Source organism: Somniosus microcephalus, chromosome 10, assembly GCF_052327205.1.
Source record: "Somniosus microcephalus isolate GS21.2 chromosome 10, FLI_Smic_1.0, whole genome shotgun sequence".
Taxonomy (NCBI): domain Eukaryota; kingdom Metazoa; phylum Chordata; class Chondrichthyes; order Squaliformes; family Somniosidae; genus Somniosus; species Somniosus microcephalus.
The window spans coordinates 117,355,064-117,499,242 of NC_140996.1; positions in this window are offsets into that span (position 1 = coordinate 117,355,064).

Here is a 144,179-nt window from a genome sequence, read left to right on the forward strand (position 1 = left end):
AGGCATGCAAAATGGAGGAAATGTTAGAGAGGGGAGAAAACAAACTTAAGGATTACTTCCCAGTAATTAATCATTCAATGTGGACTTCTCGCATTAATCACATTGCTGTCCATGCAACATCTGGCAAAAGACAGATCCAAAATGAAACAAAAGCATGATCACCAATATCACAACATATAATATAAAACACGATTAAGTGTGTGTGATTCATAGGTTGTAATTACATCTTACAATTAGCTGATGGTCGTAAACCACTCAAACATGTTTATGATGTTAATCTGATATCCTATTTATATGATATTGCTGCCAAGAATGCCGTGCAAGGAGGTAAGGAACATTAGCCTTGAAATTGGATATGGCCGGGCAGTGTCATGGTCCAGCGCTATTTAGCTGTGACGGGTCAAACTAGTCTAGATAGCAGACAAAATTTGTGCTCAGTGCTCATTTACATGATTATAGTGCTGATCTCAGTGCTAAAACTGCTGCTCATTGGCTTACCGCTCAACAGGTGGGCCAATATCGGGTGCAGTCTAATTCCCAGTCATGTTTTGCCAAGGCTTTATCCAATACTTAAAGGGGAGGTGCATTGATGCAACAGTACCTCATTGTCATTCCACTTGGAAGCATAAGCAATTATGAAGAGATGGCTGAGCGGCAGCACAGAGAGAGAGCGCAAGCGCTTCTCAGACGTGGCTCTGGAGTCACTGCTGGTGGATGTGGAGAGGAGGCGGGCTGTCCTCTTCACGCAAGCCAGCAGGAAGCCATTGGCTCATACGTGCAGAAGGCTGTGGCATGAGATATCTGATTATGCAATGTCCAACAGCGCAGTCCTCAGGTCCTCCATCCAATGCCGCAAGAAATTTAACAACCTTACACAGCAGGTCAAGGTGAGTGAATGCTTCAGCAAATGCCATATCCCACCATCTGCACCACAAGCCTCACACACTGCTCAATGCACCACACCCCCATCACTCACCTACCAACAATCTCCACCTATCACCACTCAGACCACACAATCATAGCTTCACTTCACTCTCACAACCTTACCACTACTGCAACACTCACACCCACATCTCACACCTTGCACACACTGACAGCTATTCAACTATGGCAGGCACATCACCCAAACACTCACTGATACACTTCCCTTTCTCTTGCAAGCCAAGATCGCACACAATCAGTGGGAGCAGCGGCAGACATGTGGGGGGGGGGGGGGCAAGCTGTGACTCAGGCCTTGAGCCAACTGGAGGAGAGAGTGCTCAACATCATTGGAGGGGAAGTCACTGAGGCCGTGGCAACAGGCGAGGTTGAAGCCCTTGGGGACAACAGTAGTATGATCATTCCTAATCCTTCTTCTCACATCCCACTTCCCCCTCATCACACAATCTCTTCTCATTTTCAAGCTGCTTATGCTGTATGCATGGATATCTTGCTTCCTCCCCCCACCCCACCATAACCCGACTCCTTTGCCTTTCTGCTTTCGGATAACCAAGAACAAGCAGCAGCACAGCCTGTTCCCAAGGCGATGGAGCAGAGCGAGGTGGGGAGGGAGAAGAAGACGACACTGAGCTGGATTTTCAAAGTCCCGAGGAGGCGGGACAGCCAGTAAATTCGGAGAAAGTGGGGGCGGATGGCAAAGCCGCCCCCATCCCGCCTCCGTGCCCTTTTGCCAGAAGGCGGGAAGATGTGCAGCTTCGGGTCCCGTCTCCTGGAGGCGGGAAAGGCATTTAATCCTTTTAACTGCCTGTTAACAGATAGTTAACAGGCAGAAAAAAGGATTGGTGCCATTTTACCTTCACAGGTGAAGGCTTCCCGACCTCGGAGAACCCCGCTGGGTTGGAGGAGACGTGGAGGAGGTCTGCGGCGGTCGGAGGCACCTGGAAGTAAAGTGTAGAGGTAAGTGATGGGTGCAAGTGTGGAGTGGTAAGTATGCAAGGTGAGTGATAAGTTTTAAAAAGTGTTCACTTACCTTGTTTTCTTTCTACAGCCTTCAGCCGCGGTGGATCAGGAGAGCCGACATCTTCCTTGTCAATTTCACAGGCTGGCTGATGGAACCTCCATACCAACAGCCATGTGAAATTTACAAATTTGAAAGGTTTGATGAGTCCTCAACACAAGGTCTCATCAAACTAAAGAGAATGTCAGTGTTTGACAGCTTCACAGAGATGTCAAACGCTGACATTTCTTCTTTCAAGAAGCCTTGACAGATAGCACGTCTGACATTGACGTGATCTGTCCGTGACTTCCTCCCTAATTGGCCTGCTGAGCCCGCAGGGCGGGCTTAACAATCTCAATCAGAGGAAAATCACACTGGTTGGTCAGGCGAGGATGGAGGCAGGACATTTGACATGACAAGCAGCTGTCTCGCCTCCATTCACAAAATCCAGCCCATTGCATCACTGCATCTGTCACTCACAGACACCAGCTCAGAAACTGGCACTACGTGGAATTTAGAGGGTTGTGTAGATGCAGAATCTACACAGGGTGAGGTACCGGGCACGAGTGGGCAGCAAGGCCAGGGGGAAAGGGTAGCTTAGAGTCATGGGGAGAAATTGGGTTGAGCCGCAAACGGGACGCCAAGCTCGCCTGGGCACCAGATTTTGCGCTGCGATCGGAGCAGCAGCGATTGCCGGAAATTCAGCTTGAGCGCCCCAAGAGGGACACGGGGCGAGACTCGAGGCGCTCCGTGTCCCTCTTAGGGCGCTGAAACTGAATATCGCGGCGCTGAAACTGAATATCGCAGCGCAACGTGCCACAGCGCCACACGCTGCGGCACGGCGCGCTGCGGTACTGCAGGCCTTCCTCCCATTCTTAAGGGGGAGGGGCCTGCACCAGCGCGATGAGCGATTGCAAGTGCCAGCAAAAGAGCCCGGCACCGAGGAGGAGTGCCGGGCTCTCGGAAAACAGCCGGCAATGCCGCGGGGGGAGAACAGGAGGCCGGGAATGGAGGTGCTGGCAGGCGGCCGCCGAAAAAAACGGCCGCCCCGCTCCTCCACGTTAATTTGCGCCACTGCCGCCACAGGTAGGCCCCGTGAACCGGGCGCGATTAGCGAGCGGCACTACAGAGGCGGTCGCTGCCAAATATCGCGATCGGGGAGGTAGCGGGGCGCTGCGCACACCGATGACGTCATCGGTGGTGGCGCAGCGCAACAGGCTAACGCCGCCATTAGCGCCCCAGCTAAATATCGCGGGAGGCGTGGCCAGTGGCGCTAAAGCCACTGAGTGCCCTCTTTAGGCGCTAACTGGTGGCGCAGCCCACCGAATTTCTCCCCCATAGAGTTATACAGCACAGAAAGAGACCCTTCGGCCCATCGTGTCTTCACCAGCCATCAAGCCCTATCTATTCTAATCCTATTTTCCAGCACTTGGTCCGTAGCCTTGTATGCTATGGCATTTCAAGTGCTCATCTAAATGCTTCTTGAATGTTGTGAGGGTTCCTGCCTCTACCACCCTTTCAGGCAGTGAGTTCCAGATTCCAACCACTCTCGGGGTGAAAATGTTTTTCCTCAAATCCCCTCTAAACCTCCTGCTCCTTACCTTGAAACTATGCCCCCTGGTTATTGCCCCCTCTACTAAGGGGAAAAGTTCCTTTCTATCTACCCTATCTATGCCCCTCATAATTTTGTACACCTCAATCATAGAAACATAGAAGATAGGAGCAGGAGTAGGCCATTCGGCCCTTCGAGCCTGCTCCGCCATTCAATGAGATCATGGCTGATCATCCAAATTCAGTACCCTGTCCCTGCCTTCTCCCCATATCCCTTGATCCCTTTAGCCTTAAGAAATATATCCAACTCTTTCTTGAATATATTTAATGAGCTGGCCTCCACCACCCTCTGTGGCAGAGAATTCCACAGGTTCACCACTCTCTGGGTGAAGAAATTCCTCATTTCAGTCCTAAATGGCTTACCCCTTATCCTTAGACTATGACCCCTGGTTCTGGACTCCCCAGCCATCAGAAACATCCTTCCTGCATATAGTCTTTCCAGGCCTGACAGAATTTTATAGGTTTCGATGAGATCCCCTCTCAATCTTCTAAACTCCAGTGAGTATAAGCCCAATCGACACAATCTCTCCTCATACGTCATTCCTGCCATCCCAGGCATCAGCCTGGTGAATCTTTGCTGCACTCCTTCCATGGCAAGTACGTCCTTCCTCAGATAAGGCGACCAAAACGGCACACAATACTCAAGGTGCGGTCTCACCAAAGCCCTGTACAACTGTAGCAAGACATCCTTGTTCCTGTACTCGAACCCTCTTGCTACGAAGGCCAACATACCATTTGTCTTCTTAACCGCCTGCTGCACCTGCATGCTTACCTTCAGCGACTGGTGCACAAGAACACCCAGGTCTCTTTGCATTTCCCCTTCTCCCAATCTATTGCCATTCAAATAATAATCTGCCTTCCTGGTTTTGCCACCAAAGTGGATAACCTCACATTTATCCACATTATAGTGCATTTGCCATGTTTCTGCCCAATCACCCAACCTGTCCAAATCGTACTGGAGTTTCACGACATCCTCCTCACAGCATACCCTCCCACCCAGCTTTGTGTCATCTGCAAATTTGGAGATATTACATCCAATTCCCTCGCCCAGATCATTATTATATATTGTGAACAGCTGGGGTCCTAGGACCGATCTTTGCGGTACCCCACTAGTCACTGCCTGCCACTCGGAAACCGACCCGTTTATTCCAACTCTTTGCTTTCTGTCCGCCAACCAGTTCTCTATCCAAGTCAATACCTTGCCCCCAATCCCATGTGCCTTAATTTTGCACGCTAATCTCTTATGTGGGACCTTATCGAAAGCCTTCTGAAAGTCCAAATACACTACATCCACTGGTTCTCCCTTATCTATTTTACCAGTTACATCCTCAAAAAATTCCAGTAGATTAGTCAAGCATGATTTACCTTTTGTAAGTCCATGTTGACTTTGTCCGATCCTGTCACTGCTTTCCAAGTGCTCTGCTATTACATCTTTTATAATGGACTCTAGCATTTTCCCCACTACCGATGTCAGGCTTACCAGTCTATAATTCCCCACTTTTTCTCTACCACCTTTTTTGAATAGTGGGGTAACATTAGCTACTCTCCAATTCATGGGTATTGTTCCAGAGTCTATCGAGTTCTGGAAGATGACCAGCAATGCATCTACTATTTTTAGGGCCACTTCCTTAAGTACCCTGGGATGTAGATTATCAGGCCCTGGGGATTTATCGGCCTTCAGTCCCATCAATTTTCCTAACACCATTTCCCTACAAATACTGATTTCTTTCAGTTCCACCTTTTCATCAGACCCTATGTTCCCCGGCATCTCTGGGAGGTTATTTGTGTCCTCCTTTGTGAAGACAGAATCAAAATATGTATTTAGTTGGTCTGCCATTTCTTTGTTCCCCATTATAAATTCCCCTGATTCTGACTGCAAGGGACCTACGCTTGACTTCACCAATCTTTTTCTCTTCACATATCTATAAAAGCTTTTACAGTCAGTTTTTATGTTCCCTGCAAGCTTACTCTCATATTCTATTTTCCCTTTCTTAATTAATCCCTTTGTCCTCTTTTGTTGAATCCTAAACTGCTCCCAATCCTCAGGGTTATTGCTTTTTCTGGCCAATTTATATGTCCTCTCCTTAGATCTTATGCTATCCCTAATTTCCCTTGTTAGCCATGGTTGAGTCACCTTTTTTGTTTTATTTTTATGCCAAACTGGGATGAACAAATTCTGTAGCTCATCCATTCGGTCTTTGAATGTTTGCCATTGCCTCTCCACCGTCAACCCTTTGAGTGCCATTCCCCAATCAATCCTACCCAACTCGCTCCTCAGACCATCGTCGTTTCCTTTATTTAAATTGAGGACCCTAGTCTCTGAGTCAATTACTTCATTGTCCATCTTAATGAAGAATTCAATCATATTATGATCGCTCTGACCCAAGGGGCCTCGTACAACAAGATTGCTAATTAATCCTCTCTCGTTACATAATACCCAGTCTAAGATGGCCTGATCTCTGGTTGGTTCCTCGACATATTGGTCCAGGAAACTGTAGTGTATGTAACTGTTCTACCTTTAAGAGAACTATTGTATGTAACCGTCCACCTTTAAGAGAACTATTTTAGGTGTGGCACTACTTTATCCTGGCTGCTGTATACTGTAATACCGACGGTGACCACACTGGTATATAAGTGCTGTGGCAGAATTTATTGGGCAGATTCGCCCTGACCTTCGAATAGTAAAGTCCTGTTTAAGTTACTCTTGTAGTCTGTGTATTACTTCGCTATACAACCCACAGACTTTACAGTGGCGACGAGTTCGATCTTACCCTGCGGCAACAATACTTCTGAAGAAGTAAACGAGCGTCGAGAAGAGGCACCCGCCCTCGTCATTTTGCTGAGAGAAAACTCGAGTCTGCAGACCAAGGAGGAAGATTTCAAACACGAAGTCTTCCATCAGCAACAGGCACGGATTGTCCCTTCTGCCACGGTGGTGAGTGAGCCGATCAACACGAGAAGCAAGTCGGCCACGGTGACTGGAGGTGAAGATGCCTAAGCGTGGTAACATCAACGATTTCGATTCCGAGGTAGAAGATTGGGCCACGTATGTAGAACGCATTGAGATATATTGTGAGGCCAATAAAATAGAGGATGATGATAAAGCTATAACCTTGCTAAACTTGATGGGGGCGAAGACATACGGGCTATTGAAGCATCTTCTAGCACCAGTTAAACCGGCGGATCAAACCTTCGATAATATTGTTGCTGTTCTGAAGGATCACTTGAACCCCACACCGCTGATGTTGGCGGAACGATTCAAATTTTATGCGAGAACGCAACGGAAAGAGGAAAGCAACGCGGAATACTTGGTCGAACTGCGTAGGCTAGCGAAATACTGCCAGTTTGGAGGAAATCTGACAGAGGCATTGCGAGACAAGTTCGTGTGCGGGTTGTCGAAGGAAGGAACGCAAAAGCGACTGCTCGAAGAGAACGACCTTACACTGGATAGGGCTGTCCTTATTGCAGCATCACACGAAGCCGCAGTGAAAGGAACTGTGGAAATGCAGCTGAAGGCAGCGGTCCTCAGTGTGGATCAAATTACTTTGGGTGCAACGAAATGTTATTGTTGTGGGAAGACAACACACGACCAGAACCAATGCTGGTTTAAAAACCAGGACTGTAGGAAATGTGGCAAACTGGGTCACATAGCCAAAGTATGCCGGTCAGGGAAGAAGACCAACAACCAAAAAAAAAAGCCATCACAGGAAAAGTACAACAAAGTACACAAGGTGGTTGAGAAGAGTTCAGATGAACAGAATTCGGATTCAGACCCAAGCGGCCAGGAACTGGGTAGTCTGAGAATTCATAATGTGAGTAAGGAAGCTGACCTACAAACTATCTGGGTCATGCTAAAAATAGCCGGAGTCCAAGTGAGAATGGAATTGGACACTGGATCAGCCCTATCAGTCATAAATCGAAGGGATTACATCCGGCTATTCTCACATATACCCTTGAGAGATACCAAGTTCGTATTGCAGACATACACGGGGCATAAAGTATACCCCATGGGAAAGATAAGAGTCAAGGTGAGAGACAGGGGCAAAGAACACCCCGGAATGGACTTATACGTACTACCTGAGGGAGGACCACCACTTCTAGGACGGGAGTGGATCAAGAAAATAGACATGGAATGGCACTACCTCAAAGCAATAACGAGTGAGGACTCGGGGCAGACAATCAGCTCAGACTCTGAAACGGATGACGATAAGACCAGCCCAAGCATGAAAGACAAGTCTAAAATGAACTTGCTGACTAAGGTTGGTAGAACGAATGTGGGCATAAAGGCTTATGCTCCAGAGGAGAACAAAGCTTCAGAACAGAATTCCTCTGAACAACAACAACATAGCTTGACAGAGAATTCTGAGTCTGTTCAAGTTACAGACATATATATTACTGAGGAACATCGAGCTCGAACGCAAACTTATTTCAGATTACGACAGCAATTAGAACAATTGAATTGCCGTCTCGAGCAAGAGATGAAAGCAATGAAAAAGTTCTATGATACCGAATGGGAGAATCTGGAAAGACAACAGAAGCAGCTGGGGAAGAAAAGGGAGCAGGAGCACACACACCGTCTGCACGAGGAGGCCAAACGAATCAAAGCTGATTCGGCTTCTGAAGGGGCGTGCTCCAATCCGGTGGAACAAGATGTGCCGCAACTGAAGGCGCTGGTTAGCAGGTTGCAGGCAGAAAAAGCTGAGTTGGTCGACATGACTTCCAAGCTCCTACTGAAGTTGGGTGCAGCATCACCGGACGATTCATTTGTGGAAATTCGAATGATGGGGGCTGCGGATGATGGCGAAGTAGAAGCAGCAAAGGAGCCCCAGGACAAGGTTCTAAACAGCCCTGCAGCTAATGGAAAAGGGATGAGGACAGAAGAGTTAACAGTCAGCCAACTCCTCCAGGGCAAGGTTATAAACAGCCCTGTAGTTAATGGAAAAGGGATGATGGCAGAAGAGTTAACAGTCAGCCAACTCATTCATATGCTGAGGGATAAAACTCTAAAATGGGAAAAACTTAAATACGAGCCTCAATCTTCAAAGGGAAGGGAGCTCTCAAAAGTCATTGGAAGAGCTGAGGTGGCAACCCAGACTGAGAAGTCTGCAGCAGAACAGCCCTTGGATGCCAAAAGTACGCTGACGCACGGCAATGTAGAACAACAGAATACTGAAACAGCTACTTCAGTAGAGGGATTGAATAGTCCGATCAATCAATCTCCGAATGAAGTTGAAGTATTGAAATCACAAATGAGGTCATTAGTAAAAGACCTGCAGGAAGCCCAGAAAAAGCGGGATGAATCTGAACGCATGATGAAGTCTCTTCAGGACAGATGTCGGGATTTGGAACAAAAGTCGGCTAACGTCCAGCTGGGTAAGGAGGAAATAGAAGACCCTCTCGCTGGCCTAGCTCAGGACGACACCGAATATTACCATGATCTGTTGAGTGACACTGAATATTACGAGGACCTGGTCTGCCCAGCTTGTGCCGAGAACTCCCAAAGTGCCGAAATCAGGATGAATCACTTAAAGTCTAAGGAACATAGGGAGATGGTGGCGTTACAGCTGGCAGCTGACAATGGAGCCCCGAGAGTCTCCAAGAAGCAAAAAAGGAAAAGACGAAGCAGAAGATGATAACCATCTGAACCATTATTACCTCTACCCGATCACACACGTGGTCCCCCGAACGGAGCCAAATCAGTTGGAAAGTAGGAAAATTTCCCAAGGCAATCCAACTGTTTTTTTTGTTTGTTTTAAAAAAAAGTCAGCAATGCTGGTTCAGAAGTGATGGAAGTAAAGCTGTTAAGTCTAGGGAAGGACTATGGGATGAGTCCCTCTAGCAAGGTGACCCGACTACACCACGGAGGCGTGGTCCGGACCGAGTCAAGAAGATCAGAGACTGAATCTGTGAACTGTTTCCCGCAGAGACTGAATCTGTGAACTGTTTCCGCAGAGACTACCTCTGTGAACTGTTGTAACATGAAGTTGGATATGTTATGATGTTATGTTAATGGGGAATAAGTATGTTGTAAGCTAAAAAGGGAGGATTGTAGTGTATGTAACTGTTCTACCTTTAAGAGAACTATTGTATGTAACTGTCCACCTTTAAGAGAACTATTTTAGGTGTGGCACTACTTTATCCTGGCTGCTGTATACTGTAATACCGACAGTGACCACACCGGTATATAAGTGCTGTGGCAGAATTTATTGGGCAGATTCGCCCTGACCTTCGAATAGTAAAGTCCTGTTTAAGTTACTCTTGTAGTCTGTGTATTACTTCGCTATACAACCCACAGACTTTACAGAAACCATCCCGTAAGCACTCTAGGAATTCCTCCTCCACAGTATTGTTACTAATTTGGTTGGCCCAATCTATATGTAGATTAAAGTCACCCATGATGACTGCTGTGCCCTTATTGCACGCTTCTTTAATTTCCCTGTTAATGCCATCCCCAACCTCCGCCTTACTGTTTGGAGGTCTGTATACCACTCCCACTAACGTTTTTTTCCCCTTAGTATTTCTCAATTCTACCCATACAGATTCCACATCATCAGAGCTAATATCCTTCATTACAATTGTGTTAATCCCTTCTTTAACCAGTAATGCTACCCCACCTCCCTTTCCTTTTTGCCTATCTTTCCTGAATATCGAATACCCCTTGATGTTGAGTTCCCAGTCTTGGCCATCCTTGAGCCACGTTTCCGTAATCCCAACCAAATCATATTCGTTCACCTCTATTTGCGCAGCCAATTCATCCACCTTATTACAAATGCTCCTCGCATTAAGACACAAAGCCTTCAGGCTTGTTTTTTTAACGCTCTTAGACCTATTAGAATGATTATTTACTGTGGCCACATTTGATTTAAACCGTTGATTTCTCTGACTGCCACTTTTGTTTTTCTCCTTCCTATCTTTTGCTTTTATCCTTGTTTCCCTTTCCTCTGTCTCCCTGCTCAGGTTCCCAACCCCCTGCCATTTTAGTTTAAACCCTTCCCCACAGCACTAGCAAACACTCCCCCTAGGACATCGGTTCCAGCCCTGCCCAGGTGCAAACCGTCCGGTTTGAACTGGTCCCACCTCCCCCAGAACCGGTTCCAATGTCCCAGGAACTTGAATCCCTCCACCTGGCACCATTCCTCTAGTCACGTATTCATCTGAAGTATCCTTCTATTTCTACTCTGACTAGCACGTGGCACTGGTAGCAATCCTGAGATTACTACCTTTGAGGTCCTGTTTTTTAATTTATCTCCTAACTCCCTATATTCCGCTTTTAGGACCTCATCCCGCTTTTTACCTATTTCGTCAGTGCCTATATGCACCACGACAACTGGCTGTTCACCCTCCCCTTCCAAGATGTTCTGCAGCCGCTCGGAGACATCATTGACCCTTGCACCAGGGAGGCAACACACCATCCTGGAGTCTCGTTTGCGGCCGCAGAAACGCCTATCTATTCCCCTTACAATAGAATCCCCTATTACTATAGCTCTACCCCTCTTTTTCCTCCCATTCTGTGCAGCAGAGCCACCCCTGGTGCCAGGAAGTTGGCTGCTGCTGCCTTCCTCTGATAAGCCATCCCCCCCAACAGTACTCAAAGTGATGTATCTGTTGGAGAGGGGGATAGCCACAGGGGACCCCTGCACTACCTGCCTGCGCCTAGTACTCTGCCTGTTGGTCACCCGTTCCCTTTCTTCCTGTCCAACCTCTACCTGCGGTGTGTCTGTAGTGTATGTACCTTTAAGGGGAGAACTACTTTTTACAGCTCCTGTATACTGTAGTACTGGCAGTGACCACACCTGTATATAAACCCTGAGTAGGGATCTGTACGTTTAGTTTTTACAGTAACCCTCATCCAGTAAACACTTGTTGATTGTTCCCTGCAGTCTCGTGTCTAGTTATTGAAGGACACACAACATCAAGATACACGGAACTAACATTGGCGACGAGAAGATTCAAACCTACCTGCAACTCTGCATCACATCCCAGGGATTCGCTCCTGGAGAATAGTGAAAGAAGAAGGCCGAGTCTAGAAGCACGGGCGTCGACCATCCAGCGGAGACTTGAGCATCGCAGGGGAGGCTGTTGAGAGCTGGGCTTGGTTCTCCAGTCACGGTGGTCCAGCGAAACGGGCTGGCAACAGTGGCGGCTAGAGCGGACCGACGGCACAGAAAAAGGCCGAGCAGTGTCGACGGGAGAAGAGGGTAGAGCGCACAGGGCGCAGCCGGTGTTCAGGACCGAGCGGCGTTGACGGGAGAAGAGAGAGGGTAGAGCGCACAGGGCGCAGCCGGTGTTCAGGATCGAGCGGCGTCAACGAAAACGCACAAAGCGCAGCCGGTGTTCAAAGGCCAAGCAGCGTCAGCGGGGAAGAAAGGAAAAGGCGCAGAGCGCAGCCGGTGTTCAAGGGCCGAGCAGCGTCAGCGGGGAAGAAAGGAAATCACGGGAGACACCATTTTGAGCCGCAGCAGAGAAGAAGGGAGAGCGCGGGAAAACGCCATTTTTGAGCCACAGCGGAGAAGAAGGGAGAGTGCGGGAAAACGCCATTTTGAGCCACAGCGGAGAAGAAGGGAGAGCACGGGAAAACACCATTTTGAGCCAGTTTAACCACACCCAGGGATGCCGAAGAGTGGCAGTGTCACAGCGTTCGACAATGAAGTCGAAGATTGGACGACATATGTCGAACGCATAGAAGTGTACTGCAAGGCGAATGAAGTGCCAGATGAGAGGAAAGCGCTGGTATTCTTGAATTCAATGGGTGCAAAAACGTATGGCTTACTGCGAAACCTAGTAACCCCAGAAAAGCCAGTGGAAAAGGATTTTGGAAACATAGTGTCAATCCTACAGGACCACTTAAACCCCACACCGCTGCTGATAGCAGAAAGATTTAAGTTTCACAAAAGGAACCAGCATAAAGATGAAAGTAATGCTGAGTATTTAACGGAACTGCGCAAGCTATCGAAATACTGCCAGTTTGGAACGGGACTAGCAGATACTTTAAGGGACAAGTTTGTGTGTGGGCTTCAAAGTGAAGGAACTCAGAAACAGCTTCTATCAGAAAAGGATCTTACACTGGTCAAGGCTTTCAGCATGGCAGTATCACACGAAGCAGCCGCACGGGGCGCTGCAGAGATACAACGGAGACCGCAAGAATATGGCACAAATGAAATGTCATACGGAACAGTGAAGTGCTATCGCTGCGGCAGAACAACACACGACCATAATGATTGCTGGTTCAAGGACAAAGTGTGCAGACAGTGTGGAAAAGTAGGACACATAGCAAGAGTCTGCAGGTCGGGAAAGAAAACCAGCAGCAAGAAATCTCCACAGGAGAAGTACAAGAAGGTACATAAGGTGACGGAGAGTAGTTCAGACGAACAGAAAAGTGATACAGACTCCGGAAGCAAAGAGCTGGGTTGTCTGAAACTACATAAGGTGATCAAAACGGCGGATCACCAAACTATCTGGGTCACGCTCAAGATAGCCGGAGTCCAAGTGAAAATGGAATTGGACACAGGATCAGCCCTAACAGTCATAAACCGAAGGGACTACAAGCGGCTATTCTCACATATACCCTTGAGAGATACAGAGATTGTCTTGAAGACGTACACGGGGCAAAAAGTCTACCCCAAAGGAAAAATAAGGGTGAACGTTATATATAACGGCAAGGAAACACCAAAAATGGACCTATATGTATTGCCAGATGGAGGACCACCACTACTAGGACGTGAATGGATCCGGAAGATACAGCTAGATTGGCATTCCATACAAGCACTGACTGTAGATGCCAAAAAGGATGACGACGTCACACCTGGACGACTGTCAAAAATGCTAACTGACGCACAAGAAGTGTTCCAGGAGGGACTCGGAACACTAAAAGGCATAACAGCGACGATCAAAATAGAGGAAAATGCAAGCCCAAAGTTTTTTAAGGCCAGACTGGTGCCTTATGCGATCCGCCCAGCCGTTGAAGCAGAGCTGGAAGGTTTGGAACGTTCAGGAGTACTGTCCAAAGTGGACTGGAACGAGTGGGCTACACCCATCATTCCTGTAATGAAGAAGTCGTTGAGTAAAACGCCTGGGGAACCAAAGAAGGTTCGCATCTGTGACTTTAAGGTGAGAGTGAACCCAGTCCTTCACACGGTACAATATCCGCTTCCGCGGATTGAAGATATTTTCGCCTCACTATCTGGAGGGAAACGCTTCACTAAGATTGATCTGGCCCAGGCGTACCTGCAAATGGAGGCAGAAGAAGCCTCGAAACAGTATCTCACGATCAACACTCATAAAGGTCTCTACCAATACAACCGGCTGGTGTTCGGGGTAGCATCAGCTCCGGCTATTTGGCAAAGGGCAATGGATCAAGTCCTGCAAGGGATTCCAGGGACCCAGTGTTATTTGGACGACATCCTGGTCACGGGCGAAAATGACAGTGATCACCTTGCCAACCTGGAGCAGGTGCTCACTAGATTGAAGGAATATGGGCTCCGAGCAAATCGCCACAAATGCGAGTTTTTCCAGAAGCAGATCTCGTATTGTGGCCGCGTTATTGATGAAGAGGGGTTACATAAGTCCCCTGAAAAGATTGAGGCAGTAGTCAAGGCTCCAGCACCGGAAAATGTGTCACAACTGAGGTCGTTCCTTGGGCTGGTGAACTACTACCATAAGTTCTTGCCGAATTTGTCTACCGTACTACACCCACTGAACACCCTACTGCAAACGGGGGTACCATGGAAGTGGAAGGACAAATGTAAACGAGCTTTCCAGAAGTGCAAAGAATTGATCACATCAAAAGAGGTGTTGGCTCATTTCAACCCAGCACTACCAATTCGGTTGGCCTGTGATGCATCACCCTATGGCATTGGAGCGGTGCTGTCGCACAAATTCCCGGACGGCTCGGAGAGGCCGGTAGACTTTGCGTCTCGGTCACTAACCTCAGCCGAGCGTAACTACGCCCAGATTGACAGGGAGGCCCTCAGCCTAGTGTGGGGAGTGAAAAAGTTCAACCACTATCTGCACGGGCAGAAGTTCACCTTGCTGACTGACCACCAACCACTTGTCTCCATCTTCAATCCAAAGAAGGGCGTTCCGGTGATGACTGCGCAACGGCTACAAAGATGGTCCCTTTTTCTAGGGGCGAACCAATATCAAATCGAGTATAAGGGCACGAAACAGCATGGAAACGCTGATGGGCTATCACGCCTGCCACTGCCTACTGCGGAGGAAGCACCAGCAGTGGACCCTGTCGAAATATTTTATTCGACTATAATTGAACGCTTGCCAGTAACTAATGCTGATATAGAGAAGGAGACCTGAAATGACCCGACACTGTCTCGGGTATATAACTTGACGGTGAAGGGATGGCCAACACATGGCGACTCACTGTTGCCAGCATTCTCATCCAGAAGAGAACAGCTGTCAGTATGCCAGGTGTTACGTCCATGAATAATTGAGACACGGACAGCAGGAGTGAACAAAATAAGTCTTTACTGGTGGAAGTCCATAGTGAAAACTAAAAACACAGAGGCTCACTAGCGCCTTTTATACAGGAGTGGTCACTGCCGGTACTGCAGCCTGAGACCAGTTATTCTCTTAAAGGTACATACACAACAATTCCTCCCCTTTTAGATAAACAGTACATAACATTCATTTAACAACTAAATCATAACTAATTACAATCACAATTACTGTTGCTAGATACATTGGTTAAGTTTAAGCAATTATAAGTTCAGTCTTTGAGGAGGCTTCCTGATTCTGTCTGCATAACGCCTCTTTGGGGTATCAGGTTCTTCTGGCAATGTTGAGTCGGGATCAAAGTCGTTGTTTGGTTCATCTGCTTCCAATATTACCGGTTCTGCGGTAGCAGCTATTGGAACGTCGATTTCATTACCAGGTGTATCAGATCGTGGTGTGGAGTTGACGTTTTCCAGTGACTGTAGAATCTGGTCAGCATGGTGTCTTACAATGCTCTCCCCAACGTCCACGGTATACATGAGAGGTCCTTGTCGTGTACAAATCGTTCCTGGCTGCCATTTCTCAGTGCGGTAGTCCCGGGCCAAAACTGGTTGACCTATCTTAAAACTCCTGGTCGGCCTTTCATTCATATTCTGAAACTGCCTGTTCTCCACATCTCTTCGGACGTTTGGCTTAACCAAATCCAAGCGGCATCGTAGTCTTCGATTGAAGAACATCATGGCTGGAGTTTGGTTGGTAACCGCATGTGTCGCATTCCGGTAGGCAAACAAGAAGTTGTCCACCTTGTGTTGTATGGGTAGATCTTCATTACACATTGCCTTGATAGCCTTCTTGAATGATTGGACAAACCTCTCAGGAGTCGGGGTCCTGACAGGGTTTCCACCTGACACGCCCCAGCCCGCCCACACTGACAAAATCCAGCCCATTGTTTCCCCTGACTAGAGAGTCCAGTACTAGGGGGCATATTCTCAGGATAAGGGGTCGGCCATTTAAGACTGAGATGAGGAGGAATTTCTTCACCCGGAGGGCTGTGACTCTTTGGAATTCTCTACCCCAAAGGGCTGTGGATGCTGAATTGTTGAGTATATTCAAGGCTGAGACAGATTTTTGGACTCTAGAAGAATCAAAGGATATGAGGATCGGACTGGAAAGTGGAGTTGAGGTCGAAGATCAGCCATGATCTTATTGAATGGCAGGGCTAGCTTAAGGGGTTGTATGGCCTACTCCTGCTCCTATTCCTTATGTTCTTATAATTCAATTCACTGACTCCCACACCCCACCTCAGACACCCAGCTTCAGGGAGGTGAAGCTCCGTCCTCAGGAAGAAGCACCAAAGCTGCCCAACTCCCAGAACAACACACATTATACAACAGCGCACATCACAGGCCAACACGAGCTCTCTCTCCCCCAGTTTGTGTTTCTCTCTCTCTCCCCAGGTTTGTGTTTCTCTCTCTCCCTCCCTCCCCAGTTTGTGTTTCTCTCTCTCTCCCCAGGTTTGTGTTTCTCTCTCTCCCTCCCTCCCCAGTTTCTGTTTCTCGCTCTCTCCCCCAGTTTGTGTTTCTCTCTCTCTCCCCCAGGTTTGTGTTTCTCTCTCTCCCTCCCTCCCCAGTTTCTGTTTCTCTCTCTCTCCCCCAGTTTGTGTTTCTCTCTCTCTCCCCCAGGTTTGTGTTTCTCTCTCTCCCTCCCTCCCCAGTTTCTGTTTCTCCCTCCCTCCCCAGGTTTGTGTTTCTCTCTCTCCCTCCCTCCCCAGGTTTGTGTTTCTCTCTCTCCCTCCCTCCCCAGGTTTGTGTTTCTCTCTCTCCCTCCCTCCCCAGGTTTGTGTTTCTCTCTCTCCCTCCCTCCCCAGGTTTGTGTTTCTCTCTCTCCCTCCCTCCCCAGGTTTGTGTTTCTCTCTCTCTCCCCCAGGTTTGTGTTTCTCTCTCTCCCTCCCTCCCCAGGTTTGTGTTTCTCTCTCTCCCTCCCTCCCCAGGTTTGTGTTTCTCTCTCCCTCCCTCCCCAGTTTGTGTTTCTCTCCCTCCCCAGTTTGTGTTTCTCTCCCTCCCCAGTTTGTGTTTCTCTCCTTTCCCAGGTTGTGTTTCTCTCCCTCCCCAGTTTGTGTTTCTCTCCTTTCCCAGTTTGTGTTTCTCTCCTTCCCCAGTTTGTGTTTCTCTCCTTTCCCAGTTTGTGTTTGTCTCCTTTCCCAGTTTGAGTTTCTCTCCCTCCAGTTTGTGTTTCTCTCCTTTCCCAGTTTGTGTTTCTCTCCCTCCCCAGTTTGTGTTTCTCTCCCTCCCCAGTTTGTGTTTCTCTCCCTCCCCAGTTTGTGTTTCTCTCCCTCCCCAGTTTGTGTTTCTCTCCCTCCCCAGTTCGTGTTTCTCTCCTTTCCCAGTTTGTGTTTCTCTCCTTCCCCAGTTTGTGTTTCTCTCCTTTCCCAGTTTGTGTTTGTCTCCTTTCCCAGTTTGAGTTTCTCTCCCTCCAGTTTGTGTTTCTCTCCTTTCCCAGTTTGTGTTTCTCTCCCTCCCCAGTTTGTGTTTCTCTCCCTCCCCAGTTTGTGTTTCTCTCCTTTCCCAGTTTGTGTTTCTCTCCTTCCCCAGTTTGTGTTTCTCTCCCTCCCCAGTTTGTTTCTCTCCTTTCCCAGTTTGTGTTTGTCTCCTTTCCCAGTTTGAGTTTCTCTCCCTCCACAGTTTGTGTTTCTCTCCTTTCCCTGTTTGTGTTTCTCTCCCTCCCCAGTTTGTGTTTCTCTCCCTCCCCAGTTTGTGTTTCTCTCCCTCCCCAGTTTGTGTTTCTCTCCCTCCCCAGTTCGTGTTTCTCTCCTTTCCCAGTTTGTGTTTCTCTCCCTCCCCAGTTTGTGTTTCTCTCCTTCCCCAGTTTGTGTTTCTCTCCCTCCCCAGTTTGTGTTTCTCTCCCTCCCCAGTTTGTGTTTCTCTCCCTCCCCAGTTTGTGTTTCTCTCCCTCCCCAGTTTGTGTTTCTCTCCGTCCCCAGTTTGTGTTTCTCTCCCTCACCAGTTTGTGTTTCTCTCCCTCCCCAGTTTGTGTTTCTCTCCCTCCCCAGTTTGTGTTTCTCTCCCTCCCCAGTTTGTGTTTCTCTCCTTCCCCAGTTTGTGTTTCTCTCCTTTCCCAGTTTGTGTTTCTCTCCCTCCCCAGTTTGTGTTTCTCTCCTTTCCCAGTTTGTGTTTCTCTCCCTCCCCAGGTTTGTGTTTCTCTCTCCCTCCCTCCCCAGTTTGTGTTTCTCTCTCTCTCCCCCAGGTTTGTGTTTCTCTCTCTCCCTCCCTCCCCAGGTTTGTGTTTCTCTCTCTCCCTCCCTCCCCAGGTTTGTGTTTCTCTCTCCCTCCCTCCCCAGTTTGTGTTTCTCTCCCTCCCCAGTTTGTGTTTCTCTCCCTCCCCAGTTTGTGTTTCTCTCCTTTCCCAGTTTGTGTTTCTCTCCTTCCCCAGTTTGTGTTTCTCTCCTTTCCCAGTTTGTTTCTCTCCTTTCCCAGTTTGTGTTTGTCTCCTTTCCCAGTTTGAGTTTCTCTCCCTCCACAGTTTGTGTTTCTCTCCCTCCCCAGTTTGTTTCTCTCCTTTCCCAGTTTGTGTTTCTCTCCCTCCCCAGTTTGTGTTTCTCTCCCTCCCCAGTTTGTGTTCCTCTCCCTCCCCAGTTTGTGTTTCTCTCCCTCCCCAGTTTGTGTTTCTCTCCCTCCCCAGTTCGTGTTTCTCTCCTTTCCCAGTTTGTGTTTCTCTCCCTCCCCAGTTTGTGTTTCTCTCCTTTCCCAGTTTGTGTTTCTCTCCCTCCCCGTTTGTGTTTCTCTCCCTCCCCAGTTTGTGTTTCTCTCCTTTCCCCAGTTTGTGTTTCTCTCCCTCCCCAGTCTGTGTTTCTCTCCCTCCCCAGTTTGTGTTTCTCTCCCTCCCCAGTTTGTGTTTCTCTCCTTTCCCCAGTTTGTGTTTCTCTCCCTCCCCAGTTTGTGTTTCTCTCCCTCCCCAGTTTGTGTTTCTCTCCCTCCCCAGTTTGTGTTTCTCTCCCTCCCCAGTTTGTGTTTCTCTCCTTCCCCAGTTTTGTGTTTCTCTCCCTCCCCAGTTTGTGTTTCTCTCCCTCCCCAGTTTGTGTTTCTCTCCCTCCCCAGTTTGTGTTTCTCTCTCTCCCTCCCTCCCCAGGTTTGTGTTTCTCTCTCCCTCCCTCCCCAGTTTGTGTTTCTCTCCCTCCCCAGTTTGTGTTTCTCTCCCTCCCCAGTTTGTGTTTCTCTCCTTTCCCAGTTTGTGTTTCTCTCCTTCCCGTTTGTGTTTCTCTCCTTTCCCAGTTTGTTTCTCTCCTTTCCCAGTTTGTGTTTCTCTCCCTCCCCAGTTTGTGTTTCTCTCCCTCCCCAGTTTGTGTTTCTCTCCCTCCCCAGTTTGTGTTTCTCTCCCTCCCCAGTTTGTGTTTCTCTCCCTCCCCAGTTCGTGTTTCTCTCCTTTCCCAGTTTGTGTTTCTCTCCCTCCCCAGTTTGTGTTTCTCTCCCTCCCCAGTTTGTGTTTCTCTCCCTCCCCAGTTTGTGTTTCTCTCCCTCCCCAGTTCGTGTTTCTCTCCTTCCCCAGTTTGTGTTTATCTCCCTACCCAGTTTGTGTTTCTCTCCCTCCCCAGTTTGTGTTTCTCTCCCTCCCCAGTTTGTGTTTCTCTCCTTTCCCAGTTTGTGTTTCTCTCCCTCCCCAGTTTGTGTTCCTCTCCCTCCCCAGTTTGTGTTTCTCTCCTTTCCCCAGTTTGTGTTTCTCTCCCTCCCCAGTTTGTGTTTCTCTCCCTCCCCAGTTTGTGTTTCTCTCCTTTCCCAGTTTGTGTTTCTCTCCCTCCCCAGTTTGTGTTTCTCTCCCTCCCCAGTTTGTGTTTCTCTCCCTCCCCAGTTTGTGTTTCTCTCCCTCCCCAGTTCGTGTTTCTCTCCTTCCCCAGTTTGTGTTTCTCTCCCTCCCCAGTTTGTGTTTCTCTCCCTCCCCAGTTTGTGTTTCTCTCACTCCCCAGTTTGTGTTTCTCTCCTTTCCCAGTTTGTGTTTCTCACCCTCCCCAGTTTGTGTTCCTCTCCCTCCCCAGTTTGTGTTTCTCTCCTTTCCCCAGTTTGTGTTTCTCTCCCTCCCCAGTTTGTGTTTGTCTCCCTCCCCAGTTTGTGTTTCTCTCCCTCCCCAGTTTGTGTTTCTCTCCTTTCCCCAGTTCGTGTTTCTCTCCCTCCCCAGTTTGTGTTTCTCTCCTTTCCCAGTTTGTGTTTCTCTCCCTCCCCAGTTTGTGTTTCTCTCCCTCCCCAGTTTGTGTTTCTCTCCTTTCCCAGTTTGTGTTTCTCTCCCTCCCCAGTTTGTGTTTCTCTCCCTCCCCAGTTTGTGTTTCTCTCCCTCCCCAGTTTGTGTTTCTCTCCCTCCCCAGTTTGTGTTTCTCTCCCTCCCCAGTTCGTGTTTCTCTCCTTTCCCAGTTTGTGTTTCTCTCCCTCCCCAGTTTGTGTTTCTCTCCCTCCCCAGTTTGTGTTTCTCTCCCTCCCCAGTTTGTGTTTCTCTCCCTCCCCAGTTTGTGTTTCTCTCCCTCCCCAGTTTGTGTTTCTCTCCCTCCCCAGTTTGTGTTTCTCTCCCTCCCCAGTTTGTGTTTCTCTCCCTCCCCAGTTTGTGTTTCTCTCCCTCCCCAGTTCATGTTTCTCTCCTTCCCCAGTTTGTGTTTCTCTCCCTCCCCAGTTTGTGTTTCTCTCCCTCCCCAGTTTGTGTTTCTCTCCTTTCCCCAGTTTGTGTTTCTCTCCCTCCCCAGTTTGTGTTTCTCTCCCTCCCCAGTTTGTGTTTCTCTCCCTCCCCAGTTTGTGTTTCTCTCCTTTCCCCAGTTCGTGTTTCTCTCCCTCCCCAGTTTGTGTTTCTCTCCCTCCCCAGTTTGTGTTTCTCTCCCTCCCCAGTTTGTGTTTCTCTCCCTCCCCAGTTTTGTGTTTCTCTCCTTCCCCAGTTTGTGTTTCTCTCCCTCCCCAGTTTGTGTTTCTCTCCTTCCCCAGTTTGTGTTTCTCTCCTTCCCCAGTTTGTGTTTCTCTCCCTCCCCAGTTTGTGTTTCTCTCCCTCCCCAGTTTGTGTTTCTCTCCTTCCCCAGTTTGTGTTTCTCTCCCTCCCCAGTTTGTGTTTCTCTCCCTCCCCAGTTTGTGTTTCTCTCCCTCCCCAGTTTGTGTTTCTCTCCCTCCCCAGTTCGTGTTTCTCTCCTTTCCCAGTTTGTGTTTCTCTCCCTCCCCAGTTTGTGTTTCTCTCCCTCCCCAGTTTGTGTTTCTCTCCCTCCCCAGTTTGTGTTTCTCTCCCTCCCCAGTTCGTGTTTCTCTCCTTCCCCAGTTTGTGTTTATCTCCCTACCCAGTTTGTGTTTCTCTCCCTCCCCAGTTTGTGTTTCTCTCCCTCCCCAGTTTGTGTTTCTCTCCTTTCCCAGTTTGTGTTTCTCTCCCTCCCCAGTTTGTGTTCCTCTCCCTCCCCAGTTTGTGTTTCTCTCCTTTCCCCAGTTTGTGTTTCTCTCCCTCCCCAGTTTGTGTTTCTCTCCCTCCCCAGTTTGTGTTTCTCTCCTTTCCCAGTTTGTGTTTCTCTCCCTCCCCAGTTTGTGTTTCTCTCCCTCCCCAGTTTGTGTTTCTCTCCCTCCCCAGTTTGTGTTTCTCTCCCTCCCCAGTTCGTGTTTCTCTCCTTCCCCAGTTTGTGTTTCTCTCCCTCCCCAGTTTGTGTTTCTCTCCCTCCCCAGTTTGTGTTTCTCTCACTCCCCAGTTTGTGTTTCTCTCCTTTCCCAGTTTGTGTTTCTCACCCTCCCCAGTTTGTGTTCCTCTCCCTCCCCAGTTTGTGTTTCTCTCCTTTCCCCAGTTTGTGTTTCTCTCCCTCCCCAGTTTGTGTTTGTCTCCCTCCCCAGTTTGTGTTTCTCTCCCTCCCCAGTTTGTGTTTCTCTCCTTTCCCCAGTTCGTGTTTCTCTCCCTCCCCAGTTTGTGTTTCTCTCCTTTCCCAGTTTGTGTTTCTCTCCCTCCCCAGTTTGTGTTTCTCTCCCTCCCCAGTTTGTGTTTCTCTCCTTTCCCAGTTTGTGTTTCTCTCCCTCCCCAGTTTGTGTTTCTCTCCCTCCCCAGTTTGTGTTTCTCTCCCTCCCCAGTTTGTGTTTCTCTCCCTCCCCAGTTTGTGTTTCTCTCCCTCCCCAGTTCGTGTTTCTCTCCTTTCCCAGTTTGTGTTTCTCTCCCTCCCCAGTTTGTGTTTCTCTCCCTCCCCAGTTTGTGTTTCTCTCCCTCCCCAGTTTGTGTTTCTCTCCCTCCCCAGTTTGTGTTTCTCTCCCTCCCCAGTTTGTGTTTCTCTCCCTCCCCAGTTTGTGTTTCTCTCCCTCCCCAGTTTGTGTTTCTCTCCCTCCCCAGTTTGTGTTTCTCTCCCTCCCCAGTTCATGTTTCTCTCCTTCCCCAGTTTGTGTTTCTCTCCCTCCCCAGTTTGTGTTTCTCTCCCTCCCCAGTTTGTGTTTCTCTCCTTTCCCCAGTTTGTGTTTCTCTCCCTCCCCAGTTTGTGTTTCTCTCCCTCCCCAGTTTGTGTTTCTCTCCCTCCCCAGTTTGTGTTTCTCTCCTTTCCCCAGTTCGTGTTTCTCTCCCTCCCCAGTTTGTGTTTCTCTCCCTCCCCAGTTTGTGTTTCTCTCCCTCCCCAGTTTGTGTTTCTCTCCCTCCCCAGTTTTGTGTTTCTCTCCTTCCCCAGTTTGTGTTTCTCTCCCTCCCCAGTTTGTGTTTCTCTCCTTCCCCAGTTTGTGTTTCTCTCCTTCCCCAGTTTGTGTTTCTCTCCCTCCCCAGTTTGTGTTTCTCTCCCTCCCCAGTTTGTGTTTCTCTCCTTCCCCAGTTTGTGTTTCTCTCCCTCCCCAGTTTGTGTTTCTCTCCCTCCCCAGTTTGTGTTTCTCTCCCTCCCCAGTTTGTGTTTCTCTCCCTCCCCAGTTTGTGTTTCTCTCTCTCCACAGTTTGTGTTTCTCTCCCTCCCCAGTTTGTGTTTTTCTCCCTCCCCCGTTTGTGTTTCTCTCTCTCCACAGTTTGTGTTTCTCTCCCTCCCCAGTTTGTGTTTTTCTCCCTCCCCAGTTTGTGTTTCTCTCCCTCCCCAGTTTGTGTTTCTCTCCCTTCCCAGTTTGTGTTTCTCTCTCAGGACTCGGAGTTTCCGGGCAATTTCCGTTGGCCCCAATGCTGTCATCCTCACAACCGGCAATGAAGTGGTGTTTCCGAATAGCAGGGGGACCAGCAAGTCACAGAAAACACAGTTTGGTTGCAAGCCACAACAGCCAGGATGCTGCGCAAATGCAAATCGCATATACACGGACCGTTTTCCTGAGCACGCGGGAGACCAGTTTCCCATCCCAGTAGTCCTGCCCAAAGAACCCGACAGTACCCACTTTAAAATTGTACCATTTAGTTTGTATTGCCTCTCCTCATTCTTCATCTCAAAATGCATTACTTCACACTCGTTTGCATTTAATGTCATCTGCCATGTGTCTGCCCATTTCACCAGTCTATGACCTCCTGAAGTCTGCTACTATCTCAACCACAGTTCTCACTTGTGATTGCTATCCTGCTGAAAGTGTCTGTCTCTGTGTGTCAAGTAAGAACAAGATAAGACCTATTTGTGATGCCCCTTTACAATCAAATATTGAACTTACTGTCAAGAATCAGGCATGAATAATGGCACTTGGTCAAGGTACCAGTTGGTGCCCAGTGCCTGTGAAACTGGGCCCGGCAGAGTGTCAATGCCTTCAGCGGGGAATTGATGAAGGAATTTGGCAAAAAGAAAGAAAAAAAGAGTACAGAGAAATGTTCAGGGAAAAGAAAGCAGCCCCTGTTACAAGGATGGTTCAAAAAAAAAATTTAAACAATTAAAAAAGAAAACTGAATGGTAATAAATATACTGTTCCCCTTACCCTGCTGAAATGCTTTGCCTTGCACAGTGCAACAAATAGTATGGCTTTCTTTTTTTTAATTTTCTTCCCTTCAATCATGAAGACATGGATTCATGCTGGGATATTGTTCCACAGATACGGCTACTCTCTTGTACTTCCTCCAAGTGCCAATTCTTCATTCCTAAGCCCACATGCCAGTCTTAGTTCTGTGTCAGAAGGTTGTGGGTTCAAGCCCTACTTCAGTGACTTTCAGTAGGCTGACACTTCAGTGCCCTACTGAGGGGGTGCTGCACTGTTAGAGGTGCCATCTTGCAGAGGAAGTAGTAAACCAAAGTCCTTTCTGCCCTCTCAGGTGGACATGGCACAATTTAAAGAAGAGCAGGGGGGTTTTCACGGTGTGTCTTGGCCAACATCACCAAAAACAGATTCACAGATCATTTATCACATTGCTGCATGCACTTGACTGCTACATTTACCTACATTACAATAGGGACAAAAAGTATTTCCATGTTTGTGAAGCACTTTAGGACTTCCTGAGGTCATAAAAGGTGTTACATAAATTCACTTTTTTTTTCCTTTTAGATAATGTCTGTTTGGATGGCTATTCTACTATGAAGTGCATCACCTCCACACCCAATTCTATTCTCACACAATGGCCACACTGGTACATTTCCCAGCATGAGTGACAGATGAAGAGTGGGTACTCTGGCTGATTTTTTTCACCTCCCTAGTTCAAGGGTCAATTGCAACTCCCTGTTCCTGCTCCAGGTAATTAGGTATAGACCAAAGATTGAACCTGGAATCTTCTTGTGTGAAGGAATAAGCCATATTCAGAAAAATACACCATTCTATGAAATATTCTGGCCTTTGTAACACGACAAACTGGGCTTGAAAATCTAAAAACCTAACAATGGAGAAGCTGTAAACAGCATACAAGCTATTGAGATAAGATAAGTTGTTGACACTGAATCAATAGCCTTATTGAAACAGGAGGTTGGAGGTTCCTGAAAGTCTGAAGCCTTGGACAGAACACAATGATATACCCTGTTAAGGTGTCTTAAACCAACACCTTGGAAAGAAACACATAAAAATTAAGAAACATATGCCTTCGTGGGAATGGCATCAAGTGGGGGAGGCACCAGCTGTCACATTGTTTTTGTGTTGAACTTGGAACACCTAGGAGGCACGAGTCTGTGTTGCAACCAGTTGAGGTAACTAAGAAGACAATGGTGCACCCAGTTGAGGTGTTTTCAATTTACACATCATAAAAAGACACAAATAGAAGACTTTGGTAAGAATGGCATCAAATAAATGCACCCGCTGTTACATTCAAACACCTAAAAGTAGAGACATGGGGCTAGATTTTCAGTATAGACAGTTTTGGGGCGCTAAGCTTAGCGCCCGCCCGAAGTTATCGCCCGCCCCAAAGTAGCGCCCCGTTGCCGGAAATTCAGTGGCTTCGCCCTAAGAGGTTGGTGGAGCGCTAAAAGAGGCGTTCCACTAGTACCTTTAGGCGCTAAGCCGGCGGTGGAGAGCGCAACACCCGAGCTCGGGCGCAGCGCACGGCAGACACTCTGGTGCCAGTGAGCTCTTAAAGGGGAAGGGTGCATGTGTTTTTTTCAAATGCAAAGTCTGGGATGATGATGATGAGAGGAGGAGGAGGAGGAGGAGGAGGAGGAGGAGGAGGAGGAGGAGGAGGAGGAGGAGGAGGAGGAGGAGGAGGAGGAGGAGGAGGAGGAGGAGGAGGAGGAGGAGGAGGAGGAGGAGGAGGAGGAGGAGGAGGAGGAGGAGGAGGAGGAGGAGGAGGAGGAGGAGGAGGAGGAGGAGGAGGAGGAGGAGGAGGAGGAGGAGGAGGAGGAGGAGGAGGAGGAGGAGGAGGAGGAGGAGGAGGAGGAGGAGGAGGAGGAGGAGGAGGAGGAGGAGGAGGAGGAGGAGGAGGAGGATGATGATGATGATGATGATTGGTGCCCGGAAACATAAATAGACCGTTCACAACAACACACTGCTTACTTCCACACAACACATGCAGAGTGCCTTTTGTACGAGTGCCCTTTAATTTGCACTCCCCAGGGTGTGTTGCGTTCCATTTTACAAACGCTCTGGACGCCAGCCGCACAATGGGGCGGTCCGACTGAAGTTTGGAATCGGGGCGGCCAAAGGGCGTTGCACGAGGATGTGACGTCATTTTCTGCGCGCGCATCCGGGCGGCCGCTAAACTTTGCGCCGGCGCTAACGGGCAACTTAATTTGGGGCGGGGCGCAAACTGCGCTGCGCCCAGGCGCTACACGCATAGCGCCCGAAAATCACTTCTCTTAAGGCGCTAACTGCTGGCGCAAGCAACTGAAAATCTAGCCCATGATTCTTAATGCTACAAGCTGATCTAATTGTAAAAATAGCAGTGGTCAGCAGAAAAATGACTAGAGATAATTAGCTTACATCAGCAGAAAACTTCAAAGGAAATACCACTGAAAAAGGGTATAAAATTTGAACTTTCAAATGGGAAGATAGATTTGCTTGAAGGGGCAAAGCGATTCTTAGCTTCAGAGGCAAGCTCTGTAAGTCTACAACTCTTTGAGTCTCGGAGATCAACGGTATTGTATTTGATTTTGGTGGATATCCTGGAATAAGACTAAGAAATGTAAAAATGTAACAAAATATTGGAGAATAAGGATCTCTGATAATAAGAATTGTAAGCTTTTTGTATTTGGAACTGTTAATGTTGCGATTGAAACACCAACTGTAAATTACATGTCGGTTCTTTAATAAATCTATACATTTTTAGAATTGTCTCACATAATACTTCTGTATCAAACTCACAAACTCAATCTCTGTACACTCCTTGGTGAAGAGTTGCAGAATTCTGGGGGAGTTTTCCGGACCCTCATAATATCCCGAACGTTACAGTCTAGCTAAACTTATTAAAAGTGCTATCTGGAGGATGGTAACATCTTCAGGTTGTTCCTTTTCTTTAGGGAGAGATAGTCTGGTCCTTTAGACCCAATTAATCGTCTTTAGGATTCGGCTACCTCTAACTTTAGTTGAAAGTGAACGTCTGGGGAAGAAGCCTGATCCGGGGTAGCCCTAAAGGGGCTAGGACTAGTAGTTATCCTTTCACCTGGTCGATATGGCTCTGTTCCACACTGGACAATGAATGTTCCAACTAAGCTATTGCGGGAGCTGTGACAAATATTTGTTCATTGATACCGCCTTGACTGTACAATTAGCTCTGACAGTACAAGTGCTACCAAAGACTGCTCTGTAAGTTGCTGCTGGAGGTACCTCAAGAAACTCTCTCCAAATGACAACAACAACTTGTATTTATATAGCACCTTTAACGTAGTAAAACATCCTAAAGCGCTTCACAGGAGTATTATAAGACAAAAATTTGACACCAAGCCACATAAGGAGAAATTAGGGCAGGTTGGTCAAAGAGGTAGGTTTTAAGGAGCGTCTTAAAGAAGGAAAGAGAGGTAGAGAGGCGGAGAGGTTTAGGCAGGAAATTTCAGAGCTTAGGACCGAGGCAACAGAAGGCACAGTCGCCAAAGGTTGAGCGATTATAATCAGGGATGTTCAAGAGGCCAGAATTAGAGGAGCGCAAATAACTTGGGGGTGGGGGTTGTGAGGCTGAAGCAGACTACAGAGATAGGGAGGGGCGAGGCCATGGAGGGATTTGAATACAAGGATGAGAATTTTGAAATCGAGGCGTTGCTTAACCGGAAGCCAATGTAGGTCAGTGAGCACAGGGGTGATGGGTGAACGGGACTTGGTGCGAGGTAGGACATGGGCAGCCGAGTTTTGGATGACCTCAAGTTTACATAGGGTAGAATGTGGGAGGCCAGCCAGGAGTGTGTTGGAATAGTGAAGTCTAGAGGTAACAAAGGCATGGATGAGGGTTTCAGCAGCGGATGAGCTGCGGCAAGGGCGGAAACGGGCGATGTTACGGAGGTGGAAATAGGCGGTCTTAGTTATGCTGTGGATATGTAGTCAGAAGCTCATTTCAGGGTCAAATATGACACCAAGGTTGCAAACAGTGTGGTTCAGCCTCAGACAGATGTTGGGGAGAGGGATGGAGTCAGTGGCTAGGGAACGGAGTTTGTGGCGGGGACCGAAAACAATGACTTCGGTCTTCCCAATATTTAATTGGAGAAAATTTCTGCTCATCCAGAACTGTATGTCGGACAAGCAGTTTGACAATTTAGAGACTGTGGAGGGGTCGAGAGAAGCGGTAGTGAGGTAGAGCTTGGTGTTGTCAGCGTACATGTGGAAACTGACATTGTGGTTTCATGGGTGCACTTATATTGGCTCTGTAGCCAAATACCCTCTCTGCTCACTCATACAGACCATAAATGTGCTCTGCTATTGCCAACCTGCACGAACCCTTCTCCAACACAGGGGAAGGTCCTGACCAGACTTTGCACTAATTCTGTATGCATGAGAAGTGTACATGGGAAGTCACTAAAATCATATCTGTGACTTTGGAGCTACTGCACTGGGGCATATCTCAAACAAGCACAGTTAGCCATTGTTACCAAGTTCAGCTATCGTATAAACAGCAAGAGAATTGGCACATTTGTGCAGAACTACTTTCAGTGGAAGCAGATCTGTAATATAAATAGAATGTGAGACAGGGCAGCTTTAAAGTAACCCTGGAGTGAGACTTTGAACAATTGGAAATATGAATGATGATTACAAAAGTCTTCATTTGAAGAGTGTTGATAAAGAAGGTTGTAAAGATTCTTTAAAAAAAACAAAATATGATTGAAAATCTATTTTTGCAAAATTTACTAAAAGGTTTATTGGGAATGCCTGCAGGAAGTATGATAAAATGTAAAAATGTTTTGTCTATTTTGTTCTTCAAACAAAAAGTAAGACTCCAGTGAGTCAGTCAACAACTCCCCTTCCCCTCCCCAGTCTAATCAAACTTTAGTCCCAGAAATGTTTAACACTTCAGGAACATGGGAGTGATTTTATAACCGTTTATATTTTAATAGGCCGGATGTTACTGGAAAATTAATGGTGTGTGTGAACAGTTATTAACGTGCAAATCGGCCAGCAAGTTCAGAGGATGGCGAGATACTCTGTGAGTTGCGAATCTCACGGCTGAAGTGTTAGGATCTGTCGAAGGAAAGTTAAGACTATGTAATTAATTCGTAAATACTTTGCCTATTTGACGACCAACCAGACAACTGATGACACTTTAAAAACTTCAGCGTTTTGGCAAAAAGTAAATAGACAGTTCCCAAAAGACATGTGTGATTGGAAGGAAGCATTGTATGAGAGGCAATCAATTTTCAGGTATATTTATAATCTAACAGTGCTGCCCCAAAGGTTTAGTTGATAAAAACACTGCTCCCTGTGGAACTCATCAATACTCACATGAAAATGGTCTGTGCTGTGTTAGCTGGTCTCAACCAGGACAGTGGTAAGATTGTTACAATTGACCTCAGTGCCCTTAGGAGAGGGGAAAAAAATCAATCACAATCTAAGTTAAAAAAAAGAAAGACTTGCATTTATTTAGCACCTTTTATGACCTCAGGAAGCCCCAAAGCACTTTACAGCCAATGAAATACTTTTGGAGTGTAATCACTGTTGTAATGTAGGAAACGCGGCAGCCAATTTGCGTACAGCAAGCTCCCACAAACAGCAATGTGATAATGACCAGATAATCAATGACGTTAACCATGTGAGGGCAGGATAAGGCTGCACTCTGATGCCCTCTATAGTAAAATAGCCAGACAATACTCAGGCCTTGAAAAATCCCACATTGCACCCACCCACTGCTAAACCCACCGAAGTTCCCAAGATTGGAGGAGGGGTTGTGAGTAGCAGGCTCATCTAGGAAAATCCACTCCTCTATGTTTTTGGGGCTAACAATGCAGTCCCACTGATTGGGCATTTCATGAACCTATAGCGCTATGAATTGACAATTACACAATAAATGCGAGGTCAGCTCTTTCATATAATATTGTAATACTCCTGGTGCACAGCACATTAAGCAAAGGGATGTATTGTCTGTTAGCAACACTTCTTAAAGGGCTGCTAGTCACCTTAAAGCTGCACTGCTATTGAAGGATAGAAATGAATGCAGCAAGACCAACATGATGAAGTCGCCTTTCAGAATTTAGCCATGCTAGAGAGAAGGACGGTCCTTTTTGAGTTGAGAGCCACCCCCCTGTGAAGAGTAACACAGGGGGCAGCTGGATAGAGGTAGCTGAGGGAGTGAATGGTGTTTTACCTGTGACCAGATTTGGAAGCAGGTGAGGAAGAAATTTGTTGCTCTCCGAAAGGCTACCAAGGTAAATGTGCTCGTATTTTGCTTAACTTTACAACATTGCCTTACAAAGCATCTTGACAATATTTTACTATAAGCTTAATGAAGCATCACAGAGAGAGAATACACAACACTCTGGCAACCTTTCACCTACTTTCCAAATGCACAGGCTGCCATGGTTTGGCACTACACTCTGTACTGCTGCCATATGAAGGGATCTGCCTTGTGGCCCATGAAATGTGGCAGGGAACAAACACCGAGCATGCAGGCAACACATGCTCTATGTTCACAGACTTACATAAGTTGGCTGATTGCTAAGGTCCCCTGCTACCAGTTTTTGAGGCAGGTTCTCTTCTTATCCATCTGTTCTGTGGCAATGGCCTTTTGCAGGGGAAGTTTGTGTAAGATGCATCAGGTTGCAATCCCCTTTTATACCTAGGCTGGCCTGTATTGCATGTCTCCTCTGATCCTGACCTCCCTCTGCTCAAACTAGCAGAGAGAAATGAGCAGCAGGGATACCCATACATCCCATTCAAACAGAGCTCAGTTACAATTCCCTTGACAAACACCCATAGGTAGCAGATGGGGTACAGCTTCAAGAAGATGTGATTAGCTGCAGAACTGAAACCCAAGAACGTCATGAAATAAACTATGTGTGATGTATCATACACAAGACTTAATTATACCGGTAAGTAACAAATGAGAAATAAAGGCTTCTGAAAGTTATCTCCCATGGGAAACCATCTTAACAATAGTAGCAGTGAAAATGATTTCTAGATTTGATTCCCTCACGTCACTAAGTTCCCAATCACAGCTGCGCCATTGTGGAAAACCACTGAATGGTGGCCAGAGGAAAGGAAAATGGGCAGTATGAATCATCCCTGTGGTTTTTCCCAGAGCTGAGTTAGCTGAGTCCAGAAACAGGCCAATTGTCTTATCTCTGAGCTGCTGGGAGAATAGGCTTGGACAGATCACTACAACTGTATAATTGTAATAAGGGCAGCACTGACAAAGGCCTGGGCCTAGAAATTCAGTTGCGTTCGCCAGCCGTTAGCGCCATAAGAGGAGTAAATTTCGAGCGCTAGGCACTTTGCGCCCGGGCGCAGAGCGATCTGCGCCTACGCCCAACTTCAGTTGACATTTTGCGCCGGCGCAAAGTGTTTGCGCGCGCTCAGCTGCGCGCGCACCTTATGATGTCATTTCGTCGTGCAACGCCGTTTGTGCGCCCCAAACCGGAACTTCAGTGGCGCCCGCCCAATGTGGGCGTGGCGCTGTTAAGAACTGTGAAGTGGAACGCAGCAGAGGCCCTGCGGGCCTCGGGGAGCGCTAATTAAAGGGCACTTAGACTGAAGTATAAAGGCCAGCCATTTTGCTGCAATGACTTTAGTGCTTTGGATTTCTGGACAGAGACCAAGGAACAGACCTTACTGATTTGGGACAACATAGGAGAGGTATTTTTGGCTTCTGGCCAGAGCTTGGAAATTTGACTCATTGTGATTTGACTGTTTGCAAGTATATTATGGGGGCTGCATGGTGTTCCAACCCTCAGTTCCAGCATTATGTGCGAAGGGCTCGCAGACGCTGTGTGAGAGGGGCAGCCATGCCTAGACGCAGAGGGGCCATCAGGCGTCGGCAACGTAGGCCTTACCCACTCAGGGAATACCGGCAGCAGGTGTCCTATCTCACCATGACTGCCGCGCATTGTGTTAAGAGGCTGCGCTTCAGAAGGGAGGTGGTTGCAGAGATCTGCCAGCTGCTTCACAGAGATCTGCGTCCACAGCTGATGTGCAGGACGTCTCTGTCGGTGGAAGTGAAGGTCACGGTGGCTCTGAACTTTTATGCAAGCGGCTCCTTCCAAGCCGCTGCTGGGGACATAGTGAACATCTCCCAGTTCGCTGTGCATCGCTGCATCCGGCAGGTCACCGATGCCCTTTTCGCAAGGAGACACCAATTCATCTCCTTCCCCATGACCCTAGAGAGGCAGGAGCAGTGTGCAGTCGGATTTGCCAGGATCGCCGACTTCCCCATGGTGCAGGGCGCCATTGACTGCACACATGTGGCTATGCGGGCACCTATCGACAATGCCGAGGATTACCGCAACCGGAAGGGCTACCATTCCCTCAATGTACAGCTGGTGTGTGACCACAGGCAGCGCATCCTAGCTGTCAATGCCCGCTTTCCAGGAAGCAGCCACGATACATTTATCCTGCGCCAGACTACTGTGGCTGACATGTTCCAGGCACAGCCTCCCCCAAGGGGATGGCTTATCGGGGACAAGGGCTACCCTTTGTGTACATGGCTCATGACCCTGCTCCGCGCGCCCAGGACCCCTGCGGAGGAGGCATACAACGAAAGCCATCAAGCCACAAGGAACATGATAGAGCAAACCATTGGCGTCCTCAAGCAACGGTTCCGCTGCCTGGATCGATCCGGCGGATCTCTACAGTATTCGCCGGATAGAGTCTCCCAGTTCGTCGTCGTTTGCTGCATGCTGCACAACCTGGCTATCCGCAGGACTCAGGCACTGCCACCTCACGTTGGACCACCACCTCAGGAGGACGAGCAGGAGGACCATGAGGAGGAGGAGGAGGAGGAGGAGGAGTACCAGCCCAGGAGGGAGCCACAAGGTCCAAGGGCCGTCCGCCGGCGGCTTATTGAACGACACTTCTAGGCCCCCTGTCAGGGAATGGCTTGTGGCAATGAACGCACCTGAATGCAGCCGCTCCGCAAGCCCTCAGCCGGTTAACGCAACAACCACTTGAAACATGACACATGGACAAGCTGAATAAATAAAAAGCTTTATTTAACAAACTCAGGGCCCTTCCCACATGAAACACAAAAACAGACAAGACCCCCAAAAAACAGTCAAAAACATATCTCACTCCCACAACCTGGGGAGGAATAACAAAACTTGTCCATCCAATTGGCCTTCATCCTCGGCCTTACCAAGACAAACCCCCCCCATACAGAACACAAACACCCCCATATAAAAAGACATTTGCCATCATCTTCGGCCTTACCAAAATAAACCCCCCCCATACAGAACACAAACACCCCCATATAAAAAAACATTTGGCAACACACTCTACTTGGTGTGCCGAGAGGGCGAGTCCTTGTGCAGGCTTCTCCGGCCCCTGCCCGACCTGCTGCTCCGCCTCAACCTGGGCCCTGTGGGTGTTGCAAGGCTGGGGGAAGGCTCCTGAGGGGCACAAAGCGTGACGGCAGATGCCCTTGGGGGACGGCCTAGATGAGGTCCGGCCCTGGAGGGGCCGGCTGCTGACTGCTGCAGCTGTGACTGGGCAGCATCAGTCTCTCCAGCAGCTCATCGCAGCTTTGCTGGGGGAGTGGCAGTGGCGGCTGCAGCAATGGGGGCAAGCTGGCTGATGCCAGGCGCTCGCTGGTCGCCAGAGACACTGGCACTCGGCTGGGCTGGCACTGCAGCAAGTGCAGCAATCTGGTGAAGGCCAGGCCGCTGTGCTGCAGCAGCGCGGCGGGTGCCCTGGCGATGCGTCCATGACACAGCGAGTGTAGCAGAAGTGAGTGCCCGTACTGCCCTGGTCTGTGCCCGCATCAGACCAGCCAGTGTCTGCACAGCACCACTCATGAACTCTCGACTCGCGTCCTGTGCTGCCGCGAGTTGTTCGACACCCCTGGCCTGTGAGTCCCCGAAATCGGCCACACTATGAGCCAGGGACTCAATGGCCTGAGGCAACTGTCCCACAACCCCCATGAACTCGGTGTGGCGCCGCTCCGAATCCGCGGACATTTGATCAAGGAGGCGCACCTCCTGGGCGAGGACCGTCTCCGGACTGGAGGCCGGACTCTCCCTCTGGGGAGAAGGCCGCCGAGCTGGCCGACCCTTCCCGCGTGGCTGGACACCACTGGGCCCAGCAACTGCCCTCCCCTGCAACACTTCCCCCCTCTGGGGAGAAGGCAGCCGTGCTGCCCGACCCTTCCCGCGTGGCTGCACGCCACTGGGCCCAGCAACTGCCCTCCCCTGCAACACTTCCCCCCTCTGGGGAGAAGGCAGCCGTGCTGCCCGACCCTTCCCGCGTGGCTGGACGCCACTGGGCACAGGAGCTACACCCCCCTGCAACACTTCCCCCTGGCTCTCCTCCAGGCAAGACGTGTCCCCTCCATTGCCATCCCCTGGCGCAGATGAGGGTTCCCCCGATGTGCCGCCTTCCTCTTGGTCCTCGTCGTCCTCCTCTTCTGAGGGACTGACACTCGCAGCTTCAGGGACCTCCTCCTCACCAGCTGAAAGCAGGAAGGCGCAAGAGTAGCTTTAGAGTGAGGACAGGGCGTCAGCGAGGGAGGCATGAGTGGTGGCATTCTGCGCATTGGTGGGACAGTGGCAAAGGATGTAGATCTGAAGCGCAAGGGGAACGAGAGAGGTCCAAACGGTCATGTCCTTACCATTGGGGCCCAGCACAGGGTCGGCATCTCCAATAGCAACGGGGCCAATCACCCGGGCACGCATGAGTCGAGCCACGTGCTCCTCCAGGTCACTGAGCTCCTGGAACTGGACACGGCCTCCCCCGGTGACAGTCCGGCTCTTCAGATTCTGCGCCAGCTTGGCCTGCAAGAGAAAGGACGGCCTCTAAGTACAGTGTGGTGCCCTGTTGTTGTGTGCACTGCCTCCCATGGTCGAATAGCTTGGCCAGTGTGTCAAGTGCAGAAAGTGCTACTGATGATCATGCCAGTGCCATAGCTGCTGGAGGAGGGCTGGCCATTAGGCCTTTGAGGTCCCTTTGCCCATAATGTGAGGTGCACATGCAAGGATGAGGAGGACACTGGAAAGGGTACTCACCCTGACCAACCGAGTGAGGTCGTTGAACTTCTTGAGGCATTGGTCACCAGTCCTGGGGACATCGCTGTTGGCTGTGACCCTCTGGGCGATTTCCCTCCAGGCTCTCCTGTACAGCCTCTTGGGAGCCTTCTTGCCACTGTCCGGGCACAAGATATCTCTTTTCTTCTCCAAACCCCTAAGCAGCACCCTCAAAGCATGCTCTGAGAAGCGCTGCGCTCGTTCACGGGCCTTCTGCATGGCTTCAGGCGCTATTTGGGTCCAGCAGCAGTGTTCAGGCCTAGCTGGAGGGCTCCATTATCCAGGGCGTGGCAGCAGACCAAGTCGACCCTTCCCCCTTTAAGAGCTGGCCGGCGTCAGGGTGTCTGCTGTCAATCAAAACATGACCGCACCTGCGCTGCGCCCGGCCTCGGCGTTATCAGTCTGCACCGCCGGCTTAGCGCCTAAAGATAGGGGTGCAACGCCAGTTTCAGCGCTCGCCCAAACTCCTTGGCCAAAGCTACTGAATATCGGCGAAGTGGCCTCCACTTTCCGGCAGGCGCTAACTTTAGCGCCCGCCCGACTTTACCGCCCCAAAAGTGGCTATACTGAATTTCTAGGCCCTGGAATTTTATCGGAGCTCCTCCCACTCCGCTGCCATACCGCAGTTTATGAGCATAAACGGGGTTTCTGTCTCAAATGCGGCCAAGTTACAGTGGCAGAGTGAACAACTCTGCAGAAATTTCTGGCCATAATGTCAGCGTGAAACTAATTTTTAATTATTTTTAATTAATTGCCCCGTCCCTTTCCCCCACCCTAGCTCTGCTGCTATAATCTGCCACCAGATTTCTTCTTTTAGCCACAGCAGCAGAGCAACTTCGCCCGGACTGCACCATACCTGCTGTCAGTGCTGTGTTCTGACTGAGTGGTCAATAAAAGCTTCACAAGAAGGTTGATTGGGTCCTTCGAGTTGTTTTCTCCCTTGAAACAGAGCACCATATTATCACAAAAAAATCCAAATTAAAAGCCTGGCATTTATGAGGGTAGATGTAGACTGACAGGATCAAATAGACCACAATCTGCGAGTTCTTGTACTACTGGGTGCAGGGAGCTGTAGTCATGATGGACACCAACCCAGATTGACTGTGAAGATGTGTAGAAGGATGATTATTCTGGAGGTTTACCTGATGACGTTTGGGGATCAGAGTATATTTATGTAGAACTTTACCTCAGGCAATTAAATGGATGATCACTTCCTGTCCCCCTCTCCTTAAAATTTGCCGTCATCACACCTCTCCTCAAAAAACCAACCCTTGACCCCTCCATCCTTGCAAACTACCGCCCCATCTCCAACCTCCCTTTCCACTCCAAAGTCCTTGAACATGTTGTCGCCTCCCAAATCTGTGCTTATCTTTCCCGCAATTCCATGTTTGAATCCCTCGAATCAGGTTTCTGCTCCTACAACAGTACCAAAATGGTTCTTATCAAAGTCACAAATTACATCTTATGTCACTGTGACAAAGGTAAACTATCCATTCTCATCCTTCTCGGCCTGTCTGCAGCCTTTGACGTGGTTGACCACACCATCCTCCTCCAACGCCTCTCCACCGTCTTCCAGCTGGGTGGGACTGCACTCGCCTGGCTCCATTCTTATCTATCTAATCGTAGCCAGAGAATCACCTGCAACAGCTTCTCTTCCCGCTCCCGCATTGTTACCTCTGGTGTCCCCCAAGGATCTATCCTTGGGCCCCTCCTATTTCTCATCTACATGTTGCCCCTTGGCGACATCATCCGAAAACACAGCGTCAGTTTCCACATGTACGCTGACAACACCCAGCTCTACCTCACCACCACCTCTCTCAACCCCTCCACGGTCTCTAAATTGTCAAACTACTTGTCCGACTGGATGAGCAGAAATTTTCTCCAACTAAATATTGGGAAGACCAAAGCCATTTTCTTCAGTCCCCACCACAAATTCCATTCCCTAGCCACCAACTCCATCCCTCTCCCTGGCAACTGTCTGAAGCTGAACCAGACTGTTCACAACCTTGGTGTCATATTTGACCACGAGATCCACTTCCAACCACATATCTGCGGCATCACTAAGACCACCTATTTCCACCTCCAGAACATCGCCTGACTCTGCCCCTGCCTTAGCTCATCTGCTGCTGAAACCTGTAAGCATCGAATGCAGGCCCAAGTTCATTTCAGACCTTTTGAATGATTGTTACCAACAGCCTGTTTGGAGAAGATGGGAGCAGCCCAGGTGTTCTTGATGGACAGGAGATTCCAGCCAGGCCTACAAACTAATTAGGGGAGAATTTCTGGGCAGACAGAATTCTCTGGGAAGACAAAGGGCTCGATCTTGCCAGGCCCGAGAAGACGAGATTGGAGGCGTGTGAGTTGTTATAATCGCAAAAAATAGTGGGCGGGCCCGATCCCGCCTCCATCCCGCCTCCGAGCAATTTTCCCACATGCGAGTTTTCTGACCCCGTTTCCATTTTGCCTCCAAGAGGCGGGATAGGCCCTTAAGGCCCTTAACAACTACTTAATTGCCTCTATAATCCCATTTTGAGAGGCCTTTCCGATTTTAATCCTTTTCCCACGTGCTGCATGCCTCCTCTGGAACATGCCAGTGAACCCTGGTGGCTTCACAAGTGGACGGCTTATTAACAGCTGTAGCTCCACCATTATAAAGGAGTTTTCACCAATCATCATTTGCAGGTGGCAAAACTTTGTTGTCTCATGTCTGGGGGAACTTTTAGCAGGCCTAATCATTGTTCTGGAAGATTGGGGCCTGACACCCATCTCCAGTGTAACCTCCTGGGAAACCCCTCTCCCCACCTTGACTGAGCGCTTCCTCAACTGAGGTATTGACCAGAAGAATGGGAACTATTTATTTCCTTTCCTCCTGGACATCAGATTCGGATGAAGACCAGCCGCAGCAGCAGCAAAACCCTGAACAACAGCAGCACCAACAGCAGCAGCAACAGCAGGAGCTCCAAGCTGCTGCTCACCCACTTGAAGCTGCATAGGCCAAAAGGCGCCAGCGCATGGAAGCACGTCGGCGCAGGAGATACCCCAAAACAGGGTCTACAGACAGAGGACCAACTACCTCAACATGACTGAGCAGCAGTGCCAAAGGAGGCTCAGACTTTCGCGAGAGGTAGTGGGTGACATCTGCGCAATGCTGCAGCAAAACCTGGAGCCCAGAGGAGCAGGTGGACACCCCTTACCAGTGGCCGTCAAAGTCACCACCGCCCTCAACTTTTTAGCTTTAGGCTCATTCCAGGGATCAGCAGCAGAAATCAGCGGCGTCTCCCAGGCAGCTGCACATAATTGCATCATGCAGGTAACTGATGCCCTTTTTGCCATCGCACACAATCACCTCAATTTCTCCAAGGATCAAGCCAGTGTAACTGCGCGTGCGGTTGGGTTTGACAATCTGGCAGGCTTTTCAAGGGTGCAGGGTGTCATTGGCTGCTCACATGTGGCCCTTAAGGCACCCCATCACAATCCAGGTATTTTTGTCAACCGCAAAGGATTCCACTCCCTCAACGTACAGCTGGTGTGTGACCACAAGAAGGAAATTTTGCATGTTTGTGCCAAGTACCCTGGCAGTTGCCATGACTCCTTCATCCTGTGCCAGTCTAGTGTGCCTCCGCTCTTCAGTCCGCCAGACCAACTTTGCAGATGGCTACTTGGAGACAAGGGCTGTCCCCTGAAGACGTGGCTAATGACGCCGTTGAGGAGCCCTTCTGACAAAGCAGAGGAGTGCTACAACTCCAGCCACATGTCCACCAGATCCATAATCGAGCAAACCATCAGCTTGCTGAAGATGTGCTTCAGATGCCTTGATAGAGCAGATGGAGCCCTGCAGTACTCAGCAGCCAGGGTCTCCAGAATGGTTGTGGTTTGCTGTGCACTTCACAACATGGCACAGCATCGTGGCTTGCAGATGCCTGAGGAACAAGTGACTCATCACATAGCCTCCTCAGATGAGGAGGAGGAGGAGGAGAGCGACAACGAACAGCTTGCAGAGGCGCATCAACCAGCGGCAGCAGCACGCGAGCACATTGCTGCCCAGGATGCAAGGCACGCACTCATCTTGGCCAGATTTGCTTAGCCTGCACAATCAAACACTTTTGCCTCGCACCTCCTTATCAGACCCTCGACAATGGCCAGGAACCTACGGATTCCTATCACTCTGACCACCATACTGACAATTGCAAGTAATCCTAAGCCCTCAATGTGGAAGTCCCATTAGCGACATGACACACGCCACAACTGCAACAGTTTGCCAACAGAATTTTAAATGGCAATAAGCATCTGATGGCTTTTCAGCATTAAACATAACATTACACCCAAGTGACTACCCCCGTGACTACTTGTGCATTATCTTCCTCTTACGCGTGCTCCGACGTGGTGCTTCCCCTGTGGCTTCAGCAGATGTGGAGGCCCCTTGCTCACCTTCCTGCTGCTCCTGTCTCGACACCTTTGGCGGGCGTCCTCTGGGGTTGCGAACCTGTGAGGGCTCGGCAACAGTCTGCTGCTCCTGCGGCTGTGCAGGGTTGAGACGCCGATCTCAGTTGGGTGGGGACTCTGGTGGGGCTCTGACCGAGGGCTTTGCAGTAGCATGGTGTGAGCGCGCTTGGAGAGGAGCCCCATCTTCCTTGCTGTCTGCCACTAACATCCCTCTCATGGGTCAGCCCCACTTCAGAGCTAGCAAGTGGCTTGACAGCACCTTGCTGCACTTCAGGGGGGCCATGAGGACCCGTTTCTGTACTGGAAGTCCTACTCCCGAAGACTTGCATGAATGTCTGGTTTGTTTGCTCAATAGCTGACCATCGCTCCTCAGGAGATGTCAGTCTATTGTGGACAATGACCGTGTTTTCATGACACTGGCGATTAAGCTCCTCCTTGGTCGTAGCCATCCTCTCCTCTACGGTAGCCATCCTTTCCGTGGTGATGCGTTCATGTGCCAACGCCTCCACAAAGGCTCTGCTCATGTTAACAATGGACTCCTCCATTCGCTCCACACTCACAGCGACCCTGGAGACAAAACCTGCCAGAGACTCCTGCACCTGTTCCTGGAGTTCCAGCACCGCTGTCCTTCTGAATGGACCCGGAGGCACAGGGTCCACATGCAGTGGAGCCGAGCTGGGAGCATCCTGCGCCCTCCGACGAGGACTCTCCACTGCTGCCCGTCTCCACAATCTGCTGATGCTCACTTGTGAGCTGTGACACACCAGGTGACAAATCTACTCTATGTCCCGAAGGTCCCACCGAGGTGTGAGTGTCTGCGCTGATGCTGGGTGCGCTTAATACTGCTGACGGAGCGCCCTCAGAGGTTGCAGCTTCCTCTGAGGAGTCTGGAAGCTCAGGCTCTTCCTCCTGGACAGTGGGGACGGGGGCTGTCGATGGTCCTGTGGGGGAGTAAAGGAAAGAGTTAGAGATGTGAGGTCAAGGTTACATGCACATTGAATAGTGCAGATGATCATAAGTCAATCTATTAGAGCATCAGATTCATTATCAGTGACTCATGCAATGTCAATGAGAGAGATCCCAAACTATTCTGTCACCAGCTTGCTGTGATGCGCCTGCCTGTCCGTCCCCCACTTGGGAATTGTCCTCGATCCCGGCAATTTCCAGGGCCACCTCCTCCCAGGGGGTGAGCTGGGCTACTGAGGGTGGCCCTCCTCCTGTCCTTGCTCTTTCCCTCTTATTATGGGCTCTCTTTTCCTGCAATGAGGGACTCAAGTGGAGTTTGAGTGAGAATGAAGGAGTGAGTGTAGAGATTCCACAGCATAGATGCTTAGAAGGAGACAAAGGGCCCTCCCTGTGTGTTGTAAGTTGTTTTCATTGCATCACAGTGATAGAGAGTGTGAGGGCTGCATGGTCGAATAGTTAAGTGAATGTGACATGGGTAAGGGTGCAGGGATGTAAGTGTCAAGTGGGATGTGGAGGAAGAGGTTGGCAAAGCAGAGTGCTGGTGAGGAGAGACGATGGGGATCAGATTGAGGGTGAAGGGAAAGTCATACTCACTTTTCCAGTGCGCAGAAGGTCATGAAACCTCTTCCTGCACTGCAGCCAAGTTCTGCGGAACATAGAGATGGCATTGACCTCCCAGGTCACTTGCAGCCACACAGCTTTAGTTTGTTGTGGTGGCTTTTTTCTCCCTGAGGAAGGGAAGAGCACATTGTTATTAGATCTTGCTCCCTCCACCAGAGCTTGGAGGGAGGGCTCATCAAATCGAGGTGCACACTTTTGCTTGCTGGTGGACATGGTCGGTAAATGAAGTCCTTCATACAATGTCCAAAGCGTTTCCAGTCTCCAGAAGAAGCAAGGCTGCTTGCAGGCCTTAAATCCAGCAGCACTGATGACGTCATCGGAGCTGACTTTCAGGATGGAAAGACTAATTGGGCCAGGGGTTCCCACACACTGGAAATCAATTGCCCAATTAGGGGAAAATCGCTCTTTTTCCCCACATCACACTGGAGTCGGGTTCAGGACTCTAAAAACACCTGACACACCCCAGTTGCCCACACTGGCAAAATCGAGCCCATAGGGTCCGAGTAGGTGACTTACAGTGAAGAGCACTTAGATGAGATAGTCCCGAAAGCGGGAACCGGACAAAAGAGGGCCATTGTAAATTAATGGGAAGCCACTTAACCCAGGATCAGGTGAGAAGTGCGGCCAATCATCTGCCATTAACACCAGCACCTAGATGGGATAGCCCAAAAAGGCGGGAAACCAGACAAAGAAGACAAAGAAGGGTGATTAAAAAGACATCACTGCAACTGCACAGAGCAGAGTGAACTTTTAGGATATAGAGAAGGCAGCTTTGGCCATTTTCTCTCTCTCTCGCTTGCTCGAAACCACCACGAGTGACAAGAGCCTCGCCTTGCTGTTCAACTGTAGGAACGAACCTCGAAACTGGGACTTGGATACTGCATCGGCGATACGGAACCAGGAGACACGTTCTACACAGGGGAGCAGCGAGCAAGAAAACGGACAATCAGTGTGAGCATTGTCCAAGCCCACGCATCCTTATGACCACCGGTACTGTGTGAGGGGGTGTTGTGTGTCCCAACCAAGCCAGAGGGGTTTAGTGGGGAGGTTCTGTGTGTATTTTATACTCTGTATTGCAACACAATGTGATTTTAGGCATCTTAATACGAGACAGGGGCCTGTTCGACGGGCCAAGTTGTATTGTTGTACTGTTTGTTTTACGCCACCAGGCAATTTACGTACTGGAGGCAGGTGTGTGTGTTAACCTTATTAAACACCATACGGTTGAGTCTGAAAAGCTTGTCTGTGTCCCAATCCTGTTCACCGTATTCCTGTCGTATAGAACTAAGTAGGAGAGGTGATTCGAACCACCAAAGCAACCCACCTATAGAATTGGCGACTGCAGCAGGTCGATAGGTTGTGTGAACAGGTTCCTGGAAAGTTTAGAGGGCAAGAGATCTGCGATGGGGGGCAGAATTTCCTCCTATGTGTTTGGTAAAGTTAATGTGTCTCAGCAGTGGGCGCTGGAGATGTTGCGTTCTGACAGTCCTCAGGATAGGGCTGCTGAGTGGACAGGTAGCAAGGAGCATAAAAAGTCTAAGGAAAAGGCGATTTGGCTCCTGTGCCTGCAGAAAGAGGTCCAACTGCTCAGGGAGCAGGTTGGAAAGCTGCAGGCCGAGCTCAGGGAATCAGAAGAAAAGTCAGATGCAAGGGGGCTAGTCGGGAGTAGACTAGTGGAGGAGTTGAGCGAGGAAAGACAGGAGAAACGCGCACAGTAGGAAACCTCCCATAACACCAGGGAGTACCTGAAGTGCCAGATCACCGAGGCTAAGCTCAATGAGCAGGCTGTAAGGGAGGAGAATGCCCGCTTAACGGGAAAAGTTGACAGGCTAGAGGGGCAGCTTAGAGACATAAAGGCAGACTACAGGGTAGCCAGGAGCAGGGGGTATGAGGATTTAAACCACGGGCCCTGTGAGGAAAGGATAAAAGGTCTGACCCAAGCCCTGTCCAAAGCCAGAGGGATGGTTTGCTTAGCAACCCCGGGGGAAGCTCGGGTGGACTGGGAAGAGGAAAGACAGGGGTCTGAGGATTAGGTCTGGGATAGGGAAGTCCTACCGGCGCCGAAAGCGCCATCGAGACCAATGTACCCTCGGCGGCAGCAAAAGTATGGTCCGCCCGCACCTAACGGTACTCAGGGCCCGCTGCAGAGCGATTACATGGTCCCATTTACCACCCCACAACTGCAGGTTATGATAGCAAGCATGCCCAAATTAAGAAAAGGGGACCCCTCCGTTCACTTCATGGAAGTGGAGCAAATTGGGGGGATCAATAGGTATAGTGAGGGCGAAACTCACAGGCTGTCACTATTTTCCCTGGATGGAAAATTGTATCAGGCCCTGTCCGCAGCCACCAAGCTGGGGCAGGGAACCACGGCAGGTTTAAAGGAGGAAATCCTGAGAGCCATGGGACATACCCAGGGTAGTCCGTTCTCCTGAGTGGAGAGAATGCTGCAGCTGGCTGGCGAAGCAACACAGGCATTCGCAGACAGGCTATGGCCTGTATACGAAAAGGCCATGGGTGGGATGCTAGACAGGTTACAGCTGCAAGGGGGCCCCAGGAATCACTGGCTCAGGACCCTCGTGGCAAACAGTTTGCCATGAATAAGGGCAAAAGCAGAGGCCTGGTTTGACCCCAAGGACCTCGCGAATACAGAGGCAGGCGTGCTCAGAAAGCTGAGTCTAGCCTTTAAGGTTGATTCCGGGGAGGAGGTCAAACCAAAGGGAAGGGTCCACGAAATGAAAGCCAGTGAGGGTAATAGGAAGAAATGGCGTCAGGAAGGGGTTAGGCAAGTGTAGTGTATGTACCTTTAAGAGAGAACTACTTTTACAGCTCCTATATACTGTAGTACCGGCAGTGACCACACCTGTATATAAGCCTTGAGCATGCCTCTGTACCCCCAGTCTTGAGACTACCCTACTCCAGTAAATACCTGTTGATTGTTAAGTTACAGCATCCGTGTGGTTATTGAAAAACATCATACTCTCAGAATCACGGATCTAACAGTGGCGACGAGTGGCGATTCGAATCTACCTGCAACTCTGCATTTCCCTTCGAGGATTCGCTCCGGGAGGGCGGTGGAAGAAAGTCGAGGCCAGAAACACGGGCGTCGACCATGAGCAACCGCCCAGTCGTCCGGCAGAGAGTGAACATCGCAGGGGAGGCTGTGGAGAGCCGGGCTTGGTTCCCCAGCCACGACGATCAGCAATAGACTGACGACAGGTACAGCGCAGACCCTTCCCGGACAGCGGCGGCTGGAGCCGACCGACGGCGGAGAGAAAGCTGAGCAGCGTCAACGGGGTAAGACAGAGGGTGAAGCGCACAGGGCGCAGCCAGGGGTTGAAAACCGAGCGGCGTCGAGGAAAAACAAAATGGAGAGAGAGAGGGTAAAGCAACAGCCGGGTTCAGGACCGAGCGGCGGAAACGGGAAAGGCGCACAAAAAAAAAAGAAAGAATGCGCAGAGCACAGCCAGGGCTCAAGGGCTGAACAGTGTCCGCGGGGAGAAGAAGGGAGAGCGCGGGAGACGCCATTGAGCCGCGGAGAAGAAGCAAGAGCGCGGGAGACGCCATTTTTAGAAGCCGCAGCGGAGAAGAAGGGCGAGCGCGGGAAGGAAGGAAAGCGCGGGAGATGCCATTTTGTGCCAGCGGAGAAGAAGGGGAAGCGCGGGAGACGCCATTTTTGACAGTTAAATCACACCCAGGGATGCCGAAGAGTGGCAGTATCTCTACGTTCGACAATGAAGTTGAAGATTGGGCGACATATGTGGAACGTATTGAGGTGTACTGCAGGGCGAATGAAGTGCCAGATGCTAGGAAATCCCTGGTTTTGTTAACTTCCATGGGTGCAAAAACTTATGGGTTACTGCGAAACCTAATAACCCCAGAGAAGCCTGTGAACAAGAATTTCGAAAGCATAGTAGAAATCCTACAGGACCACTTAAACCCCACACCGCTGCTGATAGCAGAACGATTTAAGTTCCATAAAAGGAACCGACACAAAGACAAAAGCAATGCTGAGTACCTAACGGAACTGCGCAAGCAATCGAAACACTGCCAGTTTGCAGCGGGACTAGCAGATACGTTAAGGGACAAGTTTGTGTGTGGGCTGCAAAGTGAAGGAACCCAGAAACGGCTTCTATCAGAAAAGGATCTTACGCTGGACAAGGCTTTCAGTATGGCAGTATCACACAAAGCAGCCGCAAGGGGCGCTGCAGAGATACAACGGAGACTGCAAGAATATGGCACCAATGAAATGTCCTATGGAACAGGGAAGTGCTATTGCTGCGGCAGAACAACACATGACCAGAAGGATTGCTGGTTCAAGGACCAAGTGTGCAGACAGTGTGGAAAAGCAGGACACATAGCAAGAGTCTGCAGGTCTGGGAAGAAAACCAACAGTAAGAAATCTCCACAGGAGAAGTACAAAAAGGTACACCAGGTGATGGACAGTAGTTCAGACGAACAGAAAAGTGACACAGACTCCGGAAGCAAGGAGCTGGGTTGTCTGAAACTACATAAGGTAACCAAAATGGAGGATCACCAGACTATCTGGGTTACACTCAAGATAGACGGAGTCCAAGTGAAAATGGAATTGGACACAGGATCAGCCCTAACAGTCATAAACCAAAGGGACTACAAGCGGCTATTTTCACATATACCCTTGAAAGCTACAGAGATTGTCTTGAAGACGTATACGGGGCAAAAAGTCTACCCCAAAGGAAAAATAAGGGTGAAAGTGATGTATAAAGGCCAGGAAATACCTAAAATGGATATATATGTATTGCCAGATGGAGGACCACCACTGCTAGGACGTGAATGGATCCGGAAGATACAATTAGATTGGCATTCCATACAGGCACTGAAGGTTGAGGCCAAAAAGGATGATGACGTCACACCTGGACAACTGTCAAAAATGCTAACTGACGCAAAAGAAGTGTTCCAGGAGGGACTCGGAACACTAAAAAAAGGCATAACAGCAACGATTAAAATAGAGGAAAATGCAAGCCCAAAGTTTCTTAAGGCCAGACCAGTGCCTTATGCGATCAGACCAGCTGTCGAAGCAGAGCTGGAAGGGTTGGAACATTCAGGAGTACTGTCCAAAGTAGACTGGAGCGAGTGGGCTACACCCATCGTTCCTGTAATGAAGAGGTCGTTGAGTAATACGCCTGGGGAACCAAAGAAGGTCCGCATCTGTGGGGATTTTAAGGTGACAGTGAACCCAGTCCTTCACACGGTACAATATCCGCTTCCACGAATTGAGGATATTTTCGCCTCGCTATCTGGAGGTAAACGCTTCACCAAAATTGATCTAGCCCAGGCGTACTTGCAAATGGAGGTAGAAGAAGCCTCGAAACAATACCTTACGATTAACACTCATAAAGGTCTTCATCAATACAACCGGCTGGTGTTCGGGGTAGCATCGGCTCCGGCTATTTGGCAAAGGGCGATGGATCAAGTCCTGCAAGGGATTCCAGGGACCCAGTGTTATTTGGACGACATCCTGGTCACGGGCGAAAATGACAGTGATCACCTCGCCAACTTGGAGAAGGTGCTCACCAGATTAAAGGAATATGGGCTACGAGCTAATCGCCACAAATGCGAGTTTTTCCAGAAGCAGATCTTGTATTGTGGCCACGTCATCGATGAAGAGGGGTTACATAAGTCCCCTGAAAAGATTGAGGCAGTAGTCAAGGCTCCAGCACCGGAAAATGTGTCGCAACTGAGGTTGTTCCTTGGGCTGGTAAACTACTACCATAAGTTCTTACCAAATTTCTCCACGGTATTACACCCACTGAACACCCTACTGCAAACAGGGGTACCATTGAAGTGGAATGACGAACGTAGACGAGCTTTCCAGAAGTGTAAAGAATTGATCACATCAAAAGAGGTGTTGGCCCATTTCAACCCAGCACTACCAATTTGTTTGGCATGTGATGCATCACCCTATGGTATTGGAGCGGTGCTGTCGCACAAATTCCCAGACGGGTTGGAGAGGCCAGTAGCCTTTGCGTCTCGGTCACTAACCTCAGCCAAGCGCAACTATGCCCAGATTGACAGGGAGGCCCTCAGCCTAGTATGGGGAGTAAAAAAATTCAACCACTATCTGCATGGGCAGAAGTTCACCTTGCTGACTGACCACCAACCACTTGTCTCCATCTTTAATCCTAAGAAGGGCGTTCCAGTAATAACGGCACAACGGTTACAAAGATGGTCCCTGTTTCTAGGGGCGAATAAATATGAAATAGAATATAAAGGCATGAAACAGCACGGAAACGCTGATGGACTATCGCGCCTGGCACTGCCTACTGTGGAGGAAGCACCAGCAGTGGACCCTATCGAGATATTTTATTCGTCAATAATTGAACGATTGCCAGTAACGAACGTGGATATAGAGAAGGAGACCCGCAATGATCCGACGCTGTCTCGGGTATATGATTTGACGGTGAGGGGATGGCCAACACATGGCGACTCACTGTTGCCAGCATTCTCATCCAGAAGAGAACAGCTGTCAGTATGCCAGGGGACATTGATGTGTGGATCCAGAGTGGTGATTCCACCCAAGTTAAGGGAGAGAGTGCTAAATGAGCTACATGAAGGTCATCTGGGGGATGTGAAAATGAAAAGCCTTGCTAGGGCTTATGTGTGGTGGCCGGGAATCGATCAACAAATCGAAGACCTAACCAAGAGCTGCTCAGGATGCCAGAAGGTCCAAAATGCACCGCCACATGCCCCTCTACACCCATGGGAGTGGCCCTCCTCTCCATGGCAACGGGTGCATATTGATTTTGCTGGTCCATTCATGGACTCAATGTTCTTAATAGCAGTGGATGGTCATTCGAAGTGGCCTGAGGTGATAAAAATGTCCTCAACCACTGCAGAGAAAACGATTGCAGTCCTACGGACCATATTTGCCAGAAACGGCTTGCCAGAGCAGATTTGCTCTGATAATGGACCACAGTTTGTGTCCGAAGAGTTTCGAAAATTTATGAGAAGGAATGGGGTAAGGCATTACACATCCGCCCCGTATCATCCAGCCACAAATGGATTGGCTGAGAGGTTCGTACAAACCTTTAAGAAGGCGATAAAGGCCATGTGCGATGATGAAATTCCACTACAGCATAAGGTGGACAATTTCTTATTAGCCTACCGAAACGCGACACATGCAGTTACCAACCAGACCCCGGCCATGATGTTCTTTAACCGAAGGTTGCGATCTCGTCTGGACTTGCTTAGACCAAATGTGCGAAGAAATGTTGAGGATAAACAATTCCAGCACATCAATGAGAAGCCGACAAGGAGCTTCAATGTAGGACAACCAGTCTTGGCCCGTGACTACCGAACAGAGAAATGGCAACCCGGAACGATATGCACACGGCAGGGGCCATTAATGTACACAGTGGATGTCGGGGAGAACATTGTGAGACGCCACGTTGATCAGATCTTAGCGTCACAGGAACGAGTCAACCCCATGTCTTGCGTACCTGGGGATGAACCCGACATACCGGTAGCATCTACCTCCGAACCAGTAGCAGTGGAACCCGATGAACTAACCGATGAAAAGGGGCCAGAATCGCCTCCGCACCAAGAACAAGAACCTCAGGAAAGGCGCTATCCCGAAAGGTTCAGGAAGCCGCCCCAAAGACTGAATCTATAAATGGACTATTGTTGTTTAATGTACATGTTAAAGTGTTAATTGTTATTTGAATATTATGGGTACTACTAATCTAAAAGGGGAGGAATTGTAGTGTATGTACCTTTAAGAGAGAACTACTTTTACAGCTCCTGTATACTGTAGTACCGGCAGTGACCACACCTGTATATAAGCCTTGAGCATGCCTCTGTACCCCAGTCTTGAGACTACCTGATGCGCTATCAATTACTCATAAAAGACTGAGAGTTAGGAGAGTAACTAAAGGCTTTTATTAACAAAAGAATGAAGATCTGCCTCGAGTGGTCGACCGGTCCAGAAATACAAAGGGCTGGGGAGCAGTCACCTTTATACTAGGACTTGTGGGAGGAGTCAGCCGAGGCATGTCCAGGCATGTACACAGTGGAATACAAACAGTGGTTTACCACACTACCCTACTGCAGTAAATACCTGTTGATTGTTAAGTTACAGCACCCGTGTGGTTATTGAAAAACAACATACTCTCAGAATCACGGATCTAACAGTAAGGACATGTTTTGGGTGTGGGAAGACGGGACACTGGAGGCAAAAGTGCCCGACCCAGAAAAAGGGGCAAGGCCGAGGGGATCCTCCGGTGCAAAATGCACAGACTGTCGAGGCGAAGGGGGTGACCGGGGAACCGTTTGACATTCTGGTGGCTGCCCTTCGGACGGTTTTTGTGCAGGAGAAAGGGAGAGTAGACGCTGCCGCGAGCAGTGTGATCCCGACCGCTCCCGTATGCCTTTCACTCCGACTAGAACGTGCCCAGCCTGAGTACCTGTGTCCGCTCATGTACGATGAGTGGGGCAGACCTTGTGTGAAGATGGGGGTGGAGACGGTACACGGGAAGTACTTGGTGGACACCGGGGCCTCGAGCACGGTGATCCATTCAAGGGACCCGACCAATTCACCCTGGTCTAGCAGGATCCCATTTAGTCTCGTGGGGTTCACAGAGAACAAGCAGGTGGGGGCAATGTCCAAACCTTTGGCTATATAACTAGGATCTCTCCATACCATGTGGGAGTGCGTCCTGGTAAAGTGGGAACAGCCAGGGTCAGGAGTCCTCTGGGCTGACTTTATGTTAGCCAACCGAGTAATAGTGGATTTGAGGAATCACTGCCTCTGGGGAGCGGTGAGTTCCGATAAGAAGGGAGAAGTTATAGTAATCCCTAAGGACGGGGATCACTATATACATAAGGTCAAGGCCCACTCTAAGACAGAGCCCAGAGGTGAAGGTAACCAAAGGGCTGATGAGTTGGCCAAGCAGGGGGCCAGGGAAGGAGAGTTCTGGGATCCCTGTGAAGTAGGCCCGGTAGCAGCAATCCAGGACAAGGGAGGAACACCGGGGGTAACTTTGGCCCCGGACTTAAAACAAGTCCAAGCCCAGGGTCCCATCCTTAAGGCTATCCTGGGGAAGAAGGAAAAGGGCGAACAGGTAGAGGGTCCGTTCGGAGTAGCAGACATTACCGTTAAAGAGGGGATGCTATTTAAAGGGGATCAGTGGATAGTTCCCAAGTGGTACCAGAGGGAATTCCTCCAGTTGGCCCACAGGGGCCCAGGAGTGAGACACCCAGGGCCGGAAACTACCTGGCAGAGGGTAGAACAGGCAGGGTGGTGGCCGCAAGTCAGGGAGGATGTTGCGACTTTTGCGCAGACTGCCTGGTGTGCGCAGCAAACAATCCCGATCCTCAGCGTAGGAAAGTCCCCATAGGACACACAAGGAGGGTAGAGGGACCATGGCAGTCCCTCCAGGTCGATTACATCGGACCACTACCCACCACACAGGCAGGTAACAAATATTGCCTAGTCCTGGTGGACGTGTTCTCCAAGTGCGTGGAAGCTTTCCCTTGCCGAGCAGCCACAGCTTTGGCGACGGCAAGGATTCTGGTAAAGGAAGTGTTCTCCCGGTGGGGACTGCCACAGGTCGTGGAGTCTGACCAAGGGAGTCATTTCACGGGGCAAGTAATGCCCTTGAAGCTTTTAGGGATTGACGGGAAGTGGCATGTGGCTCAGAACCCACAGTCATCGGGGGTTGTGGAGTGCCTTAACCGGACGATTAAAGAAAGGCTAAGGAAAGAGACAGGGTCGCCAAAAAAGTGGGATGAGGTCCTGCCGTTAGTTTTAATGGGTGTCTGGGCCAGCCTCTCCCGAAGCACAGAGTATTCCCCGCATGAGCTCATGACTGGGAGGATCATGTGCACCCCCACCCACGTTTTGGCACCAGTCCTAACGGAAGCCCAAGTCCGGGAAGTGAACTGGGACAAGTTTGTACAGAATCTGTATGATAAATTAAAACAGATTCACTGGCAGGCAGCCAGTAACATGGGGAGCCAGCACCGGAAAAATCGATTGCTGCTCGAGCCGCAGAACACCCACGAGTGGAAGGTGGGAGACCAGGTAATGGTACAGAACTGTGCCCGGGTAGGGGCATTTGAGCCACTATACATGGGGCCATATAGCATAGTGGACAAAGCAAGCCCCATGGTGTACACGGTTAAACTCCCAAAACGCACAAAGTGGTTCCATATTTGTTAAGTCTGTGTGTTCTAGTTGTAATTACTAACACAGACTACAAGATTAAAGTTCAACAGGTCTTTACTGGTTGGAGGTCAGGACTATATTAAATACAATATTACTACACAGTGCTTATATACCGGTTGTCACCACCGGTATTACATATACAGCAGCCAGAGAAAGTAGTACATCTCTTAAGGTGGAACAGGCTTAAGTTCTCTTAAGGTGGAACAGGTTACATACACCACAATCCTCCCTTTTTAGCTTAACAGTCATATCCCCATTTAACATAACATAATAACATATATAACTTCAGGTATAAACTGTTCAAAGGTTCAGTCTCTCAGGAGGCCTTCTGATTCGGTTTGGATAACGCCTTTCAGTGGTCTCTGATTCCTGTTGCTGAGGTGACTCCTCTAGTTGGTCTCCCATGCATTGGGTGTTATCATCATCAGGTACATTCCCTGCCGAGGTAGATGCTTCAGGTTCATTAACGTCTTCCACAGTTGTCTCTGTCGCAACCATGGGTTCGACCCTTGCTCTCGATTCTACCAGTTGATCCGCATGACGCTTTATCACATTGTTACCAATATCTACTGTGTACATCAGAGGTCCTTGTCTGGCCCGAATTGTTCCGGACTGCCATTTTTCGTTTCCATAGCCCCTTGCCAACACTGGTTGTCCTACGTCGAAACTTCGAGTGGTCTTGTTATTAATATGCCGGAACTGTTTGTTTTCCACTTCCCTCCGCACATTTGGTTTTAACAAGTCCAACCTGGACCGCAACCTCCTGTTATAAAACATCATGGCAGGACTTTGGTTAGTCACTGCATGAGCGGCGTTTCGATATGCCATTAGGAAATTGTCCACCTTGTGCTGTAGCGGAATCTGATCATCATTCATGGCCTTTATTGCCTTTTTGAATGTTTGGACAAATCTCACGGCCAACCCGTTTGTCGCCGGATGATATGGGGCAGAGGTATAATGTTTCACCCCATTCTTCTTTAAGAATTTTTGGAATTCTTCCGACACGAACTGTGGCCCGTTGTCCGAACAGATCTGTTCTGGCAATCTGTTCCTTGCGAATATTGTTCTTAACACCGCAATTGTCTTTTCTGAAGTAGTGGTATTCATCTTGATCACTTCTGGCCATTTGGAATGTGCGTCCACCGCAATTAGGAACATGGAGTCCATGAATGGACCAGCAAAGTCAATATGTACGTGTTGCCATGGGGCTGAAGGCCATTCCCATGGGTGTAGTGGTGCGATCGGAGGTGCATTTTGCACTTTTTGGCACCCAGCGCAGCTTTTCGTCAACTCCTCTATCTGTTGGTCAATACCCGGCCACCATACATAAGCCCTAGCAAGGCTTTTCATCTTAACTCCCCCCAGATGACCTTCATGCAGTTCTTTTAGAACTCTTTCCCTTAACTTGGGAGGAATAATCACTCTTGTCCCGTACATCAAAGTACCATGGCAGACGGACAGCTGGTCTCGCCTTGCCGAGAATGCCGGTAACAGAGGATCACCACGTGTTGGCCATCCTTTCACTGTCACCTCGTAGACTCTGGACAGTGTCGGGTCATTCCTGGTTTCTCTTTCAATACTTGCATTGGTGACTGGTAAACACTCGATGATGGTCGAATGAAATAACTCAACAGGGTCAACTTTCGTCGTTTCTTATTCTTCAGGTAGTGGCAGGCGCGACAGCCCATCAGCATTGCCATGCTGCTTCGTACCTTTGAATTCTATTTGATATTGATGTGCCCCTAGGAAAAGGGACCATCTCTGGAGACGCTGTGCTGTCATCACTGAAACACCCTTCTTAGGGTTAAAAATGGATACCAATGGCTGATGGTCTGTCAGAAGTGTGAATTTTTGGCCCTGCAGGTAATGATTAAACTTCTTCACTCCCCATACAAGGCTGAGAGCCTCCCTATCGATCTGCGCATAGTTGCACTCAGCGGAGGTCAATGATCTGGATGCAAACGCGACTGGCCTTTCCGTGCCATTTGGCAACTTGTGTGAGAGTACTGCCCCAATACCATATGGAGAAGCATCACAAGCCAACCGAATAGGCAGTGTCGGGTTGAAGTGAGCCAACACTTCCTCTGAGGTGATCAATTCTTTGCTTTTGCGAAATGCCTTCTTACAGTTTTCACTCCATTCCCATGGTACCCCCTTCTGTAAAAGAGCATTTAGCGGGTGCAGTACCGTGGATAGATTTGGTAGAAATTTATGGTAATAGTTAATCAATCCTAGAAACGACCTCAACTGAGAGACATTATCCGGAGCGGGAGCCTTTACAACTGCCTCTATCTTGTCAGGAGACTTATGAAGCCCCTCCACATGACCACAGTACGAGATCCGCTTCTGGAAGAACTCACATTTCTGCCGATTAACTCTAAGTCCATACTCTTTCAGTCTGTTGAGCACCAGTTCCAAGTTTGCGAGGTGTTCTTCATCACCATCACCTGTAATCAGAATATCGTCCAGGTAACATTGTGTGCCTGGAATTCCCTGTAATACCTGCTCCATGGCCCTCTGCCAATTGCTGGAGCCGATGCCACTCCAAAAACCAGCCTATTGTACCGGTACAAACCTCAATGCGTGTTGATCGTGAGGTATTGGCGTGACTCTTCTTCAACCTCCATCTGCGAGTACACCTGCGCCAGGTCTATCTTGGTGAAGTGTTTCCCGCCAGACAACGAAGCAAAAATATCCTCAATCCGCGGAAGCGGATACTGCACCGTGTGAAGCACCAGATTAACGGTGATTTTGAAATCTCCACAGATGCGAACCTTCCCTGGTTCTCCTGGCTTGTTGCTCGAAGGACGTTTCATAACGGGAACAATGGGCGTAGCCCACTCACTCCAATCTACCTTAGACAGTACACCTGAACGTTCTAGCGCTTCCAGTTCCGCTTCTACAGTAGGTTGTATTGCATAGGGTACCGGTCTGGCTTTAAAAAAATTTGGGTGTGCATGTTCATCAATCTTGATGTTTGCCGTAATTCCTCTCAGTGTTCCCAGTCCCTGCTGGAACACCTCTTTAGCATCATCCAATATTTTGGACAATCGTTTAGGTTTGACATCTGTTTCCCCGGAATCTACTGTTAGTGCCTTCAAGGAGTGCCAGTCCATATTCATTTTCCTAATCCACTCCCGTCCCAGTAGTGGTGGACCTCCTTCAGGTAGCACGTATAAGTCCATTACTTGGCTTTCTTCGCCCTTGTGGACCACTTTTACCTCTATCTTTCCGATGGGGTACACTCTTTGCCCCGTGTATGTTTTCAATATAATCTCCGTATCCCGTAGGGGAATATGTTGGAATAACCTTCTGTAATCTTTCTTATTCATGACCGTCAATGCCGATCCAGTGTCCAATTCCATCTTTACTTGGACTCCTGCTATCTGAAGGGTGACCCAAATTGTCTGGAGATCTGCATCCTTACCAACGTTGTGTACTCTTAAGCTACCCAGTTCATTACTGCTAGCGTCTGAATCTGACTTCTGTTCGGTCGAACTGTTCTTTGTCACCTTGTGTACCTTTATGTATTTTCCTTGCGGTGACTTTTTGTTGCTGGTCTTCTTTCCTGACCGGCATACTTTAGCTATGTGGCCAAGCCTGCCACACGTTCTGCATTCTTGGTTTTTAAACCAACACTGGTTCTGATCGTGCGTTGTCTTTCCACAACGATAACATTTTACGGTACTCAAACCCAATTTATTTGTACTGAGTTCCGGTGACCGTAGCTGCATTACTGCCGTGCCTCTCGCTGCGGCTTCGTGTGCTGCTGCCATAGTGACCGTTTTCTCAAGCGTCAGCTCATTCTCCTCGAGCAGTCGCTTTTGTGTATCTTCTTTTAATAAACCACACACAAATTTATCTCGTAGTGCCTCTGTCAGTCTCGTTCCAAACTGACAGTACTTTGCTAGCTTACGCAATTCCATTAAATATTCAGCATTGCTTTCATCCTTCAGCTGCCTTCTGCTGTAAAATTTAAATCGTTCCGCTAGCATCAGCGGCATGGGGTTTAGATGATTTTTCAGGACAGTAACAATCTCCTCGAACGTCTTATCCGCCGGTTCATCTGGTGATAAAAGGTGTTTCAATTGCCCGTATGTCTTCGCACCCATTAAGTTTAATAATGTTAGTGCTTTCTCTTCATCTGGGATTTTATTTGCTTTACAATAATTTTGTATGCGTTCTACATACATGGCCCAATCTTCGATGTCGCTATCAAAGGTATTAATGTTCCCATGTTTAGGCATCGTTGCAATTTAATTTATTTTTATTTTTATCCAAGATGGCGGCTTCCCGCTCTTGTCTTCGTCCTCCGCCTACAAAATGGCGGTTTTCCCGCACTTGGCGGTCTTCACCCGTCCCCCGACGCTGTCTCCGCTTCACCGCGGCTCTCGCACCTTCAGTTGCCCCAGACGCTGCGCCTTTTTAGCCCGAATGCAGCCCGGCCCTTATCACCAGCCGCGATCGATGTCCCCGCACTGCGCCTTTCGGCCCGAATGCGGCCCGGCCCTTATCTCCGGTCGCGATCGATCTCACCGCCCTTATTCCTCCGTCTTCCCTCCCCGTCTGTACAGCCAACGCGGCCGACTTTCTGGTCGCGTCGCTGCCCGGCTTACCCACCACCGAGGCAGAAAGAAGATAGCTGACAGCCGCTGATGGAGGCTTCGAGTTCAGGATGTCTTCTGCACTCTGGTTTCTCGATGTCTGCCGCACGACGTGTCTTCCAGCAGGGTGATGAGGGTGGAAGCCTCTCTTCGACGTCCGTTCTGTGGACGAAGCCGCCGTGGATATAAACTGCCGCAGGGTAAGAATCGGACTCGTCGCCACTGTTAAGTCTGTGTGTTCTAGTTGTAATTACTAACACAGACTACAAGATTAAAGTTCAACAGGTCTTTACTGGTTGGAGGTCAGGACTATATTAAATACAATATTACTACACAGTGCTTATATACCAGTGGTCACCACCGGTATTACGTATACAGCAGCCAGAGAAAGTGGTACATCTCTTAAGGTGGAACAGGCTTAAGTTCTCTTAAGGTGAAACAGATTACATACACCACAATATTAACCAGTGCAAGCGGTTTAACCCAGGGGAGAGAACAACAAAAGTCAAACGACACCAAGGCCCAATAATGAGCGTGGTGGACACGGGTCTTCCTCCCATGATTTGGGACGACGATGACCCAGTGGTCGGGACAGTAAGGAGGAGCAGTAGGGTCCCACGGCCGAGGACGCCGTGGACGCCTCCTTACACGCCGACCGTGAGCCGCAAAAGGCCCCGGCAAGAAGAGCCATAGCGGGGGCACCCGGCAACACGGGTAGTGATGTACATAGTTCTTGTATATAACGAAGCCAGATCTGTGGAGGTAAACCCTCTCACAGAAAGGGATTGTTGCTTTTTGTTTTCATAGGAAGCCGAGGATAAAATGGAGACAGTCCTGAGACTGAGCATGATCTTGCTGTTGGCCGGAACGGGGCACAGCAGGAGAGGGGACACCGAGTCGTCCCTCCTCTATGGCTGTACTGGGGGGGACGGACCCACTGTGACTAAGCGGGGGTAGGAGGGGGGACACTGAGTCATCCCTCCTCTATGGCTGTACTGTGGGGGGGGGGGACACCCACTGTGACTAAGGGAGGTAGGAGGGGGGACACTGAGTCATCCCTCCTCTATGGCTGTACTGTGGAGGGGGACACCCACTGTGACTAAGGTGGGTAGGAGGGGGGACACCGAGTCATCCCTCCTCTACCGCTGTACTGCGGGGGGGGGACCCACTGTGACTAAGGGAGGTAGGAGGGGGGACACAGATGGGATGGCAGCCTACTTCCACGAGGGAAGATGGCCAGGGTGGCTGGGGTCCAATTCGACGAAATACTCCAGCCACGCCGGGTTCTCGTACGGGGAGGCTTCCCTCCCAAGTCCCCCACTGTAGATCACAGCCACATGGGTTAGGGTGACCGAGGGCAAGCGCGTGTGCATAAGATGCAAGGGACACATTCCCCTGGGACGGTGGTTGTGGCTTAGGAAGTTGAATCAGGACAAGGGGAACAGGTCAGCGGACTGGGAAAGACTGGGGAATGACACGTACTGACAGATTACGGGGACGAAGGGGGGAGTGGAAGTGTGCTGGAATAAGTGGTGGAAGGAGGAACAGGGGATTTATGTGTGTGTGTGGGGGTCAAATGGATCTGCCCAGCGGGTGTGTCGATTGCTTTCATACGGCAATGGCAGGATTCCGAGGCCGGTATGGGATGGGATCGGAGTTTGGATGCTTAGGTGTCCCGCCACCACACCAGGCCCAGGGAATGGTTTAGTTCTAGTCCCGACCGGGAAGGTTTTATTCCAGGATGGACATTACGCGGTCATCTTAAATTTAACCCAGGTGCAGCTGCCCGAGTGGTGTCCGAAGGAGACTGAGCAGTTTTACGAAGCCCTTATTAAAGAAATGTTCCGCCAATTTTTCAAGCTCAGCTACGGGGATGTGAGTCAGGAGAAACTGTATGGCATGGATGCGTACGATAGAGGCAATCCGGGTAAACATTGGCGTCTTGAGGGACGGGGTGCATGTGCGGTATCATGGGGCCCCACCGTTTGTTATAAAGTGGGAGCACGCCATGACCGGCACTGACCCCAAGGGGTGCCAGAGCAGGGGCGCACACGTGATATTGTGTGCCCAGCACCTGAACGCGTTCGATCAACCAGTTGTGGGTGATGTGCCTCAATAAATCCGAGACTCAATGTTAACTGAACAAAGCAAGGCTTTTATTAACTTAGAAGGTAACACACAGCGGAGAAGTGTCTCCGATCCAGAGGTCGGCTGTACTGGATGTGAGACACGCTGGGTCTGCTTAAGTAGGGGCCAGGTATGGGCGGAGCCCTACACACAATAAAATACAGGTGAGGAAATGGAACTGAGGTAAGGGAAATGAAACTGAAACTAAACCACAGTCACAGGCACAATCACACACAGAGAATACAGATGAGTGATAAATGGCATATTTCATCACATTCACCCCTTCTATAGATTTAGTCTGTTCGGGGGTTTGATAGTCCTCTGTGACCGACGTGGCTGTTGTGGTGCCGCAGGTGTCGGCTGGGTGTCCCCGGTGGCCTCCTGGGTCTCTGCCGGTGGCGCCGCCAGGGTTGTTGAAGGGGTGGTTGGTGGGGGTACCGTTGGTCGATGTTCTTCTGGGGGTGATGAAAGAGTAGTGGGTGGGTAAGAGTTGCTGTGATCGTTGTTGTGGTTGTTGTCATTACCGGCTGGGGCGACGTCTTTTATGGACACGGTGTCCTCCCTTCCGTCGGCGTGCCGGACATACGCGTATTGGGGGTTGGCGTGGAGTAGGTGCACTGACTCCACGAGAGGGTCCGTCTTGTGGCCCCTCACATGCCTTCGTACAAATACCGGACCTGGGGTGGAGAGCCATGACGGCATGGATACACCTGAGGTGGATTTCCGGGGAAAAACAAACATTCGTTCATGAGGCGTGGCATTAGTGGCAGTATACAATAGCGACCGTATCGAATGGAGCACATCTGGGAGGACTTCCTGCCAGCGGGAGATAGGGAGGCCCTTGGTCCTTAGAGCTAGAGTGACTGCTTTCCATACTGTCCCGTTCTCTCGCTCCAGCTGGCCGTTACCCTGGGGGTTGTAGCTGGTGGTACGGCTCGTGGCGATCCCCCTGGACAGCATGTACTGGCGTAGCTCTTCGCTCATGAAGGACGCCCCCCTATCCGTTTGGATGTAGCTCGGCATACCGAACAGGCAGAACGGGCTGTTGAGGCATTTAATGACCATGACGTTGGTCATGTCTGGGCAGGGGAAGGCGAATGGGAAACGGGAGTATTCGTCCACAATGTTCAGGAAGTAAACATTGCGGTCGGCTGACGGGAGGGGGCCCTTGAAATCTAAGCTGAGCCGCTCAAAGGGCCGTGTAGCTTTGATTAAGTGGGCTCTATCTGGGCGGTAGAACCGAGACTTGCACTCAGCGCAAGTGCGGCAGTTCCTGGTCAGAGACCGAACTTCCTCAATCGAGTAGGGTAAGTTGCGGGACTTTATGAAGTGGAACAGCCGTGTGACCCCTGGGTGGCAGAGGTCGTTGTAGAGGGTCTGTAGCCGATCCCCGGTGGCACTGGCACACATCCCTCGTGAGAGGGCGTCGGGGGATTCGTTAAGGGCCCCTGGCCGGTAAGTGATGTCATACTCGAAGGTGGAGAGCTCGATCCGCCACCTGAGAATCTTATCATTTTTAATCTTCCCCTTCTGTTTATTATTAAACATAAACACCACCGACCGCTGGTCGGTAAGTAGGGTGAAGCGTTTGCCGGCTAGGTAGTGGCGCCAGTGGCGCACTGCCTCCACGATGGCTTGGGCCTCCTTTTCCACGGAGGAGTGTCTGATCTCGGGCCCTTGGAGGGTCCTCGAGAAGAAAGCTACGGGCCGCCCCGCCTGGTTGAGGGTGGCCGCCAAGGCAAAGTCAGACGCATCACTTTCCACTTGAAAGGGAGTGTTCTTGTCCACTGCCTGTAGCGTGGCCCGCTCAATATCCCGCTTAATGCTTTTGAAGGCGGCGTGGGCCTCAGCAGAGAGCGGAAAAGAGGATGCTTTCAAGAGGGGGCGGGCTTTGTCGGAGTAGTTGGGGACCCATTGGGAATAATAAGAAAATAACCCCAGGCACCTTTTCAGGGCTTTGGGAGTGTTGGGCAGGGGCAGCTCCCGTAGGGGACGCAATCGGTCGGGGTCTGGTCCGATTTCCCCATTCTCCACCACGCTGCCTAGTATGCAGAGGCGCGTGGTGTTATAAACGCACTTGTCCTCGTTGTAAGTGAGGTTGAGTTTTTGTGCGGTTTTCAGGAACCTCTCGAGGTTCGAGTCGTGATCCTACTGGTTGTGACCGCAGATGGTGACGTTGTCGAGGTAGGGGAAGGTTGCCTGCAAGTGGTGGTCATCGACCATGTGGTCCATCTCCCTCTGGAAGACCGAGACCCCATTCGTCACCCCAAAGGGGACTCTGAGGAATTGGTAGAGGCGTCCGTTCGCCTCGAAGGCAGTGTACGGGCGGTCCTCTGGTCTGATAGGGAGCTGGTGGTATGCTGACTTGAGGGCGATGGTGGAGAACACCCGGTATTGGGCGATTTGGTTCACCATTTCTGATATGCGGGGTAGCGGGTGGGTTTGAATCGGAAAGTGCAGAGCCCATTAATTGCACCATGGAGGTGATGGCCCAGAGCCACGTTCCACCTCAGGTAGCATACGCGGGCGACGGGACGTACTGCATCACGACAAACGTGGACCAGTATCGGGTACACAACGACACTCTGCCCAAACACCTCACAAAATTAATACAAGCCGTTAAGCTGTCACAAAAACATTTTTACACGCTCGAACAGCGAAACCGGGACATAGGGGAGGAAATTAAAGGGATGATTTCCCCGCCCTGGTGGGACATTGGGTTAAATGTCGAGATCCCTCCATGGATCTGGATATGTTCGCACGTTCTTGTAATTATACAGAGTTTGGTGGTATAGTACTTGTTACAGCTCTCCTGTAAAAAGCGAAGCAAAGCACTCCGAAGTCGTTGGCAGGCCCTGATTAAAGGGTAACCAGGAGTTTTGTTCCCTGTAAAAAGTTGTATAAGTATGTGTTTGTGATTTAAGAACAGAACTTGGGGATTTTAAAGGTAATGAACGGCTTGGTTAGAGCTCACGATGCTTCTACACAGTGGAAGAAGACAAGTATGCTTGATATTCCAGTGGGGACATTGAAATATCAAAGGGGGGTCTGTAAGCATCGAACGCAGGCCCCAAGTTCACTTCAGACCTTTTGAATGATTGTTACCTACAGCCTGTTTGGAGAAGATGGGAGGGGAGGGGCCCAGGTGTTCTTGATGGACAGGTGATTCCAGCCAGGCCGACAAACTAATTATGGGAGAATTTCTGGGCAGACTGAATTCTCTGGGAAGACAATGGGCAGGATTTTCATTAGGCCGTGGAGTCGGGATTGGAGGCATGTGGGGGGGTTAAAATCCCGAAATCAGGGGTCCTGACCCCATCCCGCACCCAACCTGCCTCCATGTAAGTTTCAAAGGAGACGGGTACCCGCCCCGCACCAGGACCCGCCTACCCAAGGCGGGAAGGGATTAGTGCCAATTAACTGCCTGTTAACAGGTAGTTAACAGGCAGTTTTTAGCCTAATCCCTATTTTTAATGCTGAAGTGTGAGATTCCCGACGGCTCCAAACCACGCCAAGTTAGAGGAGGCGGACCGTCGGGATGAAGGACTTGGAGGGGTCGAGATGTCGGTGTTCAGGTGAGTGATGTGTGCATGAGTGCAAAGGTAAGTGTGTTTAGTGTGTCTAAAATGTTTAAAGAAGTTTAAATTACCTTTTTTTACCTTTTCAGTCTTCCTTCCTTTTGGTCTCGGGAGTCCCTCATCTCACCGGCACAGAAAGCAGAATGGCTGCGAACTGTCAAAAGTGACAGCCTTCAGCTTTCTGTGCAGGAGAGATTTCTAACTGAGTCTGTGGAGAAGGACTCAGGTTAGAAGTAAGACTGTCAGTGTTTGACAGCTTCAAACAGCTGTGAAATGCTGATATTTCATCTGTCAAAACCTCTTGACAGATGAAATTTCAGTCTGTGACGTCACCTGTTGCCGGGTGGCGCTTAATTGGTCTGCTGAGCCCGCTGGGCGAGCTCAACAAGGTCAATCAAGTTAAAATCGTGTGGATTGGCCACATCTCGATGGAGGCGGGACTACAACCCCGAAAGTTGTAGTCCCGCCTCCTACCCGACACCTGAATGAAAGTCCAGCCCAATGGGTCCGAGTAGGTGACTTATAGTGATGAGCACATAGATGAGATAGCCCCGAATGGCAGGAACTGGACAAAAGAGGGCCATTGTAAATTAATGGGAAGCCACTTAACCCAGGATCAGGTGAGAAGTGCAGCCCATCATCTGCCATTAACACCAGCACCTAGATGGGATAGCCCAAAAAGGCGGGAAACCACACAAAGAAGACAAAGAAAGATGATTAAAAAGACATCATTGCAACTACATAGACCAGAGTGAACTTTTAGGATATAGAGAAGGCAGCTTTGCCATTTTCTCTCTCTCTCTCTCTCGCTTGCTCGAAACTGTTAGATCCGTGTATTTTTGATGTTGTGTGTCCTTCAATAACTGGACACGAGACTGCAGGAACAATCAACAGGTATTTACTGGATGAGGGTTACTCTAAAACTAAACATACAGATCCCTACTCAAGGTTTATATACAGGTGTGGTCGCTGCCGATACTACAGTTTGCAGGAGCTGTAAAAAGTAGTTCTCCCCTTAAAGGTACATACACTACAATTCCTTCCCTTTTAGATTGACAGTACTGTTGTGTATGTGCCTTTAAGAGAAGAACTGATTCTATACTGCAGTACCGGCAGTGACCACCCCTGTATATAAAGCCATAGCAGGCTTCTGTATTTCAGTCTTGAATTACTCTCTGTTCAGTAAATACCTGTTTTATTGTTCTCCTGCAGTCTGAGTATTATTGATCCTCGGACACTACACTGGCGACGGGCAGTTTTGAACTCACCTGCAGTACTGCATCACCTCACGGGGATCTTTTCCCTGAAGAGAAGCTTCTTGGAGGTCGAAGTCAGAATGGCGGGCGTCAACCGCGGGCAACCGCCCAGGGATCCATCAGAGAGTTGCAGGTGAGGCTGTGGAGAGCTGGGCCTGGCTCCCCAGTCGAGGTGTTCCAGCAAGTCGTGCTGGTAGCAGGTAGTGCACTGACCCTTCCGGACTGCGGCGGGCTCGGGCTTGATCGAGCGGCTCTGCAAAGGGGCCGTGCAGCGTTGTCGGGAGGAAGAGAGAGAGAGAGGGTGGAGCGCACAGGGCGCGGTCGGTGCGCAAGAACAGGGCAGCGTGGAGAGGATAGAATGCGGGGAAGGAAAAGTGAGACGCGCCGAAGCCGCGGGTCGCCGCCATCACCCTGTAGAATGCTAGGAGCAGAGTGGCAGCAAGGGGAAGAAGGAAAAGCACGGGAGGCACCATTTTATTCCATTGGGGAAGAAGGAAAAGCGCGGGAGGCGCCATTTTATTACATTGGGGAAGAAGAAAAAGCGTGGGAGGCGCCATTTTAAATCACCCAAGATGCCAAAGAGTGGCAGTATCACTGCTTTCGACAACGAGGTAGAAGACTGGACCACGTATGTGGAAAGAATTGAAGTGTACTGCAATGCCAATGAGGTGGCCAATGGAAAGAAGGCGTCGGTATTATTAAATTTGATGGGTGCGAGAACGTACAGCCTATTGCAGAATTTAGTTACCCCAGCTAAACCAATGGAGAAAAGTTTTGAAGAGATTGTTAATATCTTACAGGAACACCTAAACCCTACACTGCTGCTGATAGCAGAAAGATTCAAGTTCCATAAAAGAAACCAGCACAAAGATGAGAACAATGCTGACTATCTTACGGAACTACGCAAGTTATCGAAGCACTGCCAGTTCGGAGCAGGACTGGCAGACACCTTGCGGGATAAGTTTGCCTGCGGGCTCCAGAGTGAAGGAACCCAGAAACGACTACTTTCGGAAAAGGACCTGACGCTAGAACAGGCTTTCAGCGTGGCAGTATCCTACGAAGCAGCAGCACGGGGAGCTGCGGAAATACAACAGAAACCACAGGAATACAGCGCTAACGAAATGGCGTATGGAGCAGAAAAGTGCTATCGCTGCGGCAGAACAACCCATGATCAGAAGGACTGCTGGGTTAAGGACAAAGTATGCAGACAATGTGGGAAAATGGGACACACAGCAAGAGTCTGCAGGTCGGGAAAGAAAACCAACACTACAAGAACTACTAAGGAAAAATACAAGAAAGTAAAGAAATTGACAGACAGTAGTTCGGAAGATCAGGAGAGTGATAAGGACTCCGGGAGCAGGAGGCTAAGTTGTCTAAAGTTACACAACGTGATCGCAAAGGAGGATCACCGAACCATTTGGGTCACCCTCATGATAGCAGGGTCCCCAGTAAAGATGGAATTGGACACAGGATCAGCCCTAACTGTCATGAATCGATGAGACTTATGAGCGGCTATTCTCACACATACCCTTGAAGGACACGTCCATTGTATTGAAGACATACACGGGGCAAAAAGTCTACCCCAGAGGTAAAATAAGGGTGCTAGTTGAATACAACGGCAAGGAAACACAGAAACTGTATCTATATATACTACCGGATGGAGGACCACCATTATTGGGACGTGAATGGATCCGAAAAATACAATTGGATTGGCATTCCATTCAGGCGCTAACTGTGACTGATAAAAAGGATGATGACGTCACACCTGGATGACTGTCAAAAATTCTAACTGACGCGAAAGAGGTGTTCCAACAAGGACTTGTGACTCTAAAAGGAGTAACGGCAACAATAAAAATCCAAGATAAAGCAAACCCAAAATTTTTTAAGGCCAAACCGGTACCTTACGCGATCCGCCCAGCCGTTGAAGCAGAGCTGGAGAGTCTGGAGCGTTCGGGTGTGCTGTCCAAGGTGGACTAGAGCGAGTGGGCCACACCCATCATTCCTGTATTGAAGAAATCATTGAGCAGCACGCCTGGGGAACCGAAGAAGGTTCGCATCTGTGGGGGCTTCAAGGTAACTGTGAACCCAGTCCTGCACACAGTACAATATCCACTTCCACGGATAGAAGATATTTTCGCCTTACTATCTGGAGGGAAACGCTTTACAAAGATTGATCTGGCCCAAGCGTATCTAGAAATGGAGGTGGAAGAAGCGTCTAGGAAATACCTCACGATAAACACTCACAAAGGCCTTTACCAGTACAATCGACTGGTATTCGGGGTAGCATCAGCCCCGGCTATTTGGCAGAGGGCGATGGAACAAGTCCTGCAAGGGATCCCGGGGACCCAGTGTTATTTGGACGACATCCTGGTTACGGGCGAAAATGACAGCGAACACCTTGCCAACCTGGAGCAGGTGCTCACGAGATTACAGGAATATAGGCTACGAGCCAACTGCCCCAAATGCGAGTTCTTCAGGAGACAAATCTCGTATTGTGGCCACATGATTGATGAGGAAGGGTTGCATAAGTCGCCGGACAAGATTGAGGCTGTAGTCAAGGCTCCAGCACCGGAAAATGTGTCGCAACTGAGGTCGTTCCTCGGGTTGGTGAACTACTACCATAAGTTCTTGTCGAATTTATCTACAATTCTGCACCCACTGAACGCCCTACTGCAAACTGGAGTAACATGGAAATGGAGTGATGAGTGTAAGCGTGCCTTTCAGAAATGTAAATGCCTAATCACTTCAAAAGAAGTATTGGCCCACTACAATCCAACACTACTGATTCGGTTAGCATGTGGTGCGTCTCCCTACGGCATCGGAGCGGTGCTGTCACACAAATTCCCTGACGGTTCAGAGAGGGCAATAGCCTTTGCGTCGCGCTCGTTAACCTCAGCCGAGCGTAACTACGCCCAGATTGACAGGGAGGCCCTCAGCCTGGTGTGGGGGGTGAAGAAGTTCAATCACTATCTGCACGGGCAGAAATTCACCCTACTGACTGATCATCAGCCCCTGGTCTCCATTTTTAACCCAAAGAAGGGCGTTCCAGTGATGACGGCGCAACGGCTGCAAAGATGGTCACTTTTTCTAGGGGCACATCAGTACGACATAGAGTACAAGGGTATGAAACAGCATGGAAACGCTGATGGGCTGTCGCACCTACCGTTGCCTATGGTAGAGGAAGCACCCAAGTTGAGAGATAGAGTGCTCAATGAGCTTCATGAGGGTCATCTGGGAGGGGTAAAAATGAAGAGCCTAGCCAGGGCGTTTGTGTGGTGGCCGGGAATCGATAAAGAAATCGAAGATATGACCAAGAGATGCACAGGATGCCAGAAGGTCCAAAATGCTCCACCACAGGCCCCGCTACATCCATGGGAGTGGCCCTCATCTCCATGGTAACGGGTACACATTGATTTGCTGGTTCATTCATGGACTCAATGTTCCTAATCGCTTTGGACGCCCATTCGAAATGGCCAGAGGTCATCAAAATGTCCTCCACCACCACGGAGAAAACTATTGCAGTCCTACGGACCATCTTCGCCAAGAATGGCTTGCCAGAACAGATTTGCTCCGACAATGGGCCACAGTTTGTGTCAGAGGATTTCTGGAGGTTTCTGAGGAATAATGGGGTGAAGCATTACACATCTGCCCCATATCATCCAGCCACAAATGGATTGGCTGAGAGGTTTGTTCAGACCTTTAAAAAGTCCATAAAGGCAATGCATAATGATGGCATACCACTACAACACAAGGTGGATAATTTCTTGTTTGCTTACCGGAATGCGACACATGCAGTCACCAACCAAGCTCCAGCCATAATGTTCTTCAACCGAAGGCTAAGATGTCGCCTGGATTTGCTCAAACCAAACATAAGACGAGATGTTGAGGATAAGCAATTCCAGCACATAAATGAGAAGCCAACCAGGAGCTTCAAGATAGGGCAACCAGTCTTGGCCCGCGACTGCCGAACAGAAAAATGGCAGCCAGGAACGATATGCACACAGCAGGGACCACTAATGTACACAGTGGACGTTGGAGAGAGCATCGTGAGACGCCATGCTGACCAGATTCTAGAGTCACAGGAACAAGCCAAACCCATACCACGAGCAGGTGCGCCTGGTAATCAACCCGAAGTACAGATTGCGTCTACCTCAGAAGCAGTGGTATTGGAAGCTGACGAACCAACCAATGACAATGAGCCAGAATCAACTCCGCCGCAAGAACAGGATACTCGAGAAAGGTGCTGTCCAGTCAGGATCAGGAAGCCTCCTCAAAGACTGCACTTATAAATGATTATTTCAGTTGATGTATATAGTACAGAGAAAATTGTAATTGTAATTAGTTATTATTTAGTTGTTAAATGAATGTTATGTACTGTTTATCTAAAAGGGGAGGAATTGTTGTGTATGTGCCTTTAAGAGAAGAACTGATTCTATACTGCAGTACCGGCAGTGACCACCCCTGTATATAAAGCCAAAGCAGGCTTCTGTATTTCAGTCTTGAATTACTCTCTGTTCAGTAAATACCTCTTTTATTGTTCTCCTGCAGTCTGAGTATTATTGATCCTCGGACACTACAAGTACCATAACATTCATTTAACAATTAACACTTTTAACATGCACATTAACTGAAAATAGTCCATTTATAAATTCAGTCTTTGGGGCAGCTTCCTGATCCTTTCTGGATAGCGCCTTTCCTGAGTGTCTTGTTCTTGGTGCGGAGGCCCCTTGTCGTCAGTTGGTTCATCAGCTTCCGATGCTACTGTTTCTGGGGTAGATGCTACCTGTATGTCGGGTTCATCACCAGGTGCGCGAGACATGGGGTTGACTCGTTCCTGTGACTCTAGGATCTGGTCGACATGGCGTCTCACAATGTTCTCCCCAACATCCACTGTGTACATTAGTGGCCCCTGCCGTGTGCATATCGTTCCTGGTTGCCATTTCTCTGTTTGGTAGTCGCGGGCCAAGACTGGTTGCCCTACATTGAAGCTCCTTGTCGGCTTCTCATTGATGTGCTGGAATTGCTTATTCTCAACATCTCTTCGTACATTTGGTCTGAGCAAATCCAGACGAGATCTCAACCTTCGGTTAAAGAACATCATGGCCGGGGTCTGGTTGGTGACTGCATGTGTCGCATTTCTGTAGGCTAACAGGAAATTGTCCACCTTATGCTGCACTGGAATGTCGTCATCGCACATGGCCCTTACTGCTTTCTTAAAGGTTTGTACGAACCTCTCAGCCAATCCATTTGTGGCTAGATGATACGGGGCGGATGTGTAATGCCTTACCCCATTCCTTTTCATGAACCTTCGAAACTCTTCGGACACAAACTGTGGTCCGTTATCAGAGCAAATCTGCTCTGGCAAGCCGTTCCTGGCAAATATGGTCCGTAGGACTGCAATAGTTTTCTCCGTGGTGCTGGACGACAATTTGATCACCTCAGGCAATTTCGAGTGCGCATCCACGGCTATTAGAAACATTGAGTCCATGAATGGACCAGCAAAATCAATATGCACCCGTTGCCATGGAGATGAGGGCCACTCCCATGGGTGTAGCGGGGCATGTGCTGGTGCATTTTGGAACTTCTGGCATCCTGAGCAGCTCTTTGTCAGGTCCTCGATTTGCTGATCGATCCCCGGCCACTACACATAAGCCCTAGCAAGGCTTTTCATTTTCACCCCTCCCAGATGGCCTTCGTGAAGCTCATTGAGCACTCGCTCCCTTAACTTGGGTGGAATTACCACTCGGGATCCACACATCAAGGTCCCCTGGCATACTGACAGCTGTTCTCTTCTGGATGAGAATGCTGGCAACAGTGAGTCGCCATGTGTTGGCCATCCCTTCACCGTCAAGTCATATACCCGAGACAGTGTCGGGTCATTTCGGGTCTCCTTCTCTATATCAGCGTTAGTTACTGGCAAGCGTTCAATTATAGTCGAATGAAATATTTCGACAGGGTCCACTGCTGGTGCTTCCTCCGCAGTAGGCAGTGGCAGGCGTGATAGCCCATCAGCGTTTCCATGCTGTTTCGTGCCCTTATACTCGATTTCATATTGGTGCGCCCCTAGAAAAAGGGACCATCTTTGTAGCCGTTGCGCTGTCATCACCGGCAAGCCCTTCTTTGGATTAAAGATGGAGACAAGTGGTTGGTGGTCCGTCAGCAAGGTGAACTTCTGCCCGTGCAGATAGTGGTTGAACTTTTTCACTCCCCACACTAGGCTGAGGGCCTCCCTGTCAATCTGGGCGTAGTTACGCTCGGCTGAGGTTAGTGACCGAGACGCAAAGGCTACCGGCCTCTCCGAGCTGTCCGGGAACTTGTGCGACAGCACCGCTCCAATGCCATAGGGTGATGCATCACACGCCAACTGAATGGGTAGTGCTGGGTTGAAATGAGCCAACACCTCTTTTGATGTGATCAATTCTTTGCACTTCTGGAAAGCTCATTTACATTCGTCATTCCACTTCCATGGTACCCCCGTTTGCAGTAGGGTGTTCAGTGGGTGTAGTACTGTAGACAAATTCGGCAAGAACTTATGGTAGTAGTTCACCAGCCCGAGGAACGACCTCAGTTGTGACACATTTTCCGGTGCTGGAGCCTTGACTACTGCCTCAATCTTTTCAGGGGACTTATGTAACCCCTCTTCATCAATAACGTGGCCACAATACGAGATCTGCTTCTGAAAAAACTCACATTTGTGGCGATTTGCTCGGAGCCCATATTCCTTCAATCTAGTGAGCACCTGCTCCAGGTTGGCAAGGTGAGCACTGTCATTTTCGCCAGTGAACCGTATGTCGTCCAAATAACACTGGGTCCCTGGAATCCCTTGCAGGACTAGCTCCATTGCCCTTTGCCAAATAGCCGGAGCTGATGCTACCCCGAACACCAGCTGGTTGTATTGGTAGAGACCTTTATGAGTGTTGATCATGAGGTACTGTTTCGAGGCTTCTTCTACCTCCATTTGCAGGTACGCCTGGGCCAGATCAATCTTAGTGAAGCATTTCCCTCCAGATAGCGAGGCGAAAATATCTTCAATCCGCGGAAGCGGATATTGTACCATGTGACGGACTGGGTTCACTGTCACCTTAAAGTCCCCACAGATGCGAACTTTCTTTGGTTCCCCAGGCGTATTACTCAACGACCTCTTCATTACAGGAACGATGGGTGTGGCCCACTCGCTCCAGTCCACTTTGGACAGTACTCCTGAACGTTCCAAACCTTCCAGCTCTGCTTCGACGGCTGGGCGGATCGCATAAGGCACCGGTCTGGCCTTAAAAAACTTTGGGCTTGCATTTTCCTCTGATTTGATCGTCGCTGTTGTGCCTTTTAGTGTTCCAAGTCCCTCCTGGAACACTTCTTGTGTGTCAGTTAGCATTTTTGACAGTCGTCCAGGTGTGGCGTCGTCATCCTTTTTGGCATCTGCAGTCAGTGCTTGTATGGAATGCCAATCTAGCTGTATCTTCCGGATCCATTCACGTCCTAGTAGTGGTGGTCCTCCATCTGGCAATACATATAGGTCCATTTTTGGTGTTTCCTTACCGCTATATACAACGTTCACCCTTATTTTTCCTTTGGGGTAGACTTTTTGCCCCGTGTACGTCTTCAAGACAATCTCTGTATCTCTCAAGGGTATATGTGAGAATAGCTGCTTGTAGTCCCTTCGGTTTATGACTGTTAGGGCTGATCCTGTGTCCAATTCCATTTTCACTTGGACTCCAGCTATCTTGAGCGTGACCCAGATAGTTTGATGATCCTCCATTTGGATCACCTTATGTAGTTTCAGACAACCCAGCTCCTTGCTTCCGGAGTCTGTATCACTTTTCTGTTCATCTGAACTACTCTCCGTCACCTTATGTACCTTCTTGTACTTCTCCTGTGGAGATTTCTTGCTGCTGGTTTTCTTTCCCAACCTGCAGACTCTTGCTATGTGTCTTACTTTTCCACACTGTCTGCACACTTTGTCCTTAAACCAGCAATCATTATGGTCGTGTGTTGTTCTGCCGCAGCGATAGCACTTCACTGTTCCGTATGACATTTCATTTGTGCCATATTCTTGCGGTCTCCGTTGTATCTCTGCAGCGCCCCGTGCGGCTGCTTCGTGTGATACTGCCATGCTGAAAGCCTTGTCCAGCGTAAGATCCTTTTCTGATAGAAGCCGTTTCTGAGTTCCTTCACTTCGAAGCCCACACACAAACTTGTCCCTTAAAGTATCTGCTAGTCCCGTTCCAAACTGGCAGTGTTTCGATAGCTTGTGCAGTTCCGTTAAATACTCAGCATTACTTTCATTTTTATGCTGGTTCCTTTTGTGAAACTTAAATCTTTCTGCTATCAGCAGCGGTGTGGGGTTTAAGTGGTTCTGTAGGATTGACACTATGTTTCCAAAATCCTTGTCCACTGGCTTCTCTGGGATTACTAGGTTTCGCAGTAAGCCATACGTTTTTGCACCCATGGAATTCAAGAATACCAGCGCTTTCCTCTCATCTGGCACTTCATTCGCCTTGCAGTACACTTCTATGCGTTCGACATATGTCGTCCAATCTTCGACTTCATTGTCGAACACTGTGATACTGCCACTCTTCAGCATCCCTGGGTGTGGTTAGACTGGCTCAAAATGGCGTTTTCCCGCGCTTCCCTTCTTCTCCGCTGCGGTTCAAAATGGCGTTTTCCCGCGCTCTCCCTTCTTCTCTGCTGTGGCTCAAAATGGCGTTTCCCGTGCTCTCCCTTCTTCTCCGCTGCGGCTGCTCGGCTCTTGAACACCGGCTGCGCTCTGCGCATTTCCCTTTCTTCCCCGTTGACGCCGTTCGGTCCTGAACACCGGCTGTGCCCTGTGCGCTCTACCATCTCTCTTCTCTCGTCGACGCCGCTCGGTCCTGAACACCGGCTGCGCCCTGTGCGCTCCACCCTCTCTCTTCTCCCGTCGACGCTGCTCGGCCTTTTCTGTGCCATCGGTCGGCTCTAGCCACCGCTGTCCAGGAAGGGTCTGCACCGTACCTGTTGCCAGCCCGTTTCGCTGGACCACCGTGACTGGAGAACCAAGCCCAGCTCTCAACAGCCTCCCCTGCGATGCTCAAATCTCTGCTGGATGACTGGGCGGTTGCTCGTGGTCGACGCCCGTGCTTCTGGCCTCAACTTTCTTCCACTGTTCTCCAGGAGCGAATCCCTGGGAGGTAATGCAGAGTTGCAGGTAGGTTCGAATCTGCCTCGTCGCCACTGTTAGATCCGTGTATTTTTGATGTTGTGTGTCCTTCAATAACTAGACACGAGACTGCAGGAACAATCAACAGGTATTTACTGGATGAGGGTTACTCTAAAACTAAACGTACAGATCCCTACTCAGGGTTTATATACAGGTGTGGTCACTGCCGGTACTACAGTATACAGGAGCTGTAAAAAGTAGTTCTCCCCTTAAAGGTACATACACTACAGAAACCACCACGAGCAACAAGAGCCTCGCCTTGCTCTTCGACTGTAGGAATGAACCTCGAAACTGGGACTTGGATACTGCATTGGTGATACGGAACCAGGAGACACGTTCTACACAGGGGAGCAGCGAGCAAGAAAACGGACAATCGGGGTGAGCATTGCCCAAGCCCACGCATCCTTAAGACCACCGGTACTGTGTGAGGGGGTGTTGTGTGTCCCAACCAAGCCAGAGGGGTTTAGTGGGGAGGTTCTGTGTGTACTTTATACACTGTATTGCAACGCAGTGTGATGTTAGGCATCGTAATACAAGACAGGGGCCTGTTCGACGGGCCAAGTTGTATTGTTGTACTGTTTGTTTTACGCCACCAGGCAATTTACGTACTGGAGGCGGGTGTGTGTGTTAACCTTATTAAACACCATACGGTTGAGTCTGAAAAGCTTGTCTGTGTCCCAATCCTGTTCACCGTAATTCCTGTCGTATAGAACTAAGTAGGAGAGGTGATTCGAACCACCAAAGCAAACCACCTACAAACCCTCATCCATGCCTTTGTTACCTCTAGACTTGACTATTTCAATACACTCCTGGCCAGCTGCCCACATTCTACCCTCTTGAGGTCATGAGGTAAACTTGAGGTCATCCAAAACTCGGCTGCCCATGTCCTAACTTGCACCAAGTTCTGTTCACCCATCATGCCTGTGCTCACTGACCTACATTGGCTCCTGGTTAAGCAACGCCTCAATTTCAAAATTCTAAACCTTGTTTTCAAATCTCTCCATGGCCTCGCCCCTCCCTATCTCTGTAATCTCCTCCAGCCCCACAACCCACCGCGATATCTGCGCTCCTCTAATTCTGGCCTCTTGAGCATCCCCGATTTTAATCTCTCCATCATTGGTGGCCGTGCCTTCAGCTGCCAAGGCCCTAAGCTCTGGAATTCCCTCCCTAAACCTCTCTGCCTCTCTTTCCTCCTTGAAACTTATCTCTTTGACCAAGCTTTTGGTCAGCTGCCCTGATATCTCCTTGTATGTCTCGGTGTCAAATTTTGTTTTATAACGCTCTTGTGACGCGCCTTAGAACATTTTACTACGTTAAAGACGCTATATAAATACAAGTTGTTGTTGAGATAGAATCTATAATAAGGTAGATTGTACATAGTCTCATGCCATACCTTCTTATGCTCTAAGCATCACCGAGACATATTTCCATCTAGAATCTTAGCTGTGAATTAAAGCCATCAAATAGTTAAACCAAGAGATATCACTACATTGGGGTCTGACTAGAACTAGCAACTATAGGCCAGACCTAAAGCTACTGAAAGAGGGATGTAAGAAGGAAAGAACTTACATTTATATAACACCTTACCACATCTCTCAAAAACATGCTAAAATACTTTGCATATACAGTGAAGTGCAGTCATTGCTGCGATGTGAGCGTTTTAAACATGGCAAGATGCCATAAACAGCAATCAGATAAGTGCCCAGTTAATCTGTTTTTGGTGCAGTGAAGAATGTTGGTCCTCCTTGAATAGTGTAGCACTTCTGACAATGCAAGCACTCCCTCAATACTGCACTGAAGCGTTAGGTTTTTAATGTGTTGAAGTCTTGAATTGGGAGTTAGAACACACAACCTTTGTGAGTTAGAGGTGGGAGTGTTACAAGATAAGCCAAGCTGACACTCAAATAGCAGTCAGATACATTTCAAATGACAGTCAGATGGAGTTTCAGGCCCAGGGACTCCACATCAGAATGGTATTCTACCACTAAACCAAACAGGCCTCCTACTGCTTACACACATTTTCTTCATGATGCATATTGTTATGTGCCAGATTAAATATGTGGTTGTTAATTTGATCAAACAGTGAATTCTAACAGAAGGACAGACTGGATGTTTTATTAATTAATGAAATAGTTTTAAATCTTCTTTTTGGCCTTGTGGTGTAGATTGTTTTTCAGAAGTCCTTCCCTTCAAATCACAATATTACAGAAGAGTGCACACCAGCTGAACTTGTTCATATATGAGATACATAATTAAATTCAATTAACTTAACTTAAAGGAAAATAATTTTAAAATTGTACTGGTTGTAAATCTGGTTAAATATGACAAAATATATTTCAAAGGGTTTACATTAATTGTGTCTACGTGGAGCCGAGAGGCACCATCTGGAGTATCACAGGGTCTATAACTGTTCCCCTTTGGAAATTCTGTGTTTTCTGTTTAGCGTTTCTATATATGTTGATGAGCGTACCTCGATGTTTACGTTGTCTGTAATAAATTATTATGCACACGTTATCTTACAGGCTATGCTCATCTTGATGAGACAGACTACCATGTTCTTAGCTGACTTTATGGTTATAGTAAAAAGAACACAATTTTAAAAATGTTAATTAAGCAATTTACTATTGGTGCATTAATGTACGACAACATGAACTTTTGGATGCACCACAATGTCCATGACTTCCCCTATTGCGAGTTCCTGATCTTGGCACCATCATTGAGGGATACACCGAGAGCATGTTTGGAAGACTTATATGGGGAGGGCTGGAAAATCAGTGAATTAGACAAATACAGTAGTTGTTTTGCATCCTACAAACAGCAATGAGATAAGTGACACATTCACCTGTTTTTAGTGATGTTGGTTGAGGAACATTGGGAAAACTCCCTATCCTTCTTTGAATAGTAGAATTCCACTTGAACAGGTAGACAGGCCTCATTTTAACATCCCACTCTAAGGATGGCACCTCTGACAATGCAATATTCCCTCAGCACTGCAATGGAGTGTCAAACTATCTTATGCGCTCAAGTCCTAGAGTGGGGATGAACCCACAATTATCAAATTCAGAGGTGAGAATGCTACAAACTGAGCCAAGCTGATAAATATTTTAATTTTACACATTTTAATTTAAAATATATTTAGCATAGCATGCCTACAATTTATGAATAATGATTTACCCCTCCAAATTTAGCTGTAGCAGGACCCCAAAGTCAATTGGTATCGGCGTAACTGGAGGAATAACTGAAGCTTCAACTTTTTTTTAGGAAAGAGACACTTTTATAATTATTGACCTTCACTTGTTCAAAATATACCATTTTGATTTCCGTCTATATAAGTAATTTGAACTGTTCAATAGAAACTGTTGTCTGCCCTAGAGATTCAAGTACATTTTTAAGTTCCCCATCAAATGCATCATCAATTTATTTAAATGAACCTGATTACATAAATTGCAAGATCCAGAACTCTAATAGTGCACATGTGTCATTTCTACTGAACTGTGGTCATAAGGTTTCAGTCTACCACTTATGTTTTGTAAATAACTAAAACACAACTGCAGAGTTCTTAGAATCACTTACTTCTTCATTATTATGTGATTTGCTGAAATGGAGATTGATGCATTGGGTAGGAGAGATTTTGCAAGTATATATCAAAATAAATAGATACTGGTCCAATTCAGCAATACAGTTATAAAGGTAATAGCAAAATATTGCGGATGCTGGAAATCTGAGACAACAACAGAAAATGCTGGAAAAACTCAGCAGGCCAGGCAGCATCCGTGGAGAGAGAAACAGAGTTAACGTTTCAGGTCTGGGACCCTTCTGTATGAAACCCAGTTGTAGCTACTATTCAAATCTGGTTTTCTAAAAAAATCACATTTGGACTTCCTGAATTAGTTGCACTTATCAAAGACTTACATAGTGAAGAATAAAGTTAAAATTATTAGCAAGTGTAATTATTTAAATAAATATACAATGAAGTAACAATGTTAGCGTACATGTTTACAGTTTATATCAAATTTATTAGGACATGACTAAAACAGCCATTAATTTAAGGCTTTGTCGAGCCATTTAGAATATAGATATTAGACTGCAAGATAACATCGCTGAAATTCACACTGGTTTTTAGATTTCAGCATTGACAAATGAGCTTTGGGTTCATGAGCTTCAGGAAATTTGGGTGTAAGTTCCCGGCAGCAAGATCGATGCAGAAACTGCCATAAATTTCTATGTAATTTCTGCATAAGTGTGATCCAGGAAATTCCAGGTCACTGTGCCTTGTCAGGCTGACTTTCATAATCACTGCTATACTCACAATGGTGGACCTATCAGGAGTCCGTGGTCTTGGTTTATAGTTTGTTACAACTGTAGCAGTTGTCACAGTAAGAATAAACCTCATTTACAATTTACTTCCAAGTCATGATAGAGAAAATACTAAGCCAGTGAATCCAATTGTCCTATCTTTAATTGTATTCACCGCACACCATTTTCCATTTGAGAGCGCGAGCAAAGGACTTATTTCTCTACTGGCTTAGTCCTATCAGTGGCCCAAATTAGAATGTGATTTAGGAGCTTGTGATCCACTGTGATATGGCTTTACAAAATGTTTCGAAAAAACTTGAGTGAAAATACTGTTGAAGAAAATACATTGGTCCAGAAATTTCTGGAAAAATAACGGCGCCCACCATTATTAGTGCGTTAAAAAAACTAGCAATTTGTGGCAAAGAAGAGATATGCTGTGAGTTCCGATTCACCACAAATTGTTGGACGATTTGCGCCATTCCACTGTCAGCCTCGCCTAAACTGGAAAAATTACCGTGTCACTGTGTGACTTCCATTGTGTGTCATGAAATTGCTGCATTTGCCTGTTAAGATAAATTAATTTTGCTGCAGCCATTTAGGGCTGGTAATTGATGTTGTAAGGACCCTTTTAATTATGTGGTTAATAGTCCTGACTTGCCACTCCACCTTGGAGGCCCAGAAAGGGAGCAATGAAACTTTGGAGTCTCGTTGCTGCAGGTAGGAAGTTGTTCCTAGAGGTTTTTTAAATTTTACTCTTACTTCTCCTTCACTGTCGTTCCCTCTGATTTTCTTTTCTATCCTTAAATTCCATTGGTTAAGGAGATGGACCATTGGAACCGGCATTCAGGAGGCCCCGTTGACATCGCCGCACTGTTATCAGTTCGCACTTCCAGCAATTTGCGGCGCAAAAATAATACAGCCTAAAAGGAGAGGAAAAAAATCCAATTCACTCCAGAAATTTCTGGGCCAATACTTCAGTAAGATTAAAAGAATAGCAGGAAGTCTGTGATTAGGCTGCAAATCAGACTGGTTCTGCATTGGAAGGTCACAAGTCTTAATATATTCATATGTTTTCTTGTGGACAAATTTTGATAAAGAAGGAATTATAGAGATCAGCTTTAAAAATGGTGCGCAGTACAAGTCAGTTAATGGATAAGTCTGTTGATGAGAATGTTCCAGTAACATTTTGCTCAGACACAGATTCATTCCCAATACATTCTGATGGAAATCTGCTGGTTTGTAGAAATAGTTTAGACTGGAACCATTGCATCGTCAGCATGACTCAGCCAGCACTGTAACTGATACATGACTGGTTTAACAGACATAAATATTTTAAACAAACGAAGCCTGGCTAGAACACATTTTGTACAAAGGTCTGCTATCGCCACAAATTATCCTATGAAGTTAGTGTATTTCTTTCACAGCCTCTTGCTGTCTAAGAAAGACATTGTTGAGGTATTTATGCCTTGGCTCAGTGATAACACTCTCATCACTGAGTCACATTGTTGTGGGTTCAAGCTCCACTCCAGAGACTAGAACACATAATTTAGGCTGGCACTTCTGTGCAGTACTAAGGGAGTGCTGCACTGTCAGAGGTGCTGTCTTTCAGATGAGACATTAAACCGAGGCCCTGTCTGCCCTCTCCGGTAGACGTCAAAGATCCCAGGCACGATTCGAAGAAGAGCAGGGGAGTTCTCCCTATGTTTGGGCCAATATTTATCCCTCAACCAACACCGTAAGCATATGGGAGGTTAAATTGGCTAACCCCCGAAAAAAGAGGTGAGGATTGCAATGAACCTGTGCCCGTTCATTGTGTTGCAGGCAGCACGGCAAATTCATGCGGCCTGCTGTTTTACACGATTGCTGCACACAGTTCATTGGCTGCGTGCATCAGCAGGGGGCCCAATATCACAGGTGGCTAGCGCTACTTAAAGGCAGCCTGAACCTTTTTTCAAGTCAATCTGGGCTATGATACTTTGAAGAATGGGTGAACATGTGAGAGAGCGAGCTCGATAGTTTTCAGACAATGCACTGGAAGTCTTGGTGCGAGAGGTGGAAAGAAGGAACTACATCATATATCTGCAGGGAGGCAGGAGGCCCTCCACACATAGAATCATAGAATGGTTACAGCACAGAAGGAGGCCATTTGGCCCATCGAGCCCGTGCCAACTCTCTGTAAGAGCACTTCAGCTAGTCCAACTCCCCTGCCCTTTCCCTGTAGACCTGCAACTTGTTTTCCTTCAGGTACTTCTCCAATTCCCTTTTGAAAGCCACGATTGAGTCATCTGCCACCACTCTTCCTGGTAGTGCATTCCAGATCCTAACCACTCGCTGTGTAAAAAAGTTTTTCCTCATGTTGCCTTTGGTTCTTTTGCCAATCTCCTTAAATCTGTGTCCTCTGGTTCTCGACCCTTCTGCCAATGGGAACAGTTTCCCCTCTATCTACTCTGTCTAGACCCATCATGATTTTGTACACCTCTATCAAATCTCCTCTCAATCTTCTCTGCTCTAAGGAGAATAACCCCAGCTTCTCCAATCTATCCACGTAACTGAAGTCCCTCATCCCTGGAACCATTCTTGTAAATCTTTTCTGCACCCTCTCTGAGGCCTTCACATCCTTCCTAAAGTGCGGTGTCCAGAATTGGACACAATACTCCAGCTGAGGCTGAACCAGTGTTTATAAAGGTTCATCATAACTTCCTTACTTTTGTACTCTATGCCTCAATTTGTGAAGCCTAGATTCACGTATGCTTTTTTAACTGTTTTCTCAACCTGTTCTTGTTGAGTCTGTGCTTTCAAATGTAGTTATGCTGAATAACTGGACACAGACTGCAGAATACTTAAACAGGTCTTTAGTAACTGAGGGTCAGGGCTGAACTGAAATACACTTTGCTCCACAGGGTTTATATACCGGTGTGGTCACCGCCGGTACTACAATGTACAGTAGCCATCAGAAAGTAGTCCATCACCTTAAGGTATCCTCTTAAGGTGGTACAGGTTACATACACTACAGTTCTGCCACCTTCAACGATTTGTGCGCATATACCCCCAGGTCTCTCTGTTCATGCACCCCCTTTAGAATTGTACTCTTTAGTTTATATTGCCTCTCCTCGTTCTTCCTACCAAAATGTATCACTTCGCACTTTTCTGCGTTAAATTTCATCTGCCATATGTCCGCCCATTCCACCAGCCTGTCTATGTCTTCTTGAAGTCCATCACTATCCTCCTCACTGTCCACTATACTTCCAAGTTTTGTGTCATCTGCAAATTTTGAAACTGTGCCCTGTGCACCCAAGTCCAAGTCATTAATATATATCAAGAAAAGCAGTGGTCGTAGAACCGACCCCTAGGGAACACCAGTGTATACCTTCCTCCAGTCCGAAAAACAATTGTTCACCACTACTCTGTTTCCTGGCACTTAGCCAATTTCGTATCCATCAGCACACTTATGCAACACCCACATTGATGCAGCGTCTGATGGCCGATGTCACAGCTTGTATTGCAGCATAAACAGCTTCCATCAAAGTATCTGAGTGATGTAGTGGAAGCTCCAACTGCTGCCTTGCAAGCTCAGACTGTTGCCATCGTGGCTCTGGATACCACTGTTCAACAGGGCTTCCAGGGCATCACAACAGTGCATGAATCTGTTCACCAACAGATCACTAGGATGGCTGAGGCACCACCCCGGGACAGTAGCAGTGGCTCCATGGAGCACGAACATAGAAACATAGAAGATAGGAGCAGGAGTAGGCCATTCGGCCCCTCGAGCCAGCTCCGCCATTTAATGAGATCATGGCTGATCATCCAAATTCAGTACCCTGTCCCTGCTTTCTCCCCATATCCCTTGGCCCCTTTAGCCTTAAGAAATATATCTAACTCCTTCTTGAATATATTTAATGAATTGGTCTCAACTGCCTTTTGTGGTAGAGAATTCCACAGATTCACCACTCTCTGGGTAAAGAAATTCCTCCTCATCTCTGTCCTAAATGGTTTTAATCTCCTCTTTAACCAGCAATGCTACCCCACTTCCTTTTCCTTTTTGCCTGTCCTTCCTGAATATTGAATACCCCTGGATGTTGAATTCCCAGCCTTGGTCACCCTGGAGCCATGTCTCCATAATCCCAATTATATCATATCCTTTTACATCTATTTGCACAGCTAATTCATCCACCTTATTACGAATGCTCCTCGCATTAAGACACAAAGGGGGAGAAATTGGGTGGAGTCGCAAACGGGGCGCCAAGCTTGCCTGGGCGCCACATTTAGCGCAGCGTTTGGAGCAGTAGCGACCGCCGGAAATTCAGCTTGAGCGCCCCAAGAGGGACACGGGGCGAGGCTCGAGGCGCTCCGCGTCCCTCTTAGGGCGCTGAAACTGAATATCGCAGCGCAACGTGCCACAGCACCACACGCTGCGGCATGGCGCGCTGCGGTACTGCAGGCCTTCCTCCCATTCTTAAGTGGGAGGGGCCTGCACCAGCGCGATCGGAGATTGCGAGTGCCGGCAAAAGAGCCCAGCACCGAGGAGAAGTGCCGGGCTCTCGGAAAACAGCTGGCAATGCCGCGGGGGGGCGATCAGGAGGCTGGGGACGGAGGTGCTGGCAGGCGGCTGCCAAAAAAACAGCTGCCCCGCACTTCCACCTTAATTTGCGCCACTGCCACCACAGGAAGGCCCCGTGAACCAGGCGCCATTTGCGAACGGCGCTACAGAGGCAGTCGCTGCCAAATATCACGATCAGGGTGGTAGCGGGGCACTGCGCACACCGATGATGTCATCGGAGGCGGCGCAGCGCAACAGGTTAACGCCGCCATTAGCGCCCCAGCTAAATATCGCGGGAGGCGCGGCCAGTGGCGCTAAAGCCACTGAGTGCACTCTTTAGGTGCTAACTGGTGGCGCAGCCCACCGAATTTCTAGGCCAAAGCCTTTAGGCTTGTTTTTTTAACACTCTTAGTCCTTTTAGAATTATTATTCTGTGGCCCTGTTTGATTTACACACTTGATTTCTCTGCCTTCCACTTTTGCTTTTCTCCTTCCTGTCTTTTGCTTCTATCCTTGCTTCCCTTTCCTCTGTCTCCCTGCACAGGTTCCCAACCCCCTGCCATTTTAGTTTAAACCCTCCCCAACAGCACTAGCAAACACTCCCCCTAGGACATCAGTCCCAGTCCTGCCCAGGTGCAAACCTGCTGTCCTCTCTCAGGATGACAGCATTCCTGCCCCCACTGCTGCCACTCTGTCAGTACCATCAGCCAGCCACCTAGACTGCTGCTGCCCAGGCCGAGATGGTGCAGTCTGAAGCAGGGCCCTGTCAGCCCAAAGTTTCCCTCCCAGGCCATCTGCAGTCTTCTTAAATGAAGGTCAGCAGCCTTCCACCACCCATGCTGCAGCCACTGGGGAAGCTCCTCGTAGGAGAACTAGGATAAGCAAAGGCACACAGAAGACAGGTACTAAGGGTATGCACAAGGGTGATCAGTTTATTTTTGTATGCATTATGTAATGATTGAATTTATAAAATTGGTTTAGAATGTGCATATTCTGTTGTTTTTTATTTCTGTGTTGTCGTAAAGAGGACGATGTGATGGTCAGTGATAGAGGAAAGGTAAGGAGTGTGGAACTGTTGGTGAATGGGAAGTGTGGTTAAGGTTACTGATATCGCTCATGAATTATTTGATCACATAGAGCCGGGCAGAAAGGGGCTATCTACATTGTAGCCCCCCTTCCTCTTCATTTTCCTCCACTTCCTGTTACACTTCCTCCTCCGCCACTTTATCCACTTTCTCCTCCTCCTCCTCTTCCTCGTACTCCTGCTCCCCAGCCTCTTACCTGATAGATAATGGCAAGGTTGTGCAGTATGCTACTACAAATCTTGATACCCGCTCAGCTGAGCATTACAGGGCTCCTTCAGAGCGGCCCAGGCAGCAGAAGAATTGCTTGAGGATACCAATGGGTTCTGGACCGGAGGCATGTGCCATGTTGTGAGTGAATAACCCTTATTGCCCAGTAGCAAGCCTTTGACTTGCCGTGGTGGGTCAAATACAGGTGGCACAGAGGGTGTGAAGGAATAAGCCATATAACCTATTCAGAAAAATACACTATCTTATGGAAGAATTCTGGCCTTATTTAAACATGACAAACTGGGTTTGGAAGTTTAGAAACCTAACTATGAAATAGCTGCGAAAGCATTCTGGCTATTGAGATAAGGTAGTTGTTGACCCTGAATAAATAACCTATTGAAACAGAAGGTGAAGGGCTCCGACAGCCTGAACTTTTGGGAAAAAAACAATGGTTCACCCTGGATAAGGTGTTCTAATTTACACTTCGTAAAGAAGCACCTAAGATAAGGAACATCTGCCCTCGTAAAGTAAGGAACACCTGCCGTCACACCGTTTTTATATGGTAAACTTAGAACACCTAGAGATGAGACATGAGTCTGGCTGAGGTGACAGTAAGAGTTGCAGAGGTCGGCAGAAAAATGACGAGAGATAATTAGCTTGCATCAGCAGAAAACCTTAAAGGAAATACCACTGGAAAAAGGTATAAATATTGAACTCTCAAATGGGATAACAGACTCGCTTTAATTGGGCAAAGCTATTCTCAGCTTCAGAGGCAGCTCTGTCGTCTCCAACTTTTTGTACCTCGAGGATCAAAGGTATTTGATATTGGTGGATATCCTGTATAAGAACTTTAAGAACTGTAATACTGTAATGAAGTTAAGATTTAAAAATAAGATTCTCTGTTAATAATAAGATAGCATTTTTTCTCTTTTTAGAATTGTTAATGTTGCGATTGACTGATTCACCAACTGTAAATTGCATGTCGGTTCTTTAATAAATCTATATATTTTTAGAATTGTCTCACATAAGACTTCTGTATCAAAAACTTGCAAACTCAATCTCTGTACACTCTTTGGTGAGGAGTTGTAGAATTCTGGGGGAGTTTTCCGGACCCTCATAATATCCCAAACGTTACAATCTAGCTAAACTTATTAAAAGCGCTATCTGGAGGATGGTAACATTCTCAGGTTGTTCCTTTCCTTTAGGGAGAGATAGCCCGGACTGCATAGGCCCAAATCTCAAGTCCACCCCGCCCAGACACAAACTCGTGGCCCGGGACCCCCAGGAGGGTATTCCAGAAGGTTTACACCCCCAACTCGCCCACAACATGAGAGAGATTTCTCCCCTGAAAAATGGGATAGATGAGGGGCTAGACCTCGAAAGGAAAGCCAAGGACAGTGGACTCCCTATGGGGATAACTTTTACACTAGCCAAAACTATCGGAGAGCCATGGGAGGATACCGGGAAAACCGAAATAGGGATCAAAAAGATTCCCAGCAGAACCAACGTCCACCCCAACGGGAGAATCATCAAGATAATAAACAGTCCGACAGACCCCCCCCTAAGGGATCTGGAAAGCATGATACCCCCAAGAGGGAGGAACAAAAAATAGTTAAAATGATCAAAGAGAAGGCAGCAAATGAAACAGGATTCTGAGGATGAACAATCTCAGGATTGAAGGCCTGGCACCCAGCCAGGGCCTCTTGAATTCCCCTATGCCCTGGCAACCTTGCCCACAAACACACAAGTGAAGGCCCTGTTTGATACGGGAGCTGATTACACTGTAATAGACCCTGGAATTATAAAAACTAAGTGGACAGATTTGGGGAGCCCAATTTGTAAAAGACCATTAGGGGGATTCACACAAGATAAAACCTAAATAATTATTTTTTACAAAATACCTATTACTATATATGGAATCACAGTGACCATAGATGTAGGACTGGTACCACAATTGGCCTGTTCCCTCATTATAGGACAACCAGACATGAAGCATTACCTTAAAATCTCAACCAGACCTGTAGAAGCATCCACAGACCAGGATGACAGGTAAAAATATGTTCAGACACAGCTTGATCAAACTTTCCCAGAGGGGGGAGACAAAGACCTCCTTGAGCAACTCATTAATAGAGTTATCTACAAAAAAAACCTACAAAAGATAAACCCTTATCTCCAACGCCATCCAAATCAATGTGGAAAGATAGACATCAAACCCCACCCACTTGATGCTGGCTGGCACAAACCTAAAAAACAGTGGCCTATTCAAGACCACAAAGGAAAAATAGATCTCCTAACAACCCTCAAAGAACTAACAGAAGAAGGTGTCTTAATCAAAATGGCATCTAGAACTAATTCACCATTTTTTGGTGTTGCTAAACCAGATGGGAGGTGGAGATTAGTGGTCAATTATACAGCCTTAAATAGGGTAACGGTCCCACATACTGCTCAACAGCAAAATTTCACAGCCCTTCTCTCTGGTATCACGAGGGAAAAATATAAATCTTGTATTGATCTAGCAAACGGCTTCTGGTCACATCCAATCGAAAAAGCCAATTGGCCAAAAACAGCAATGACTGGACCTTAAGAAGGAGTTGGATATATTTCTTAAGGCTAAAGGGATCAAGGGATATGGGGAGAAAGCAGGGACAGGGTACTGAATTTGGATGATCAGCCATGATCGCATTGAATGGCGGAGCAGGCTCGAGGGGCTGAATGGCCTACTTCTGCTCCTATCTTCTATGTTTCTATGACCCGATGGGTATCAGTACTGCTGGACCAGATTGCCCCGGGGATTTCAAAACAGCCCCATTCTCTTTTCAGCCCACATCATTGATCTTTTAAAAGACCTACCTAACGTCAATTCTTATGTGGATGATATATATCTGTCACATGACAATCTCCAAGAGCACTTGAAAATCATTGATAGTGTTTTATCCAGACTTACAACTGCTGGGTACTTAATCAACATAAAAAAGAGTCAACTAGTTAGGGAAGAGGTAGATTTTCTAGGCCTGCAAATAACTGGAAGTGGTAGAGGATTAACTCAATCCTATAAAGAAAAATTAGCCACCATTCAATATCCTAAAACGCTGAAAAATCTGTAAGCAAGTTTAGGACTCCTGAATTTTGCTCGATCCTTTACGCCAACCTTTGCCGAGCTCTCAGCACCACTGTATGCTAGAGTGGGTGAAACGGTAAAAGGACCATTCATATTTTCACTGGACGATTACTCAAAATTGCAACAATTATGCCGAGAGGTACAAAAAGCCATAGACCTGGAAAAGAGGGACTTACAAGTTCCCCTCAATATTCATCTCAGGCTATCACCGAAAGTGGCAGTTGCAGTTTTCCATAATGAAAAGAGCATTGTGCCTATTCAGTTCCAATCTTATAACTTTTCCAATGTCGAAAGGAGGTACATTAAAAAAGAAAGGGTCATGGCTATGGTAGTCCAATGCCTCATCAAGGCATGAACCCTTCAAGGGAAATACCCCATTACCATCTACACTGAGATTCCTGATTTAAGATCAGCATTCAGGGTGGCCTCTGATGAAAAAAGAGCCATCCAGATCATCTATATATATAAAAGGATACATCTGTCTGTCTGTCTGTCTGTCTGTCTATCTGTCTGTCTGTCTGTCTGTCCTTCGGTGTGTGTCTGTCCGGCTATACACTCTAAAGTTATAGAGCGTACCTACACGTGCGTTACATCAAAAGAAAGCTTATGATTCCAAAATGGTCGTAAGCGTATTTACGTTTTGGCCGGACAAAAATTGCGCCCGCGGTATCCAAAAAACTTTCAAAATTCCGCTCATTAGCCTCTCATTATCCGCTCATTAGCAATAGAGTGACGTCGAGGTCGACCAATCGTACGCCGGGTTCCTGGTGCGTGTGGGCGGGCCCTCCTACAGTCGAGTGACGGGACAATTGACCAATCCTACGCTTCGGTGACCTGACGGTCGACCAATCGGTGCGTGTGTGGGCGGGCCTTATCGTTCTGAACCGAGGTGAGTCGCCGCCATCTTGATTCCAAACTTTTCATTTCTTTTTCCCGCTTTCTGCGTGTTTCTTTTCAAATCTACATTTCCAGCAAAAAAAAAGTTGCTTTTAAAAGACAAATAGTTTTTTAAAAAAGTTAATTAATTTGTAAATCTTTTGTCTAACCTCTATAATTTTCCTACCTTGCACCGTTTTTCCAGGCCTCAAAGCCTGGGCGTCTGTTGACCAGCCACGCCCGAGCTAGGCGCCTCCCGTCGCGATCGACAAAAGGCCAGCGATCGCCGCCATCTTTGTGAAGGCTGGAGGGGGCGGGCCTGAGCCGAGCGTCGCCACCCGCCGCCATCTTAGTAAAGGCGGGCGGGGCGGGAGTCAGCGTCTGCGTCATCTTCCGCCCGGAGCGCGACTTGAGTCCGGCCGGGCCTCATGCGGTAGGTTGCGCGGCGGCGTCTCTCTGGTCTTGAAGCCGGCTCGGGCGGGAGGGCGGGGCTCCGGAGAGCGGGAGGGCGGGGCTCCGGAGAGCGGGAAGCTGGTGCTCGGGAGGGCGGGGCTCGGGCTGAGCCATGTCAGTGCGTGGGGCGACACGGAGCTCCGCGGAGCCATCGGGTCTGCTAGCTCCCCCCCTATCTTTCTCCCCCCACCCCCCCATCCCCTCTTCCTCCCCCCTCCCCTCCCCCCTCTTCCCCCCTCCCCCCTCTCCCCCCCTCCTCTCCCCCCTCCCCTCCACTCCCCCCACACCCCCCACACACCCCTCCCTCCCCACACCCCCCTCCCCTCCCCTCCCCATTCCCCCCTCGCCTCCCCCCCATTCCCCCCCACCCCCTCCCCTCCCCCCTCCCCTCCACCCCTCCCCCCTCCCCCACCTTCCCCCCTCCCCTCCCCCTCCCCCTCCCCCTCCCCTCCCCCTCCCCTCCCTCTCCCCCCTCCCCTCCCTCCCCTCACCCCCTCCCCCCCCAGTTGCTCTCTCTCTTCCCCCCAGTCGCTCTCTCTCTTCCCCCCAGTCGCTCACTCTCTCTCTCTTCCCCCAGTCGCTCGCTCTCTCTCTCTCTTCCCCCCAGTCGCTCGCTCTCTCTCTCTCCCCCCAGTCGCTCGCTCTCTCTCTCTCCCCCCCAGTCGCTCGCTCTCTCTCTCTCCCCCCCAGTCGCTCGCTCTCTCTCTCTCTCCCCCCCAGTCGCTCGCTCTCTCTCTCTCTCCCCCCCAGTCGCTCGCTCTCTCTTCTCCCCCCAGTCGCTCGCTCTCTCTCTCTTCCCCCCAGTCGCTCGCTCTCTCTCTCTCTCCCCCCCAGTCGCTCGCTCTCTCTCTCTCTCCCCCCCAGTCGCTCGCTCTCTCTCTCTCCCCCCCAGTCGCTCGCTCTCTCTCTCTTCCCCCCAGTCGCTCGCTCTCTCTCTCTCTCTTCCCCCCAGTCGCTCTCTCTCTCTCTCTTCCAACAACAACATTCCCTCAAAAATCCCCTCGGCACCGCCGGGCACTTCAGCTAGTATATGATAAAAGAGTATTGTTCTTAAATGATCCTACGCTCATTTTTAAATTTCTCTCCCCGGAAATGGACTTAGAGCATCTCCCCATCATGGAGGATGATGATGCGGAGGAGGGAATCAGACAAACACCTATGAGACCGCTTACAGAATACCATCAAGTCATTTACTGTGATGGATCATCAATGACGATTAAAAAGGGGACATCCCAACTATCCTCAGCTGGGATGGGGATAGTAGTAGGGACTTTGAGATTCCTATTCTTCTTATCCAGAAGAATTACTGTCCATACCCTTTGGCCATAAGACAGCGCAATATGCTGAAGCTGCAGCACTACGGTATGCTTTAGAAAAGGCAGACCCTATTAAACCCACATTAATCTGTATGGATAGTGACTATTGTAAAAGAGGATATAACCAAGATCTAGTTTTCTGGGAACAAACAAACTTTACCAATCATAAGGGTAAACCCATAAAACATAAGTCATTGTGGGAAGACATTCTCCGTTCGAAGATGGAGAAACAGAATTGTCAGGTGATTCATGTAAACGGGCATACCACTGGAACAGTACACTCAAAAGGAAACAGTCTTGCAGACGAACAAGCGAAACATTCGGTCTGCATGACACCCCCTCAAGAGGGGTCTGCCAATATTAATGTTATCACTAGGGCAGAAAGGGCAGCTAATCAGGATCAGCTATTCGACCCAACAAAAGAGAATCCACCAGGATATCCATCAAAGTACTTTTACTCGGAAACCCTTACTGGTATTGTGCTAGTTATGTTGCCCAAGGGAAACCGAGAGGTACCTCCGAGACACAAACGAGAACAGCTTCTAAAAGAAGCTCACGAGGGCATAGGTCAAGCACATTGTGGTGCCAGAACAACATTCTGCAAATTGACTCCCTTATATTGGTGGCCAGGCCTGTAAAACATACATGGCAAATTGTGAGCCATGCAATTTAACCAATAAGTCATCACTAATTAAGCTACCACCATTGGCTCCTGTGAAAGCTGATGAATCAATGGGAAAATTCTATATTGACTTCATTGGACCACTTCCCCCGTCTTTGGGATACAGACATGTTCTCGTTTGTGTAGATGGATGTATTTCCTTCTGCTGGCTGGTCCCCACAAAAACTGTTTCGGAAAACACACTCGCTATCACTATGCTATTACTGACATAATTACTGTAGCTGGTGCACCCAAAATCTTACACTCCAATCAAGGCAGAGCCTTTGTCTCCAAGATCTTCAAAGACTACTACGAACAACGGGGGATTGGGTTAGAGCAAAGCACGCCACGTCATCCGCAATCAGTGGGGCTGGTGGAACATAAAAACGAGGAAGTAAAAAAGCTATTGGTCAAACTGTTGAGAATCAGGGGAAATAAGTGGACCACCGTCATTCTGGAAGTGCAGCTATCACTTAATAATGTGCCCGCATCTGCATCAGGGACAGTGTCCCCTAAAACTCCATATTATCTAATGTGTGGGGTTGAGATGCATACACCGCTTACCCATGGTTCTTTTATTGCCTCTACACTCTCTGATTCCTTGACCCGACAGCGAGAGTTAGGTTTTTAAAAAGTAACAGAGGAGATACATCAAATTGATCAGAGGATAAGGGAGACAAATAGGCAGAAAAAAATTGACAAACAAAGCATGGCAACCTCTAGCAGGAGAATGGGTACAGGAAAAGTTCGAGCAAAAACTGGTTTAAGACCTAAGTGGAAAAAACCTGTTCAAATACTTTCCATTATTAACGAAAGAACTGTTAAAATACATATTAGTCAGCTGAATGGCAAGCATATTCTTAAAACTGTCTCCATAGACAATCTCAAAAGATGTCCTGCGGGACACCGAAATGGAGCAACAATACAAGGTGCAGTCGTACACTGTCTTCCAAGACCCAGCTTGGAGCACGACTCCTCCACACGATGCTTGGCAACGCCTCAGGAATTGGATTTGCAAAAAGCCACTACCAAAACAAGGAAAGATCAACGAGTTACTTCAACGAAGGAAAAAAACACTGCGGATGGAGAAGGAATCAACTGAGCTTCTGGCAAGGCCTTTACGAAAACAAGAAACTGCCCTCACGCTGGATCAATGGAACAGCGTGTCAAGCTTCAGCCAATTCCAAATGACGTCTCCTTGACTCATATGAATAACTCACCTCTACTGAATGTACATCTGCCAATTGGACATTCTAATTACATGTTGTTCCGCTAATTGCATGACAATGTACCTATCATTCTTTTAATTTGCGTTCAATTTCAAATAAGGCAAAACATTGTCCTGGGATGACTTAAAGAAATTTTCATGTAGCACATAATTGATCTCTTGTGAAACTCATGAAATTAATGTACTATTGCAACCTTATTTGTAACATTGACCAAACTCTGCCCTGATGCTTGAGCTCATTTTTTGGTCAAGAGGGGGGTGTGAAGGAATAAGCCATATACCTATTCAGAAAAATACACTATCTTATGAAAGAATTCTGGCCTTATTAAAACATGACAAACTGGGTTTGGAAATTTAGAAACCTAAATATGAAATAGCTATGAAAGCATTCTGGCTATTGAGATAAGGTAGTTGTTGACCCTGAATAAATAACCTTATTGAAACAGAAGGTGAAGGGCTCCGACAGCCTGAACTTTTGGGAAAAAAACAATGATTCACCCTGGATAAGGTGTTCTAATTTACACTTTGTAAAGACGCATATAAGATAAGGAATATCTGCCCTCGTAAAGATGACATAAAGTAAGGAACACCTGCCGTCACACCGTTTTTATATGGTAAACTTAGAACACCTAGAGATGAGACATGAGTCTGGCTGAGGTGGCAGTAAGAGTTGCAGAGGTCGGCAGAAAAATAATGAGAGATAATTAGCTTGCATCAGCAGAAAACCTTAAAGGAAATACCACTGGAAAAAGGTATAAATATTGAACTCTCAAATGGGATAACAGACTCGCTTTAATTGGGCAAAGCGATTTTCAGCTTCAGAGGCAGCTCTGTAGTCTCCAACTTTTTGTACCTTGGGGATCAAAGGTATTTGATATTGGTGGATATCCTGTATAAGAACTTTAAGAACTGTAATACTGTAGTGAAGTTAAGATTTAAAAATAAGATTCTCTGTTAATAATAAGATAGCATTTTTTCTCTTTTTAGAATTGTCTCACATAAGACTTCTATATCAAAAACTCACAAACTCAATCTCTGTACACTCTTTGGTGAGGAGTTGTAGAATTCTGGGGGAGTTTTCCGGACCCTCATAATATCCCGAACTTTACAGTCTAGCTAAACTTATTAAAAGTGCTATCTGGAGGACGGTAACATTCTCAGGTTGTTCCTTTCCTTTAGGGAGAGATAGTCCGGACCTTTAGACCCAATTAAGCGCCTTTAGGATTCGGCTACCTCAAACTTTATTTGAAAGTGAATGTCTGAGAAATACGCCTGATCTGGGGTAGCCCTAAAGGGGCTAGGACTAGTAATTATCCCTTCAAGGACTGCCACAGAATGAAGCAATTGTGACTACTGCCAGGAAAACGGGCATTCACCTGCATGATGCGCTGCCTGTGGTCACACGCCAGCTGCACAATGAGGGAGTGGAGTCTCTTTCAGTTCAGGAAAATGGCAGAGTTCACATGAGGCGCATGCAAGGCAATGTGTGTATAGTCAATAGCACCCTGCACCATGAGGAAGCCTGCAATCCATGCAAACTCTCGTGCTCGCTCCACCTACTTGTCTCTGGCAAGAAGGAATGTGATTAAAACAGTCTGGGGGGAAAATTCAGTTGTTTGCGCCTCCCTTTAGTGCCTTAAGAGGGCGCTAATTGGGGCACAAAGCAACTAGCGCCCGGGCGTGGCGATGTTTGCACCGCACGCAAAATTAATTAGACATTTTGCGGCAGCGCTAAACACTACCGCCACGATCTCCTGCGCCTGCAGATCGTGACGTCAGTCGAGTGCGCAATGCCCCGTTAGCGCCCCGGACTGGATATTATGTGGCGCCCCCTGCCTTACCGCCTGCCGCTAGCACCGACAGGTTGAGGGGAGCGTTTTGCTGTCAGAAAGGGACTGGGAGAGCGCTATTTAAAGGCAACCGCTTCCTGCCTTTTTTTGTTGGTGACATTTTTGCACCACGCATTCTGAGAGAGAGAGAGAGTCTTCTGGAGAGATTCAATACTGTGTGAAGGAGTATTGAGTATTGAGCAGCACTTTGCAGGTTCATTTTGATTTGCCCTTCCTTGCTTCACCAGCGCTCTGAGGTAGCGCCTCGTTCCTCGGCCTTTGTGCCATAAGACAGGTGTGAAGCGCCTGATTTAGCGCTCCAATCACCTCCAGGGGCGATAAAAGCCAAGTTTGCCGTCGGAGGTGATAATTAGCACCAGGCACTAAACTTTGCGTACGGCCAATAATGGCGCCCAAAACAGGGCGATATTGAATTTTTCCCCTCTCTCTGTGTAAAGAGAGCCTCAGTGACTTCTCTTATGCAGCAGTACATTGCAAACTGTGAGATGTTGCTTATATCTCCAGCTGCAGCCTGGAAGGAGCCAGATGCATATAAGAGCCACAGTCACCTTCACATTCACAGGCAATGCTGTCCTTGCCCTGCTTTGAGGTTGCAATTGTGGCTACAGCAGTTGGCAGATTTCAGTCACAACCTCTTTTGTGAAGCAAAGACATTCAGTCCTCACTGAAGTTGAGGCAAGAGAATTGTTCCTAAAGACCCTTGGCAGATATGACCTCCTGCTGAGAGCCCTTCTCCCATCCTCCTTTCTCTCTTCTAGCAGCTTGTCCTGCTCTCTGTGGCCTCTCTTCATTCTCCCAGTCATGTTCAATTCCCAGAGGAAGCCCTACCAGGCCATCTATGTCTGGAAGCAACTTATTTCAGCACAAGCTTTCAAAAAGTACTTAATTGGCGGTAAAGTGCTTTGGGACGTCCTGATGTTGTGAAAGGCACTATATAAATGCAAGTCTTTCTTTAATGTTGGGTACTTTCATTAAAATTATAGCCAATATAATGCCTCAAAATCATCATTACAACTCTCTGGGGTCAAAATGCCATGGCAATTTCATCAGTCTCCTGCTGTAACTCAGGTGGGAAACCGACAGAAGCCCTCGGAAAATGGCAGAGAACCATTTGTGCTGGTTCACCACTGGTTCGGGGAATTTTCATCTTTGCTTTTCACTTGCCTCTTACAAGATAAATGTTTGACAGAGGGCAGAGCTATGGGAGGGGACTCCCTAAGCTAGGAGTTCCGACTCCTTAGGTTAGAAGAGGCCCTGGCATAGTAGTGGCAGCCAGTAAGTTAAGTGAGTGGAGGCAGCCTCAACAAGGGCGAATGTGGGCCCCATCGGTGAGTCCAGGCCAGGTATGTGGCCTGATGCCTGAAAATTTTTAATTGAAAAAAACACTACAGGGCCATTGGTAGTTCATGGGGGCAGGGCCTGGGCACCCACCTGCTCCATAGACTGGGAGATGCTGGAGTTTCTAGTAGGCATGGGCAGGCGGCAATATTCCTGCTAAGCCACGCAGCCCCGCAGCTGTCTGGAGGTCCCACGCAGGCCGCTTACCAGCTTTTCTATGGGAGATTTTGTGAAATTGTGAATGGGCCACACAGCCCATTAAAGGGACTGCGCACCCACAAAACAAATTAGGGGGAACACTGGCAGACAGGTGCCAGAAATGCGTCCAAAATAGTGCTTGCTCCGACCTGACCCATGCAAATGAGGTTCAGATTCCAGCAGGGTCAGTGCTGGAGGGCATTGTCAGGTACGTTTAATCAGCAGTATTGGAACATGAGGAATTTTGGGCCCCCTTTCCCATCCGTTTTTCTCTCCAATTTTTTCCCTCCCTCTCGGATGTGCTGACTCATCCTGGGATATGGTACCTATCTGCTGCCATTCCTCTGGTACTTTGCCCTAGGGCTATTCTTCATGTATGTACTTTAACAATGAATGTTGTTGGTGAATTCACCTGAGGGAGGGGAGGCTGAGATTTGGGAGGGGAGCCCAATCATGTCTTCACCCAATGTCCAGAAACATGCACTTTCCAGCAGAAGGCCCTGCATAGTGATCAGGACCTGGACCTTGGCTGCTTTTTCCCATTCCTTACCCCAGGGGTAGGTGAGGCCAATTACTGCATCCTTACTGCACCATTAGGACTTAACCATGAGCTTTGGCTTAAAAGACTGTACAATACTGGGTTGTGGTTATCTGATTCCGACTATGATTTGTTTTTTGTGGATAGACATGGGGGATGATTTTATCAGTCTGCACTGCTGATGGGGTCAGGAAGTCACTAAAAGTGGTCAACACATAGAATAGACTCCCACGTAGAACAGTGGAGTCAAAAGCTCTGGAATTATGTAAGAACCAATTAGATGTTGCCATGGGGACACTAAGGTCTTTCTGGTTGGATGAATTAAGATAGGCTTTCCTCATCCGTAATTACCTTGTGAAATTAAACATTTTGGTGAGCCCTGCCCATGATTTTCCAGACTCAAAATTATCCCAATAGCATTTGCTGCTTTTTACTTAAGTGATACAACACCAACTGGCAGAGGCAGTTGATGTGGATAGGCCAAGGGAGCAGCTAAATGCTTAGTTAGGGTGTTAAGTAGCTTTTTCAGGAAAAAAGGTTTTGGAGAAAATATTTAACTTTTTGGATTTCAATTTCTCCCTTCCTCTCTTGAAGGCAGTGACTCATGCCATGGTACAAGTCCATGGAAGTTGGTAGCCTTCCAGAATCTGCCCTTTTTTCATGTGAGCCTAGACGGTGACTGTTTTCAGGTTGGATGCATCACAGTTGAGCCTGAAGATGTCATCATCCAAAATTCACACACACAAATTTTACAACATGGGTCAGTGGAACACGAACCATCTGTTAGTCCCCTCCCGAGCCCAAGGACCCTAAAGCCAACTGCCAGCCCAGTTGACATAACCAACTTAGCAAAGACAAGGGACCATGCCTGGGGCTTTCAAGGTCTGTATGGCTCGGTCAGATGGCAGCACATTTGCCAATTATGCCAATTGGGCTGACTTTTTCTCAGGCTTTTAAAAAATAACATGAAACATATTGCTTTAGGCCTATCAGCCATAATAAAACCATGTCCAACCAGTTCCCTGATGGAAGGGGTAGGAATCCCTTCCCCAAATGTGACATGATTAAAATGTACAGCATTATATACTTTTTTAAGCTAACTTCCTAATAATGGATTCATTTGGTGCTTTAAGCTCAGTGACAACGATCATTTAACAATGTGTTAAACCAATATCAGAATATGCAGAGTGGTGACAACATAACTCCTTCACACTCAGACCACACTATTCTATTATATAAGTAGACACTAAAATTACCAACACTCCAAAAATTCTGCCCTCCATTATTTTGAATGACTAAATGCATTTCCCTTTCCTGTTCTTTTACAATGCAGGGCTTGGACTTACTTTCAGCCCCACTGGGATCCCTACACTGAAGTATCTCATTTGGAGAGTTATGTGTTGCAGCAGATGAGGAATTTCATGAAGCAGTAGATTTAGCAGCAGCTTTTAAGTTCTGTCTCATAACTCCCCACCCCATGACAGTTTAACCCTCATATTTAAAAAAAATGGGATTGAAACAATTAACCAAGACTGGAGGCATGCCGTAACATTTAACCTCTAAGGAGCCACTGGGACACCACAGTACTACTTTCATTCTACCACCAAAAAGTAACAGTTCCCTACATGGAGTTATAATGAAGGGCTACTGTATCAATAACTGGGATATTCTGTAATTTCATTAACCTGCTAATTGCCATTAATGGAAAAGGGCCTGCAGGGCTTTGTAAATAGCACATGCACAAACATGCTTCCTAATTAATCTTTAATGTCACACTCTGCCACAACAGAAGATTGCTGTAAAACTGATTTTTAAGAATACTTTTTTTTATTTGTTCATGGGATGTGGGCGTCACTGGCAAGGGCAGCATTTATTGCCCATCCCTAATTGCCCTACAGCAGCTGGTGGTGAGCCGCCTTCTTGAACCACTGCAGTCTGTGTGGTGAAGGTACTCCCACACTGCTGTTAAAGAGGGAGTTCCAGGGTTTTGACCCAGCGACTATGAAGGAACGGCGATATATTTCCAAGTCAGGATGGTGTGTGACTTGGAGGGGAACTTGCACGTGGTGGTGTTTCCATGCGTCTGCTGTCCTTGTCCTTGTACGTGGTAGAGGTCACGGATTTGGGAGATGCTGTCGAAGAAGCCTTGGAGAGTTGCTGCAGTGCATCTTGTAGATGGTACACACTGCAGCCACGGTGCACTGGTGGTGGAGGGAGTGAATGTTTAAGGTGGTAGATGGGGTGCCAATCAAGTTGGCTGCTTTGTCCTGAATGGTATCGTGATGATAATGCCATTGAATGTCAAGGGACGGTGATTAGACTCTCTTGTTGAAGATGGTCATTGCCTGGCACTTAATTGGCAAGTAACATTCATGCCACGCATCAGCCCAAGCCTGAATGTCGTCCAGGTCTTGTTGCACACAGGCATGGGCTGCTTCATTATCTGAGGAGTTGCAAATGGAACTGAACACTCTGCAATCATCAGCGTACATCCCCACTTCTGACCCTATGGAGGGAAGGTCATTGATGAAGCAGCTGAAGATGTTTGGGCCTAGGACACTGCCCTGAGGAACTCCTGCAGCGATGTCCTGGGGCTGAAATGATTGGCCTCCAACAACCACAACCATCTTCCTTTGTGCTTGGTAACTCTTTTGTTCAGAGGGTAACTCTTTTGTTCCTTTGTGCTTGTTATGACTCCAACCAGTGGCAAGTTTTCACCTGATTCCCATTGACTTCAATTTGGCTAGGGCTCCTTGATGCCACACTTGGTCAAATGCTGCCTTGAAGTCAAGGGCAGTCACTCTCACCTCACCTCTGGAATTCAGCTCTTTTGCCCATGTTTGGACCAAGTCTGTAGGTATGGTCTGGAGCTGAGTGGTTCTGGCAGAACCCAAACTGAGCATCAGTGAGCAGGTTATTGGTGAGTAAGTGCTGCTTGATAGCACTGTCGATACCTTCCATTGCTTTGCTGATGATTGAGTGCATACTGATAGGGCGGTAATTGGCTGGATTAGATTTGCCCTGTTTTTTGTGGACAGGACATACCTGGGCAATTTTTCACATTGTCGGGTAGATGTCAATGTTGTAGATGCACTGGAACAGCTTGGCTAGAGGCATGGCTTATCCTGGAGCACAAGACTTCAGCACGACAGCCGGGGTGTTGTCAGGGCCCATAGCCTTTGCTGCGTCCAGTGCATTCAGCCGTTGTGCAATAGCTAAAGAAATAGGAGAATTGCTGAATTCCAGGATGTTTTTGGTGGTAAACCCTTCATAAAATATGGGCCTAAGGCCTAGAAATTCACTATAGCCCCGTTTGGGGCGCGAGCCTCGCCAGGGCGCTAAAAGTAGCGCCCCGGAAGCAGTCGCGGCCGCCCGTCGGAAATTCAGTTTGCGCACCCCAGAGGGAAGCGTGGCGCTACTGGAGGCACCCCGCATCCCTCTTGAGGCGCTGCAGCTGAATATCACTGCGCAACGTAGCACGATCGAGGATCGCGAGTGCCGGCAAAAGAGCCCGGCACCGAGGAGAAGTGCCGGGCTCTTGGAACGCAGTCGGCACTCCGCGGGGGGGCGGGGTTCAGGAGGCCGGGGACGGCAGCGTGGAGAGGTGCTGGCAGGCGGCCAGCAAAAAAAATGGGCGCCCCGCACCTCTCCTTTAATTAGTGCCTCTACCGCCACAGGTAGGCCCCCCTGAACCGGTCGCAAATAGCGTCCGGCGTTAAAGCAGGGGGCGCATCTAAATATCGCGATCGGGGCATTAGCGGGGCGCTGCGCACACCGATGACGTCATCGGTAGCGGCGCAGCGCTAACGGCTAGTGCCGCCATTAGCGTCCCGCTGAATTTAGCAGGAGGCGTGGCCAGTGGCTTCCGACCCACTTAGCGCCCTCTTAAGGCGCTAACGGGTGGTGCAGCCCACTGAATTTCTAGGCCTAAGTATCTTAAATTCAGTTTAATAGAAGTGTGGAGTTAATCCATTAATCTGCTTTTAGTTCAGCCCTTCATTTAGCCTCACATCCATTATAAACCATGTGCTATTTTACAAAGAACAACAAAAAGAAAATGATACATATACTTAATTCAGGAATCATTCCAGTTTTTTGGTCCCCCAAATGTATCTCCTCGCCCCTCTCTAGAAAGCAATGGTGAGGGAAAGATTCCACAAATGCCAATACACAGTCCTTTGCTTTTAACCCATTCATTTGTGAGCCTGGACAGAGAGCATCAACAGGCTAATTGAAAATGGGAGACATTGAAGCCAAGCTCCATGCTGCACTCAATTTCCAGACATGTGCCAGGGAGTCACTGCATTGAAATCAGGAGTGGAAACCTTGGCCATTTTTTCCCCTTTTCTTTCCACAGGTGCCAATACCTATTGTCAAAACTCTACCACCTCTATTGAGACCAGCTAACTCAACACAGACCAGGGATCATACCAAGGAGCTTGCTGGTCTACATGGCTAATGAAGCATTATTTACTCACTAGGCCAGTGGAAATCTACTTCATCCTGTATAATTTGTAAAATTTCCTAGAGGTGTTTGTACAGATACCCGTAGCTGTCGTAAAGACAGCGGGGTTTGATTGACAGCTGGTTGATGGCTGACGTCATATCCAGGGGCGGGATCCAAGGCACTACGAGGCACAGAGTCAGGACTGAATAAATGGCACTCCACTACAACTGCTTGGGAGACTCGTAATTACGTTATTAAGATAACATTACATGGTACCAGGATTTATAGAACTCACGATAAGGGCATACTACAACAATGGAAGGAATAAAACCTCCGGCTAGCCTGCAACTAGAAGGAAATGTGGATGAAAATTGGCATGTCTTCAAGCAACGCTTTCTTCTCTACCTCACAGCGATTGACGCTTCGACTAGCTCTGGAACATGTAAAGTAGCTTTGTTGCTAACAGTGGCTGGCTCGCAGGCAATCGAGCTGTTTAACACATTTACGTTTGCAGCCAACGATGATAAAAATGATCTGGACAAGGTGATAGAACGGTTCGACGAATACTGCACTCCAAAAAAGAATGAAACGTATGAGAGGTTTGTGTTTCAATCCCGCGTGCAAAAGCAAGGAGAATCCTTTGATGTTTTTTTGACGGACTTGAAAATAAAGGCACAAACATGCAACTTTAGGGACCTGAAGGAATCTATGATACGCGATCAAGTCGTTTTTGGAATACTCGACAAGAAGGTGAGGGAGAGAATGCTTAGAGACAATGACCTAAATTTGGATGCAGCAGTGAAAATATGTCATGCTAGTGAACTCTCAGCCATGCACAGGAAAACTTTCGAAGGGAGCAGCACAGCAGCAGGCGGGAGCGCCCTGGGGCTGAAAAACCTGCCAGTGGATGTGGTACACAAAAGGGACACAAGAGGGCCCACGGAGTTCAAGACGATGACGCCTTACGAATGCAGATGGTGCGGTAATAAACACGTAGCCAGACAGTGTCCTGCTTATGGGAAGAACCGTGCAAAACGTAAAGGCAGGAATCACTTTGCCAAGATGTGTTTTTGGGAAGAGAAAACTGAAGGTAAAAAGACAGTGCATGCTATTGAGACGGAAGAGACAGGAGCAGAGACTTTGTTTGTTGGAATGGTGCAAAATGAGTCAACACAGGGCAAAAATGCTAATGAAGTGCACTCTGTAGGACCAACGACTGAAGTTTGGATAGCTCCCTTGCTGGTAAATGGCACCATTGTTCCCTTTAAGCTAGATACAGGTGCTAAGGCAAACCTCATAAGTTGGAGTGATGCACGGAATCTCAAAGTGCGACCTAAAATACTGAACAAGACAGAGTCTTTGAAGGCATACAATGGACAAAGCATTGAAACAAAAGGAATGTGTAGGCTGAATGTTAAGGTAAAATATCACATTCACCCTTTGACTTTTGTTATAGTGCCTGAAGGACATGAGTCCCTGTTGGGGGATAAGGCCTGTGTGGATTTGGGCTTGGTAAAATGAGTCTATACTATCAATGAACTGAACTGTGTGCAGAGTGTCCCCCAAGATAGTACAAATCTGACTCATGAGATTATAGCACACAAATATGCAGATGTATTTCAGGGTTTCGGAGCACTGCCCTTTACATACTCCATCAAACTGAGAGAGGATGCACAACCTGTGATTCACGCACCCAGGAGAGCTCCAGTGGCTCTCCGTGAAAAACTGAGGAAAGAGTTAGACCGCATGGAGGGACTGGCTGTCATAAAGAAGATTGAGGAACCGACTGACGGGTAAATTCCATGGTCTGTGTCAGTTCAAAGAAAACTGATAAATTGCGTGTCTGCATGGATCCCAAGGACCTTAACGCCAATATCAAAAGAGAGCACTACCAAATTCCAAAGAGAGAGGAAATAGTCAATGAAATGACAGACACGAAAGTCTTCTCCAAGATGGATGCCTCGCATGGTTTCTGGCAGTTGAAACTTGATGAAGAAAGTGCTAAGCTGTGCACTTTTAACACCCCGTTTGGTCGATACTCCTACCAGCGTCTGCCCTTTGGTATTAGCTCTGCCCCAGAAATCTTTCACAGAGCAATGGAGCAAATCATCGAGGGCCTGGAGGGAGTGCGGGTGTACGTGGATGATCTGGTAGTATGGGGCTCCACTCAGGGGGAGCACGACACCAGACTGAGAAAACACTTCAGAGAATACAGCAGTATGGACTCAAACTAAATAAAGACAAATGTCAGTTCAGTGTCAATGAAATCACATTCCTCGGAGACAAGATCTCTACAGAGGGGATTCAGCCAGACAAGTCAAAGGTAAAGGCTATACATGACATGGAGAAACCAAAGGACAAGAAAGGGGTTCAGCGGGCCCTTGGCATGGTTAACTACCTAGGAAAATTCATTCCAAATCTAGCAGTGAAAAATGTTCATCTGAGAAAACTGCTGCACCAAGAGACAGAGTTCCAATGGGGACATGAACATGAGAGAGAATGGAAGGGGCTGCTACACATTCTAGCAAGTGAACCCCTACTGAAGTTCTTCTGCCCTAAAAAGAGGACAAAAGTGTCCACAGATGCCTCTAAGAATGGATTAGGGGCTGTCCTTCTACAGGAAGATGAAGGAGAATGGCGACCAGTGGCGTATGCATCCCGCTCCATGACGGCTACAGAGTGCCGGGACGCGCAAATCGAGAAGGAGTGCCTTGGCTTGGCATTTGGGTGTGAAAAATTTCATACCTACATCTATGGTCTTCCCAAGGTTATCCTAGAAATGGACCATAAGCCACTGCTAGGGATCGCAAAGAAGAATCTGTGTGACATGTCACCACGGATACAATGCCTAATGATGAGACTTCAACGTTACGATTTTGAGCTAACATATGTGCCAGGGACACAAATGTTCATTGCAGACACACTATCCAGGGCTGCGCCTTACGCCACACAAAACAGTGAATCAGAAGAGGATGTGGCTCTTCATGTGGATATGGTCTACGCAGCATTGCCCGCCACACAGGAACAACTATCAGTGATAGTCACAGAGACATCAAAGGACCCAGTCCTGAGTAAAGTAATGAGAAATCTTCAAGAGGGCTGGAAGAAAGGGTCATGTAAACAATATTATCACATTCAGTCTGAGCTCTCTGTGGTCAATGGACTACTGCTTAAGTGTGACAGGATAGTAGTGCCCACCTCTATGCGACGAGAAATGCTCAACAGGATACATGAAGGGCACCTGGGTGCAGAAAAGTCAAAAAGGAGAGCACGTGAGGCACTCTACTGGCCAAACACGAACTCTGATATTGACCAGTTGATCAGCGAGTGTGCTACATGTCAGGAGTATCACTACAAGCAAACAAAAGAGCCCCTCATTACCACAGAGCTCCCATCACAACTTTGGGAAAAGGTCGGAACTGATATATTTCACTATGAAGGAAAAGACTATTTGTTAGTTATTGATTATTATTCCAATTATCCGGAGATGGCTCTCTTGTCCAGTACCACATCAAGAGCTGTGATAACTCACCTGAAGTCAATCTTTGCCAGGCAGGGCATCCCTCTAACCCTGGTCTCTGATAATGGCCCTCCCTATGCCAGTCATGAGTTTCAGTCATTTGCTTCAGAGTATGAGTTTAATCATGTAACCTCCAGTCCGCTCTATCCTCAGGCTAATGGAAAAGCGGAGAAGGGGGTACAGATTGTGAAAAGAGTATTAAAGGAAGCAGCACACAGCAACACTGACCCATATCTGGCCCTAATGTCATACAGGGCGGGCCCGCTAGCAAGTGGCAAGTCTCCAGCTGAGCTCTTACTGGGTCGGAAAATCCGTACACGACTTCCCAGTTATGTCACACCTGACCACAGAGATGAGATGTGGGCAGACAAGGCTCGGAAACTACAACAGAAACAAAAAACACTTCATGATCACACAGCCACTACACTAGAGCCTCTACAGGAGCAGGATATAGTTCACATTGAAGGGCCTGAGTCATGGCCTCAAAGAGCCACTGTTCTACAACAGGTCGCCCCCAGGTCATACAGTGTCATGACAGAGAACGACAATGTGTTTCGCAGAAACAGGAGGCACCTACTGAAAACCACAGAGACCTTTCAGCCTCAGGAGGACAGAGAGGAAGATGAGATGAGGGAAATGCCACAAAGTGACGAAGGACACAGTAGTGATAATGTGACAAGGGACCTGTGTGGTACAGACATGAACTTAAGGGATACAACTGGGGTGGTTCAGCAAACACCCGTTCAGCCACGCAGGTCACAGCGCACCAGAAAGCCTGTAGTCAAACTTGACCTGTAGACAGGGATTAATAAGACTGTAAACAGTTAATGGACTCCTGGGTGTGGGTAAGGTTTATACCTACCTGCAATTAATTCAACAGTGTAGTTACACTGACTGTTTCTATATGATGTTAACAAGTGTTCTATGTGTTATGTTATGTTATGTTGTTACTGTGTTATGTCTTCATTGAAGGGGGAAGATGTACGGATAACCGTAGCTGTCGTAAAGACAGCAGGTTTTGATTGACAGCTGGTTGACGGCTGACGTCATATCCGGGGGCGGGATCCGATGCCATCTTGGCCATGCGGGCAGTACAGTACTACGAGGCACAGAGTCAGGACTGAATAAATGGCACTCCACTACAACTGCTTGGGAGACTCGTAATTACGTTATTAAGATAACATTACAGTGTTTATTCAGCAACAGTTGAAAGCACTTTGGTCACATATGATATCTTAAAGATAGGCAGGATTCCATCATTCACATTGTCTATGTATTACAGTTGTGTGATTCCCATTGCAGTACATAATTTGTAATTTTATAATCAGATACATCCCCAAAGCATGTCATCTGTTACATGTTCCTTCATGTAAAGGTAAAATACCTCTTCAGTCAGTTTTTCCAAGGGACCATTTTCTCTGCGTCTACCACACCCTTCATAAATCTGGTTTTGCAGAAGCAGCTTGCGAGGTAGATCAGACTAATCCTTTCATAAAGTAAGGAAAGCCCATTTAATCCACTCTAGGGTACTGTATTAAGTGTCTAACAGTAACTGCCTGAGATCATTGTTATTCTTGCAGTGACTTGCTCCACACTTGATAGAATCAGATGGCATTTCACTGTACTGGAAATGCTGAACACCATGAAAAAAACAGGGGTGAAATTGGATAAAGCTGAAATACAGGCATGAGGAGCGTGAAGCGCGATGTGCTTGTGCCCATTCAAAGTGGTGCAGGCATCACGCAAAATTCATGCTGCCTTCTCTTTATAATGGTTGGAACACTGATCTCAGCGCTAATCGCACTGCTGGTTGGCTTAGCGTTAAACAGGGGGGCCAATATCGGATGCAGTCTACTGGCCAATAAAATTTGGCCTAGGCTCTCTGCATTACTTAAAGGGGAGGTGCTTTGTTGCAGAAGCACCTCATTGTCACTCTGTATGAAGCCATGGCCCAACAGGGAAGCGAGAGGGCAAGGAGCTTTTCTTATACAGCACTGGAGGTCTTGGACCTAGGGGTTCACAGATGATGTGAGGTCCTCTACTCACAGGGGGGCAGGAAGGCATCCAGGCAGCATGCCAGAAGACTGTGGGAGGAAATAGCACAAGCTGTCAGTGCCACGAGTATTGTCCCCAGGACCTGGATCCAGTGCCACAAGAAGTGATGAGAATAGATTGGCAGCTAACATAAAAGGGAATCCTAAAGTATTCTATAGGCATATAGATAGCAAATGGGTAGTAAGGAGGGGTGGGGTCAATTAGGGACCAAAAAGGAGACCTATGCATGGAGACAGAGGGCATGGCTGAGGTATTAAATGAGTACTTTGCATCTGTCTTTACCAAGGAAGAAGATGCTGCCAAAGTCATAGTGAAAGAGGAGGTAGTTGACATACTGAATGGGATAAAAATTTATGAAGAGGAGGTACTAGAAAGACTGGCTGTATTTAAAGTAGATAAGTCACCAGGACCGGATGGGATGCATCCTCAGACGCTGAGGGAAGTGAAGGTGGAAATTGCGGAGGTACTGGCCATAATTTTCCAATCCTCCTTAGATACAGGTGTGGTGCCAGAGGACTGGAGAATTGCAAATGTTACAGCCTTGTTCAAAAAAAGGGTGTAAGGATAAACCCAGCAACTACAGGCCAGTCAGTTTAACCTTGGTAGTTGGGAAGCTTTAAGAAACTATAATCCGGGACAAAATGAATAGTCACTTGGACAAGTGTGGATTAATTAAGGAAAGCCAGCATGCATTTGTTAAAGGCAAATCGTGTTTAACTAACTTCATTGAGTTTTTTGATAAGGTAGCAGAGAGGGTTGATGAGGGCAATGCGGTTGATGTGGTGCACATGGACTTCTAAAAGGCGTTTGATGAAGTGCCACATAATAGGCTTGACAGCAAAGTTGAAGCCCATGAATAAAAGGGATAGTGGCAGCATGGATACAAAATTGGCTAAGTGACAGGAAACAGAGAGTAGTGGTGAACGGTTGTTTTTCGGACTGGAGGATGGTATACAGTGGTGTTCCCCGGGGTCAATACTAGGATCACTGCTTTTCTTGATATATATTAATGACTTGGATGTGGGTGTACAGGGCACAATTTCAAAATTCAGAGATGACATTAAACTTGGAAGTATAGTGAATAGTGAGGAGGATAATAATAGACTTCAAGAGGACATACACAGGCTGGTGGAATGGGCGGACACGTGGCAGATGAAATTTAACGCAGAAAAGTGCAAAGTGATACATTTTAGTAGGAAGAATGAGGAGAGGCAATATAAACTAAAGGGTACAATCCTAAAGGGGGTGCAGGAACAGGGAGACCTGGAATATACGTGCACAAATCGCTGAAGGTGGCAGGACAGGTTGAGAAAATGGTTAAAGAAGCATATGGGCTTTGTCATGAATCTTATCATGACTCATGAAGTTAACACTGGGCAGCCAGCTGGTGGCGCCGTCCAAGGAGTATAAATACTCAGGCGTGGGCCCAGCTTGCGCAGGATGTTTCTGTAACCAGGAACTAGTGATGTAACTAGAAATCTCATAGTTTTGAAACAGTTGATTAAAGCCTTGTTTTATACTCAAACCAAGTGCTCAGTAGTCTTTTTACATCAGGCTTCACAAATTGAGGCATAGAGTACAAAAGTAAGGAAGTTATGATGAACCTTTATAAAACACTAGTCTGACCTCAACTGGAGTATTGTGTCCAATTCTGGGCACCGCACTTTAGGAATGATGTGAAGGCCTTAGAGAGGGTGCAGAAAAGACTTACAAGACTGGTTCCAGAGATGAGGGACTTCAGTTACGTGGATGGACTGGAGAAGCTGGGGTTGTTCTCCTTAGAGCAGAGAAAGTTGAGAGGAGATTTGATAGAGGTGTTCAAAATCATGAGGGGTCTAAACAAGAGTAGATAGAGAGAAAGGTCTCGATTTTAACTGACCCGTGGAGTTGGGATTGGAGGCGTGTGGGGGGTTAAAGTCCCGAATTCGGGGGTCCCGACACCATCCCGCCCCCAACCCGCCTCCATGTAAGTTTCAAAGGAGGCGGGTACCCGCCCCACACTGGGACCCGCCTGCCCGAGGCGGGAAGGGATTAGTGACAATTAACTGCCTGTTAACAGGTAATTAACAGGCAGTTTTTAGCCTAATCCCTATTTTTAATCTTGAACTGTGGGATTCCCAACGGCTCCAAACCACGCCAAGTTAGAGGAGTCGGGCCGTCGGGTTGAAGGACTTGGAGGGGTCGCGATGTCAGTGTTCAGGTGAGTGATGGATGCATGAGTGCAAAGGTAAGAGTGTTTGGTGTGTCTAAAGTGTGTAAAGAAGTTTAAATTACCTGTACTTACCTTTTTAGCCTTCCTTCCTCTCGGTTTCGGGAGACCATCATCTAACCGGCACAGAAAGCAGAATGGCTACAAACTGTCAAAAGTGACAGACTGCAGTTTTCTGTGCCGGAGAGATTTCTAACTGAGTCTGTGTACAAGGACTCAGGTTAGAAGTAAGACTGTCAGTGTTTGACAGCTTCAAACAGCTGTGAAACACTGATATTTCATCTGTCAAAACATCTTGACAGATGAAATTTCAGTCTGTGACATCACCTGTTGCCGGGTGGCCCTTAATTGGCCTGCTGAGCCCGCTGGGCAGGCTCAACAAGGTCAATCAAGGTAAAATCGCGTGGATTGGCCGCATCGCCATGGAGACGGGACTACAACCCCAAAAGTTGCAGTCCCGCCTCCTTCCCGACTTCTGAGTGAAAGTCACCCCCAAACTGTTCCCATTGGCGGAAGAGTCGAGAACCAAAGAACATAGATTTAAGGTGACTGGCAGAACAACCAAAGGTGACATGAGGAAAATCATTTTTACGCAGCAAATAATTAGGATCTGGAATGCGCTGCCTGAAAGGGTGGTGAAGGCAGATCCAATCATGGCTTTCAAAAGGGAATTGGATAAGTAACTGAAGGAAAAAAATTTGCAGGGCTGCAGGGAAAGGGCGGGGGATTGGGACTAGCTGAAGTGCTCCAGAAGAGAGCCGGCATGAGCTCGACGGGCCAAATGGCCTCCTTTTGTGCTGTACCCATTCTATGATTCTGTGATTCTAACTTTAATGACCACACGAGTGGTCAAGGTGAGTGAATGCATCTTCAAATGCCATATCCCACCAACTGCACCACTAGCCTCACACACTGCTCAATGCACCAAACCGCATCACTCACCTACCAACAATCTATAGCAATCACGACTCATAGTTCACAATCATAGCTTCACCTCACCCTCACACACTTACCACTGCTGCAAGGCTCACACCCACACCTCACACCTTGTACACACTGACAGTTATTCTGCCACAGCAGGCACATCTCCCAAACAGATTGCACCACACTCACTGACACACTCCCTTTCTCTCACAGGCAAAGGTGGCTCATAAGAACATTAGAACATAAGAATTAGGAGCAGGAGTAGACTATTTGGCACTTTGAGCCTGCTCTGCCATTCAATAAGATCATGGCTGGTCTTCTACCTCATCTCCACTTTCCTGCACTATCTCCAAATCCCTTGATTCCCTTAATATTCAAAAATCTATCGATCTCTGTCTTGAATATACTCAACGACTGAGCCTCCACAGCCCTCTGGGGTAAAGAATTCCAAAGGTTCATCACTCTCTGAGTGAAGAAATTTCTCCTCATCTCAGTCCTAAATGGCCGACCCCTTATTCTGAGACTGTGAGCCCTAGTTCTAGACTCCCCAGTCAGGGGAAACATCGTCCCTGCATCTACCCCGTCAAGCTCTGTAAGAATTTTGTATGTTTCAATGAGATCACCTCTCATACTTCTGAACTCCAGAGAGTATAGGCCCAATCTACTCAATCTCTCCTCATAGGACAATCCCCCCATCCCAGGAATCAATCTAGTGAACCTTTGTTGCACTGCCTCTAAGGCAAGTATATCCTTCCTTAGATAAGGAGACCAAAACTGTGCGCAGTACTCCAGGTGTGGTCTTACCAAGGCCCTGTACACAATTGTAGCAAGACTTCCTTACTCTTATACTCCAACCCCCTTGCAATAAAGGCCAACATGCCATTTTCCTTCCTAATTGCTTGCTGTACCTGCATGCTAACTCTGTGTTTCTTGTACAAGGCCACCTAAATCTCTCTGAACACCAACATTTAATAGTTTATCACCAGTTAAAAAATATTCTGTTTTTCTATTCTTTCTACCAAAGTAAATAACCTCACATTTCCCCATATTTTACTCCATCTTCCACCTTATTGCCCACTCACTTAACCTGTCTACATCCCTTTGCAGGATCTTTGTGCCTCCTCACAGCTTACTGTCCTACCTAGCTTTGTATCATCAGCAAACTTGGATACATTGCACTTGGTCCCTTCATCTAAGTCATTGATATAGATTGTAAATAGCTGAGGCCCAAGTACTGATCCTTACGGCACCCCACTAGTTAGAGCCTGCCAATCTGAAAATGATCTGTTTATCCCTGACCTGCTGAGTATTTGCAGCATTTTCTGTTGTTATTTCAGATTTCCAGCATCCGCAGTATTTTGCTATTGTATTAGTGTTTATCCCTACTCTCTGGGGGTGATTTTCATTCAGAAGTCAGGAAGGAGGCGGGACTACAACTTTCGGGTTGTAGTCCCGCCTCCATCGAGATGTGGCCAATCCACGCGATTTTCACTTGATTGACCTTGTTGAGCCCACCCAGCGGGCTCAGCAGGCCAATTAAGGGCCACCCAGCAACAGGTTACGTCACAGACTGAAATTTCATCTGTCAAGATGTGTTGACAAATGAAATATCAGTGTTTCACAGCTGTTTGAAGCTGTCAAACACTGACAGTCTTACTTCAAACCTGAGTCCTTCTACGCAGACTCAGTTAGAAATCTCGCCGGCACTGAAAGCTGCAGGCTGTCACTTTTGACAGATCGCAGCCATTCTGCTTTCTGTGTCGGCTGAATGATGGACTCCCGAAACCTAGAGGAAGGAAGGCTGTAAAGGTAAGTATAGGTAATTTAAACTTCTTTACACACTTTAGAAACACCAAACACACTTACCTTTGCACTCATGCACCCATCACTCACCTGAACACCGACATCTCGACCCCTCCAAGTCCTTCAACCCGACGGCCCGACTCCTCTAACTTGGCGTGGTTTGGAGCCGTCGGGAATCCCACACAACAACCTTCAAAATAGGGATTAGGCTAAAAACTGCCTGTTAACTACCTGTTAACAGGCAGTTAATTGGCACTAATCCTTTCCCGCCTCGGGTCGGTGGGTCCCAGTGCGGGGCGGGTACCCGCCTCCTTTGAAACTTACATGGAGGCGGGATGGTGTCGGGGCCCCCGAATTCGGGAATTTAATCCCCCGCACGCCTCCAATTCCGACTCCACGGCACACTGAAAATCGACCCCTCTGTTTTCCATCTGTTAACCAATCCTCTATCCATGCTAATACATTACCCCCAACCCCATGTGCCCTTATCTTGAGTAACAACATTTTATGTGGCACCTTATTGAATGCCTTTAGGAAATCCAAATATACTACATCCACTGGTTCCCCTTTATCTAGTAACATCCTCAAAAAGCTCTAATAAATGTCAAACACGATTTCCCTTTGATAAAACCATGTTGACTCTGACGTATCAGATTATGATTTTCTAAGTGTGCTGTTAGCACTTTCTTAATAATGGATTCCAGCATTTTCCCCAATAACCAATGTCAGGCTAATTGGCCTGTAGTTCCCGGCTTTCTCTCTCCCTCCTTTCTTGAATAGTGGGGTTACATTTGCTACCTTCCAATCCGCTGGGACCATTCCTGAATCTAGGAAAATTTGGAAGATCACAACCAATCTATCCACTATCTCTGCAGCCACCTCTTTTAGAACCCGAGGATGTAGGCTGTCAGGTCCAGGGGTTTCGTCGGCTTTTAGTCCCATTAGTTTCTCAAGTACTTTTTCTCTACTGCTATTAATTACTTTAAGTTCCTCAATCTCATTAGCCCCTTGGTTTCCCATTATTTTTGTTATATTTTTTGTGTCTTCCACTGTGAAGACAGATACAAAATATTTGCTTAAAGTCTCTGCCATTTCCTTGTTCCCCAATATCATTTCTCCTGTCTCAGCCTCTTATTTTTTATTCATTCCTGGGATGTGAGTGTCACTGGCAAGGGCAGCATTTATTGCCCATCCCTAATTGCCCTCGAGAAGGTGGTGGTGAGCCGCCTTCTTGAACCACTGTCGTCCGTGTGGTGAAGGTACTCCCATAGTGCTGTTCAGGAGTTCCAGTATTCCATCACACTACTGACTTGTGCCTTGTAGATGATGGAAAGGCTTTTGGGAGTCACGAGGCAAGACACTCGCCATAGAATACCCAGTCTCTGACCTGCTCTTGTAGCCACAGTATTTATGTGGCTGGTCTAGTTAAGTTTCTGGTCAATGGTGACCCCCAGGATGATGATGTTGGGGGATTTGGCGATGGTAATGCTGTTGAATGTCAAGGGGTGGTGGTTAGACTCTCTCTTGTTGGAGATAGTCATTGCCTGAAACTTGTGTGGCACGAATGTTACTTGCCAATTATCAGCCCAAGCTTGAATATTGTCCAGGTCTTGCTGCTTGTGAACACAGACTGCTTCATTATCTGAGAAGTTGCGAATGGAATTGAACACTGTACAATCATCAACAAACATCCCCACTTCTGACCCTATGATGGAGGGATGGTCATTGATGAAGCAGCTGAAGATGGTTGGGCCTAGGACACTGCCCCGAGGAACTCCTACAGCAATGTCCTGGGGCTGAGATGATTGGCCTCCAACAACCACAATCATCTTCTTTTGTGCTAGATATGACTCCAGCCAGTGGAGAGTTTTTCACCTGATCCCCATTGACTTCAGTTTTACTAGGGCACCTTGATGCCACACTCGGTCAAATGCTGCTTTGATGTCAAGGGCAGTCACTCTCACCTCACCTCTGGAATTCAGCTCTTTTATCCATGCTTGGACCAAGGCTGTAATGAGGTCTGGAGCAGAGTGGTCCTGGCGGAACCCAAACTGAACAATGGTGAGCAGGTTATTGATGAGTAAGTGCCGCTTGATAGCACTGTCGACGACACCTTCCATCACTTTGCTGATGATTGAGAGTAGACTGATGGGGCGGTAATTGGCCGGATTGGATATGTCCTGTTTTTTGTGGACAGGACATACCTGGGCAGTTTTTCACATTGTCGGGTGGATGCCAGTGTTGTAGCTGTACTGGAACAGCTTGGCTAGAGGCGCACAAGTCTTAAGGGACCAATGCTTGCTTTTGGTACTCTCTTCCTTTTTACATACTTGTAGAAACTCTTCCAATCTGTTTTTATATTTCTTGCTAATTTACTCTCATATTCTATTTTCTCATAATCGCCGTGAGCAGCAGCAGACGGGCGACGCAGAAGCCAGACTTCAAAACCTCAAGGAGCTGGAGGACACAGTGCTGGAGATAATTGGAGGGGCCGTCACTGAGGCTGTGGAGAGTGGCGAAATTTAAAGCATTGCTGATGATGACGGTATGCTCATACCTAATTCTTCTTCTCACATCCCACTTCCCCTGCATCGAACAATCTCTTCTCACTTACAAGCTGCTGATGTTGTGAGCATGCACATCTTGCTTTCCCCCTTCTCCCCTCACCACAACCCAACCATTGTACCTTTCTCCTTTCAGATACCAAAAGAAGTCCCACCAGCCCAGCCTGTCCCCGATGTTATGGAGGAGAGTGAAGGAGAAGAGGCACTGTCACTCAATCTGACACTCCCAAGCACCAGCCCAGAAAATGGCACTGCGCAGACTTTAGAGGGTAGTATAGAGGCGGGATCTGCACGTGGCGAGTCATCGGGTCTGAGTGGGCTGCAGCCGGGCCAGGGGGAAAGGGTAGCTCAGGTGCTAGCTTCCCGGATGTTTCGAATATTTTGTTTTGTGGTGGCTCTCATTTCAGCTTTGTGCCCAGGAGGACGCTGTGATGTTGTGTGTCAGAGGGATGGTAAGGTGGGGAAGTGCTGAACAACGGGGATCTGGGTTCATTCATTGGAACCGGAGCCTGATGAGGTGCTCACGACAGCCCGTCCAGAACGGGGATCTGCTGATTGCCTCCTCCTCCTCCTTCTCCTCCTCCTGCTCCTCCTCCTCCTCTTCCTCAGGTGGTCCCGGAACCCACTGTGGCAAATGCTGCGCCCTCACGATGGTCAAGTTTTGGAGGATGCAGCAGAGCGGCAAGAATTGGGACACCCGCTCCGGCATGTACTGGAGGGCTCCTCCTGAGCAGTCAAGGCAGCGGAGCCATTGCTTCAGAACCCCAATGGTCTGCTCAATGAGGTTCCCCGTGGAATCATGGCTCTCATTATATGAGTGTAGGCCACAAATGATGGGGTTGCGGAGGGAAGTCAAAAGCCAGGTAGAACGGATATCCCTTGTCACTGAGCAGCCACCCTCGGGTTCGCCGTGGTGGCAGGAAGATTGCTGGCACACCAGACTGGCGCAGGATAAAGGCATCATGACTGCTGCCAGGATAGCGGGCAATCATGGTCTTGATGTGGCATGGATGCACACCAACTGCACATTCATTGAATGGTAGCCTTTGCAGTTGCAGTACATCTCAGGATTGGTATGCTGTGCCCGCAAAGCCACGTGTGTGCAGCCGATGACGCCCTACACCATGGGGAAGCCCGATATCCTGGCAAAGCCACGTGCGCGCTCCTCCTGCTTCTCTTTGTTCAGAGAAAAGACAATGAAGTCCCTTCTCCTGGAGTACAGAGCCTCTGTTGTCACGGGGCCGTGCATTCACGGGGCCATTTTGCTAGGGTTTCGGTAGTGGACCCAAGCGCAGGAAACCTATCCAAGGACTCGAGACCAGGTAGAACTCGAAAGATGCTTCACTTGAGACTCGAAAACACAGAGACATGGTAACACTCGAAAGGAGATTCCTTGAAACTCAAAAACACAGAGAGACTCGAGAGAGCTGCTACTTGCAGGCAGGCGAACCCAGGACTGAGCAAAGAGGACAGGAAACAGGAAGCTTAAATACAGGCCAGAGTGGTCACGTGACATAATTATTCAAATGCGACGGGAGACAAATACTTTAATAACACACAGGTGAGGCCAGAGGCACAGAGACAAGACAAGGATAAAACCGAACAACTTTATTCATTCTCTGCCTTGCTCTCTGTGCTGCTGGTTCACCCAGAAGGAGAGTGGAAAGTGGTGGTCTCCTTGACCAGGGAGTGGAGGAGAAGGAGAAACTACAGACCACTACTACCACAACAGCAACTACTGAGGTGCCTGGAGAGAGAGGACAGGGGGAAAAGGAGGCCAACACCTACTAGAGGAGAGGCCTTTCCACCACTGCCTCCCCAAATTGGCCTCCATTCCAGGAGAGGGAGAGAGGGGAGAGAAGCAGCAATCAACACCCACCATCAACTGCTTGGAAGGAGGGAAGGTTAACATCTTCTACTGAACATCTGCAGGTGGGTGTCATTTGGTGCATTCTCCAAAAGACTTTGTATTGTAGGTGGGGGGAGGGAAGAAGACCGGCCGGAACACCAAGGGGTGTCTGTGTGTGTGTGTGGCTCTTGTAGAATACTAGGCCACACACACCACTAATAAGCACCCCTTCTATTGCCTGGCCTGGGACAGCTGGAGCTGCCTAGGTGAAGTCTTTAAATCAATTAATACATCGTTAAGACCTGGTGTAGGACTGAGCCTGGGCATCTCCAGCTTTCCCAGGCGAAGACATCTTCTCCCCCTGCCAGAAGACCACCAGCAGAGACTTTGTTTTTCCATCGGAGAGTGCACCCCTGCCGACACCCACCCACCTACCATCCTGAGTGGCGACCCTGCCTTTGCGGCCTCCCTCCTTCCCACCCCCCTCTCTCTCTCTCTTTGTCTCTCTCAAGAGGCACCTCTTTTCCACCTTTTAATTAATTGCCACTTCAGCAGAGGGGAGAAGGCCCCTCTTCCAATTCCAATCAATAAGGGGAGAGGTGGGCCTTTAATTTAACAGCTCCCTCTGCTCAAGGGAGGACTTTAAAAAACCGGAGGCCATCTTCAATATCTCAAGGCCTGTGACTTGGGGTGGGTGTAGCTCTTTTTGAAAAACCACCCCATAATGGCGTCTAATTCTTCGCCGGTGGCGGGGCCGGCTAGGTCAAATGCGACGGTGGCAGCCACAGCCACGGCTGCTCCCGCTGCCTCTGCTGCCCCATCACCTTTCTCTTTAATAACTAAAAAGCTAGGGGTGAAGAGCTACACCCACACCACAATGACAATTGAGGTGTGTGTAAAGGCCATGGCTGGGGTTGTCGGCCCTTCAGCCATCCTCGCCACCTCAAAAATGTACGGGAAGGCTGTGTTCTTCCTGGGGTCGGAGCGGGCGGTGTCCCTGGCCGTCATCAAGGGGCTCACCGTGGGTGGGACCTTCCTGCCGGTGGACCCCCTCGAGGCCACCGCGCAGAGGGTGGTTATTTCCAACCTACCGCCCTTTGTTCCTGGTGAGCTCCTCCTCCCCCACTTACGTCAACTTGGGGAGGTGAGGTCGGGGATTACACCCATCCCGCTCGGCTTCCGGGAGGCCAGCCTTCACCACGTTTTCTCCTTCCGGCACCAGCTTTTTATCCAGCTGGCGCGGGAGGAGGACACCGACGGGGCTTTCGTCATCCTCCATGAGGGGACCGCCTATCGCGTCTACTGGACGTCGGACGGTGTGCGGTGCCACGCCTGCAAGGAGGTGGGGCACATCAGAAAAAACTGCCCCGCCTCCAAGGCCGCCAGATCGTCTGGCGTGGGCGAGGCTGGCGCCGCCGCCGCTCCCCCCCCCCGGATCTGTCCGCGCGTCGGGAGCCACTGATGCGCGGTCGACGTCGGAGGCCGATGCCACCAGGGCCTCCGGCGGGGGGGAGGGAGCCCGTCCGGGCGGAAGGAAGTCGCGGCGTAAGACGAAACACCTCAGGGCGGGTCCCCCGCGTTGGCCGACCCCTAGACTTAGAGCCCCTGACATCCGCGCTCCTCGCAGAGTTGGACGGGGCAGACGAGGGTGGGAGGGGCCTCATGCCCGAGCCTGTGGCCGCAACCGCCGTCGCGGAAACGCCATTACCTGCGGCCGGGCTCGGGCCCAAGGATCCCGACAAACCTGCTCCGCCGGAGGGAGCAGAGGAGGAGGCCCCTGCAGACATGGAGGTCTCCCTCGCTCCCTCCGCGCTAAAAAGAAGGCGCGACCCCCTGGAAGAGAAGGAGGACCGGGAGGAGGAAGGCCCCTCCGAGCAGGGGGAGTCATCGCCCGCCGTGGGTACTGCGCCCCCCCCCCGCCGCTGTCACCATCACCAGCGATCGGCAGGGGTCGCCTGTCTCTCGGGAGGCTGAGGCAGATGTGTCTGTCCAGCACGTGCCTCCCGGGGACGGGACGAGACCTTGCCCGTGGGGGGGGGTCGCGGAACAACCCGCGGCAGAAATAGATATACTTTCTGTGCCGTTACCCCTCGCCGGGTTGGGCGGCCTGGGGCCTGGGTCGGGCGAGCTGGAAGAAACTGAGCTCGCCCAATGCGACCCGGACATTTCCCAGGGGCTGCTCGACCTGGTTAAAATTTTAGTCCAGGCCACCCCATCCACTGGGTCGGAGGCTGGTGGCGAGGAGGAGGAACGTCCCCTGACTGTGCCTCTGGCGCCGGACGTCCTGGAGGAATTTCAATTTGTTTTCTCCCCAATTTCTCCGGGCATTCTGGTGTCTGGGGTGGAGGGGGACTCCGAACCGCCGCCGTCTTCTGGCCCGGCGCCCCCGGAGGAGCCCAGGGAGGAATCCTCTGCCACCGATCCTGGGGGTGGGATCCGGGCGGAGGCGGGGCCGGCCGATGCGGCCGAGCCGTTCGCTGCGCACTGCGCGACGGATGGGTCGGCCGCTGGTGGCGACCCCCTGGAGGAGGACGGGGACTCGGTGATGGGCGCGGAGGACGAGTTGGATTCCATCGCCGACGAGGCGATGGATGACCTCGTGCCCCTCGCCGAGTCTCCCCTCATTCCCGTCAGGGAACTCCGGGATTTTGTGGCCGTGTGCCAGGGTCGTCAAAACAAGACCCGGCTGGCCCTCGCAAGGTGGTCGGAGCTGGCGCTGCTCATTGGGTCGGTCCGCGCCACCGTCAAGACCATGGGCGCGGACGCGGACGTGAGCCCGCTCGAGCTGCGTCGGCTCAGGTCGTTCCTCACTGGGCTGCTGAGGGAGTGGCGGTCGACTAGCGGCTGCGCTCCCTCCTCCCGTTAGGTGTAGTTAGAGGTTGCACTATGCTTCTGATATGAAGATAACCATAGCCAGCCTCAACATCAACGGCAGCAGGGAGGCTCGCCGCAGATTTAATAACCTTTCGGTCCTTCGGGACGGGAAGTATGTGGTGTGCTTCCTGCAAGAAACCCACACTGTTCCGGGAGACGAGGCCACATGGCTCCTGGAGTGGCAAGGAGGGGTCAGCATGAGTCACCTCTCCAGCGTTTCCAGTGGGGTGGCTATCTTGCTGGCCCCGCATTTTCAGCCGGAGATCTTGGGGGTCAAGGAGCACGTGCCGGGCCCCTTGCTCCAGGTCACTGTTCGCCTGGGGGGCGTGCCGCTCCATCTAGTGAACGTGTACGCCCCTCAGGCCGGTGCGCAGCAAGAGCGCTTCTTTGAAGAAGTGTCCGCTCTTCTGTGCTCCATTGACGTGGGCGAGTGCGTCATCCTCGGGGGGGATTTTAACTGCACCCTCGAGGCGATGGACCGTTCGGCCCCGCAGTGATGCCCGGCGGCGATGGAGAAGTTGAGGGACCTAGTCGGGTCCTTCGACTTGGTGGACGTCTGGCGACATCTCCACCCCGACTCCAGCGCCTTCACTAGCATGAGGTCTGGAGGAGGATGGTCCAGAATCGACCGCCTTTATATTTCCCGGGCGTACGTCTCCTGCGTTCCGGCAGCTTCCATGTGGCCGGTGCCGTGCACAGACCACCACCTGGTGTGGGCGGAGCTCGTTCCGCTGCGCGCGTGGGGCGGGTCCGCGTACTGGCATTTTAACAACCTGCTGCTGGAGGACGCGTGGTTCCAGGATTTGTTTCGTCGGTTCTGGGCCGACTGTAGAAGGAAGCGGGGGGGCTTCCCCTCCTTGAGGCTATGGTGGGATGTGGGCAAGGCTCACGTCCGTCTCTTCTGTCAGGAGTACGCGAAGGGGTCGACCAAGAGGCGGGAGGCCCGGGTCGGGCGGTTGGAGAAGGAGGTGCTCGACCTGGAGTCCCGTCTCGGTCAAGTCGTCGAGGACCCGGCCCTGCGGAAGGTGTACGAAGAGAAGAAGGGCGCGCTGAAGGACCTGCAGCTCGTCGGGTCCCGAGGCGCGTACGTGAGGTTGCGGATCCAGTTCCTGCGGGACCTGGACCGCGGCTCCCCCTTCTTCTACTCGCTGGAAAAAAGACGGGGGGTCCGTAAGCAGCTCTTGGGGCTGCTGGCTGACGACGGATCTCTGGTCTCGGATCCGGAGGGAATCAGCGCGGAGGCCCGCGCCTATTACGGGGCTCTGTTCTCTCTGGATCCGTCCAGCGAGGATGCGTGCAGAGTTTTGTGGGAGGACCTGCCGAAGGTCGGCCTGGAGGGTGCCGAAAAATTGGACGCTCCTCTGAGTCTGGAGGAGCTGACCGCCAGCTCCCCAGGGGAAAGTCCCAGGGGCTGGACGGGCTGACCGTGGAGTTCCACAGGGCGTTCTGGGACGTCTGGGGGGGCGACTACGCGCGGGTCCTGGGGGAAAGTTTGGCGTCTGGGGCGATGCCCCTCTCTTGGCGCAGGGCTGTTATTGTCCTGCTGCCTAAGAAGGGCGATCTCCGCCTCCTTAAGAACTGGCGCCCGGTCTCCCTCCTCAGCACGGACTATAAAATTTTTGCCAGGGCCATGTCTGCTCGCCTTGGCGCCGTGCTGGCCCACATGATCCACCCCGACCAGTCCTACACGGTCCCGGGCCGGACCATCCACGATAACATCCATCTGGTCCGGGACCTGGTCCACCATTCCCAGAGGGCTGGTCTGTCGGTCGCCTTCCTTTCCCTGGATCAGGAGAAGGCGTTCGACACAGTAGATCACGAGTATCTCTTCGGGACTCTGCGCGCATTCGGGTTCGGGACGCATTTTGTCGCCCGGATCCGACTTCTGTACGCTGCCGCAGAGTGTCTGATTAAAGTTAACGGGTCCTTGATGGCGCCCCTTCACTTCGGGAGCGGGGTGCGTCAGGGATGCCCCATGTCCGGTCAGTTATACGCCATTTGCGTAGAGCCTTTCCTGCGCCTCTTGCGGAAGAGGTTGACGGGACTGGCTCTGCAAGGGCTGGGCGTGGAGATGGTCCTCTCAGCTTATGCCGATGACGTGCTCCTCACGGTCACGGATCCCGCTGACTTGCGGAGGATGCGGGAATGCCAGCAGATTTACTCGGACGCATCCTCCGCCAAGATCAACTGGGAGAAATGTTCCGGACTCCTGGTGGGTCAGTGGCGGGTGGACTCCCTGCCGGAGGAGTTCAGGCCCTTCGTCTGGAGCACCACGCACCTCCTCTACTTGGGAGTCTACCTCAGCCCTGCCGAGGACGCCTGGCCGGCGAACTGGCAAGAGTTGGAGGCCAAAGTCACCACTCGCTTAGGACGCTGGACAGGACTGCTCTGAGTGTTGTCCTACAGGGGTTGAGCGATGGTCATAAACCAACTGGTGGCTGCCATGTTGTGGTACCGGTTTGTCACTTTGATCCCTCCCCTGCGTTTGTCGCCAAGATACAGAAGAAGCTCGTTGACTTCTTCTGGGACAAAAGGAAGCACTGGGTCTCTGCCGCGGTTCTGAGTCTCCCGCTTAGGGAGGGCGGTCAGGTGCTGGTGTGCCTCTGCACCCAGGCTGCGACTTTCCGTCTTCAGACACTGCAGAGATACCTGTACGTCGAGAATCCTCCGAGATGGTGTGCGCTGGCGACGTATTTTTTCCGCCAGCTGCACGGCCTCAATTACGACATGCAGCTCCTGTTTTTGGAAGTGGGCGACACGCATGCCAGCCTGCGGGAGCTGCCTGTCTTCTACCGGGAACTGTTATGGGTTTGGAACTACGTCGCTTCCAGGCGGAGCTCTCCCCCGTCAGGAATGGCGGCTGTCCTTCGGGAGCCGCTGTTCAGGAATCCGCACCTCCACGTCCACGGGTTCGGGTGGCTGGCGGAACGCAGGGCTGTGCCTGGCAAGGTGACTAGAGTTGGGAACCTGCTCGATGGCGGAGGAGCGGGCTGGATGGCGCCGGAGGAGTTGGCGTGGCGCATGTCTTGGGCCAACGTCCGGCTCGCGATCAAAGCCATCGAGTCGATGAAAGCGAAACTGCGCCCCGGCGCCACAAGGTGTATTGAGGCGGCTCAAGCATGTGGGGCGATCCCGTCCGAGCTTTCCCCCGTTCGGACGGAATTCCTTATCGGCGCCCAGCCCCGAAACTCCCCTCGGGAACCGGCGCCTCACAACTTGAGCCATCTCGAGGAAATACCCTCCGTGCCTTTTCATTCCGGGCGGAGGTGTTTCCTGTACGGGCTGCTCCTGCACACTTTCCACTTTGTCATCTTCGCCTGCCATCCGGACACGCCGTGGCGTGCCGTCTTGCCTTCCGGCGGAGGCGGAGGTCCCCAATGGAGGGCTCTCTATGCGGGAGTCCTCCCTTGTTCTATTGGGGACTTGGCCTGGAGGGTGTTGCATGGAGCAATCCCGTGCAATATATTTTTAAGTAGGTTCACGGACGCCCAGGCCGCCTGTTTGTTCTGCGGCCTGGAGGAGTCCGTTTTTCATATATATACAGAATGTGAGAGGTTGCAGCCCCTCTTCCATTATTTGAAGGGGCTGCTCCTCGATTTTTGGTTGCACTTCAGTCCCACGCTCTTGATCTACGGTCACCCGGTGCAGAGGGGAGCGGGCAGGTTGGAGGACCTCCTCATGGGTCTGCTCCTGGGCCTGGCTAAAAAAGCCATCAATTGGTCCTGACAGCGGGCGGTCGAGGGGGTTGTCCAGCCAGATTGCCTCCCTCTCTTCCGCGGCCATGTTCGTGCCCGGGTGGCCCTGGAGATGGAGCACGCGGTGTGCGCCGGCACGCTCGAGGACTTCCGTGACCGGTGGGCGCCGCGGGGACTGGAGTGCATAATTGATTTGGATAGCCAAATTCTAATTTGATTTGTTAACGTTTATTTAAAGTTCTATTAGTTACAGTTTATTTGTTTATTTTTGATTGGTCCTACCAAAAGAGGAACAACTTTGTTCATTCTCTGCCTTGCTCTCTGTGCTGCTGGTTCAAGCTGAAGGAGAGTGGAAAGTGGTGGTCTCCTTGACCAGGGAGAGGAGGAGAAGGAGAAACTACAGACCACCACTACCACAACAGCAACAGCAACTACTGAGGTGCCTGGAGAGAGAGGACAGAGGAGAGGAGAGGGAAAAAGGAGGCCAACACCTACCAGAGGAGAGGCCTTTCCACCACTGCCTCCCCAAATTGGCCTCCATTCCAGGAGAGGGAGAGAGGGGAGAGAAACAGCATCGACACCAACCATCAACTGCTTGGCAGCAGAAAAGGATAACATCTCCAACTGAACATCTGCAGGTGGGTGTTATTTGGTGCACTCTCCAAAAGACTTCGTATTGTAGGTGGGGGGAGGAAAGAAGACCATCCGGAACACCAAGGGGTGTCTGTGTGTGTGTGTGGCTCTTGTAGCATACTAGGCCACACACACCACTATCAAACACCCCCTTCTATTGCCTGGCCTGGGACAGCTGGAGCTGCCTAGGTGAAGTCTTTAAATCAATTAATACATCGTTAAGACCTGGTGTAGGACTGAGCCAGGGCATTCTCCAGCTTTCCCAGGCAAAGACATCTTCTCCCCCTGCCAGAAGAACACCTTCAGAGACTTTATTTTTCCATCGGAGAGTGCACCCCTGCCAGCACCCACCCACCCACCATCCTGAGTGGTGACCCTGCCCTTGCGGCCTCCCTCCTTCTCACCCCCTCTCTCTCTCTCTTTGTCTCTCTCTTTACCTCTCTCTCAAGAGGCACCTCCTTTTCAGATATATTAATTAATTGCCACTTTAGCAGAGGGGAGAAGGCCCCTCTCCCAATTCCAATCAATAAGGGGAGAGGTGTGCCTTCAATTTAACAGCTCCCTCTGCTCAAGGGAGGACTTTTAAAAAAAACGGAGGCCATTAACACCTTCAGGCCTGTAACTTGGGGTGGGTGTAGCTCTTTTTAAAACACCACCTCATAATGGCATCTACTTCTTCGCCGGTGGTGGGGCCAGCTAGGTTATATGCGGCGGTGGCAGCCACAGCCACGGCTGCCCCCGCTGCTTCTGCCGCCCCATCACCTTTCTCTTTAATAACAAAAAAGCTTGGGGTGAAGAGCTACACCCACCCCACAATGACAATTGAGGCATGTGTAAAGGCCATGGCTGGGGTTGTCGGCCCTTCAGCCATCCTCGCCGCCTCAAAAATGTACGGGAAGGCTGTGTTCTTCCTGAGGTCGGAGCGGGCGGTGTCCCTGGCCGTCACCAAGGGGCTCACCGTGGGTGGGACCTTCCTGCCGGTGGACCCCCTCGAGGCCACCGCGCAGAGGGTGGTTATTTCCAACCTTCCGCCCTTTGTTCCTGGTGAGCTCCTCCTCCCCCACTTACGCCAACTCGGGGAGGTGAGGTCGGGGATTACACCCATCCCGCTCGGCTTCCGGGAGGCCAGCCTTCGCCACGTTTTCTCCTTCCGGCGCCAGCTTTTTATCCAGCTGGCGCGGGAGGAGGACACCGACGGGGCTTCCGTCGTCCTCCACGAGGGGACCGCCTATCGCGTCTTCTGGACGTCGGACGGCGTGCGGTGCCACGCCTGCAAGGAGGTGGGGCACATCAGAAAAAACTGCACCGCCTCCAAGGCCGCCAGATCGTCTGGCGTGGCCGAGGCTGGCGCCGCCGCCGCTCCCCCCCCCGGATCTGTCCACGCATCGGGAGCCACTGATGCGCGGTCGACGTCGGAGGCCGATGCCGCCAGGGCTTCCAGCGGGGGGGAGGGAGCCCCTCCGGGCGGAAGGAGGGCGCAGCGTAAGATGAAACACCTCAGGGCGGGTCCCCCCACGGAGGGCCGGCCCCTAAACTTAGGGCCCCTGACACCCACGCTCCTCGTGGAGTTGGTCGGGGCAGACGAGGGCGGGAGGGGCCTCGTGCCCGAGCCTGTGGCCGCAGCCGCCGTAGCAGAAACTGGCGATGCACGCCTATCTTTAGGCGCTAAGCCGGCGGTGCTGAGGGATAGCGCCGAGGCCGGGCGCAGCGCAGGTGCGGTCATTTCTTGACTGACAGCAGACACCGTGGCGCCGGCCAGCTCTTAAAGGGGGAAGGGTCGACTTGCTCTGCTGCAACGGCCTGCACACTGCAGCCTTCCAGCTAGGCCTGAACACTGCTGGTGATCAGAAGGAGCCATGGCAACGGTACAGAAAGCCCGTGAGCGTGCCCTGCGCTTCTCAGCCCATGACTTGAAGGTGATGGTGAGGGCCTTGGAGAAGAGACAGCACATCTTGTTCCCGGACACTGGCAGGAAGCCTCCCACCAGCGTCTATAGGAAAGCCTGGAGGGAGGTCGCCCGCTGGGTGTCGGCCACCGGCGATGCCCCCAGGGACAATGTCCAATGCCGGAAGAAGTTTAATGACCTGACCAGGATTGTCAGGGTGAGTACCCTTTCCAGTCTCCTCCTCATCCTTGCATGTACACCTGACATGATGGGCAAAGGGACCTGAAAGCCCTAATGGCCAGCCCTCAGCCAGCAGCTATGGGACAGTCATGAACATCAATTGCACATTCTGCACTTTACACCATGGGAGGCAGTGCACACCACATCAGGGCTACACACTGGCCAAGCTATTCCACCATGGGAGGCAGCGCACACCACATCAGGGCTACACACCGTACTTACAGGCCGTCCTTTCTCTTACAGGCAAAACTTGCCAACAACCGAAGGCACCAGGAGCAGACCGGGGGAGGCCGCCCCTAGATCCAGGAGCTCACTCCCCTGGAGGAGCGCGTGAGTCGCCTCATGGGACCCCGGGTGATTGGGCCCGTCGCCTGTGGAGATGCCGACCCTCTTCTGGGCCACAATGGTATGGACATCACCTTTTGGACCTCTCTCGTCGCACTTGCGCATCCGATCTACCTCCTTTGCCATTGTCCGACCAATGCGCTGAATGCCACTAGTCATGCCTCCCTCGCTGATGCCCTCTCCTCACTCTAAAGCTACTCGTGCCTTCCTGCTTTCAGCTGGTGACGAGGAGCTCCCTGAAGCTGCCAGTGACAGCCCCTCCGAGGAGGAGGAGGAGGAGGAACAGGAAGGCGGACCATCAGGGCAGCAGTCAGGTGCGGCTGCAGATGCCGAAGTAGTGGACATGTCTTCCCTGGAGGAGAGCCTGGAGGAAGTGTCGGAGGGGAGTGGAGCTGCTGGGACCAGTGGCGTCCAGCAACCCAGGAGGGCTGCGGTTGGTCCGCGGCCTTCCCCCCAGAGGGGGGAAGGATCGGAGGGGAGTGCAGTTGCTGGGTCCAGTCACCACCGGCAACATGGCAAGGGTCGGGCAGCTCTGCCCCCTGCTCCCCAGCGGGAGAGTCCAGACTCCAGTCCGGCCACGTTCAACTCAGAGGAGGCGCGCCACCTCGATCAAATGGCCCAGGATTCGGATCGCCGGCACACCGAGCTGATGGGGGTAGTGGCACGGATGCCTGAGGCCATCGAGTCCCTGGCTAGTAGTGTGCGCGAGTTCGGGGCCTCACATGCCGCGAGTGGCCGGCTGATCAGTGATGCCGTCCAGACAGTGGCTGCTCTGTTGTGGTCGCAGACCAGGGCAACAGGGGCACTGACTGCTGCCACACGCGCTGCGTCAGCCAGGCATCGCCTGGACACCCGCCGCGCTGCAGCAGCACAGCGGGCTGCCCTTCGGCAGATTGGTGCGCATGCTGCAGTGCGGGCCCGGGCGAGTGCCAGAGTGCCACATCACCAGCCAGGGCCGACCATCCGCCAGATTGCACACATTCCTCCAGCCGTCACCACCACTCCCCCAGTGGCGCCTCAACGGCAAGCGGCTGCGAATGATGTTGGCCAGGCACAGCTGCGCCAATCACCAGCCGGCCCCTCGAGGGGCAAACCCCGTCTAGGCCGCCCCCCAAGGGCATCTGCCGGAAGGACATCTGACCCTCAGGAGCCTTTCCCCAGCCTCGCAGCAGCCACTGGGCGGAGCTTGCGGAGGAGCAGCAGGCCGGGCAGGAGCCCCAAAAGGCTCGACAAGGTCTTGCCCTCGCGGCCCAATAAGTAGACGGTGTGGCCAAGTGTTATTTTATATGGCGATGCCTATGTTTCTTTTGGGGATGGTTGTTTTGTTTCTGGGGATGTTTTTTGGGTTAAGGCCGAGGATGAAGGCCATTTTTGAACAAATGTTCAGTTATTCCTCCCCAGGTTGTGGGAGTGAGTCATTTGATGTACTGTTTTTTGGGGCCGTTGAATGTTTCTGGGTTTCATGTGGGAAGGGGTTTCATTGGTCTAAAATAAAGATTTCTCTTTATTCAGAGAGTGTCCATGTTTGTTGCTGTAAGTGTTTGTTGCCTTCGCCGGCTGAGGGCTTGCGGAGCGGCTGCGTTCATGTTCCTTCATGGCCACAAGGCATTCCCTGACAGGGGGCTTAGAAGTGACGTTCAATAAGCCGCCGACGGACGGCCCTTGGACCTTCTCGCTCCCTCCTGGGATGGTACTCCTCCTCCTCCTGCTCCTCCTCCTCATGCTCCTCCTGCTCCTCCTCCTGAGGTGGTGGTCCAACGTGAGGTGGCAGTGCCTGAGTCCTGTGGAGAGCCAGGTTGTGCAGCATGCAGCAAACAACGACGAATTGGGACACTCGGTCCGGGGAATACTGCAGAGATCCGCCGGAACGATCCAGGCAGCGGAACCGCTGCTTGAGGACGCCAATTGTTTGCTCGATTATGTTCCTGCTCGCTTGATGACTCTCGTTGTATGCCTCTTCAGCAGGGGTCCTGGGCGCGCGGAGCGGGGTCATGAGCCAGGTACACAAAGGATAGCCTTTGTCCCCGAGAAGCCATCCTCTTGGGGGAGGCTGTGCCTCGAACATGTCACGCACAGTTGTCTGCCGCAGGATAAAGGCATCGTGGCTGCTGCCTGGAAAGCGGGCATTGACAGCTAGGATGCGCTGCTTGTGGTCACACACCAGCTGCACATTGAGGGAATGGTAGCCCTTCCGGTTGCGGTAATCCTCGGCATGCTCCACAGGTGCCCGCAAAGCCACATGCGTACAGTCAATGGCGCCCTGCACCAAGGGGAAGGCCACGAATCTTGCAAATCCCAGTGCACGCTGATGCTGCCTCTCCAGGGCCATGGGGAAGGAGATGAATTGGCGTCTCCTTCTGAAAAGGGCATCGGTCACCTGGCGGATGCAGCAATGCACGGCGAACTGGGATATGTTAGCAATGTCCCCAGCAGCGGATTGGAAGGAGCCGGTGGCATAGAAGTTCAAGGCCACCGTCACCTTCGCCTCCACCGACAGAGACATCCTGCTCCTGAGCTTTGGACGCAGATCTCTGCGAAGCAGATGGCAGATCTCTCCAACCACCTCCTTTCGGAATCTCAGCCTTTTTACACATCGCGCGCCACTCATGTTGAGGTAGGAGCGCTGCTGGCGGTATGCCCTGACTCGGTAAGGCCTATGTTGCTGACGCCTGTTGCCCCCTCTGCGTCTAGCCAGGGCTGCCCCTCTCACACTGCGTCTGCGAGCCCTACGGACATGACGCTGAAACTCAGCGTTCGCACCCCATGCAGCCCCCATAATATGCTGCCAAACAGTCAAATATCCAAGAGGCCACTTGCAACGCTCTGGCCTGAAGCCAAAAATACCTGAGCTAGTGTTGGCCCAAACCAGAAAGCTGTCTTCCTTGGTCTCTCTCCAGAAATCCGTTGCACAAGAGTGTTTGCTGCAAAATGCCTGCCCTTTATAGTGCAGGGTAAGTGCCCTTTAATTTACGCTCCCCGGGGCCCGCGTTGGCTCTGTTGCGTTCCACTAAACAAGCGTGCGGGCCGCCGGCCACACAATGGGGCGGTCCCACTGAAGTTCTGGATCGGGGCGCGCAAAGGGCGTTGCACGAGGATATGACGTCATTTTCTGCGCGCGCAGGTGAGCGCGCGCTAAACTTTGCGCCGGCGCTAAATGTCTACTTAATTTGGGGCGAGGCGCAGATCGCGCTGCGCCCGGACGTTACACGCATAGCGCCCGAAATTCACTTCTCTTAAGGCGCTAACGGCTGGCGCAAGCAACTGAATTTCTAGGCCATTGAGTCCATAAATGGACCAGCAAAATCAATGTGTACCCGTTGCCATGGAGATGAGGGCCACTCCCATGGATGTAGCGGGGCCTGTGGTGGAGCGTTTTGGACCTTCTGGCATCCTGTGCATCTCTTGGTCATATCCTCGATTTCTTTATCGATTCCCAGCCACCACACAAACGCCCTGGCTAGGCTCTTCATTTTTACCCCTCCCAGATGACCCTCATGAAGCTCATTGAGCACTCTATCTCTCAACTTGGGTGGAATTACCACTCGGGATCCACACATCAAGGTCCCCCGGCACACTGACAGCTGTTCTCTCCTTGGCGAGAATGCTGGCAACAGTGAGTCACCATGTGCTGGCCATCCCTTCACCATCAAATCATAGACCCGAGAGAGTGTCGGGTCATTTCGGGTTTCCTTCTCTATACTTGAGTTTGTAACAGGTAGACATTCGACTATGGTCGCATGGAATATCTCAACAGGGTCCACTGCAGGTGCTTCCTCTACCGTAGGCAACGGTAGGCGCGACAGCCCATCAGCGTTTCCATGCTGTTTCGTACCCTTGTACTCTATGTTGTACTGATGTGCCCCTAGAAAAAGTGATCATCTTTGCAGCCGTTGCGCCGTCATCACCGGAACGCCCTTCTTTGGGTTAAAAATGGAGACCAGGGGCTGATGATCAGTCAGTAGGGTGAATTTCTGCCCGTGCAGATAGTGATTGAACTTCTTCACCCCCCACACCAGGCTGAGGGCCTCCCTGTCAATCTGGGAATAGTTACGCTCGGCTGAGGTTAACGAGCGCGACGCAAAGGCTATTGGCCTCTCTGAACCGTCAAGGAATTTGTGTGACAGCATCGCTCCGATGCCGTAGGGAGACGCACCACATGCTAACCGAATCGGTAGTGTTGGATTGTAGTGGGCCAATACTTCTTTTGAAGTGATTAGGCATTTACGTTTCTGAAAGGCACGCTTACACTCATCACTCCATTTCCATGTTACTCCAGTTTGCAGTAGGGCATTCAGTGGGTGCAGAATTGTAGATAAATTCGGCAAGAACTTATGGTAGTAATTCACCAACCCGAGGAACGACCTCAGTTGCGACACATTTCCCGGTGCTGGAGCCTTGACTACAGCCTCAATCTTGTCCGACGACTTATGCAACCCTTCCTCATCAATCATGTGGCCACAATACGAGATTTGTCTCCTGAAGAACTCGCATTTGGGGCGGTTGGCTCGTAGCCCATATTCCTGTAATCTCGTGAGCACCTACTCCAGGTTGGCAAGGTGTTCACTGTCATTTTCGCCCGTAACCAGGATGTCGTCCAAATAACACTGGGTCCCCGGGATCCCTTGCAGGACTTGTTCCATCGCCCTCTGCCAAATAGCCGGGCTGATGCTACCCCGAATACCAGTCGGTTGTACTGGTAAAGGCCTTTGTGAGTGTTTATCGTGAGGTATTTCCTAGATGCTTCTTCCACCTCCATTTGTAGATACGCTTGGGCCAGATCAATCTTTGTAAAGCGTTTCCCTCCAGAGAGTGAAGCGAAAATATCTTCTATCCGTGGAAGTGGATATTGTACTGTGTGCAGGACTGGGTTCACAGTTACTTTGAAGTCCCCACAGATGCGAACCTTCTTCGGTTCCCCAGGCGTGCTGCTCAATGATTTCTTCATTACAGGAACGATGGGTGTGGCCCACTCGCTCCAGTCCACCTTGGACAGCACACCCGAACGCTCCAGACTCTCCAGCTCTGCTTCAATGGCTGGGCGGATCGCGTAAGGTACTGGTTTGGCCTTAAAAAAATTTGGGTTTGCGTTATCTTCAATTTTTATCATTGCTGTTACTCCTTTTAGAGTCCCAAGTCCTTGTTGGAACACCTCTTTCGCGTCAGTTAGAATTTTGACAGTCGTCCAGGTGTGACATCATCATCCTTTTTATCAGTCACAGTTTGTGCCTGAATGGAATGCCAATCCAATTGTATTTTTTGGATCCATTCACGTCCCAATAGTGGTGGTCCTCCATCCGGTATTATATATAGATACAGTTTCTGTGTTTCCTTGCCGTTGTATTCAACTGGCACCCTTATTTTTCCTCTGGGGTAGACTTTTTGCCCCGTGTATGTCTTCAATACAATGGACGTGTCCTTCAAGGGTATGTGTGAGAATAGCTGCTCATAGTCTCGTCGATTCATGACAGTTAGGGCTGATCCTGTATCCAATTCCATCTTTACTGGGGACCCTGCTATCATGAGGGTGACCCAAATGGTTCGGTGATCCTCCTTTGCGATCACGTTGTGTAACTTTAGACAACTTAGTCTCCTGCTCCTGGAATCATTATCACTCTCCTGATCTTCCGAACTACTGTCTATCATTTTTTTTACTTTCTTGTACTTTTCCTTAGTAGTTCTTGTAGTGTTGGTTTTCTTTCCCGACCTGCAGACTCTTGCTATATGTCCCATTTTCCCGCATTGCCTGCATACTTTGTCCTTAAACCAGCAGTCCTTCTGATCATGGGTTGTTCTGCCGCAGCGATAGCACTTTTCTGCTCCATACGCCATTTCGTTAGCGCTGTATTCTTGTGGTTTCTGTTGTATTTCCGCAGCTCCCCGTGCTGCTGCTTCATAGGATACTGCCACGCTGAAAGCCTGTTCTAGCGTCAGGTCCTTTTCCGAAAGTAGTCGTTTCTGGGTTTCTTCACTCTGGAGCCCGCAGACAAACTTATCCCGTAAGGTATCTGCCAGTCCTGCTCCGAACTGGCAGTGCTTCGATAACTTGCGTAGTTCCGTAAAATAGTCAGCATTGTTCTCATCTTTGTGCTGGTTTCTTTTATGGAACTTGAATCTTTCTGCTATCAGCAGCAGTGTAGGGTTTAGGTGTTCCTGTAAGATATTAACAATCTCTTCAAAACTTTTCTCCATTGGTTTAGCTGAGGTAATTAAATTCCGCAATAGGCCGTACGTTCTCGCGCCCATCAAATTTAATAATACCGACGCCTTCTTTCCATTGGCCACCTCATTGGCATTGCAGTACACTTCAATTCTTTCCACATACGTGGTCCAGTCTTCTACCTCGTTGTCAAAAGCAGTGATACTGCCACTCTTCGGCATCTTGGGTGATTTAAAATGGCGCCTCCTGCACTTTTTCTTCTTCCCCAATGTAATAAAATGGCGCCTCCTGCGCTTTTCCTTCTTCCCCTTGCTGCCACGCTGCTCCTAGCATTCTACAGGGTAATGGCGGCGACCCGCGGCTTCGGCGCGTCTCACTTTTCCTTCCCCGCGTTCTATCCTCTCCACGCTGCCCTGTTCTTGAGCACCGACCGCGCCCTGTGCGCTCCACCCTCTCTCTCTTCCTCCCGACAACGCTGCACGGCCCCTTTGCAGAGCTGCTCGATCGACCCCGAGCCCGCCGCAGTCCGGAAGGGTCAGCGCACTACCTGCTACCAGCACGACTTGCTGGAACACCTCGACTGGGGAGCCAGGCCCAGCTCTCCACAGCCTCCCCTGCAACTCTCCGATGGATCCCTGGGCGGTTGCCTGCGGTCGACGCCCGCCATTCTGACTTCTCTTCAGGGAAAAGATCCCCGTGAGGTGATGCAGTACTGCAGGTGAGTTCAAACCTGCCCGTCGCCAGTGTAGTGTCCGAGGATCAATAATACTCAGACTGCAGGAGAACAATAAAACAGGTATTTACTGAACAGAGAGTAATTCAAGACTGAAGTACAGAAGCCTGCTATGGCTTTCTATACAGGGGTGGTCACTGCCGGTACTGCAGTATAGAATCAGTTCTTCTCTTAAAGGTACATACACAACATAGACAATGAGTATCAGAAGGCTATTCGACTGTGTCGGATATCACAGCCAAGCCCAATTCTTTGCTTGACTAACATCCACTGATTTCTCTCTTCTCTACACCAGGGGTGTTGAGGGCATTTGGTGCCCTAGATAAAATCAACTAATTCAGAACTAACCCAAAAACAAACCAGGGAGTACCTGGTCTATACAGGGTGATTCCTTTACCCATTAGGCCATTAGGGGAGCTATTTTGTCAAAATTCAAAGAGGCCAAGGCTGCTAAGTTTGGAAATGGAGGGGTTGAAATTCATCAGAGCCCATTTTTAGGCCGAGAATCAGTGCCATGTAGGCAGTGCCCACCGCAACTAGGATGCCCGAGGCTGGCTGAAATTGAGCCTCATGCCTCATTTCAATAATGTGGACGAGCTGCTGGCATCAGTTGCACCTCCGCAGGCAGCTCCCCCTTTTCAGCATATGAATTTCAGGTCGCTTGCCTCACCAGCAGCAGCCCTGTGCTAAGTGCCTGGAAGGATCCTCTTGGCTTCACGTGAAGTTTTAAGAAAAATTAAAACTTACCTTTTCAGTGGCACCGGTTCCTAGGCGACATCCATGCCAGGAAAACCTGAGAGGAGCAGGCCCAGTGCCCGCTACGCTCAGGAAAGCCTAATTTCTCAGAAGGGTCCTAAAACTGGCATTAAGCCCTTCATTAGCATATGTGGGCGACCGCCTGAAAATAGTCCGAGGTTAATATGGCCCTTGGGGCATATCCGGAAAACGGCCGCAACAATGACCAATTTCTACCCCAGAGTCTCTTCTCTTCCCCAACACACACAACCTAGTGCTGCTTGGCTGCCTCCACCATTTGTCAATGCTTTAATTATAAGAGACATCAGTACTCTTACAATTGGAAACTGTGTGATTTGATTGGCAGTAATGGTATGGTTCAATTGGCTTGCACTCCATGGCGATATATAATACTGATCAATGGAACCACAGGAGAAAAAAGAACTATTTCCATTCAAAACTTGATAGGTGATTACTGAGCTCAGCTGTCAGGCACTCCAGATGTGCTCCAGACATGATTGAATAAGTCCATTCTGTAAAGGTTATTATGAAATGGAATTATAATTATGCAAAATGGTTCTTACAGCCATCAGCAAGCTAACTGATGGCTTTTAATTTTCGGAAGAAATACAAACATAAGAGAGATTTGTCAAAGATGAACATATACAAGATAGATTAAGCTACAATGCTTTAACAAAGTCAATAATTTGTGAAGCAAAAATCATTACATAACTCGTATCTGCCAGCCAGAAGTAAGGTTGGGTTGCTTCTTATGGGGCATCTACTTATATATTATTATTCCAGAAATAAATGACAGGGGGACATGCTACGTCAGTATTGACACTACCAAGAACATTACTGACCATCTTGACCTCAATAAAGGGCTTAAGAAGGATTTTTTTTTTAAATCATTGGGCCTGAAAATCATCAGCTCTTCCTGTGCCCTCGCGCTGTAACTTCAACAGGCTGATTTTTTAAATTCATTCTCAGCATGTGTGCGCCACTGGCAAGGCCAGCATTTATTGCCCATCCCCAGTTGCCCCACAGCCTATGTGGGTCTCAGCCTAACGTCGGAGTATCCGAATAGCCCACTCTTTACAAGACCATTGGCATAAGCAGGGGCGGGGTTGAAGCGTGAACTTACTACTGCGTCCGGATGCATGGGTCTCACATAGCTGATGGCAACACTAAAGTAAACTTGCCAGATTCACTGTGGCCAGCCTTCCTGGCCATTGGTCTTTATGTGTCCAGCAGGTTTACCTTGGGCATCTCACCAGCTGTGCGAGACCTGCACATCAGTGTCAGTGGCATCCCAAATGGGGGAAAAATACTTGAAGGAAAGTCACCGGGGGCTGTATCCAAACTCCTACTGGCAGCGGACAGCGGGCTATAGAGTGACGTTAACAAACATTTTTAAACCAACCTCTCACAAAAGGAAGGTACACGGCATGGGGAAACCCTGTAAAAGCTAAAAAGGGGTTAAAAAGCCAGACACTTCATTAAAAAGTAAATGATAGAACACTAGGTTCAAACAAAAATCCAAGCTGGACCAGCTCGATTGGTTAAGAACATAAGAACATAAGAAATAAGAGCAGGAGTAGGTCAAACGGCCCCTCGAGCCTGCTCCGCCATTCAATAAGATCATGGCTGATCATCGACCTCAACTCCACTTTCCCGCCCGATCTCCATATCCCGTGATTCCCCTAGAGTCAACAAATCTATCTATCTCAGCCTTGATTATAATCAAAGACTCAGCATTCACAGTGCTCCAAAGAATTCCAAAGATTCACAACCCTCTGAGTGAAGAAATTCCTCCTCATCTCAGTCTTAAATGGCCTACCCCTTATCCTGAGACTATGCCCCCTAATTCTAGACACTCCAGCCAGGGGAAACAACCTCTCAGCATCTACCCTGTCAAGCCCCTTCAGAATCTTGTATGTTTCAATGAGATCACCTCTCATTCTTCTAAACTCCAGAGAGTATAGGCCCATTCCACACAACCTCTCATCATAGGACAGCCCACTCATCCCAGGAATCAATCTAGTGAACCTTCGTTGCACCGCCTCCAAGGCAAGTATATCCTTCCTTAGATAAGGAGACCAAAACTGTGCACAGTACTCCAGGTGTGGTCTCACCAAGGCCCTGTACAATTGTAGCAAGACTTCCTTACTCTTATACTCCAACCCACTTGCAATAAAGGCCAACATACCATTTGTCTTCCTTATTGCTTGCTGTACCTGCATGCTAGCTTTCTGTGTTTCTTGCATGAGGACACCCAAATTTCTCTGAACACCAACATTCGAAAGTTTCTTACCATTTAAAAAATATTCTGTTTTTCTATTCTCCCTACCAAAGTGAATAACCTCACATTTCCCTACATTATACGTTAGAGTTCAGATTGGTTGTAAAATGGTAGGATTGTCCATCAGAAGAAATTTGAAGCTGAACTGCCAGAAATCTTGGAGCGAGGCCAAGGTTCCACTTGAACTATAGATTTTGGTGGCAGCAGTTTGGCTCTGGCTCTAAAGTTTGACAGGCTGCGGTCAGCTTGAGCTTGAATTGAAGTGAAGCTGAGTCATTCATCGTTATTAAATAACTTAGGCTGTGGTAAGATTCTGAAAAATTCTCTTGTAAACAGCCTGCAGTCATTTTACATTTGTTTTTAACAATCCTCAATTTGAAAGTGTTTCAAAGCAATCGATAATTTTGAGTTCTGAAGACCTTGAGGCTCTCACTGGTCCCATTATTTGGACATCCTGCTGAACTACTTTGTTTCCATCAACCCATTAGTGTCAACCCACTAGCGTCAAATTAGTTTCAGATCTGGTCAACAACGTTTTAAATGTGCTTTGGATTGGAAGTGGCTCAATAACTAGATACCTATTGATGCGTTGGTCAAAGAAATTGTAGCAAAAAATGTTGCAAGGAGTTACCTGCAATGGACTGATTACTGTTGATGATATCCAGTGTTGAATTCTTTGTTTCGAGTAGTTCAATGAAATGTTAAGATCCATATGGGTACACAAGTCCAATTTTAGTAAATTTAAATCAAGAAGGAACAATGAGGTAGATTTTAACTATCGGACGATCGAACAACACAGCCCACTCAATCATGCCAATGGGAGGCCTGCTCTATTTCGAGGGCCAGGCCTCATTTACATAAATGTAGTGAGCAACATACCCATGTAAGAAGTCACACAACACCAGGTTATAGTCCAACAGTTTTATTTGAAATCACAAGCTTTCGGAGCGCTGCTCCTTCATCAGGTGAAGTGGAGAGATGCATAAAGACACAGCTTATATAGTCAGAGAATAATGCCAGATGATTACAGGTAATCTTTCCAACTGCCATTTATCACACCTCGGCAGAGAGATAATCACAGCAATCAAAGGTGTGAATTGTGTCCAAACAGGTCAGTCAGGAAAACATTACATCAAAGAACAATGAGGTGGGGTCACAAGGGGTAAAATGTTGCAGATGCTGGGGTCTGTATGAAAAACAAAAACAGACAAGAAAACATTTTTTTTGCTGGAAATCACAGCAGGTCCGGCCGCATCTGTGTAGAGAGAACAAGCCAATGACGACTCGAATCTGGATGACCCTACGTCAGGTGGGGTTACATGTAGCGTGACATGAACCCAAGATCCCGGTTGAGGCCATCCTCATGAGTGCGGAACTTGGCTATCAGTTTCTGCTCGACGATTTTGCGTTGTCGTGTGTCTCGAAGGCCGCCTTGGAGAATGCTTACCCGAAGATCGGAGGCTGAATGTCCTTGACTGCTGAAGTGTTCCCCAACTGGGAGGGAACACTCCTGCCTGGCGATTGTTGTGCGGTATCCGTTCATCCATTGTCGCAGTGTCTGCATGGTCTCGCCGATGTACCATGCTCCGGGGCATCCTTTCCTGCAAGGTATGAGGTAGACAAAGTTGGCCAAGTCACATGAGTATGTACCATGTACCTGGTGGGTGGTGTCCTCACGTGTGATGATGGTATCTGTGTTGATGATCTGGCATGTCTTGCAGAGGTTGCCGTGGCAGGGTTGTGTGGTGTCGTGGTCGCTGTTCTCCTGAAAGCTGGGTAGTTTGCTGCGAACGATGGTCTGTTTGAGGTTAGGCGGCTGTTTGAAGGCGAATAGTGGAGGCGTGGGGATGGCCTTAGCGAGGTGTTCGTCGTCATCGATGACATGTTGAAGGCTGCGAAGAACATGGCAGTTTCTCCGCTCTGGGGAAGTACTGGACGACGAAGGGTACTCTGTTGGTTGTGTCCTGTGTTTGTCTTCTGAGGAGGTCTATCCGATTTTTTGCTGTGGCCTGTCGGAACTGTCGATCGACGAGTCGAGCGTCATATCCCGTTCCTACGAGGGCGTCTTTCAGCATCTGTAGGTGTCCATCGCGTTCCTCCTCGTCTGAGCAGATCCTGTGTATTCGCAGGGCTTGTCCATAGGGGGTGGCTTCTTTAACGTGGTTAGGGTGGAAGCTGGAAAAGTGGAGCATCCTGAGGTTGTCCGTGGGCTTGCGGTAGAGTGAAGTGCTGAGATGTCCGTCTTTGATGGAGATTCGTGTGTCCAAGAATGAAACTGATTTTGAGGAGTAGTCCATGGTGAGTTTGATGGTGGGATGGAACTTGTTGATGTTATCGTGTAGTCTTTTCAGTGATTCTTCGCCGTGGGTCCATAGGAAGAAAATGTCGTTGATGTATCTGGTGTATAGCGTTGGTTGGAGGTCCTGTGCAGCGAAGAAGTCTTACTCGAACTTGTGCATGAAGAGGTTGGCGTATTGGGGTGCGAATTTGGTCCCCATGGCTGTTCCGTGTGTTTGGGTAAAGAACTGGTTGTCGAAGGTGAAGACATTGTGGTCAAGGATGAAGCGGATGAGTTGTAGGATGGCGTCTGGAGATTGGCTATTGTTGGTGTTGCGTACTGAGGCTGTCGCAGCGATGCCGTCATCGTGGGGGATACTGGTGTAGAGTGCCGAGACGTCCATCGTGGCGAGGAGTGTTCGTGGTTCAACTGGTCCGTGGGTGCTGAGTTTCTGTAAGAAGTCTGTAGTGTCGCGACAGAAGCTGGGGGTTCCCTGTATGATGGGTTTCAGGTACGCAAAATCGTCGAGCAGAGACTGATAGCCAAGTTCCGCACTCATGAGGACGGCCTCAACCGGGATCTTGGGTTCATGTCACGCTACATGTAACCCCACCTGACCTAGGGTCATCCAGACTCGAGTCGTTGTTGGCTTGTTCTCTCTACACAGATGCGGCCGGACCTGCTGTGATTTCCAGCAAAAAAAATGTTTTCTTGTCTGTTTTTTGTTTTTCATACAGACCCCAGCATCTGCAACATTTTACCCCTTGTGACCCCACCTCATTATTCTTTGGTGTAATGTTTTCCTGACTAACCTGTTTGGACACCATTCACACCTTTGATTGCTGTGATTATCTCTCTGCCGAGTTATGATAAATCGCAGTTAGAAAGATTACCTGTAATCATCTGGCATTATTCTCTGAGTATATAAGCTGTGTCTTTATGCATCTCTCCACTTCACCTGACGAAGGAGCAGTGCTCCGAAAGCTTGTGATTTCAAATAAAACTGTTGGACTATAACCTGGTGTTGTGTGACTTCTTACATTTGTCCACCCCAGTCCAACACCGGCATCTCCACAACATACCCAGAACAGGCGTCCCGATGCAACAACTCTGAACCGATGCAATATCAAGCAACGAAGAGGCTGACCCAGCTGGGAGCAAGGTAGGTCGGTAGGGGAGCCGGGGGCAGCAGTGGCCTACATTATTCTTGTGAAGCTTAGAGGAGTACTCCTCCTGGCCCCACAAACATAATTTTAGCGCTTAATCTTTTTGGTCTTCTTCTACTGTACTGCCAGAATTTACTCAAGGCAGCATCCACAACACACGTTCCTCTCAGTAAACATAGAAACATAGAAGCTAGGAGCAAGAGTAGGCCATTCGGCCCTTCGAGCCTGCTCCGCCATTCAATGAGATCATGGCTGATCATCTAAATTCAGTACCCTGTCCCTGCCTTCTCCCCATATCCCTTGATCCCTTTAGCCTCAAGAAATATCTCCAACTCTTTCTTGAATATATTTAATGAACTGGCCTCCATCTGTGGCAGAGAATTCCACAGGTTCACCAAACTCTGGGTGAAGAAATTCCTCCTAATTTCAGTCCTAAATGGCTTACCCCTTATCCTTAGACTATGACCCCTGGTTCTGGACTCCCCAGCCATCAGAAATTTCCTTTCTGCATCTAGTCTGTCCAGACCTGACAGAATTTTATAGGTTTCGATGAGATCCCCTCTCAATCTTCTAAACTCCAGTGAGTATAAGCCCAATCGACACAATCTCTCCTCGTACGTCATTCCTGCCATCCCAGGTATCAGCCTGGTGAATCTTCGCTGCACTCCCTCCATGGCAAGAACGTCCTTCCTCAGGTAAGGTGACCAAAACTGCACACAATACTCAAGGTGCGGTCTCACCAAAGCCCTGTACAACTGCAGCAACACATCCTTGTTCTTGTACTCGAACCCTCTTGCTACGAAGGCCAACATACCATTTGCCTTCTTAACCGCCTGCTGCACCTGCATGCTTACCTTCAGCGACTGGTGCACAATAACACCCAGGTCTCGTTGCACTTCCCCTTCTCCCAATCTATTGCCATTCAAATAATAATCTGCCTTCCTGTTTTTGCCACCAAAGTGGATAACCTCACATTTATCCACATTATAGTGCATTTGCCATGTTTCTGCCCAATCACCCAACCTGTCCAAACCGTACTGGAGTTTCACGACATCCTCCTCACAGCTTACCCTCCCACCCAGCTTTGTGTCGTCTGCAAATTTGGAGATATTACATCCAATTCCCTCGTCCAGATCATTAATATATATTGTGAACAGCTGGGGTCCTAGGACCGATCTTTGCGGTACCCCACTAGTCACTGCCTGCCACTCGGAAAACGACCCGTTTATTCCAACTCTTTGCTTTCTGTCCGCCAACCAGTTCTCTATCCAAGTCATTACTTTGCCCACAATCCCATGTGCCTTAATTTTGCACGCTAATCTCTTATGTGGGACCTTATCGAAAGCCTTCTGAAAGTCCAAATACACCACATCCACTGGTTCTCCCTTATCTATTTTACCAGTTACATCCTCAAAAAATTCCAGTAGATTAGTCAAGCATGATTTACCTTTTGTAAATCCATGTTGACTTTGTCCGATCCTGTCACTGCTTTCCAAGTGCTCTGCTATTACATCTTTTATAATAGACTCTAGCACTTTCCCCACGACCGATGTCAGGCTTACCGGTCTATAATTCCCCGCTTTTTCTCTACCACCTTTTTTGAATAGTGGGGTAACATTAGCTACACTCCAATCCATGGGTACTGTTCCAGAGTCTATCGAGTTCTGGAAGATGACCAGCAATGCATCTACTATCTCTAGGGCCACTTCCTTAAGTACCCTGGGATGTAGACCATCAGGCCCTGGGGATTTATCGGCCTTCAGTCCCATCAATTTTCCTAACAGCATTTCCCTACAAATACTGATTTCTTTCAGTTCCTCCCTCTCATTAGACCCTATGTTCTCTGGCATCTCTGGGAGGTTATTTGTGTCCTCCTTTGTGAAGACAGAACCAAAGTATGTATTTAGTTGATCTGCCATTTGCTTGTTTCCCATTATAAATTTCCCTGATTCTGACTGTAAGGGACCTACGCTTGACTTCACCAATCTTTTTCTCTTCACATATCTATAAAAGCTTTTACAGTCAGTTTTTATGTTCCCTGAAAGCTTACTCTCATATTCTATTTTCCCTTTCTTAATTAATCCCTTTGTCCTCCTTTGTTGAATCCTAAACTGCTCCCAATCCTCAGGATTATTGCTTTTTCTGGCCAATTTATATGTCCTCTCCTTGGATCTTATGCTATCCCTAATTTCCCTTGTTAGCCATGGTTGAGTCACCATTTTTTTTTATGCCAAACTGGGATGAACAAATTCTGTAGCTCATCCATTCGGTCTTTGAATGTTTGCCATTGCCTATCCACCGTCAACCCTTTGAGTGCCATTCCCCAATCAATTCTACCCAACTCGCTCCTCAGACCATCGTAGTTTCCTTTATTTAAATTGAGGACCCTTGTCTCTGAGTCAACTACTTCATTCTCCATCTTAATGAAGAATTCGATCATATTATGATCGCTCCAACCCAAGGGGCCTCGTACAACAAGATTGCTAATTAATCCTTTCTCGTTACATAATACCCAGTCTAAGATGGCCTGATCTCTGGTTGGTTCCTCGACATGTTAGTCCAGGAAACCATCCCATAAACACTCCAGGAATTCCTCCTCCACAGTATTGTTACTAATTTGGTTGGCCCAATCTATATGTAGATTAAAGTCACCCATGATGACTGCTGTGCCCTTATTGCATGCTTCTTTAATTTCCCTTTTAATGCCATCCCCAACCTCCGCCTTACTGTTTGGAGGTCTATATACCACTCCCACTAATGTTTTTTTCCCCTTAGCGTTTCTCAATTCTACCCATACAGATTCCACATCATCAGAGCTAATATCCTTCATTACAATTGTATTAATCCCTTCTTTAACCAGTAATGCTACCCCACCTCCCTTTCCTTTTTGCCTATCTTTCCTGAATATCGAATACCCCTGGATGTTGATTTCCCAGTCTTGGCCATCCTTGAGCCATGTTTCCGTAATCCCAACCAAATCATATTCGTTTACCTCTATTTGCAGCCAATTCATCCACCTTATTACAAATGCTCCTCGCATTAAGACACAAAGCCTTCAGGCTTGTTTTTTTTAACGCTCTTAGACCTATTAGAATTATTATTTGCTGTGGCCACGTTTGATTTAAACCGTTGATTTCTCTGACTGCCACTTTTGTTTTTCTCCTTCCTATCTTTTGCTTTTATCCCTGTTTTCCTTTCCTCTGTCTCCCTGCTCAGGTTCCCAACCCCCTGCCATTTTAGTTTAAACACCCCCAAACAGTGCTAGCAAACCTCCCCGCAAGGATATTTGTCCCGCTCTGGTTCAGGTGCAACCCGTCCGACTTGTACAAGTCCCACCTTCCCCAGAAGCAGGCCCAGTGATCCAGGAAACTAAAGCCCTCCCTCCTGCACCAACTCATTAGCCACGCATTCATCTGCTCTATCCTGCTATTCCTATACTCACTAGCACGTGGCACCGGGAGTAATCCAGAGATTACAACCTTTGAGGTCCTACTCTTTAATCTGCTACCTAGCTCCCTAAATTCTTGCTGCAGGACCTCATCCCTCTTCCTACCTATGTCGTTGGTCCCAATGTGAACCACGACCTCTGCCTGTTCACCCTCCCCCTTCAGGATGCCCTGCAGCCATTCAGTGACATCCTTGACCCTGGCACCAGGGAGGCAACAAACCATCCTGGAGTCACGTCTACGGCCACAGAAACGCCTATCTGTTCCCCTTACGATAGAATCCCCTACCACTATTGCTCTCCCACTCTTTTTCCTCCCTTCCTGAGCAGCAGAAGCACCCCCGGTGCCAGGAAGTTGGCTGCTGCTGCCTTCCCCTGGTGAGTCATCCCCCTCAACAGTATCCAAACTGGTATACCTGTTTGAAAGGGGGATGGCCACAGGGGTCCCCTGCACTACCTGCCTGCTTCTATTGCTCCGCCTGGTGGCCACCCATTTCCCTTCTGCTTGTGCAGCCCTACCCTGCGGCGTGACCAACTCATCAAACTTGTAATCCACGACCCTCTCAGCATCGTGATGCTCCACAACCCATCCATCCGCAGCTCCAGCGCCTCCATACGGCCTGTTAGTAGCTGCAGCTGGATGCATTTCTGGCACACGTGGTCGTCGGAGACACTGGCAGCGTCACTGAATTCCCACATAGAGCAAGAGGAGCATAACACGGGGCTGGGCTCTCCTGGCATGACTTACCCCTTTAATTAATTTAAATTAATTCAATACCACCAGTTAAAGATATACTCTAGGGTGCTTATTTACCAACTGTCCCCACCACACCACAGAGACCCAAGAAAATATAAACCGCAGAATTTAAGCTTGTAATGTAAAGGAGAAAGAAAGAAATACTCACCAACCAATCACTTACCTGCTTCCTGGTGACGTCACACTTGGATTACTTTTTACCTCTCTCCCCTGCTGCTGAATTGGTATGCCTCACTGCTCCCTCGCTGGTCCGATGCTCTGGTCGGGCCTCGCTGAATCAGCCGCCGGTTTTAAACTCCTCAGCTGCTCACTGCTCCCTCACAGGTCCGCTCTGGTCGGGCCTCGCCTCGCTGAATCAGCCGCCAGTTTTAAACTCCTCAGCTGCTCACTGCTCCCTCACAGGTCCGCTCTGGTCGGGCCTCGCCTCGCTGAATCAGCCGTCGGTTTTAAACTCCTCAGCTGCTCACTGCTCCCTCGCAGGTCCGCTCTGGTCGGGCCTCGCCTCGCTGAATCAGCCGTCGGTTTTAAACTCCTCAGCTGCTCACTGCTCCCTCGCAGGTCCGCTCTGGTCGGGCCTCGCCTCGCTGAATCAGCCGCCGGTTTTAAACTCCTCAGCTGCTCACTGCTCCCTTGCAGGTCCGCTCTGGTCGGGCCTCGCCTCGCTGAATCAGCCGCCGGTTTTTAACTCCTCGGCTGCTCACTGCTCCCTCGCAGGTCCGCTCAGGCAGTTAAAATGGCATCAGGGACCTAGGTACATCATAGGACCCCAAATTGCATAGATTAATGAGGCTCCCGCCTGATTCAGATGGATGCCTGGACTGCCCAGTGGAAAGCCTTGAGAAAAATTAGCACAGAGTGGAAATGGGGCAGTAAGTCCACTGTAATGTCCGTGTGCAATTGAGACACGGACTGCAGAAGTTGGTTATAACAGGTGTTAACTGAATGGAGACAAAACTGGAACTGCTATACAAAGTTACTACACAGGCTTATATACAGGGGTGGTCACTACTGGTACTGCAGTATACAGGGGCTGCAGAATATAGTTCCTTCTTCAAGGTACATACACTACAATTCCTCCCCTTTTAGCTAAACAGTACATAACATTCGATTAATAATTAAATAACATATTTACAATTACAGTTGCTATATACATTAGCTGAAGTTAATCAATTATAAATTCAGTCTTTGAGGAGGCTTCCTGATTCTGTCCGGATAACACCTCTTTGGGGTATCAGGTTCTTCTGGCAAAGTTGATTCGGGATCAACGTTGTTGTTTGGTTCGTCTGCTTCCAGTATCACCGATTCTGAGGTAGATGCAATTGGTACTTCGGTTTCATCATCAGGTGTATAGAATCGTGGTGTAGATTTGACGTTTTCCAGTGACTCTAGAATCTGGTCAGCATGGCATCTTACAATGCTCTCTCCAACGTCCATGGTATACATTAGAGGTCCTTGCCGTGTGCAGATCGTTCCTGGCTGCCATTTCTCTGTGCGGTAGTCCCGGGCCAAAACTGGTTGACCTATCTTGAAACTCCTGGTTGGCCTTGCATTCATATTCTGAAACTGCCTGTTCTCCACATCTCTTCTGATGTTTGGCTTAACCAAATCCAAGCGGCATCTTAGTCTTCGATTGAAGAACATCATGGCTGGAGTTTGGTTGGTAACCGCATGTGTCGCATTCCGGCAGGCAAACAAGAAGTTATCCACCTTGTGTTGTAGGGGTATGTCTTCATTACACATTGCCTTGATAGCCTTCTTGAATGTTTGAACGAACCTCTCAGCCAATCCATTGGTGGCTGGATGATATGGGGCGGATGTGTAATGCTTAACACCATTGTTCTTTAAGAACATCCTGAACTCTTCAGACACAAACTGTGGTCCATTGTTGCAGCAAATCTGTTCAGGCAGCCCATTTCTGGCGAATATGGTTCGTAAGACTGTGATAGTTTTTTCTGTGGTGGTTGAGGACATTTTTATTACCTCTGGCCACTTTGAATGTGCATCCACCGCAATTAAAAACATCGAGTCCATAAATGGACCAGCAAAATCAATGTGTACCCTTTGCCATGGAGATGAGGGCCACTCCCATGGATGTAGAGGGGCTTGTGGTGGGGCGTTTTGGACCTTCTGACATCCTGTACAGCTCTTGGTCATCTCTTCGATTTCTCTATCGATTCCCGGCCACCACACAAACGCTCTGGCTAAGTTCTTCATTTTTACCCCTCCCAGATGACCTTCATGAAGCTCATTGAGCACTCTATCCTTCAATTTGGGTGGAATTACTACTCTGGATCCACACATCAAGGTTCCTCGGCACACTGACAGCTGTTCTCTTCTCGGCGAGAATGCTGGCAACAGTGGTTCGCCATGTGCTGGCCATCCCTTCACCGTTAAATCATAGACCCTGGAGAGTGTCGGGTCATTTCGTGTTTCCTTTTCTACGTTTGCATTCGTCACAGGTAGACATTCGACTATGGTCGAGTGGAATATCTCCACAGGATCCACTGCAGGTGCTTCTTCCACCGTTGGCAACGGTAGGCGCGACAATCCATCAGCATTCCCATGCTGTTTAGTTCCTTTGTACTCGATGTCATATTGGTGTGCCCCTTGGAAAAGGGATCACCTCTGTAGCCGTTGTGCTGTCATTATCGGGACGCCCTTCTTAGGGTTGAAAATGGAGACAAGAGGTTGATGATCAGTTAGTAGAGTAAATTTCTGTCCGTGCAGGGAGTGATTGAACTTCTTTACCCCCCACACCAGGCTGAGGGCCTCTCTGTCAATCTGGGCGTAGTTACGCTCAGCTGCAGTTAACGAGCGTGACGCAAAAGCTATCGGCCTCTCTGAACCATCAAGGGATTTATGTGACAGTACCGCTCCAACGCCGTAGGGAGACGCATCACACGCCAGACTTATCGGTAGTGATGGGTTGCAGTGAGCCAATACTTCTCTTGAAGTGATCAGGCCTTTACACTCCTGAAAGGCCCGCTTACATTCATCGCTCCATTTCCATGCTACTCCAGTTTGTAGCAGGGTGTTCAGTGGGTGCAGAATTGTGGACAAATTCGGCAAAATCTTATGGTAGTAATTCACCAATCCGAGGAATGACCTCAGTTGCGACACATTTTCAGGCGCTGGAGCCTTAACCACCGCTTCAATTTTGTCAGGGGACTTATGTAACCCCTCTTCATCAATCACGTGGCCACAATACGATATTTGTTTCTTAAAAAACTCGCACTTGGGGCGATTGGCTCGTAGCCCATGTTCTCTTAGTCTAGTGAGCACCTGCTCTAGGATGGCAAGGTGTTCACTGTCATTTTCACCTGTCACTAGGATGCCGTCCGAGTAACACTGAGTCCCCGGAATCCCTTGCAGAACTTGTTCCATCTCTTTTTGCCATATAGCCGGAGCTGATGCTACTCCGAATACCAGTCGATTATACTGGTAAAGAACTTTGTGAGTGTTTATCGTGAGATATTTCCTAGAGGATTCTTCAACCTCCATCTGCAAATATGCTTGCGCTAGGTCAATTTTTGTAAAACGTTTCCCTCCAGATAGTGAGGCGAAAATATCTTCTATCCTCGGAAGAGGATACTGTACTGTGTGAAGGACTGGATTCACAGTCACCTTGAAGTCCCCACAGATGCAAACCTTCCTTGGCTCCTCAGACTTATTGTTTAATGTTTTCTTCATGACAGGAACGATGGGTGTCGCCCACTCGCTCCAGTCTACCTTGGATAACACGCCTGCATTCTCCAGATTCTCCAGCTCTGCCTCGACGGCTGGGCGAATTGCATACGGTACCGGTCTTGCTTTGAAAAACTTGGGAATTGCATTCTCTTCTATTTTTATCGAGGCGGTTACGCCTTTAAGAGTTCCCAGTCCTTGTTGAAATACCTCTTTAGCGTTAGCTAAGATTTATGACAATCGTCCAGGTGTGACGTCGTCATCCTTTTTACCAGCTACAGTC